This window comes from Coccinella septempunctata, chromosome 1 (assembly GCF_907165205.1).
Source record: "Coccinella septempunctata chromosome 1, icCocSept1.1, whole genome shotgun sequence".
Lineage (NCBI taxonomy): Eukaryota > Metazoa > Arthropoda > Insecta > Coleoptera > Coccinellidae > Coccinella > Coccinella septempunctata.
The window spans coordinates 37,324,422-37,468,600 of NC_058189.1; the positions used below are offsets into that span (position 1 = coordinate 37,324,422).

The following is a 144,179-nucleotide window of genomic DNA, read 5'->3' on the forward strand; positions in this document are numbered from 1 at the left end:
ATTTAGCTGAAAATTCGTTCGTAAGGGTTTCGGTCACTGATTTATTCAACTAAAATATTTACATAGATGAGTGACTTCCAGTTTTACCGAAAAAAGTATGTATGTATATAATCCATTCACTTCCATAAAAGCACTCGGTTGGCCATGCAAAGTTAATACATTCCATACTGTATATTACGAAAACTTGAGGTTATGACATTTTTGATTTTCAAATCAGCGTTATGTTGTCCGTTCTCGTAAAAATCTAAGTAATTACGTATATCTCACAATGTGAATTTACTTCAGGAAATAAATGAATTAGAAAATCTGTGATCAACATAATAAACGTTTATACCAACTAAGTGAAGGATTCCCATCTCCTATTCTCATGGGAAGGACAAGAGATCAGTTTCTAAATATATTTATTTTTGCTAAGGAAGAAAATTAAATTATTGACAAATAATATGCTGCTCTTTGATAAGGGTTGAATGTTGGTTATTTTCTTTGGCTAAAGGTTACAGCATTTTTTTAATGAAAAAAAAATCAACCCCAAAATGAAATGCATCTGATGCACTTTTAGGGAATGGATCTCTGTAAAGAATTATTGGATATTTTGTAACTTTTTTCAGTGGAGTGAGTTTTTATGCAAGATACATTTGATGTTTTTTTTCAATGGTATTTTATTGAGCAACATATCAATGTTAGGCAGATTGTACAATATTATGTCCTGATACACCGGATAAGTTTCATATTTAGATGTTGCAATAATAATAACTATTTGAACCATAATTATCTAGGCACACTATGCCCTTGACTGAGCCCAACTTATCAGGCCACTCATTAACTTTGACAGCGTCCCTTATATTAATAAATAAAGATCTTTATTTCAAAACAATTCAAGTTGAACAAGAAGAGAAATGAATTAGTGTCAAAAAAAGCGTTTTTCACCCAGAAAATTCTTCCATATCAAATGGTTCTACGTTCAAAAATAAATTTAAAAAAAATTCGCTGAAAAGTTTCAGTGTATCTATTTTCTGTATATTCTTCATCAGTTTGTTGAGAAATTTCAAACCTATGAACTCCCTTTGCCTTTGAGAAGCTTATAGGCTTGTAATGGGCAATGCACCATAGCATTGTCCACAAGACACAAATCTGATATTTTCACCCATAGATTGATATTGCAAAAATTTTCGCAAGAAGGTAATTTTGGCTGTAACGACATGCTTTCGTTCACATAATATTTGTATTTATAACCCATTGATTTTAAAAATTTTGAAAAGTGACTCCGTCCCCCGTTATATTCCAAATTATTTTTCGCATAACTAAGTTCTGTGTAAATACTGAATTGTTCATTTTTCAAATTATAATTGCAAATTTGCCGTTGCAGGTTTTTTCTCAAAGTAAAGTCCTAAAATCCCTATTTTTTGGGTCTCCCAATAGAAGTAAATTCTTGTCATCCATTTCACTGAATTACTTTCGTATTGTGGAAACATTCAGCTGAAATATGAACGAGTATTTTAGATTCAGATGAAACTTAATTTATATTCACTTACATTAAGTATGTTCGATACCGTCTGATATTCTGAAGATTTTAGAAAATCTGGATTACTTTGTTACTATTTGAATGAGCGGCCCTCAAATCTTAATAACATTTCCTGATACACTGTCTTCTCTCTTTTTCCAATCACTTTCGGCATTTTTGTGATATATTAATTAATATTAGTTATAGCAACCATAGATTCACTTCATTTAGTCTATGGTGGCAACGTCGTTTTGACATAAACAACATTTCATTGAGTGCCACCGTTCTAGTTACAAAAACTAAAGAAAATTATTTCATTGCCAACCGAACGCTTTTATGAAAGTGAATGCAGCATACTACCCTCTTACTGCAATACCTTCAGTATTATATGTAACCATATGGTCCATAAGAGAGTCTATATGAAGACAATTTCAACAATTTGCCATTCTCAAGGAATCCAGGCAACAGTTATCGAGTTTTCGTGAAAAAAATTGTGCTAGGGGTATTTTACATTTTTTCGAAAAACTATGTCGGGCATAGTTAGATCCTCGGGAAAAAATTATTCATGTAATTATTGTATTACTTTAATGTCTATGCTTTTTAGTAAATTAACTCGTGAATCCCAGAATTTTTATGATATTCCCTTGAACCACTTCTCGCTAATTAGGCTGTTGATGGCAGTTCATAAAACTTAAGGAATGTTCTATTTTTTACACTTGGTTCTAAGTATTTTTCTGGCGCAGTTGGTATAGAAATGAACCATTTCATAAAATTAAGTTACTAAATATTGAGAAAAATTTTAGTTTCCATTTTCATTCCCACGCAAAAATTGAACGGGTCAATATTCTAAACGAAGCTATATAGTTGAGTCAGTTATCACGAGATGAGTTTTTTCATTGCTTTACGATAATTCAGATAACAAATGATCTAGGGTCGTATGAGGATCTACCTATATATTGAAATATTTTTCCAACTTCGTCATTTTAAAAGTTTTGTGTAGGTGATTTTTGGTGAAATACTTCATTTTGGCCAGTTCTACCTTTGTACACCCTGTATAACACTTAACCAATAATCTAGAGGTCTTCGTACGGCCGGAAGGGGGCGCATCGCTTAGTTTCTGTCGCCATATTGGCATCTTTTAAGCAAAGTATACTGGTGATTTTACTTTCGTGAATGTGATATTAACTTTCGATTATACTCTTTTTAGGTTTTTTAAGTCGTTAAGAATTGTATGTTGGTAATGTGTAGTTCCGATGTTGTTGACATTCTTCTACAGTATTCTATGATAGGCGTCAAAATTGACACTGCTATTAGATTGACACTATTGACAGCAGGAAGTGCTACAATTTGCTTAATGGAACGAATAAATAATTATTCAAATTTAAGAAGTGCATTGTGTTATAATAAGATTGAAATTATGTTTTCCAAATAATCAATTTTGGAAATGTAACAGCAAAATGGCCGACCAATTGTTCAAAATCCCGAATGCCCTGAGCTATCAGGGAGATTCCAAAAATTGGAATAAGTTCAAACAGCAATTCGATATTTACATGAAAGCTTCAGGATTAGAGAAGAATGATAGCGAAAATAAAGTGAATATTTTTCTGAACATAGCAGGAGAAGAAGCCTTAGAAATCTTCGAGAATCTGAATTTAACGTCAGAAGAAAAAAAGGATTATGATTCAGTTATTCAAGCTTTCGAAAACCACTGCAGATCTAAACACGACGAAATTTATAAAAGTTTTAAATTTTTCACTAGGGTCCAGCAGCCTTCCGAGTTTTTTAGTGAATTTTATGACGATTTATTAGTGATGGCGAGTTTCTGCAACTTCGGCAATCAGAAGAATCGTCTTATCAGAGATAGAATCATAGCTGGAATAAGAAGTTCAGAACTGCAAGAACAATTCCTTAAATCTCCGGATTTAACACTTGAAGAAGTAGTCAATATTTGCCTTGACAACGAAGTGGAAAAGATGAACGGAGGACCTTTCAAATGTGAAAATGATATTGCCTTGGAAGGAGATACTGTTGATGAAGAGAGTAACAATAATTATGATGAATTATCAAATCTTGATACGAATGTTGTGGGTTTGAATACACTGGATCAAATTCATATTCCAAATGAGATTTTGTTTAATGATATGGAAACAGAAGAAGGTGAGTGTAATCTGGTGTTGAATGCATCTTATAAATTACTTACTTATAGTAACTAAAGAAGGCACCTATATCAGTTAATATTTGAATGTGATAGGTTTTGTTGGGGATATGGACCTGATTGAATTGCCATCAGAAATTGATGAATATGATGATGAAGATGTTAAGCCTATTGCTTCTTTGATGCTGAATGATAAGAAGAAATCCTTCTCTAAAAGAAAAAAAACGCCTGTTTCATGTGAGGACTCTTCCGATTCTAATGGCTCTTCATCGACTTCTACAAAAAAACAATTGGAAAATCCAGATAGCAGAAGTAAATAAACTGAATGATTCTTCTGCGTTTTATTATTCATCATTGTCTTTTTTAGCAAGACCTCATCGAAAGCGCAATAAGGAAAAAGATATCCAGATCAAAATTGCAGAAGTCAAGAGGAAACTCACTAACGCTATTGAAACAGAAACTAAAACTAAGCAAAATAGAGTGAAGAGAAAATACACTAGGTCCATAAAAATAGAATGTAAGAAGGAGTACAGTGAGGAATCAGAGGATAGTATTCTCGAAAGTTTCAACATTCCAATCGAGGATCAAGATGAGTACTCCCAAATAACAAGTGAGGATTCTCAGAAATTCCAACAGGTGGAAAATGAATTAGGGAATGAATGTACAGAAGATGACCAAGTGAATGAAAATTCTTTTCTAATTGATTTTGAACAAGGAATTGAGGATCAAGATGAGTACTCCCATAGAGAAGGTGGGGACTCAGAAATATTTTCACTGATTGATGAAAATGAATCAGTTGAGGAATACCCTCAAGATTCTATAGTGGCCGAGGAAGAATCTATTCTACTAGATGATGAACAAGAAATAGAAGATCAAGACGAGTATTCTCAAATATCAGAAAGATCTTCCTCAATGGAGTGTGATTTTAGTGAAACAAAAAACAGGGAAGAATGTTCAGAATATGAAAAAACTGACAATACATTTGGAATGATGAATGAAATGGCAGAAGCTGAATATATGCTGGAAAAGGACACAAACGCCTCACCACAACCAAAAAAAAGACGTAAGAGGAGGGGAAAGTTAAAAACATCAAACAAAATACAAAAGCCAGTAGAGGCTAAAATAATTAAAGTTAAGAGGGACAACTTGCCGCCTCTCATTTTAAAATCTATAAGAAAGAAAACATTGTTATTAGGTAAGTCAGTTCAATAAAGTCAATTTCTTCCTGTTTTCTGCACACATGTAAAGAGAGAAGTTATAGATTTGCCCAAATGACTGTAATTTCAGATACCAATCTATGAATATTTTGTTCCTTATATAATAATGATAAAATGAAATTTAGCATCACTTGTAAAATACAACCACACATTACATGCGTAAAACAATGCATCAAACAACTAATTGCATATTAAGAATAAAAATATGAAGATCAAAGAACACGTATGTATTCAAACAATGGAAACCTCATTTGAACATAAAAATTTATATCTTAACAGAGAGAACATGACTCACAAAGGTAAAAAAAATGCAGTATGATGCATGTCAGAATAATAAGTTTTATTTAAATTCAATTTAAAATATTGTAGAAATAGAATTCAGAATTTTCCTAAAGGTGAATGTAGATGAATACTGGTTTTGTCTAAACACTGGTCGTTCCTTCTAGTGAATGGGCAAATAATGACGAGAATATCAACAATGTTGTTTCTACAATATTTTAAAGAAATATTTAGAACTACTTAGCTTTGTATTATGCTTCGCATTCTCTTTGTTTTTTATATGCTGGAATGACATTTCCTTTGATTGAATACATTGAGTGTTTTTGATATTCATATTTTTGATTGTTAATATGGAATTAGTTGTTTGACATATTGTTATGGCATAAATCTGTATGTGTGGTTGTATGTTACAAGTGACTCCTAAATTTTGTTTTTATTGGTTCTCAGCTTGACAGAGACCACAAACTGGCCAAAACGTCGCTTTATGAATAAATGGATTAATTTCATGTTGTTCCCTGAGAGGGTTGATCTCTTTCATTGTAATTTCAGAATTTTTAGCCCAAAATGGTCTCAATGGTTTGAACTCGCCGGTAAAAAATACGAAGTAGATATTAATTAGTCCAAATAACTTCTGTAGAAAAATATCTAAAAACAAATATTCAGCACAGAACAACAAATGTAAGAAGTGCTACTTCTGTCTCTACAAGTGCCACTGAAGTGGGGACTTGGAATTTTCATAACAGGGGAGACAGCTTGTAACATTTCTATGGAGAAAATTCGTGACCTGTGCTAGGATATCCTAGAAATGAAATATTCCCTTTGATTTTCAAATATTTTGAATATCTAATTTGTTCAAGTCAAACAATGCTTATAACCATTTATTGAAATATAGCTGGAACTCTAACAATATTTTGAAAAAGTAAATCCTCGATTTAACAAATTTGTTCCTAATCCCTTTGAATTGTCCATAAGAGTCAATGTAAAATATACCTCTACATTACGAACAATTTTTACGAACAACCTCTTTATTACGATTCTTCAACTTTCAAAGAAAAGTGTAAATACCTCTAATTAACGAATTTAGTCAACTCAAAACCTCTGTATAACGTTCCCACCAATATGACCCTCAATCCCATAGTATGTGATTCAGTCGTGACAGGCTTCGACACAGTCAAAGTTGTTTGATGGCAAGTAAGGTAAACAGTATTGGCTCGTCTAGTTGAAATGGCTGCGAAACGTAAACGATGTTCTTTATCAGTCGTAGAAAAGCGAAACATCAAATTATGTTGACAATAATCCTAAGATGAAAAAATTACACATAGCTAATAAGTTCGGGATTCCCCCAAGCACATTGGTTACTACTTAAATAGAAAATATGTACATAGATTTGATAAAAATGTGTTCTTGTTTATAAGTAGAAGTTTAGACAAATCTCACCTCGATATAACAAACCTCAGTTTAAAAAATTGCTTGATATAACGAATTTTCACTTGTTCCCTTCCGATTTGTTGTATCGAGGTTCCACTGTATTTAGGCCTGTCGCAGACATGCATGCGCGATAGTTGCGCAATAGTTTGATTGCAGGCGGTTCGAGTGCGCAGTTCGGTCACATACGCAACCGAATAGTTTAGTCTCCAGGTGGACGCCGACATTCAACTATTCAGTTGCAATATGGACTTCGACGAGTTAGCAACGGTGTGCGCCTTTGAGTTCCATAGGCGGAAGAAAATACGACAAAAGAGGAAATATTGGGTACACCTAATCATTTCCTAGCGTTTCATAAAGTGTATTCGGATTTAAGAAAATACCCCAAAAAGTTTTTCAATTATTACCGATAGAGTATAGCCTTTATTGAATATAAGAGGTCTACTTTGGATGACCTGAATGAACTTTTCCGTCCAGCTCGAAGTTTTATGACACCCCTATATCAGATCAGGGGTGGTGGAGATGATCATAGGTGTTTATGGACCAAACGAAGGCGATGAGAAGGAGGAAAAGGATAATTTCTGGAATGAATTAAATTAGGTAGTGGAGGGGGCTAAAGGAACGATCTATATTGCTGATGGTAGGAAAAAGAAGTAACTAGCAAACAAGATGTATCGGGGAACATGGGGAAGATGTGTTGAATAGTAATGGAGAGCGATTGTTGTAATTTTGCGAGATACACGGATTCATCATAGGGAATACTTTCTTAGAACATAAGGACATACACAAGATAGGTTAAGTCAAGAGGGGGAAAGGTCAATAATAGATTATGTATATATGTACTGATAGAAGATAGAAGAAGATACAAGACGTGAGAGTATACATGGGGTTCGAAATATAGAGCGATCACAATTCGTTGGTTGCAAAAAGTAAAAGGAAGTTGAATGGAAAATTTTCGGGAAAGGGATTGAAGAAGAAAGTAAATTGGGCATGGGCGTAGCCAGGGTTGAGTTTCGGGGGGGGTTTTAAATGAAATTTTTCTGATTTTGACATATAAAGTGAGACTTTTTGAAAATGATATTATGTATACCTATATTATTTCGGGGGGGGTTTGAACCCCCAAACCCCCCCCCTGGCTACGCCCGTGAAATTAGGAGACAATCAAGTACTACAAACTGAGAGAGGAGGAAGTTGCTGATCAATTCAGATATGAAGTGGATAAGAACCTAATTGAAAAGCTAAGTGGAGAAGCATATGACGACAGAAGCTTGGAAGAATTATGGCAAGCATTCAAGGAAGCGCTCATACAGTCCGCTATGAAACTGTGTGTATAGGAAAATTGCAAGGTATAGGAGATAAAATCGGTGGTCTGAAAGTATCAGGATAGAAGTACAGAAAAGAAAAAGATCTGGAAAACCTGTCTGCAAGTGAGAAATGCTACAATAATGGAAGAATATAGAACACAGAGGAAGAAAGCGATAAAGGTAGACATATATAAATATCTAGGAGTTATTTTTGAGCAACACGGGGGACGGGTCAATGAAATCGACAATATAATAAAGAAGACAAACAGACTATACCAGGCATTATAAATAAGAGAGAAATATCAAAGTCGACAAAGTTCAAAGTGTATAAATCCATCTACAGACCAACTTTGACTTATGGATATGAAACATGGAACCTGAACTTGAGAAAGAAGTCAATATTGCAGTCTATGGAAATGAAATATTTATTTATCTTGACCACTGCAACAAAAAACTGAATCGAACAAAAATTGATTAACTATTGAAACAAACAACAAAAAATGAATCGGTAAGAAACAAGAAATGAAAAAACTGAAATGATGTACAGAAAAACTATCAATTTGAGGTATTGTATGTAAGATAATTTTTTTTTGTAGTTTTTCTGACCATTATTTCAGTTTCTTCATTTCGTGGTTCTGATCGATTAATTTTTTGTTGTTTGTTTCAATTGTTGGTCATTGTAGTTGCTCCATTTTTGTTTGATTCAGTTTTTGATCTCCTTTTTCATTGTCTCTTGTGTTTGAGTTTAGCCTGTGAAGATGCCAATAAATTTGACGAAACGTCGGCAGATAAATTGAGATGTTTTTGCTTTTTGTTCCATTAAGCCAAGAATATACACAGTTATCATTCTTGGAGCTAGTAATTGTGCCACCTTTCTGCATTGGTTTCGATATATTATATTATGAACTTACTTGAAAAATTTATGAGTTTAATAATTTCATCCCCATGAACAATAAAGGGTTGGAAAAAAACCCATCAATGACTAAATCATCCTCAGGAACAAATGAAAGGTCTATTTATTTCCGGCAAAAACAGTTGGGTTGCCATTTAAAAAACTTTACAATAAATGAAAAGTAGCGTTATTTCCGAATAAAAATTGACCTGCATTTTTCCTACAAGATAGTGAATACCTTAGATATTATTTTTGTGCGTTGCTCACAGTAACGTTCACCAATTGTTATTTCGACCGCATTTTAGTGCATATTAATTCGCAATAATAATTTTGTCGACCTATTTGTATTCGACTGTTGGGTACTGATGCGTATGCTCAAGGAATTTTTTTCGACACCGGCGCTATACAGCCCTTTCATTATACACGTTCTTCAGAAACTTGCCACTGAGCGGATTAGAAATGAGTTTTCCTTGTAAAATAAAATAGATATGGATTGATTCTTTTTCTGAAAACTTCAGGTTCTATCATCAATATCTTTGCTTTATCAAATCCATCATGCGATTACCGTTTATTGAAAATATCTGCTTTTTTGTATGTATTTCTCTATTCTTCATGGTGTTCTGTGTAGGTTTATTAACAAATCCAGGAGATATGATACAGGTTCTTTAGTATCTACTTGACCAGAAAATTGTTTTCGTGGGATAGATTTTCGAAAAATAAATTTCTCCAGAATCGAATGAGAAACCATAAGAAAATTTCATTTTTCGAAAATCTATCCCACGAAATCCATTTTTGAAGGAAAATCATAAGGGGTTGTTAATTTCAACCCCTACTAATAAAGATATGAGATCTAAAAAAATTGTGTGAGTAACATCTACTTAGTGCTTCATATTAAGTATAGTTTTATGACTCTGTTTCTTAGAACCCGTAAAAAAATGAAAAGCTGTCAACTCGTCATCGCCTTCCAAAAATCCAAAGGCTGTATCTTGGAAGGGAGGACGATTTCGAATAAAATTTATAGGGACTACCCCTGCTTATTTTTATCGAGCAATCATCTCCCTAAATACTTCGCATTTGTTTACAGACACCCTGTATATTATATTCTAACTATTAAACCCAATAGCTTCATAAATGTATATATTGTTTTGCAGGAAAAATGCCGTTTTCCTGTAAAAAATGCGACGCTACATTCTGGACATCATTCCAACTGGATAAGCACCAACTTGTACATGTTTTGAAGAAGGTACCCCCACCATCTAAACCACCTTCTAAGGTCTTCAAGTGCGAAGAATGTGGAAAAGAGTTCAAAAAAATTTGTGACCTGGAGCGTCATACAAGAGTTCATACCGGGGAGAAGCCGTCAGTCTGCAACATATGCAATAAAAGATTTCAGCAGGTAATTATTACTCAATAAATTGAAATTTTTCATTATGGTCACTCGGATACAACGGGGCGAATCCTTGATTTGGACTAACCTCAAGGTGACTCTTCGATTTGTACATAGATTTTGAGCATGGTTACCTCTAGTATCTTTTTTTCAGAATTCTGCACTTCTTTTAAGAATTTATCGTTAAGTTAGCACCCCCAAATACAAATTTTGAAACCATAATTACAGGGTCGCAGGTCTGTATTTGTCCACTTTTTTTCAAGTTTTTTCGGTGCACTTTCTGAACAACACACCTAAAATGCGAAAATGTATTTAAATGGTGCCTATAGATCTAACCTTAGTCCAGTTTTGTCCACCCAATTACTTCATTTGTCCACTCACAGAACCATAGAAAATAATCTTTGAAAATTTTGCAGTGTGAAATTGGAACCCCCGAATGAAAATTTTGAAACCAAAATTTCAGGGTCGTTAGTCCATTGTAAATAGATCCATATTTGTCCACTTTTTTTCATTTGCATCATATTGCACCATATTGCCATAGATTAGGAAAGAGAAGTTTATTTGGTGCGTTTTCTGAACAACACACACAAATTGCGGAAGCATATTTTCAACGATAAAGATTGTTTTTCCATGGTCGTAGGTCCATGTTTGTCCATCTATCCTTTTTTTTTTTTTTATTTGTCCATGCACTGCTTGGTAGATATGGAAGGAAATGTTTTGGGTGCATTTTCTAAACATCACACACAAATTGCAAAAGTATATTTTCAATGGTATAGATAGATCGTTTGTGTAACCCAATTATTCCACTCGTCGACCCACAGAACCATAGAAATCAATCTTTGGAAAATTTTGGAAGTTGGAAGTTGGCACCTCAAATGAAAATTTTTCAATCAAAATATCGTCGTTTGTCCATCGTAGGTACATGTTTGTCCATCTTTTTTTTTTTTTTTTCATTTATCCAGGCACTGTCTGGGAGATATGAAAAAAAAGGAGGTTTGTGGGTGCATTTTCTAAACAGCACACCTTAATTGCAGAAGTATCGTTTGTCCAACGTTAGTTCAGTTTTTTCCACTCAATTATTTCATTCGCTTGCCCACAGAACCATAGGAATCAATCTTGGAACATTTTGGAAAGTGTGAAGTTTGTACCTCCAAGTGCAAATGTTGAAACTAAAATTTCAGGGTCGTTTGTCTATCGAAAGGTTCGTGTTTGTACTTGAAAAATTCATTTGCATCTGTCCAGACTCCATTCGCAAGTGGGGATGAAAAATTGTTCAATCATAAAAATTCTTCGTTGGCCATTCTTAAATGGTGATGAATATTTTTTGCCATAGTAGATTCACGTTTGTCCAATCGAAATTTTCCTTAAGCTGTATGTAAACCGGGTATAAGATAATTCAGCATTTCAGCTGTTTTATAATTATATGAATATTTAACCTTTAGCTTTCCGGGCATCTAGGAGTGCGCCATTTCTAATTTTGAATGTTCCAGTACGCGATTTTCAATAATTCTCCGGTTCGTCATGCCTTGACTGCTCCTGACTGAAAGCTCCTCTAATCTTCATTGCTTCACTACTTTATCAGTGATCCCGCATTTGAATAAACTAATGAGAAGTCTGACGTGTATATTCAATATTGGTATTATCTAGAAAAGCAACTTTGTTTTTTACAGCCATACAATCTAAACAAGCATTTGTACACCCATACCCAGGAGAAAAACTTTGAGTGTGTTATTTGCCAGAAGAAGTTTGGCCGAAACGATGTTCTCAACAGACATGTGCTAACCCATTCTATCGTGAAACCCTTCCGATGTTCTGTTTGCTCAAGAACTTTCATCAGAAATAGTCAACTCAAGCTACATTTTAAGAAGCATCATGGTGAAGAGAAAGATGCAGAAAGTGAAACAAGCAACAATGAAGCTATTGCTAGTACATCTGCTGACTAAGTTGAGTGTGATTGTGTTTCTAACCTGAATTGAATGAAGGTGCTGTGTATATATTAGATGTAGTGAAGTATTATGTTTGAGAAGGTCTTCTACAAGAATTTTATCTTTAACATTTGCCTTCTTTTTATAATTCAAGGAGGAATCTTTTCATTTTAAATCCATTTATGTGAATCAATTATATATAAAGTTTTTTTTATGTAATTCATATATTATCTTGAATGAAAGTATTGAAATCATAATGGTTTATTGTTTTACAAATTAACTTCCTTTATCAAAGTCTAATTGGTAGTTCACAGATTTTTTTTTTTTTTTTCATATTATATTTTCCTGCATAACGGAGAACTGAAATTTTTAATGATGAGACTAATATACAATTTGATGCCAAAATATTGAAACTTAATTGACATGTAAGAATTTGGCACTATATTGAGATTTTATTTGTGAAGAAATTGTACATAACTGTTGATTTTTCTATGAATAAAAAATACAAAAAAACGTATAAATTTTTTGAGGGGATTTTTGCTTTCACTTAGTCAGGAAACTGTTTCACCCTAATTGCTACTCTTGTATTGAAAGCTCAATAATATTCAATTGGAAAAAATCTAATCATGAGTTTTTTTATTTAATGTAATTTTTTGTTCATAATTTTAGGGATTATCAACAAACGATATTCGTATACTTACATAGAAGTGGGTTCGGGAGCATTTAACGAGTGAATTTAGAATATTTATGTGAACACAATATATCCATTTATTGAGACTTCATAATTCTGGCTATATACAACAGGTTGAAACCTAGTTGAATATATGAATCTAAACGTGCCTTTTGATGAATTTGTGCCTTGAAGAAATTTTTTTTCAGCTTTAAACATTTTCTGTAATGTTGATTTTGGTGTAGTTATGTAATATAATCAGAATAGAATAAATCTTGCCTCAAATTGGGTTTTTCATTTTGTTAACATAAAAATGTGGAGCAGTATTCAGGAAGGGGTAGAAACAGATCTACTGCTCGAAAACTGAGGTGCATATTAGAGATAAATTACTTTTTGCCCCTGAATAAAATTGTCAGTATTATTGTTTTGGGATTACATGGCAGCTCTGTCATTTCAAGAGTAAGGGAAAAATGGATGGCACGTTTCTACCTCGATTTTGAAAAGATGGATAATGACCAAAATCGCATCTCATTTTATTTTCAAGTAGTAAGTGAAAATTCGTTTTTTGGCTCTTTGAAATGGTGATGTCGAAGAGTTTTTTCAATCCGCTACATCTTTTTTTTTCTGATTTAGTATATAATATCCGAATAACACAGAAAAAATAAAAGGGGTGATTCTGTGGTGAAAATTAAGATGGGTATTTGGCATAAAATTTTTTTTAAAACTACAAAACCAGGGGAAGCCCTGGAAAAGTTCCACCCTTCCAAAGATTAACACAAAAAATTGTTTTTCTTTATTTTCCCTATATATTAAAATATAAAGACACTGTTCCCTATTGTTTTTGTTGTAAAAATTAATAGCCTGGTAGAATTATAATTTGTTAAGCTGTTGTTCAATAAAATGCGAGCTTGCAATACATTTATGTTTTCTCGTAAATGCGTAAGTTGTCAAAAAAAATGAATTTGGCTTTTCAACCATGTTTTTTTAAAAGGAATAAAATTTTCATCCAAAAAAAGTGTAATGTGTAATTTTATTATTGACATATGATAATTACCAAGTTTCGTGTTTTAAGCCATTGAGTATGAAACTTTTTCAGATTTATTTATTTATAATACTCAATGCTTTAGATTAATGTACAGGAAAAATAAAATAGAAAAAACAATTTTTTTTGTTGAACTTCATATTGATCTACACTGAAAATTTCATCCAAAATTGATCACGCCATAATAAAAAGTAGTGAATAAAAGGAAAATCAGTCGAATCGGACAAATCACATTGTAGATTCTGAGGCCCCAAATCATAAACAAATATTGTTTCGAAAATGTCTTGACTACCGTAAACTTCACCTAATAATCTGACGGTCTCCTCCGGAATCACCCTGTATTGATAGTTTCCTTTGTCATCCTATAAAATGACTGAAATCTTTCTCCATCACTTTCAAGTTTTTTTGCTTAAATGAACATCATCCGCTCTTCATTAGTTCTTATATTAGGATGAATTCAAACGGTAGTCAAGACATTCTCGAAACAATAATGTTATGTTTATGGATTGGGGCCTTAATTAAGAGTCTACAGTGTGATTTTTCCGATTCGACCGATTTTTCTTTTATTCATAACTTTGGTATGGCGTGATCAATTTTGATGAAATTTTGAGTGTAGAACAATGTGATTGTGTACTTTCAATAATTCCAACACTTTTTCAAAAATACAGTTTGGAAATTGTGTTAATTGCAGATTAATTTTGCAGGTTGAAAAAACACCCCGTATATTCCGTTTTCAAGTTTTCAATCATTCGCTACTTGTTTCCGATTCTACTATAATGTGTCATTACTCAGGTGTTTTTATTCTTATTGGCACACCTTAGGTTTTCTTATAAAAATTTCTAAAAAAGAACATTATGGTAATTTCGCTCCAATTTAAATCAAATTCGTTAAGAGCCATCACAGTCCACAACAGTGAATATGAAATGAATAATCTGCGTATTTCAACATGCCACAATCATTTACTCCTGCTAAATATGCAGATAAGATTTCCCAACCGGTGCACACGGGCGATTTTTCTCAGCAAGCTCGCCGCGAGAATTTCTCCCCGCGATTTAGCGGACCAAGAATTCCAATGGTACGATTCACACGTGAACAACTCTGCTGCGTGTGAATCGTACCATTGCTAAATACAGTATGGATATTTCAGTTGATTTATCTGAACAACTAATTTCTCTGAAAATATGCTTAAAATCAGAAATTCAGAACAACATAAAAAACTGAAATCGTCATCAGCTATGGCTGATTTGATAAATAGATTTACTGAAATAAAGGCTAGAAAAGTGTATCTTTAATATTTTGTATTGTTTGTTTATTATTTGTTTGTTTATCATTTTATGTTGTTTGTTAGATTATTTTATATTATTTGTATATTATCTTATATTGTTTGTATATTATTCCGCTCCCAGCACCAAGTATGAGTTAGAACTTTTAATTATACATATAATCATTTCATAGATATCGAACATTTTTTGCTACTCTTATTTTAGTACACCCTTCCTTAGGGCTCCTCAACACATTTTGATACAGGGCCCCTCTAAGGCAAGCTACGCCACTGTGAGGAGATTTCTCATACCCCTGGCAAATGACAACATTCCCTTTCCCTGAGATAAATTTACTGAACAGAAATAATATAGAATTTTCTTTTAGAAACAAGAGCTCGTTGCAATACCATCTAGAACAAAGATACATTGAATTCATATGATTGTTCTGGGAAAAGATTATAGAGTTAGCTTAGGTAACCCAACCTAACTATAAATCTTTGGTTCTGGGTTAATGCCAGATTGCGGATCCGTTGAATAGCACTGGTACAGAACAGACCCTTGATTCTGCTTTATTCGATCTCATTTAACCATTTATAGTTCTCCTTCGGCTTCCTTTGTTTCATTTTGCTTTACATCATTGGTCATTTTTTTATTAGATGGTTTGATTTTCGTTTGTTCCGCATTTGAAACTCCCATTTTTCATTATCTTATTTAATTGGTTTTACATCATTTCCTCTATTCATTAACTGTTCTTATATATTGTGCCACTAAGGTATTTGTAATCTGTAGGCTTCTGATTGTTCCAAAAGGATATAAATTTGTGCGATGATATGCATGGCAAGGAGCAATTGGTCTGTGAATTTATTTTGAAGATCCAGTAAGCTTTTTGTCAGTTTGTTATACCTACAGTTGTTTTATGAATGATTTATTGTTTTATTTTGCACGTTTGACTTATTTGACTTTCGATTTCATATTTCATTTGTTATTATTTTATTTTTACTTTTATTTTGAGTTTTAATAAAATCATCTAATTAGTATCTTATCTGGAATAACTTATTCATTTACCTTTACCATGGACTGCCTAGATATCATGACATTTTATTATTCGCGATTCCAATTACCGCTGAGGGCGCTGCGAAATGAAAACAAACTTTGACATTTGTCAGTACTCTTTTCGAGATTTGTACGGCCTAACAGAGTTTTTCTAGTAAATCAAGATATTAATCGGAAATATCGGAGGTGAATTGATTGATTTAGTTTCGTAAAGAAAGATCAACATTCTTTGGAAATACCTACTTCATTTGAAAGGAATGAATTGTGGAATAAAATCGAGCGATGATATTGGTGATCCATTGTACCTAGACACAAAATCCTATTATTTCACAGATTCTTTCTTGAATTAAAACTAGCTAATAATGTTGAGGTAGCATATACTGAGTTTCTGAAGTTTTTATTTAAAGTATTTCAATTCCATGTTATGATATAGAGGTATTCCTCATACTGAAATCTCAAGAGACATAAATATGATTCGGCTCATGGAACAAGTTCTACAGATGAGAGAAAGCATTCATTTGGAAGTATGAAAATTATGAAATTGTATTTCTAAATCGTCAATTGAATTTAGCAGAAAACTCTCGCAAAGAAAAATCGTTTAACCTAACTCCTGCCAGTTGAAAGGTATAAATACCTTTTCCAATATTTTTTCGGAATCAATATTTCTATTCAGAAACCCAGACAATAATCCCAATATAACTTCCCCAAATAATAATTATAATACTTTGTTGGACAACGTGAGATAAGAAAAAACATGAGGAACAAAACTTGTTTTGACTTTGTAGTACTGACAAAGTAGTTTCGTAATTCAGTCGGCAGAGGGCGTCTAGATTTTTGGATTCGCCAATAATCTTGACACATTCTGCTTAAAGAAATAAAAGATATTATTAGAGGATTTAATCATCTACTCATGCAGAAAAAATCTTTGACTTTGGGATTTTATATATTTTATTCAAAATTGAAATTGACTACAACGTTTGAAAATACGAATAAACTTTTCATACGAGTTTATTGCAGACACATAAGAAATTCAAATTTGAATAAATCAATGATATAATATTCGCAAAAAAAAAACTATGAACTTCTTCATATTTTGTATAAAAAAATAACCTAACTGGCATTAAAATAACATATTAACATAAATTATTGATTTGAATACCTCTAATATATTCTAAAATCGTGAATTAAAATTCACCAATCAACAAAAAATTACTATATACAGTTGTAGCATTTCGATCACTTTTCAGTCTATTTTAACTGTGGAATAAATCTTCCTCACAAATATACTGGCACCGGTGTATCCAACAGTTCCGCACATTATTCCTAGAGCACCACTGAAAAGTGCCATGTATCCAAAGTAGAACGCTGTTTGGAACAATCCATACATCCTGAAATAAATAAATGAATAAAATTCATTGAAGACTTGAGTTAAAAAGTAAGTTAATGTTGTTATAATATGCAGAATGAGTAAAGTAACAAAATTCTTCTTGGTTATTCATTATTTTGTACAAAAATGCTCTTGGATAACACGTCAAAAAAACACTCCCAAAGCGGTTATCAAAATACATAAATGGGCCATTTCATAAGATCGTCAAAGTTATTAAAAATGGAGACAAATTCGGCAAACCTAAGCAGGGGCGTAGCTACCGCGGTATCAGTGATACGGGGCCCCCAGGCTTTAGGGGCCCCCGAATATCTGTAAGCAAAAAATTCCTAAAAATGTTATCCAAAACCTCTTACAGATTTTACAATAGCATTTTTGAGAATAACTGCTAAGACAACCATTCATTTCAAAATCCCGTTCATTACACCGAATCGATTATTCAGATAGATACAAATACTTAAAATCTGAAATTCAGAAAATTCGTGCCATCAAAGAACTTTTAGAATTAGTCCTGATAAAATTCAATAACCTTGCATCCAGTTTTCCGGACGATATTACTGCATGCCTTTTATTTTAGACCCTTCCGGTTACAACTGCAATCGCTGAAAGGAGTTTTTCAAAATTAAAACTCATAAAAAATTATCTGAGGACTTCTATGGGACAGGAACGGCTGTCAGACATGTCGTTATTGTCAATAGAGGGGGAACAATTTAAAAAACTGAAATCGTCATCAGCTATGGCTGATTTGATAAATAGATTTGCTGAAATGAATGCTAGAAAAGCGTATGTTTAATTTTTGGTATTTTTTGTTAATTATTTGTTTGTTTATCATTTTTTGTTGTTTGTACATTATTTGTTTGTATATTATTTTATATTGTTTGTATGTTATTTGTTTGTGTATTATTTCGCTCCCAGCACGAAGTATGAGTTAGAACTTTTAATTATAAGTACATATAATCATTTCGATACTAATCGAACATTTCTTGCTACTTTTATTTTTACTTCACCCATCCTTAGGGCCCCTCAACACATTTTGATACAGGGCCCCTCTTAGGCAAGCTACGTCACTGAACCTAAGTTTCCATTTTCATTTCCACGTAAAAATCTAATGGGCCAATATCCTAAAGGAAATCATATCGTTGAGTCAGTCATCACAAGATAAGTTTTTTCCCATTGCTTTGTGTTAATTTAGATAACTTATGATCTAGGGTCGTTTGAGGATCTATTTCAGTAATCATTTTAATTTTTTTTCCATCTTTGTCACTTTTTCTTAAAAAAAAAGAGCATCACCTTTAAATACCACCCCAACCAAAAGAGCTATCAAAATAAATTCTTATTGCGCCATTTTCAATTTCATAAAAAAATATAACTTGTATGATCATTACAGGGCTGTCGGTAGGGGGTAGGCGGCCGCCTAGGGCGCTAAGATTCAGGGGCGGCATTTTGAGCTTAGACAAGAAAAAAATCAACTTATGTACCGAATTAAAATAAATGCAGTTCAGTGAGTAACAAGAGGAATACCGAGAAATTTATCTAGGCGCGGACCCACTGGTGAACGCAATGTGCAGGGGCAATAAAAAACCATCAAAGGTGCCGCATTCGCATTCTTTTCATAAATATCCATGACAGCCTGTATGTTCTGCAGTGTAGTGACCACTTCCTTTTTTTAAGAGTTATTTATGTTATAACTTATGAAATTTTTCGGCTTCGCTTTGATAAATATGGCCGACTATAGTGTTGGGTTTTTGGGCGGCTTTTTTCACATTTCGGACATTATTTTCATTTTCAATTCTCCAATCAGAATTCAGAATGTTGATTCCGGGGTGGAGTGTGAAAGACTTCAGAAAGTATCTTATATTCATATTCAGTATTCCTACGAAAAGAAAGTTTCAGAGTTTATTCCTGAATAAATCAATTATATCATTTATGCTAATTGCTTTTACAAAATAAGTTACCAATTTGAAGAGCTCTATAACTCGATATTTTTGAGCATTATTTCGGCACCGGGTAACAGGATAGATATTCATAGAAAATCTTCAATAATGATGCTTATAACGTGCGTTCAAAAAAATTCGTCGTCAAGTAGGCTATGGAATTTCCAACGTCGATATTTCGTGTCTGAACGTAATTCTCAGCTTTTGCTGTACTATTTTCCAGGCGAACTGTCAAGTTAGAAGTTAGCATTTTGGATTGTTGTTGTTGTCAGGAAATTATAAAGATGGTTTTTACGGACGTGTAGAAAGCATTTATTATTGAATCTTACTTCAAAATTGGGCAGAAAACAGAAGGAGACTGGAAATATTCTTTAATGTTTCCGCACTTCCAGCGAAATTCCCAATGTTACTGAAAGAATCAATCTTTCGAAAGTACTGTTTTGCGATGCGTTGACGGAACAGGTATGTTCAAGAAAAAAAGATGTGGTCGACCAAAGAAGAAATCTCAGAGTTATTCAGCAATAATGAAAATATGATGACACAGAAGACAGAAGCTCCACGAACCTCTGTTCGGGTTTTAACTCATGTGGCTAGAGTATCTGTTCGCATATTTTATTCCACACGATTTTGAATGAAAGACATCAGTTTGTTCTCATGAAGATTGACATGTTATCAGAAAATTGAAAAGATTGATTATCTATTGTAGCATGCAAAATAAAATTGGAGTTCGGTATGCATCAGTCAATGGCAAAATGTGGGACCTATTTTCTTTTATGGAACTTTAACAGTAGAACGTTATGAATAAGGAGAAAGCATCATGCCTTATTATAGCTAAATTGAATTTTGATAAATTGTCCAATATTTATTTTCATGTAAATTCAGTTCTTTAGGTTAGTGATAGGTTTTCAGTAACGACCAAATCAATTCAATATTTATAGAGAATTAATAAACATATTGAGAATCTTACTGTGCTTTATGCATAATCCTGAAATAGTTAGAACCTTTTTACGAAAAAACACATGATACCACGATCTGTCCATGTCTCTTACGTATGAAAATAGTGGACATCGGTTGAAATTTTTACCAAGAATTTTTCTAGCCACCTCAGATTGTTTGGATTCTTGTGGTCTGACTCAATGGAAGAAATGCTTTTCGCACTTTGGGCGAAATTATCTTTTCCTTGAAAGTGCCTTTCCATTTTCCATACAAAATTACGATATATAGGTTAATGTCATCATTGTTTACATTTCGGGTAGATGAAGTAATTCAAGAAAAGACCTACGTTCAGACACCGAACATCAACGTTTAAAATTCCATAGCCTACTTGACGACGAATTTTTTTGAACGCACCTTATATTCAATATTTCTTATTCGTAATACCTTCACAACTCAGGGAATACTTTTGGACTCTATGATTTAAAGAATATATAGTTCGATGATTTTTCAGAATTTAATATGAATGTTTTCAATACATAACTGATTCTAATCCAATATAACTCCGCTGTCGTTTTTTTTTTTCATAATTTGCTCATAGCTGATAGCTGAATAGGTTCAGGAATTAGGATCCAAATAAATGGAAGGAATTACAACCTGGAAAGAATGGCATTTTGTGGGTTTAACCGATAAAAACATTCCCTATGAATATTTTTTCAATTTTGTTGTATGTTCTCTCAAAAGGGTAAGACTTGAAAACACTATTCCATTTTCATCTAGATCCTTTCAAAATTTCTCAATATGAAAATATGTGTTAAAAAGAAAACGATTCATTGCAAATGTTTTATGACTTTTGAATAATGCCCGTAAAAGCAATATTCCCATAACAAAAATAAAATACGACGTTTGAGCATAAACGGATAAAATTGAAAAATCTAGCATACTAGTGATCGCTCTGATATCAATTGTAGCCTTCTTATTGGTAGATCCCCACAAAACTCACCAACACTTAAGAAAAAAATGATGAGTATTTTTATTTATTTCTCATACAGCTTGAAACTTTTCGAATAAAGAGCTTTATTAGTTGAAAAACCCCCCTCAATGTAAAGGAATCACCTCTTACAAAATTTCGCAAATTATTTGTTAACAACCTGTATATATTATTCACCTTTTATCAATACTAAAAGAATTTTGGATTTTTCTACTATACATAATTCGAAAGCATGCTAATTTTTGTTGTTGATCATGTATCTCCATTGCTGATTGAATTTTCTAGAAAAGATGCAATTTTTTCATACTCAGTTTACGCAATTCGTCAAAATTTATTTCTCTGTTAGGGCGCCAATTTAGAGCTGTGCCTAGGGCGCCAGTTTGGCTAGCGACGGCCCTGGATCATTATTCTAGAAATCCAAAAGGATCTGCTGGGCCGATGTGAATTCCCATAGTTCCAATTATTAGTAACGTGCGTTCAAAAAAATTCGTCGTCAAGTAGGCTATGGAATTTTGAACGTCGATATTTCGTGTCTAAACGTAATTCTTAGCTCGTGCTTTACTATTTTCCAGGTGAACTGTCATTTTAGCATTTTGGGTTGTTGTTGAATTAAAATTATCAGCAAATTATAAAGATGGTTTTTACGTACGTGTGAAAGACTTTTACTATTGAATTCTACTTCAAAATTGGAAAGAAAATTGAAAGAAAATGGAAATATTCTGTTCCGGCGACTTCATTGAAGCCTATGTTGCTGTAGATTATTAAGAATGAATTTTTCCATTGTACTGTTTTGCGATGTGTTGACGAAACAGGTATGTTCAAAAAAAAGGAAGTGGTATACCAATAAAGAAAACTCTAGAGTTCAGTTATAATGAAAACATGGTGACAGAAGCTCGACAAACCTCTCTTCAGATTTTATCTCAAGTGGATGGAGTATCCGTTGGCATATGCCACCCGATTTTGAAAAAAAGATATCCATTTGTTTTCATAAAGATTGACATGTTATCAGAAAACTGAAATGGTTGTGATTACCTAACCTTGTAGCATCCGAGAAAAATTGGAGTTCAGTATCATACTGAAGTCAAAGGCAAAATGTGGACCTACTTTCTTTTATGGAACTTCAATAGCAGAACGTTATGAAGGAGAAAGCATCATGCCTTTTTATAGCTGAATTGAATTTTAATAAATTGTCCAATAGCTATTTTCATGTAATTCAGTTCTTTTAGTTTAGTCATGGATTTTCAGTAATGACTGAATCAATTCAATATTTATAGAGAATTAATAAACATATTATTGAGAATCTTACTGTGATCTATTCATATGACTGAAGTAACTAGAACCTTCTTACAAAAAAACATACTACCATGATCAATTCAAGATTCATGTCTCTTACGTATGAAAATAGTGGACGGTTAAAATTTTTACGAAGAACTTTTCTAACCGCCTCAGATTGTTTGGATTCTTGTCATCTTACTCAATGAAAGAAATGCTTTTCGAACGTTGGGTGAAATTTACAGGTAACCTTTTCTGAAAAGTGCCTTTCCGTACAAAATTACGACATATAGGTTAATGTCATCATTGTTTACATTTTGGGAAGATGAAGTAAATCAAGGAAAGACATACGTTCAGCCACCGAACATCAGCCTTCAAAATTTCATAGCCTACTTGACGACGAATTTTTTTGAACGCACGTTATAACTGTAATTCTTCTAATAGACGAATATACAGGGTGAGTTTTTGACTCGTACAAATACTTCAACAGTAGATTCTTGAGGTGAAAAGGAACATTTTTTTCCCATACCAGTTTTTCCGAATCGGTTTAAAAGATACGGGCTGTTGAAAAACCTTAAAAAAATGTTATTTTTAGTTTCTCATAAATTTCGAAATATAGTTTTTAATAAATCAGCGACGTCTTCCAGTTTTCTCATTGTGACCATTACTTACCATAAAAATACCAAAAATTCAAAGAACTCGACTCTTGAGAAACGAAGTTGGACGCTATCTCTAATGAATATTTGAACGTTTTGTGAAATAAAAGTATTCTTCATATTATCCCGTGTACTGCGCCGTTTTCGAGTAATATGATTTTCAAAATTAAAAAATATCTGTTATGTATATTCGTATATAATTGGGTACTTTGGCTGAATGTACATAACTCTCTTTAGAAAATCCACAGATATGTAGTGTCATAGTTTAAGAGATAATTCTTTTCATTAAAGTAAATTATCAAGAGGAAAATACCTGTTGGGTTATCACATAAAGTGGTTTCTTTTACTCACGTTCCCTAAAACAACAAATATTTTACTCTTGTCACAGACTTAGTTTGTTATTCTGAAGGGAATTTTGTTTCTCCAGGGATGGCATAGCTCATTCATCTTGATCTTTTTATAAGGGCCGAATCGGAAAAATGGTATGGAAAAAAAAAATTCTTTTGACCTCAAGAATCTACTGTTGAAATATTTATATGAGACTCACCCTGTAGATTCACCTAATAGACGAATATACGAGGATATAATAAACGAATTAATTCAGATGCATAACATCCGCAGATAATTAAATCAACGAATGTTACGATCTAAATCGAACTAACAAACTACCATCGCTCGAAGTATTACCAGAATTTTCATTTCGTCAACAAAGAGTAGATGCTGACCATGGTTTCGGTCTTATTTGACCTCGTCGAGGATATATTGAAAATTTTTTAGCCTACTATAGAACCAAACAAAATTTCAATGTCAAAATATTTATTACTCATCATATTCTCCTCTTAATTGGATGCATTTATTACAGCGAACCTGCAAAGTCTCTAGACTTTTCAAAAAAATGTTTTTCTTGCTCTGCAAACCATACCTCCACAGTTTTTATTACCTCCTCATTGGAAGAAAATCACGAATTTTTTGCATGGTAACGTGAGATTTGTGTGCAGGGGCGTTGTCATGCAAAAACAAAACACCTTTGGATAGCTATCCGCGTCTTTTCTCATTTTTTCCCGTAGAGTGGTTAGTAATGTCGAATAGTAATCTGCGGTTATTATTATATATCTTCTTACGAAGATCCTGACGGATATGATACAGCGACACACGAAAATCTCCGAAGAGCAGCAGGGATTTAGGAAAAACCGATCAACTCTGGACGCAATATATATAGTCCGACAGCTTATAGAAAAGTCCATCGAGTACAACAAGCCCATGTACATGTGTTTCATAGACCTGACAAAGGCTTTTGATCGAGTCCAACTGAGAGATGTCACTCGCATCATGAAGAAAAAACATGTCTCTGGTGATATCGTAAAAATTGTAAGGGAACTTAATCACGAAACATCCACTAGGATAATGACAAACAAGGTGTTAGAGTCTTTACCTGTAAATAATTGGTTTATATCCGGTCGAAGGTCGAAAATATGGTCAAAAATGAAAAATCTGTCATCAGTCGTCAAATATATTTTTTCAATATGTTTTTTTTTTTTGAAAACCTTGGAAACATCAAATGGCTACTTTACAATTGAAAATAAATAACACCTTATAAAATTCTATGAAAAATATAACAATTCTCCCACCCAGTAATTGACTTGGGAAATGACAATTACTTCTTAACATCTAAAACAATAAGTTTTGCAACATGTCTTCGATAAATGGTGTTGTTGGAGTTTCTAACATCCACTGTTCTTATTTTCCCATCCTTTGCTGGGTAGACGTTGATAACAACAGCCTTCTGCCATAAATTCCTAGGTCCATCTGGATCCACCATTATAACAACGTCACCCAGTTTTATGCTTCTTTCTCCATTGTCTCTATACCATTTACTGCTTCTGATTAACGTAGGTAAATATTCTCTTGACCATTTTGACCAAAACATATCAGCTAACCTTTGTGCAGCTCTCCAAGAAGACATCAAATTTAAGTCTTTTTCTACAGTTTCGGTGAATGATGGTGAAATATTAGATGGTCCAATCAAGAAATGATTGGGAGTCAAACTTTCTGCATCGTCCGAATCAACTGATACATGAGTCAATGGCCTGGAGTTGAGAATGCTTTCACATTCTAAAAGTACTGTCCGGAGTACATGTTCTGGCGGATATCTGCATTTCAAAATTTCTTTCATTATTTTCTTGATACTTTGTATTAATCTCTCCCAGCTCCCACCCGTATGTGGTGCTAGAGGGGGGTTGAAGAAAAACTTGATTTTTCTCATCACAGTGAAATCCAAAATTTCTTTTTTCTCAATTTTCTTGAATTCTTCGGTAATTTCCTTCTCAGCACTCTCAAAACAAGAACCATTGTCACAATAAATTTCATCTGGAAAGCCTCTCCGACAGTCGAATTGTCGAAGAACATTGATGAAGGAATTGGTTGTCAGGTCATGAGCTATTTCTAAATGTACAGCACGAGTCGTCATGCATGTGAAAATAGCTCCGTACCTTTTCTCCCGGCTTCTTTTTACTGTGACTTCCAGCGGCCCAAGATAGTCAATACCTGTTTTGATGAAGGCTCTGATAGTCGGTTGAATACGGCATTCTGGTAGTTGACCCATTACTGGAATTCTTGGGGTTGCACGTCGAATTTTGCAAAGCTGGCAACTATTCCAAATGCTTTTGACGGTTTGTCTCAACCTCAAAATCCAAAATTTTTGTCGCAAATTGTTAATCACTATTTCTTGTCCATGATGGTGAACATCTTCGTGATATTTTTGGACTATAAGCTTCGTAATTTTGTGTTGTGGATCAAAAATGATAGGTTTCCTTGTCTGTACATTCAATTCGGATTTTTCTAATCTCCCAGCAAGTCTCAAAAGTCCATCTTGTTCCGAAAAAAAAACAATTTAGTGTTCGGAGTCTGCTACTCGATGAGAAGGGTTTACCTTGCATCAATGCATTTATTTCTTCCATGAAAGATTCCTCCTGTACTTTTCTGAAAAGAAGGTTTTCAGCTTTGTTGATCTCTTCAACCGAAAGTTCTCCTTTTTCTGTACACCGTCTCTTCATAATGTCGATAAATCTCAAGACATAAGAAGTAGTTCGAAGCAATCTTTGCCATTTCGAAAATCTTAGAGCATCAGGTGTAGACAAAATTGTTTTGGTTGAAATAATGAGAACATTATCGAACTTTTCTTCCAAAGTGTCTGGGTCTATTCCGAAGTTTTCAGTTTCTACCTCTCTTGGCCAATCTTCAGGATTTCTCCGCAGAAAATCAGGACCGTTCATCCATCGCTGACTGTCCCAAGAAATCTTTCTTTTTGTGGCATCATCAGCTACATTCTCTTTCGAACATACGTATCTCCACTCGGCGATATTAGTGATGTCCTGAATTTCTCCCAACCTTTGAGCGACGAATACTTTGAATCGTCGTGCCTCTGATCTTATCCAATGTAAAACTGTTCTTGAATCGGTCCAATAGAAAACAGAAGAAATGTTCAAGTTCATTTCTTTTTTTAAATAATTTCCTAAACGTGCACCCATCAAAGCTCCTTGCAGTTCCAGTCTGGGAATTGATAGGGGTCGTAACGGAGCTACTCTAGTCTTAGCGGTGACAAAGTTGGTTTGGATTGCTTGTTCTTCTTGAACTCTTATATAGGCAACTGCTGCATAACAGTTCTCAGAGGCGTCACAAAATACATGTAATTGAATATTACTCTTATGACGATTCAACGAGAAGTATTGTCTTGGAATTTTGAATTTATAAATATTCTTCAAATCTGAGAACCACATTTGCCATTGATTTTCGAGAGTATGGGTAATTTCATCGTCCCACCCAATTTTGCTTCTCCAAATATTTTGCAAAAGAATTTCGCCTTGAACGATGAAATTTGCCAAGAATCCCAAAGGATCAAAAATTGACATAACAATTTTCAAAATGTCCCTCTTTGTTGGTCTCCTGCGGTTATCCAAAATATCTCGATCGATCTTATTGAATTTTGTCTGAAAACAGAATGTGTCTTCTACAGGATTCCAGTACACACCCAAAATTCTTTCCACCGTGTCCTCATTATTACTATCCAATTTCTTATGACCTTGTGCTACAAGATCCATGTCCACGTCCTCAAGAATTCTGTCATCATTGGCAATCCAGTTGCATATAACGAAGCCACCTTGTCCATGAACGTAGATTACGTCTCTTACCAATTTCTTGGCATCTTCCAACTCATCTGCGTTTCCCAAATAGTCATCCATATAATGATGACGTATAATAGCTTCTGAAGCCTCAGGAAAGGTTTCTGCAAAATCTCTGGCATTCCTATTTTTGGCCTCTTGAGCCAGACACGGTCCGCAGGATGAGCCAAAAAATACAACCATGATTTCATAGACATCAGGTTCTACTTTTCTATTCATGCCTCTCCAGAGTATTCTTTGTGCATAACAATCTTCTTTTCTTACTCTGACTTGAAGGAACATCTCTTTTATGTCCGCTGTGAAAGCATATTGCTTTATCCTGAAGTTCAGAAGTATTGTTTGTAGAGAATTGTAAAGGTCTGGTCCGGTCAACAAACAATCATTAAGACTTATACCATTACTCTTTGCCGATGCGTCGAAAACGATTCTCAATTTATTGGGCTTATTTGGATTGATTACACCGAAGTGGGGCAGATAGCAAATTTTATTTGAATCTTCTTCAATCTCGCTCTTTGATAGTCGTCTTATGTATTTTTTTTCTTCCATTTCTTCAAATTTTTTAGTGTACATTTCTGCATAATCTTTGTCTTTATCCATTTTCCGTTCGACACAGCGAAGTCGTCTGAAGGCATTCGTTTTACTTTCTGGTAATACTAAGTCTTCTTTTTTCCATAGTAGTCCTGTCTCATATCTTTGTCCCACTCTTCTCATTGTAGTATCCAAAGTCCTCTGTGCTCTTCGATCTAGAGGTGATGGAGCCAATTCCTGAGAATTTTCAATTTTCTCTAGTCTCCATTGTTCTTTGACAAGATCGTGAAGAACATCTAAGTCATCTTTTTCTCTGAAAATGTCGAAAGATTGAATATGACACACTGAATTTGGATTTTTCTCGCCGTATTTCAAATTTCCGTGAAGTACCCAACCTAAAAGCGTTTTGCTCACTGCTGGTCCATTCCAGGGTCCAGCAACTAATTTTCTATTGACAAGAAGCGGCCAATTGTCCTGCCCAATAATTATTTTGGGTTGGGCATTCGTCATTGCAATCACTTTGTCATTAATATAGGGATAATTTTTTCGCAAATTGTTCACATCTACAGTTTGGTGGGGTAAAGATAATTTTGTTGTACGAATACGACGTAACTGGAATTTTGATCCATTATTTTTCCCTTTGATTGTGAAGCTCACTATCCTAGAATCATTATCATGATGAGTAATATCTTCGTTTGTCCATTGCAAACACAGTGATTGCTTTGGACCATTTAAACCTAAAGAGTTTGCAAATTCTTCATCAATTAGAGTGATTGTAGAAGCATCATCCAATAAAACGTATGTTTCGACTTCTTTACCATTGTGACACAAAATAACTGGTAGAATTTTCATGAGTGCATTCATGCTATCAGAAACACGGCAATTGGTTTCAGCGGCATTACAATTTTGTGGAACTAAATTGTTTTCTCTCGACTGATTGTGCAAAAGTTTATGGTGTGGTCTTTTGCAGTCATTGATGCCGCATATTTGTTTCTTTCGACATTGTCGGATATTATGAAAAGGTGCCAGACAAGAAAAACATATTTTCTTTTCAGTCATAAGAGACCATCGAGCATCCACTGACAAATTTTTGAATTTTGCACATGAACTCAATGGATGAATTTCTCTGTTACAACAAAAACATCTTTTGTTCGAAATTTTATCTGAAGTTGTCAAAGTGACATCTCGATTCAACTTGTACTTTTGCTGTTTGTCAAACTTAGGAACATGAATTTGTGCTATTGCATTTGTTTTTTCGTCCAACCAATTCGATAATTCGATCAATTTAATATCAACTTTGATTTTAGCAATATGTTCAATCCATAAAAGTTTGTAAGAGATAGGCAGTTTATTCAAAATTTCTGTGATCAACATTGGATTGCGTAAATGATCGTTTTCTTCCAAACATTGTACCGTAGCTACAAAATTCTTGATCTCATCGGAAAACTCAACCATAAACTCCAATTTCTCTTCTTTGATTGGTGGAAATCTTCTGATTTTGTCTAGCAACATCGAAATAATATATTCTGCGCGTCCAAATCTAGTTTCAAGTAAGTCCAAAACTTTATTCACATTCTTAGGTAATATGAGTAAAGATTGTACCACGCTTCTAGCATTTCCCTTTAAACATTTCTGTAAACGAAACTGATTTTCTTCATCGGAGAATCCACAAACTCGTGAGGTATTTCTGTACTGGTAAATGAAGTTTGGCCAGTCAAGAGGATTTCCATCAAATATCGGTAATTCTTTCGGCAGAGATTGTCTTGTCATGATCTTAGTTATTTGTGGAAGAGTAATTGGGTTTTCATCTCGAGAGGTGGAAGAAGTAGATAGATTTCTGTCAAAACTGTAATCTCTTACCTTCTCTTCAGCTTTCATTTTATCCGTTTTACCTTTGACAGTCGTGTACTTATCTTGTTCTCTCCCAATCGAATATGGGTCCTGTCCGTGATTCCATGGAAGGCGTCCGTCCATCCATTCTTCCATGTTGGGCTCCAATGACTCATGTATCGATTCGGAATTATCATCTTGCTTAGAACTGGACTCGCTCGTCCCTTCACTTTCCTCAATTTCGGTCAGCTTCAGCGCTAATTGTAGGTCTAACATTTCTTGCTCTAATTTTTTCTTCTGTATAGCAGTTTCGATTTCGGCTCGTCTTTTCCTTGATGCTATACTGCTCTGACTTATTTTTGACTTGGATTTCGTGGCTTTCACATGATTCATCTCTTGGTCTTTCAAGTCTTTTGCTGAATATCCTCTTCTTTCTGCTTTGTCGCATTTTAATTCACCTTCACTTGCGGCAGCTCGTCTCACTGCTTCTTTAGCTTGAAGTCGTTTGCTTCGTCTCAAATTATCTGACTTCGTATCCATAATTTGTCTACCGTAGTGCTGGTTGTTTCAAAAAGTTCGAAGGACCAATGCTAGAGTCTTTACCTTTAAATAATTGGTTTATATCCGGCCCGAAGGACCAATGTTAGAGTCTTTACCTGTAAATAATTGGTTTATATCCGGTCGAAGGTCGAAAATATGGTCAAAAATGAAAAATCTGTCATCAGTCGTCAAATATATTTTTTCAATATGTTTTTTTTTTTTAAAAACCTTGGAAACATCAAATGGCTACTTTACAATTGAAAATAAATAACACCTTATAAAATTCTATGAAAAATATAACACAAGGGTCTCACAAAAGAAATACCAACACCGACAGGAATAAGGCAGGGAGATTCCTTAAGTCCCCAACTATTCAACCTTATAATGGACGACATAATAGAAGAACTGAAGGAAACAACAAGAGGGTATAAGCTGACAACTGGAGAAATAAAGATAATCTGCTACGCCAACGATGCAGTAATTGTGGCTGAGAGCGAAGACGATCTACAGAGGCTCCTGTTTAAGTTCTACACAAAGGCGAGAGAACTTAACAAGGAAATATCTACCACAAAAACGAAGTCACTCGTTGTCTCAAAGGAACCTATCAGATGCAAACTTGTAGTTGAGGACCGACCGATTGAGCAAGTCATGACGGTTGCATACTTGGGTGTACAGATCTCGTCTAATCAGGACAGAATAAGGGAAATCAGAGACCAAACAAATAAGGCGGCAAGGATATCGGGTGCTCTTAGAGACATTGTGTGGAATAACAAACACATGCGTAAGGAAGCCAAAACCAGAATATACAAAACTATCGTGAGACCAATAATGACATATGGGATTGAAACGAGAGCCGACACTAAATTAATGAAGAACGCACTACGAACTGCCGAGATGAAAGTGCTCAGAAACGTCCTAGGCCTCACATTACGAGGCAGAAGGAGAAACGAAGAAATTCGAAGGGAATGTGATGTTCCGGATATAGTCCGATGGGGTCGCAATAGGAGAAGGTCATGGAATGCCCACGTGGAAAGAATGGGCGAGGAAAGAATTGCGAAGATTGCGAGAGACGGAACACCGGGAAGACGCCGACCGTTGGGAAGACCACCAAAACGTTGGAGAGACTCATGGACATCCATCTCTCAGGAGTCATAATTGGAAAATACAAGCCGCAGGCTTAAAATATGGGGAAGAAGAAGAAGGTTATTATTCTACCCTTATCCAAAAAATCAATCATGATTACTCCATGGCAATCCCTGGATCCATCCATCCATAAAACTGAAGCAAGAACCTTTCCAGCAGATTTTTGGACACGAAACTTCTTAGGTCTTGGAAAACCTGAGTGTCGCCATTCCATCGATTGCTGCTTTGTTTCTGGATCATTAAATGTACCGTCTCATCCACAGTAACAATTCGGTTTAGGAAGTCTACATCGTTTTCAAATCGAGCTCAGATCGAACGCCTTGCACGCTTTTGGTCAACATTCAAACATTTGGGATCCATTTTGCAGCAATTTTTCTTATGTCCAAATTGACGTGAACTATACAGGGTCTTTCACGAGGAACCTCACCCATATTTATACGGGAAACTACTGAACGTATTTTCATGAAATTCAGCACTTATAAGTATTTCACGATGCTGATGAAATCTAAAATATTTTCAAGGCATGAGCACCTCCGGTTTTTCCGGAAATGACGTCAACTTCCGTTTTTCAAATTAGAACACCATTTTTTTATTGCAGAAATAGATTCCTTAGAAAATTTCAAGTTATTTTGATGTAACATTTTTCAGTTTTGGTTGGAAAATTCTCTCTGAGCGGGAAAATTCGAAAAAAAAAATCGAAAATAGAGCTCCGCTGAAACAAGAATGACTTCGAGGTTTTTGGATGGAAAATTTTCATTTTTGGGATTTTTCAAGATGTAAGATTGATGTATCCACTTTAAAATCGAAATCGCGATTCATGATACAGGGGGTGAAAAAATCGCTTTCAAAGTTAGGGATGACAAAATCGTGAAAAATAAATTTTTTCAAATTAGAACCCCATTTTTTTTATGGCAGATATTGAATCTACGTTAAAAAATAATGTGAGTGTATGCATCACACCCTTGCCCTAAAGTGGATATTTTCTGAGTTATTCACAAAAAACTGTTTTTCGTCTTGAATTTTCAGCTATTTCTTTTTCCTTCACGCCAAAAAGATGAAATTTTCAGGAACTGTTACTTAAACCATGTTTTAGATTTTACTACCCTAATATGCAAGAGAAAAAAGTTACAGGTTGTTCCTAAATAGATGGCGAATTATGATTCGAATTTGTATCGGAAACCTCTTTATTTCAACTAATCGGCCATCGGTTTTCTCTCCAGTGATAAATAAATAATTCCTTATGAACCATATGCAAAAACTTACCATGTTTTACATTCTTTTTTTTTAATGATAGATATCATTAATTACATCTGCCAAATTCCTCTTTATTCAGTAGCATTTTCTGTTTACTGTTAATTTGGTGATAATTCGTATTAAGTTATAAAATCGATCACTATGCCTAATTTTACCAATGAAGATTATTAAATCTCATTCTACTTCATGGAGAATGTAATAAAGTTGTAGATAGAACGATTCGACTGTTCATTGAGAGGTTTTCTGACCGACCCAGACCAACGAGAGATACCATTAACAGAACCATGACAAACTTGACAAATGTCGGATCTTTCGTTAAGAAAACTATACACAGAAAAAAAAGTGTAGTAGAAGATGAGAACAACGAAATTACAGTTCTTGCATATTTTCGCGTGAATCCTCAAAATTCTCTCAAAGATGCCGAGATTGATCTGGGATTATCTCAATCGAGTGTTTGGAGAATATTAAAAAAACATAAAATGCACCCATATAAATTCAATTGGGTACAGCATTTGAAGGAAACTGATTTCGTCAGGAGAACAGAGATTTGCGAAGCTATGATGATTCGATTTCAAGAGAATGAAAACTTTTTGGACTGTATAATTTGGACAGATGAATCTAAATTCACAAAGAATGGTTCTTTCAATAGGCATAACAGTCATTATTGGGATGAAGAGAACAACCACCACTTCAGACAATAGAACTTTCAAGAGACCTGGAGTTTCAATGTTTTTTGCGCCATCAAAAATAATGCAATTCTCGATGTTCACATTTATGATGGGACTTTAACTGGTAAGATAGAACACTACACATGTTTGCATTATTTAAAGAATGTTCTCCCTTAGGAGTTAGATATTCTGACATATCGACTCAAATAATTGAGCCGCTAGTACAGAACCATAATGACTTATGGTATCAACAAGATGGCGCGCCTACACACAATTCACTCAATGTGTCAAATATCCTCTACAGGCTATTTGAAGATCGATGGTTGGCGAACAATGGTCCACATCTTTGGCCACCACGTTCTCCCGATTTAACTCCTTTAGACTATTATGTTTGGGGTAGGATAAAAAATATTGTCTACTCAACTCCCCTGACTGATAAAGAGGACTGCATAGAACGAGTCAGAAATGCGTTCAGGTTTGTTTAGATTTTTAGATTCATAGTTTTGAAACTCAATTTGGTTTTTAAACACTTTTGCAGATCTCTTCCTCCCGATGAAATAAGAAGAGCAACGCACGAAGCATTCCTGAGACCTATAAATAAATGTCTAGAAATTAACGGTCAAAACTTCGTGCATCTCCTCTAGTTATAGCTGCGAGTTTGCCATGGTTCTCCTAATAGTAACTTGAAGTCGGTTTCAAGAAGGGGTGAAAAATCTACAGCATGGTTCAAATAACAGTTCCTGAAAATTTCATCTTTTTGGCGTGAAGGGAAAAGAAATAGCTGAAAATTCAAGAAGAAAAACAGTTTTTTGTGAATAACTCAGAAAATATCCATTTTAGGGCAAGGGTGTGATGCATACACTCACATTATTTTTTAACGTAGATTCAATATCTGCCATAAAAAAATGGGGTTCTAATTTGAAAAAATTGATTTTTCACGATTTTGTCATCCCTAACTTTGAAAGCGATTTTTTCACCCCCTGTATCATGAATCGCGATTTCGATTTTTAAAGTGGATACATCAATCTTACATCTTGAAAAATCCCAAAAATGAAAATTTTTCATCCAAAAACCTCGAAGTTATTCTTGTTTCAGCGGAGCTCTATTTTCGATTTTTTTTTCGAATTTTCCCGCTCAGAGAGAATTTTCCAACCAAAACTGAAAAATGTTACATCAAAATAACTTGAAATTTTCTAAGGAATCTATTTCTGCAATAAAAAAATGGTGTTCTAATTTGAAAAACGGAGGTTGACGTCATTTCCGGAAAAACCGGAGGTGCTCATGCCTTGAAAATATTTTAGATTTCATCAGCATCGTGAAATACTTATAGGTGCTGAATTTCATGAAAATACGTTCAGTAGTTTCCCGTATAAATATGGGTGAGGTTTCTCGTGAAAGACCCTGTATGATGAACGCGTTTGTATGAAATATTCAGTGCTTCAGATATCCGTTTTAGCCCAATTCGACGGTCTGATAAAATCATGTCATGAACTGTATCGATATTTTTGGGAACTGACACAGAAACTGGCCTTCCCGATCAGTCATCATCTTCAATGGAAAATTTACCTCTTTTGAAGCATGCAGTCCAATTTTTCAGGCCGTATACGAAGGACATTGATCACCAAGGGTATTGAGCATATCTTTGTAAATTTGCTCACCTCTTAACCCTTTTAAATGCATGTACTTGATGATGGCTCGATTCTCCAATTTTTCGATTTTCACAATTTCAGTGGACATCTTCTTTCTTTTAATTTATTGCGTAACTCTGGTTTACTTTTTTGACCTCAAACTTCACACTGACACTTCTCATGAGTTATTGTTCGTTGCTATGGTATCGCAATATTTTTTTTATGCACAGAACTGGTCTAGGCTAACTAGATATCAATACATCCTCGTATTGCTGTGTCATGATATGATTTCTGTGAAAATGTTGAAAATTTTGGCGGATAAAATATCTGAACCTTTTGCTCACCTCATTAATAAAGCAGTAACTGCAGGTAGATATCCGGCTCTACTCAAAATATCAAAGGTTACTCCAATATATAAAAAAGATTCCAGGGAGAATGTTGCCAACTATCGGCCAATATCGATAACCAGTTCACTATCGAAAGTCTTTGAGAAGGTTATACATAAGCGGATGATCAAATTTTTAGATAAATTTTCTTTGATTTCTAGTCAGCAACATGGCTTTCGTGTGGGCAAGTCGACAGAGTCCGCAACAGGTGACTTCGTTGAATACGTTTACGGGTGCCTAGATGCTGGAGTTCCGGTCGCTGGGCTATTGTTTGATGAGTCTCGAGCTTTCGACTGTCTCGACTTCAGTTTCATTCTCAGTAAACTGTATAATATTGGCTTTCGAGGTGTTTTCTTGGATTGGGTGTTGGACTATCTGAGGGATCGATTGCTGTTTGTTCAAGTGGGCCATCATAAATCGAGACGGTATCCAATAGAAATGGGTGTACCACAGGGATCTGTGCTGGGTCCGCTGCTGTTCATCCTGTTCGTTAATGATCTGCCGGAGTACTTAACAACTTACTCTAATCTTTTGTTGGCCATTCGGATCATTTTATTCGCGGACGATACGTCATTTCTTGTGTCAGCACAAAATATCTCGGAACTTAGGAGAATTTGCGAAATCCTTGTTGGTTCTTTCCTGGAGTGGTGCCACCAAAATTCAATAATATTGAATGTCAACAAGACCGATTTGATCTTTTTTCAAAATAGGAGCTCGGTGTGTGAATTTGAACTAACTCTTCCTACTGGTAACATCAAAGCATCAGATCACGTGAGGTTTTTGGGCATTTTAATCGATAAACAATTGAATTCGCAGAAACAAGCAAATTCTGTCTGTAAAAAACTAAGCAGCGCATTTTATGCAGTTAAAAAACTGAAAAATATTCTACCTAGACAATCACTGTTAGTTGTTTATTATTCACTGGCGTATTCCCATATGAGCTATAATTCAGTTTTATGGGGAAGTTCATCATTAGCGGAAGATGTTTTCATTGCGCAGAAGAAACTGATACGCCTTATATTCGATTTGGACCCCCGGGAGTCCAGTAGACCCAAGTTCATACAATACAAAATATTGAGTTTTCCCTGTATCTTTATGTTGAATACTCTATTATTTGTTAAGAAGAACTTTGACAATTTGAAAAAATGCTGTGAGTTCCATAAACATGACACAAGACACAAAACACTCTTGAATATCCAATTCACAAGACTTCAAAATTCCAAAAATCACCACTGTATAACGGCATTAAACTTTTTAATCACTTGCCTGACAGATTCAAGACCTTACCTTATAATGTTTTCAAAAAGGAAGTTAAGAAGTTTCTGTTGATCAACTGCTTTTATAGTCTTAGGGAATTTTTGGATTGTAAACGTAATCAATTTTCTAATTTCACATAAGTTCAATAGCTATTCTAATTATATATGAGTCTATATTGTTATTGTAAAACTGTATGACCTGTCCCATACAATGGTTGCTTGTCTGAGGGGATGTAATAAACTTATTCTTATTCTTATTGAAGAACTGATGAATTTTTCATCAGGTGACAAAAAACCATACAAAACCCAATCGATTTATACAGTATTTTTTTATCAATATTAATCTCGTCTGGCATCTTGAACGTTCATCTGATCTAAATATCAGTGTATAAACTCAATCCATAATAACTTTTTTGGATTTTGGATGATATTAATGAACTGGAGGATTTCATCACGAGGAGCATCGAACTTATATGAGAAAACCTAACAAACTATTACTCACTTTGTTTTGAAGAAGAAATAGTATATGGCATATAAATAAACATATCCAGAAGTGAAGCCTGCTGCCAAGAAGGATGTCCACTGCCAACGATAATCTTCTGCGTTCAGTAATATATAGGTACAAACTATGGTAACACAAACAGTTACAATCATCAAAATCAAGAACACCAACAGCATGAATCCATAGACGTAGTAGATCTTATATGCCCAGAAGGAAGTAAAGATGAAATACCTGTAAGGAAGTTTATGTTTTTAATGAAGATATTTAAATTATTTAAAAGGTTTTTTTCAAATTAAATCTTAGGCTTGTGTTATTGGGAACATAAAAAAATCGAAATATCAGGTATACAGGATGTTGCACAATAAACTGGGCAAACATAGTTATGTAAATGAAATCAGGAAATTTTTTTTTGTCTTACCATATATACAGGGTGTTTCATGAGCCGTTGGCCATAGCCTAATAGTGAATGCAGGTCAACCAGGCCTTTTAGAAAACTTGCTTGTTTCGTATCCTAAGGCTATTAGTTTCGGAGATATGGGGTGATTCATGAGCATTGGCCTAAATTTGCGATAGCCATAACTCTGGAATGCAAGGTCCGATTTCGATAACATTTTATAGGTTTGTTCACTTCAGAATGCTGTTTCAAACAGCTCACAGCTCATGAAATATCAATATTTTCAGGGCAGTACTAAGAATATCATGATTTTTCTTTTAAGCTTCAAAATCTATATTTTTTACATTCCTTACAGAAATTTAGTTATTGTCATGAAAAACTACATAATTTATTCTAAGAAATTCAATGTTTACTTTGCATGACACACTCGGCACAAGGAACCGGACGAATTCATATTTTATGACATTTTTTTGAAATGCGGTCCTGTTTTTATTCCGCCGGTGATAATATTCATTGTCCTTTGTCGAGATTCTGAATTTTTTTTTTTTTCAATTATTTTTCATTTTAAATCCTTAGCACCCATTGAGTGTTCGTAAAAAAGTGATTATTGATATTTATTCTTCCGAAAAACCTTAACCTTCTTATTTACAATGGAAATGTACTATCATAAGAGATGTTCGAAATGGAGTACTCCCATCTCGAGACATTTCCTGGCGCTTAAAATCAGATTAATTATTGTCCCTTCATATTGTATCGGGATTCTACGCAGGTTCTTCTATCCTCTTTCGCAAATGCTGCCGTGAAGTGTCTGTCACTTTTTCACGAACACTCAGTGGGACCTGAGGGTTTAAAATGAAAAAAGTTGAAGAGAATTAAAAAAAATCCAAAATCTCGACCGAAGACAATAAATAATATCGCCGCATTTCGAAAAAATGACGTGAACCATGACTTCGTCCGGTTCCTATTTCCTTGTGACAAGTGTGCTATGCAAAGTAAAAATTGAATTCCTTAGAATGAATTATTAGTTTTTCATGGCAATAACGAAATTTTTGTAAGGGATGTGGAAAATATAGATTTTGGTGCTTGAAAGAAAAATCATGATATTCTGAGTAGTGTCCTGAAAATATTGATATTTCATAAGCCGTTTGAAAGAGCTATCTGAAGTGAACAAACCCATGAAATTTGATCGAAACCGGACCTTGCGTTTCAGAGTTATGGCTATCGCTAATTCAGGCCAATGTTCATGAATCACCCCGTATCTCCGAAACTAATAGCCTTAGGATACAAAGCAAACAATTTTTCTGGAAGGACTGCATTCACCATTAGGCTATGGCCAACGACTCATGAAACACCCATCTCCAAAGCATAAGCAAGATAAGGTTAAGGTCTTTTTTCATTAATATTTGGAGTGTTGTGACATGTGTGTGAGTTTTGAAATAACAGTTTCTGGTCACATTTTAGTATTTTTTGGTGCTTAATTCAAATATGGTGTAAAATTCAGAAAAATATTCAACATTGCAGAAGATCAGTAAAAAAAAGAAAGTGTGACCATAGATTAACTTAAAAATATAAATAAATCACTCTACAGTGACTCTAACGAGACAGTGGCGACAATTGGAAATTTAGCAAGAATATAGCGGCTTAGAAGCACAGATTTTAATCTGATTGGCTCACGTCACCTGACCAAAACCGCCATATTCTTGCTAAAACGATGAAAAACGAGACCACAATTGTCGCCACTGTCTCGTTAGAGTCACTGTAAATCACTCTGGCATCCAATGCCATCTGTTGGGATGGTACACTAAATATTATTTTAAAATGTATGGTTAGGTGTCACTGCACTCGGGACAAGCCGATCATAATCACTCGTGAATGATCGTGATATATACCCAGTCTGAATGTTCGACACGACTAATGCCCGCTTGCCCTAATTTTTCAGTTGAGCAAACTTTAAACTTTGAGGTATCACCTAATTCTAATTAGTTTGTACCAACCTCAATTCCGATGTACTTAGCCAAGTATTGAATATTAGCGGCAAACCTGCAGAAAAGATTCAAAAGATCACGTCATGACAAAAAAGTTCCATGGGAACATAATCTAACTTCAAACTTCAATAAAATCGTTCGAAAAATATTCAGTTTTATGTAAAATAGTAGCACTGAAATGGATTCGATTCAATGTGATCGAGTGAAGAGACAGAGAAATGCTGAGATATCTTCCATATGCTACACGCTACACTACAAGAATGTGCAGTGCATTTATTTGAACATAGTCGAGAATACGAGGACTGAAAATCGTAGAAGATTCATATTAACTCTAATTTTTCATTGAAAACAATTTCACAATCAACAGCTTATCCGAATCTTTCTCCAATTTTCCTCTGGAAATTTCTCAAAGATATTTGTCCGGATCTCTGCCAGGAAATTTGAAATGTGCACTACAGAATCCTTCCTATTTATATTTCTTTCAAATTAATACCTGTATCGTAAAAACAGATGGTGCTAAAGCTTGTTTCTCGATACAGTGACTCTATCAAACACAGTGGTGACAATTGGAAATTTAGCACGAATATGGCGGCTTAGAAGCATAGATTTCAATGCTATGATCTCTAATTCGGAATGCGGATTGGCTCACGTCACGTGACCAAATCCGCCATATTCTTGCTAAAACGATGAAAAACGAGACCACGATTGTCGCCACTGTGTTTGATAGAGTCACTGTATTTCTCGAGTGGGCTATCTATTCACTGTTCAATTAGTCTATGAGTGTGATCAGAAACAATTATTTCAAAACTCACACAAAACACACTAAACCCAACAAAATATTACTAAAAAATAATGGGAAGGTAACGCCTCAATTGGCAAAGAATACAATAATAAGAATTAATTCAGATGCGTACCACCCGCTAATATGAATATCAAATCAAGTGTTACGACCCTAATCGAATGTAGAATGTGCTGCTCTGACGAAGTCCCTGATCAGCATCAGCCCCTGAAGATGACAAATTGGCTAGTTCGATGCAGATCGTAACACTTGTTGATATTCTTTTCCTCGGGTGGTATTCATCTGAATTAATCAATATTATTACCTTAAGCACGTTGTAAATCGCTTATACTTCGAAAACGGAGAAAAATGGTTTATCATATACACTACTGTACAGGGAGACTCACTGAGATGGCCTGTTTTGTTTGTTGAGAACTATGAAAGATGAATCCAACACAAAAACTACGCGAGATAACTAAAAATAGTGGAATAAACACTGATTACAATAAACTCTTACTCACATCTCAATGAAAATACTTGCGAATGGTAATATGCCGCCCAAAAGAATGATGACCCCAGGCTCCATAAACCATTTTTTTTCTGGTATAGGACGGGGCACTGCGTTTATCCTGCAAGGATAATCTGGCTGACCAGCTAAATTTCTTCCCAGAACTGTTCCTACTAGTGTGAGGGGTAGAATAACAAACAGGCAGATGCAAGTAACAGCAACCTGAAATTCGAAGATTGGACATATTAAAATAATAATTCATTTTGTTATATCTGTAGATAGTGATAACACAATTGTGAATATACAGGGTGGGCAAAATTCGTTGTCTACTGAAGGGATGTCGAGAACTATAGCAACTAGAACAAAACGGACGACACATTCTCGAGCTCTTTTTTCTTGACTAATCCAGAACTTGAAACAGATCCAGCCTAACCTTCATAGATTTTGAGTTATGAACGAAAATTGAGAAATTGTCATTTTCAATGAAGCTGAATAACTCTTTTATTTGAACTCGTATTCGAAATCCGTTGTTACATTCTACAGGCACTTTTTTATGAGGAATTCGAATATGATATTACATATCAAATTTTTTGATCCAGTCATTTTCGAGATACGACAGGGATTTCTGATTTTTCAAATATAAACTATAGTTGAAAGTCCTTTCATTCTGCTGCAATTTTTTTGCTGATTTCAAAAAAGTATCATATGTCGCTGTTCACGTGAATATAACATAAGAAAAAAAATTTAATACTTTTTCCTGCTTTTCGATTCACTGTTGAATTTTTAGTAGGCTAGCGTAACCATAGCGACCGTTGAAAATGAAAATGCATTATGGTTTGTGAACTCCACATAATCCTATGTGAACTCAACCTTGTCTGATAGGAATCACAGACTGTCGAATAATTATTTCTTTTATATATCGAGATCGATATCCTTTAAAAGAGAGTAAAAGACTTTCGTCTGATTATTAAAGAAGAAAATGTATTCAATTATCGTTTTTCAATTCATGAAAGAATTGTTATATAAATAAAATACGAAAGCTATCTATAATTATGATTTTTACAAAAGTAAGATGATGAAAAATAGGTACGTCTGTCCACGGTAGTATTCGAATTGAGAACCATCGTAAGATAAGCATGCCAAACATCGCGAGAACAAACGATGGCAAATTAATCATCGAAATATTTATTCAGCAATCCGTGATTTCAATCATAGAGGCTCAGGTTCACAAAATATAATGCATATTCAACGGTTGCTATGGTTACGCCAGCCTACTAAAAATTCAACAGTGAATCGAAAAGCAGGAAAAAGTATTGAATTTTTTTTCTTTTGTTATATTAATGTGAATAGCAACATATGATACATTTTTGAAATCAGCAAAAAAATTGCAGCAGAATGAGAGAACTTTCAACTATAGTTTACATTTGAAAAATCGGAAATCCCTGTCGTATCTCGAAAATGACTGGATGAAAAAATTTAATATTTAATGATATCATATTGGAATTCTTCATAAAAAAGTGCCTGTAGAATGTACCAACGGATTTCGAATACGAGTTCAAATAAACGAGTTATTCAGCTTCATTGAAAATGACAATTTCTCAATTTTCGTTCATAACTCAAAATCTATGAACGTTAGGCTGGATCTGTTTTCAGTTTTGGATTAGTCAAGAAAAAAGAGCTCGAGAATGTGTCGTCCGTTTTCTTATAGCTGCTATAGTTCTCGAGATCCCCTCAGTAGACAACGAATTTTGCCCACCCTGTACAAGGTGGGCAAACTCAGTAAACTACAACTTGTAAACTCGAAGAGTTAGAGGAAAATGAATGGCACATTGCGGTTATCTTTTTTTGTTTTCTGGTTATGAGCCAAAATTGCATTTATTGGCAATTCCAGGTCAGTCTGAAAAAATTATTTTAAAAATACAATTTATGTATTTCCTTTCTGTTCAGAGTTAATTCAGTTCTAGTATAAAATGATGAATCTGATATCTAAGGCAGGAGTAGCTTACTGAAGTATATTAACTTATTGATGTCAAATTGTATGTTATGTTATGTGAAAAAAAATGCTCAAAAACTTACAACTCAATATTATTAAAATCATCTATTTCGAAATTATCAAGTTTCAAGAATAATCAAAATATCTCACAAACACCAAAATTAGGCATAAGAAACCTTATACGAACGTAGGCTCATTTTTTCTATTCAGTACATAGTATATGTACTGGGTTAACCCAAAGAAAAAAAAATGTTTTTTTATATATGTATATGAAAATGTGTACATATGTACACATTTTAGGGACTACATGTATATTATTTGACAACAATTTAAGAATGTTGCTCTAATGGACGCTAATGATCTTATATTAAAATAAAAATTAGAAAATTTCACGGCTTCACAATAATAGACAGTCAAGTCAACGTAAGTCATGTATCTGTTAGTTGAGTCTCCCTTTAAATTTGAAATAATTTAATTTAATTGGGAGCGAGTACGGATTATGAGTAAAAGAGTCTCTTTGTCTTTCGTTTGTCAAGCTAGTTAATTAAACTAATAAAAAAAAAAAAACAAAGCTAACCATATAGCAGCAAAGCTAATTAATAATTATCATTGGTTCTTTCGGGAAAATGCACATTTTCGTCCATATTTCTGAAACTATTCACTTCACAGAAATAGTTTAATAAAATTTTTTGCTCATTTTAAACTCTACATGATGAACAAGAAAAAAATTAGGGTTGTTATTTGAAAAAAATAAGTTTTGATTGAACTTTTATTTGAAATTTTAACTTTAATTTTTGAAGACCCTGTATACCATATTGCTAAAAATAGAGATGTAACGTATGATCCAATATGTTGACACAAGCTGGCAAAATTTGGTTTTGAAACAGTAATTAGGAAACTAGTATGAGCTATTTTAGTGAGCACCTACAGCTGTCAAAATTTTAGAATCGGTGCCATATAAGACCATGGTTGTCAACCAAAGTTACCTTAGAATTTGACAAGGAATTCAAAAATGCAATAATAAATAGGGTGTTCCATTTAAAATAAGAAAGTTGATATCAACAGGGAAATAACAGAGCACCATGTATTAAGGTGGGTTATAAAAAATAAAAGTTCAAACGATTACAGACAAGTTTTGTATTTAACTTCTTCTTCTAGCTCCTTTAAGGCGGAAACACATTATTAACACGCGACGCGAGCTGACGCGTAAATTGTACGCGCGTGGCGTCGCGTCGTGTGTTCATAGTATGATTCTGGTCTATAGAAAACAATACATTTGATTCGACTCAACACGCATCACGTTTCATCAGGTCGCGTCGCGTGTTAATGTGTTTCCGTCTTTAGTTTCCACAATAATGTGTAGGGACACTTCAACTCAGACACTCCGTGTATAATATGAAGCACTAAGACCAGTGGCGGATCCAGCTCTCGAGAAAGGGGGGGGGTCACGGTCATGTGGATTACATACCCACCAATTGATTTTTTGGAGACAAATCAGCACCCCCAAAATAAAATTCTGATGAGGTCTTACACAAACAAGAAATTTATTTGATTTATTACAAAAACAAAAAGTTAATGAGATGATCGAAGTGGCAATGGACGTTTGAGGAATAGTTCTTCAAACACCTAAATTAGTCAATACTAATCAGTGAATTGGAACTTAGCTTGAAATGGACAAATTATTCTTCCAAAATTAAGATATTTTTCATTATTGGAACTAATTACCCTTCAATATTCACTTAATTATGATGAGCAACTAAAAAAAAAACAAAAAACAGAATAAATATTTACAAACACTCAAATTCAATTCAATTTTCTCAATTGAAACATTTTTTTATAAAACACAAGATTTGAGGGTTCGTCCAGTCCAGGGAGGGGGTCATGACCCCCATGACCCCCCCCCTGGATCCGCGCTTGACTAAGACTAAATAGATGTTACTCACACAATTTTTTTAGATTTCATAACATTATTATTAGGGGTTAAAAATAACAACCCCCTATTATTTTCTTTCAGAAATTGTTTTCGTGGGATAGATTTTCGAAACATAAAATTCTCTTATGGTTTCCCATTCAATTGTGGAGAAAAGAAGTCTCTTGCAAAATTTCGATATTTTTCTCAGAATGAATAAAAACTTACAATCAGTAGGTATACGAAGGTCTATGAGTCAGAGAGTTGATGCATATATTTTAGTGGGATGTAGTCATTCTATGGAACACTTATACGATGAAATGGAATGAACAGTGATCAGAACTGCTTGTAAGTTTTTATTTATTTCGAGAAAAATATCGACTGAATCGAAATTTTCCAAGACTATTTTCTCCAGAATTGAATGGGAAACCATAAGAGAATTTAATTTTTTCGAAAATCTATCCCACGAAAACAATTTTTCAAGGGGTTGTTATTAGAGAGAAATGGAACGATCTGTAACGTCATGTGGTAATAACGTCAAGCGTTATTAACGTTATGACGCATGCGTATTTCCATTTTCAGAATAACGGGCGATTTTTTCGGCTGAAATGTTTGCTATTAACCGGGCGGTTCAGATCATCCTGGACAAATCAATTCGAAAAGCGGTTATAATTTCGGACTGGTGCTCTTAATATAATGAAGAATGGGAAAATGGATGCTAATACCGATATATGCACGGTGAATGTTCTGACTCTGCTCGCTAGGGCGAGGACCTTGGGTTTGCAAGTCTCGCATTTGTGGGTCCCTATTCATTCACATATAGTTCACAACGACACGGCTGACATGCTGGCGAACAGGGGTAGAACTCTGCCTGGTAGATCGCAGATGAGGGGAGATCCTCGAGAACTGTGGCCTTCCCACAGAAACACACTTCGGAGGGACTGGGACAATGAGTTTCATAACACCGGACAAAGCAAGGGCAAAATATACTCTTCAATGATTAGTCCATCGAGGTATCGGAGTTAAACATGGTTCAGAGATCTTAACGTCCCAAGGGAAAATATAACCACCATAATTAGGATCAGGTCTGGACATTGCTCGAGTCCTGCTCATTTGGCGAGGATTGGGGTGAGGGGCTCCTCCCTCTGCAGCTGCGGCGAGTTGGGAGATTTAACTCACTTGTTTTTCTCATGTTCTAATAATTTCTACTACATAGATAGGTTGTTTCATGGGCTGATTGCTCGGGGGTTCCCGCTTCCTCTCTCTGTGAATGATGTATTTTTCTCCAATAAGCCAGAGGTAATGAGTATTATACTGGAGTTCTTAAGTAAATCTAGGATCCGCTTATGATTGTATCTTGAATGACTAACCCGTTGTGGTTCAGCGCATATAAATCCTCATTCCATTAATCCTTTCAGATCCAGAACACCTTATGTGTGATAACTGTCTACTCTAGGGGGATTATTGAAAGCAGTGGCGGCTGGTCTATGAGGGCTATAGGGCTACAGCCCCCCATACAAGAAATCAATCCTTTTATGTTATTTACCTTCCCATACGATTTTTAATGAATATATTACATTCCACGGTTATTTATATAATTTATTAATGTATAACTTTCTAGCAGTCCGTCCCTGCATGGACGATGAATCATATAGCCGCGATTTCTTGCATTCGGACAGTCATTCGGCTCCACCCGCAACTCTTCGTGTCGGTCAGATACGAAGATTTAACGAGTAAAAGGGCTACGATAAAAGTCGCTCCTATCCGCTTCAGTCTAGCCGCTAGCGCATAGACAACCTAGCGTATGTTAGTATTTGTTTACGTTTTGAAATCATGGCAGACAATAGTGTTCAAAATATTTTAAAAACTGATTCCGCAGATAAAACTCCAAAAACTTCTTACACAAGACGATTCTCAAGACAAATGTATGAGAAAAACAAGTGGATATGTGGCTGCGATACTGTGAATGCTTTCCTAGCTTAGGGTGACCGGCCACCGAATGCGAAGTTGAGCGTTTTCAATGCTAATATAAGTGACAAGCTACGATTCGAGTGACGTAGCTTGTCATTTAGCATTGAAAACGCTCAACTTCGCATTCGGTGGCCGGTCACCCTTATTATTCAACTCCGCTGGAAGTGATAACGTGTGGGTAAGTGCAGGATTTAGAGATTTGAAGCACCTTGATGAAAAATTAAGAAGCATGAGCTATCTGCCAAGTATGTAAATTGTTCGACAGAATTAGCTTTTCTGGGTACGAATGATATCGCTGCTCAATTAGATTCAGCTTACCGGCATAATATTATTAAGCACAACGAGCAAGTAGATAAGAACAGGTATGCTTTAAAAAGAATTATAAATTGCATCAAATTTTGCGGTAAACTGGTTTTAAAACTTCATATTTTTATTATAATTCTAAACGTAGCCCCCTAGTGAACTAGATCACGAGCCGCCACTGATTGAAAGTCAACATTTTGCCTCAATTACTCACTACCTAATCTTACATATTGATAGTTCTGCGCACAGAGAGCCGGGGGTTCAACCTGGCGTAAAGTTTAGAATCAAGGATATACTCGACGCAGTCTGATATAGACTGGATCTAGACTCCTACTCCCCTGGGAATCTGGGAATCAGACTGCTAGACAGCACTGTAAACTTGGAGATTGGAAGCATAGCCACAGGGCTGTTCCGGGATTCCTAGCCTCTCCCGATATGGGGGATAGCATATGAGAGAGCTGGAACTTTTGAGAAGAAGAAGAAGAATAACGGGCGGTATTAATGTTACCGCATCCCGTAATTAACGTTGTTTTCTTGCCTTGCGCACTTTTATTTTGCCAAAAGAAAGAAATGAGTTTCTCGGGAATAATCTAATATAACTAAGGGAAAAAATGTATATCTTAAATCAATTGGTCACATGAAAGGGAGTCAAATGAGAATATAAATTTCCATATAGTGTTTAATTCTGAGTACCTATTTCAATCTCATATTAATGATTATGAACTATGTAACTTGTTTTCAATAGGAAATAAAAGGGTTCAATTCAAGCTTTTTTTTATCAAGATTCATAGAAGTAGAAACATTTAGATTGGATATTGGTTTATGGCTGCTTGACAGCAGTAAGCCAGTACACAAATTATTCTATGTTATCTATACATGCATATCCTCCAGAAGATATGATAGAGCTCCAATATTAAACTCCGAAATCAATTCGAATATTTTCTTGGTAACTATAGTGGCCATTTATAGGTCCATGTCCATAAAATTTAAAATTATGAAAGCATAACTGTGAAGTGGTATTTCTCAATACAGTTTAATCCAACTCCACAAACAAAAATTCTTGTGAATATGCATCCATATAAACGCCCATAATCCACAAAAACATCATAAAATCAACCCAAAAAGCATTAGAAACCTACGTCGACAACAAACTTTGACATTTACCGATCATATGTTAGTTACGGTAATAACGTAAATTCGTATCTTCCATACGACTGAAATCTGAGCCAGATAGCGCAAGACGTTGTTCCATTACCCCATATCGTTATTAGCGTACGTCGGCGTTATACGCTTCACCCATATCTCTCTATTTCCAACCCCTAATAATAAAGTTATGAGATCTAAAAAAATTGTGTGAGTAATATCTACTTAGTTTTATGACTCAGTGTTTTTCAGAACCCTTAAAGCAATTAAAAACTTTCAACTCGTCATCGCCTTCCAAAGGCTGTATCTTGGAGGGAGGTCGTTTTGGAAAAACTACCACTACCAATGCTTATTTCCATCTACGAATCATCTCCCCAAGTCCATCGCATTTGTTTACAGACACCCTGTATTTTCATGAAAATTGTAATTGAACAAAAAAAAAAAAACAGATTACAACATAAAAAATTATGTGGTGCTTACCATAGTACCAAATGGAATTGCTCTAGAGGCATGATAGTAAATAGCTATGAAGTTTATGAAGAAAGCTGTTCCACAAACTAGTACAGGCAACAGAAATGCAGAAAGAAGCATTTGTTTGATCCATATTTTGCCGCCCATTCGTGCATAAAGGGATCCTCCAAAATAACCATTCACCGGAGAAGTGATGGCATAAACAAAGATTGAAGTTGAAAGAAGAGATCCTCGCCTGAAAAGTTATTATTTGAAAATATTTCTTTCACTACATGTATTAATCGGCCACACATAAGGCCAGTTCACTCACTCAGTGTATAATTCTCCTAAGATAGCAAAAATTATAACAGAAAATACAACAAGGGTCAATTGATGACCTGCTCCAATCAATGAAGAAAACAAAACAGCATTAGATACAGGTCTGAAAACATCTCCATGCACTTGCTTCCAACCATACTCATCACCTAAGTCCCTCTCCTTCAATATATTTTAAAATTACTATTAAATTCTATAATAAAATACAACTCATACCATATCATCTATATCCTCATCTTTACTATATCTAGCATAATCTTTTCCCAAAGTTCTCATTAAAATCATTGAAACCAATCCAACCAAAAATATGACCATCATAAAACTATTGAAAATACTGAACCAGTGTATCTGAAAGATAAAAAATAGTAATCCTATAATCCTAGAACAAATAATTGTATTTGACTTACCCGATGTTGGAAGAAATTATGATCAAGATATTTATCAAAACGATCATTGAACGCTGTAGAAACAGGCTTCCAAATCACTTCATAAGTAAACTTAAGTTTGGCATCAGGTGCCAGCAAAACCTTCTCTTCGGAAGTCAAATTAACATCAATGATTTGCTGTCCATTATAACCTATTTCAAATTTCTTATGCGTCCAAATGAAATAATTATTGTCCTTTACCTCTCCAACAACACCCCAAATTGGGAGGTCATCAATATACATTTGATACCAGTAATGGTTTTTAACAGCATAAACAAATGCCTTGTATTTTTCATAATCTAACTGTACTGCACAATATGTAGTATGTTTTGGAACAGGATCTACAATTTATGTTGTGAAAAGTGACTGCAGGAAATGCAAAAATTTAGAAGCACTCACTCTTAAATTCGATTTCAATACCACTAAATTCTAGTTCAACACCCTGCAATGCTTCACTGAGGGTTTCATGGTAATGACTTATTGAATCTTTGACTCCGACACAAAACGGTAAAGTGAAATAAGCATAAGTTTCTTGTCTGTTATGATATGGACCAACAGTATTCATCCATAGTACCACTTCTTCATTATCTTTGTACTGAAAATGTAATTGAAAATCTTGTTTGTTTTTTTATTCCAGAATAAAACTTACTATATGATTGTGTTCATCAGAATACACCCCAGTAGTAAACAGTACTAGGAACATGCAAAGCCTTGAATGATCCATGTTAACATTAACTCATTAATTAGTTGCAATATTATAATCGACTGATTTAAGCCATGAATTATTCAAATATCATCCAAATTTGCCATTTTATGGGAATACACACGTACACAAAAAGACGGCTGTCAAAGTGACAAACCGTTGATTGATGACACAGACAAAGAGTTAATCTTTGACACAGATCATCACTATGACCAAAGAGGAACTCTTTGCTGTGACCTATGACAGAAAATGTCTATTAGCACAGTATAGTTGGTGTATAGTTGGCAGAGATATATATATCTCTGATAGTTGGTGTCTATACTGTGCTATTAGTATTCTGTGCAGAAAACATTGTGGACCAGCGATTATTTTTTAGAGAGTTGAAGTGCGCACAGAACGTTAGCCTGAACGTAAACGTTAACGTGACAAATAACGTCAAATATAACGTTTACGTGTTGTAATGAAATTTGAGTTGAAGTGCTGCCATCATGAAACGTCAGACGTTAAACATAACCTATCAATTTGGATTTTGATTTCATTTTGCTGGAACTCTCTTTTATCTAATATCTAATATTGAGCCTCGACAGCTGGAATAATATTTGAAATATTGATGTTCTAATGATTATATGCATAATAAAGAGAATTTTCAACTTGAAAGTATTTTATTATCAATGAAATGTTTAAGTGTTAGAGAAAAGAGAATCGCAGTTGAGTTTCAGCCATTTCCTTACTGAATGTAATCTGATAACGAAGTTTTATAACTGAATCCTTTTGATAACTATAAAATCAATGCTGATTTCCTATAACTTTCATTCATTATGAGAAAATACATGGGAAATGTAAACAATGACCGTTTGTGATTATTGAGAATTGCATTCAACAGTCAAAATTCGGCCATTCGCAGGTCATCGGTACTACTCGTTTAACGTTCGGTTAACGTACGTCGATGTTTAAGGTATACGTGGGAGACCGCTAGTTTACGTAGGCCGTAAAGCTGACGTTAACGTTAACGTTAAAAACTGACGAATGAGCATGCGTAGATGTCAATTATAACGTTAACGTTTACGTTCATGGCTGCACTTCAACTCTCTATTCTCAAATAACGGCTGCCCGCTAACTAAATGAAATATTCCTACAAGTGTTTCGAAAGAATTACTTTCAACACGCATTGACGTTTGTGTAGTGGTACTTTTCCGCACGCGAAGTAGTCGCATCCAGAGATATAGATATTCTATATCTCTGGTCGCATCCAAAGATCCTCTGTAATATGTTATGTGTTTGTAATCTTTGGTCGCATAAAATTTTATAATGCTCTATGCGCGAAATTCAAACCAAAGAGTAACAACAGCGTATGGTCCGTATATACACATTTGGTAACCGAAAGTTACCAGAGCGGTTACTCTGGTGACAGATATTGAACTGAATTGTCAGTAATTCGTCATTTACGGACCGCCCACTTACTAACCAGAAGAAACCAAAGTGTATATACGGACCACAGCCCAACAGTAACAAGTTCACAAGATGTTACTCTTTGTTCAAACGTTTCTTTATGCGGCTGAACGCACAAAAATATAATTTCTTATAACGTGAGTTTCAAGACGATAAGTCTAGCAGTGTTTGAGCTAGTAGGAAAAATATTGTTCCTAACTCATGTGGAAAGTGCGAGTGCCTTTTCCGCACTCGACAGCTTGACCGCGTCGTTGGGTCAACTCATTGAACTCTATGGGAACCCCATAGAGTTCAATGGGTCAACTACAGCAAAGAGTATCAACAAGAGTATTCACTCTATCATTTTGGCCGGTTGCGTTTCAATGCCCTTGAATGTTCCTTGGTTTAGTGCAAAGATTATAGAGATATAATCTTTGGTTTAGTGGAGGGACGAAAACGAAAGCAGATGTTCGTTCTGTTCGCAAGTCCCAATCTGATTGGTCGCCCAGATTCTCGTTTGACTGTAGTGAATCTGAGCGCAGTATTGCTGGCGCGTAGCGTCTCCCCACTTCAAGGTTGAAATTCCATGCATTCGATCTTCCCTTGTAAATCGGCGAAGTGAAACCTCTTGTTATTACTCTTTGACTACAGTCTCTTGAAAGAAAGGGTCGAAAGGGTCTCTGGTCTCTTGCAGAAAAGTATCACCAAAGAGTAACTGCCAATTCACAATGATGTTATGGTAATGTTAACGGTGAGCTATGATGTAAACGCTTAAATAATAATAAATAATAAAGCTACTACGATACTGTTCACATCAATGCTAATGTCAAGCGAAATGTTAATGATAAATATTTCTTGAATTTATTATTATTTAAGCGTTAACATCGTAGCTCACTGTTCACATTGCCATCACCATTAACATCATTGTGAATTGGCAGTAACATTGAACTCTATGGGTTCCCATAGAGTTCAATGGCAGTAAGAGTTACTCTTTGGTATCACCACAGCCTCATTGAACTAAACTTTAGTTCAATGCACAGCCTTGCAAAGATTATATCTCTATAATCTTTGCAGCCTTGTTTATATAACCCTATTTGTCTATAAACAAGGACCACAGATAGAATCTCTATAATCTGTATCACTTCCCACACTCGTTAGGAAAACAACTATTTTACCAATTTGGTCACAGCTAAGCTTTTATCAGAGATTCCTCTCTACATTTATTGAAAATTGTCTGTACCCATAGAGACTACTCTTGTCTCTGTCTGTACCTACTTTATTCGAGTTTTTTTCTATAGGCTTGTTCGTAGAGTGGTTCACAAAGGTTGTGAACTGTACAGAGCAAGCGCAAATGGATTTTCTCTACCTTGAAATGGAATTTCGCTTGCTCTGTACAGTTCATAACCGTTGTGAACCACTCTACGAACAAACCTTATATTTGAAATCAAAAAATAAAACAAAATTTCAACAGTTGTCAAGATTTTTTTTATTTCTCCTAGTTATTCTATTCTTCAAAGTATCTTTCAATTGTTTGTAGGGATTCTCTAGTTCACTTGGTGTCGGTGGGATTTGACAGAATCTTTTCACTTTTGGTGATAATAACGTTAAGTTCTGAACTAAGCCAAACATACTGGAAGTTGTCCAATAGAGAACCAGACCCTGTAATGAAACAATGATCTCCTTCATGTTTTTCTAAGAATAAAATGAACTTACAGAAGGCACTGATGCACTGATAGGTATCATTAAAACAGTAAATCCTCTGAATATATTGGTCATAATTTTTTGGAGTTTGGAAGGTACGGTCACTTTTGACATAGTTGCAAGCTAAAATTTCTTACATTTCAAATCATTTTATTAGAAATCATTCTCCAATCATACCTCAATCAAAGATAAATTTATCAAACCAAAAGTAATAGGAAGTATGTAAGTACTATCTACTTCAGTCAGATTCTGTATCCAACAAAATCCTTGAGAGCTCAGTTGGTTTGAAATTATTTCAGCGGATATATTTTTAACAGGCTGCATATATATCAAATTTCTCAAACTCATTGACACAGATATCCATAAAGGTATCTGGACCCATAACAAAATACTTGTTTTGAATGGATGGCAGTTATCCCTTATTATTAATTTCTTCCAATTTGATTTCAACTAGAATAAAAACTACATTTTTATCTTAATATTTGTTATTTTAATGTATGTTACCGAATAATTATAAATATTTCTGGCAGTTCTTTCATCCCATTTATACATCTTAGTAGCTATAGTTGCTTCTTTTTTGAGTTCTTTCACTAGTTCATTCATCTCATACTTCAGAAGTTCTAACCTTGCGAGAATGATTTGTTGATATATTGCTAGGGGTAGTGTTATAGTCGCTCTAAGTAATACAGTTGAGCATATTATAGTTGCCCACCAAGGCAAACCACTGTAATTGTGTATATCAATAAGAGATTTTTGTATAAATAGAACTGGCGTGCTCTCAGAAAGGCCTCTGAAGATTTCACTATAATATTGGAAAAAATTCGAATCTGGAGAATTTGCAACTGCATTACTTATTTGCCTTTGTGAATGGTATTCAACTACATTTCTTTTTGAAACACATAATTGTTTATCATTACTGCAACAATAGGATAGGGAAGCTTTACATTTGTAAGAAAGTTGATTCAGAAGTGATTTTCTCAATAATGGTTTGATAGAGAACATTTTACCGTTCCTAATCTACTGTCATTTCTACTGTTCTTATTATTTTTATTTATTATTGTTTTTCGATGATTAGATTATCAGCAGAGACCAGAGACTTTGTTATCAGGTTATGACATAGATAAACTAACATAACCTAAGTTATATATATATATATATATATATATCGGGAACTCTAACGATTTGTCAAAATCAGCTGAGCGTTCGTTGTCGTGGGGCACACAAAGCTTTTTATTATCACTGTAAAGAGGGATTTCTGAGGAAGTTATAATTTAAACACTCTAATCAAACGCCAGGAAGAATAGTTTTTCTAATAACAGGCACAACATGCAATACTCGACCAAAACAGCATGAGAATCAATGGAGGGAAAACCTTGTGTGCCCCACGGCAACGATCGCTTAGCTGATTTTGACAAATCGTTAGAGTTCCCTATATATAGCGTATGGTCCGTATATACACAATTGGTAACCGAAAGTTACCAGAGCGGTTACTCTGGTGACTGATATTGAACCAAATTGTCAGGAATTCGACATATACGGACCGCCCACTTACTAACCAGAAGTAACCAAAGTGTATATACGGACCACAGCCATAGTGTTCTGTGCTGTATGCTAAGTTTCTGTCACAGAACACAGTAGTGTCAAAGAGTATCAACTCTTTGGCAAAGATTATAGAGATTAGATCTTAGATCTTAGATTATAATCTTTGCTCTTTGGTAGTGTAAAGTCAAAGATTATAGAGTTAGGTTAGGTTAGGTTAACTAACTCTATAATCTTTGGTGCAAAGATTATAGAGTAGTCTCTATAATCTTTGCTTTGGTGTAAAGTGAGTGTTAAAGATTAACCTTCCTCTTTGGTATTAGTGTTCATCAAAGTTTTAAGTGTTTTGGGCAGAAACAAAGTTGGTTGTCTCTGGTTTTGGGCAAAGAGCAGAGACAACCTGTTGTCTCTGTTATTGAGTCATAATCTTTGGTTTTGGGTAAGTTACAGTACCTATTAGAGTTCGAAGTGCTGTAAATTGTTACCATCTATCATGGATTGTCAAACATGTGAGTACACATTGTTCGACTTTTTTTCGATTTGCCGCGAGGAAGATAGACTTAATGACTTTCTGAGGCAGCATGGTGTCCTCGATTTTTCTAGTGAATTTAGGTGCCCAAAATGCAACGAACCTTGCACATTTCGCAAAGACAGATGTAGATATGTCTGTACTTCATTTCGTGTCGTTGTTCAATCAAGAAGAAGAGTTCGGGTGAAATGCAATTTCACACAGTCGGCTAAAAAAAATACATTTTTCAGCAACAGCAAAAAATCTGTCTCCGAAATATGCAGATTCGTTGCATATTGGTTATATGAGTTCAAGCAGGAGGATCTTGAATCTGAAATGGCTTGGGACAGTCATACGGTAGTCGATTGGGTAAGTTTTTGTCGGGAAGTTTGTTTTGTTGTAGTTAGTGAAAATTCAGAACGTTTAGGCGGAGTGGGCAAAATTGTAGAAATGGACGAGGCAAAATTCGTGCGTCGTAGATACAATAGGGGTAGGGTAATCGACGGACAGTGGATTTTTGTAGGTATAGAAAGAGAAAGTAAAAAAGTTTTCCTGGTACCTGTCGCTAACAGGAGCCACGATACCTTATTAGAGATTATTAGGCAATGGATCCTCCCAGGAACTACGATTATGTCAGATTGTTGGAGGGCTTACGATTGTTTAAATCAGGAAAGCTTTCAACATCTGACCGTAAATCAAAGCATAAATTTCGTAGAGTCGGTCGTGGGTGCGGACACTCAAAATGTAGAGAGAATGTGGAGGGATGTGAGGAACGATATTCCGAAATTTGGTCGCCGAGAAGAAAATTTCATTCATTATTTGTCGGTTTATTATTTTCATAAAAAGTTCCCCAAAAAACAAGACAGGTTTCACGAATTCTTCAAATATATTGGTGAAGTGTATCCCCCCACAGTCTCTCCAAATGATGAGGAAGCAAATAGTTAAATAGTATATGTAGATATAGGACAGGAGGCTCAAGTGGAGATCGGAAATACTTTGCACTCGGGTTTTGCGTCCAATGACGTCACACTAGCACGCATTGGCGTAGATAGTTTTAGAAATTTCTGTTTAAGTGAAAACAGACGAAATGGGAGGTTAGATGTAGATTTTAAAGCAGAATGAATAATGGCGGCTCAACTTGAGTAGTATCTTGAATCAAAAACTATTATTCCTGATGTTCAGTCGGGTTTCAGGCCGGGCTATAGCACTACCTGTACTCTTTTGGGTGTTACCGATGATATTCTTGGGTCAATTGATGAATCGAGATGTGCTGCTCTACTGTTACTTGATTTCAGTAAGGCTTTTGACACGGTTAGACATGATATTCTTCTTGCTATATTGCAGTCTTGTGGAGTGTGTGGGGAAGCACTTAGTCTGTTTGTGTCTTATCTGAGTGGTCGTACGCAAGTTATTAAATTGGTTACTAAAATTTCAAAAGCCAAGAGCGTATTAAATGGAGTCCCTCAAGGTTCAGTTCTTGGGCCACTGCTTTTCATATTGTATACCAGCCAATTTGTGAAGTTCATTATTCACTGCAGGGTTCATATGTATGCGGATGACTTTCAGCTCTTCATAGATTTCTCAGTTGACGAGTTGAATAACGCAGCCATCGGACTCAATGAGGACTTGCATCGGTTATGGGATATTGCTGGAAGACATGGCCTGTTTTTGAATCGCAAAAAATCATTTGCCCTGGCTTTCGGATCCAAAAAAAAACAAACAGCTCGTTAAGGATAACCTCAGACCAACTGTAGCGAACAATGTTATCGGGTTTGTCGATAGTGCACGAAATTTAGGGTTGATTCTGGACGATTCGCTGAGGTTTCGCGAGCATGTGGAGAGCACTGTTCGGAGAGCTTATGGAGCTTTAAGAGCGTTATATCCACACAGATCTTATTTACCTATCTACACCAAAAAACTTCTGTGTGAGTGTCTGGTCTTATCTAATTTCAATTACTGCTCTCCTGTGTACAGTTTCTGTTTGGATCAGGACTCTCTCGGTCGAATTCAACGTGTCCAGAACAGCTGTATAAGGTTTATTTTCGGAATTAGAAAATTTGATCATGTATCCCATAAGTTGGTTGAGTTGAGCTGGCTTCCTATGAGACTTCGTTTTAACTTTCATGCGCTTTGTACATTTCATAAAATAATTGTGAATAAAAAACCACCCTATCTCTTCAATAGGTTGCAGTACAGAACTGATGTCCACAATGTTAACATTAGACATAGAGGCTTACTTACATGCCCTCACCATCGAACCTCAACCTTTCAGAGAAGTTTCAGATACAACATCTATAAATTGTATAATGAGATTCCTTACGACTTTAAACAACTTAAAGATAGTAGATTCAAGAATAAAATCAGAGAATACTTGCTCAGTGGTTCGGTATAACACTTTTCAGTCTCCGAGGAGGCAAGAAAATGAATAATATATTTTTGTTTTGTTTTATTTTTTGCTCTATTATTGTTCTTGTGTTTATTATTATTATTTGGGATGGATTGCACACATAATTTTTTATTAATGTAAAAACAAGGGTTAAGTGGTAGAACACCTTTGGGTGAACTTCCCCTTGAGATTTCTGTAAAAGAAATAAAGGCCTTATTTATTTATTTATTTAATGATGTGACCCGCAGAGAAAACGTTGATTTTTAACCAGATCAGAAACTTCTACATCCAGAGTTATGAAATCGAATTTATCACAATAATATCTGGTACAGTATACGAGAACAGTTAGTGCAGACATTTAAAATTTGAAGTACACCAACAGCAATATAATTCTGTTAGTTCCGCACTGAAAGCATATGACATCCAGCATTAGTACCTAAAAATATTACACTCCAATAAGAATTTTCACAAGGATATGGATTGAGTTCTTCATTTTTCAAACACTTTTATAATTCAATTTCGGAATGAGCATAAACTAACAACTATCAATTATTAATAAATACCTACATTACTCACCTAGCTCATTCATTCACATATTACTTTATCGGTTTCATTATTAGTCATAAATGAAAAAAAATTAGATTTATCAGAAAGGAATTTTCGAAGATAAAATGGTTATTTGTGCAACCAGTTGGGAAAAGCATTATTTTTCATAATGAGCGTATTTCTGCACAACGAGCGAAGCGAGTTGTGCAAAAGAACGCGAAATTATGACGAAGGAGTCTGATGTAGACTCCGCAACGTAACTATATATAATTATAATTTCAAAGTTCTTTTTTTCAGTTCATTGTCAGGCGACAATTTTTTCTACTTGATTCGCTCCTGACAAAATAGTGCAAGAATTTACGTAGGAGCAAATCGTTTATTTCAATTTTTTTATTGATTTTGTTCCAGAGATTATGAGTGAAAACCCTAAAAAGTTTCATGAAATAATTGTCCATTAGAATATGAAAACATATCACATTCGGCAGAAAATTTTGACCCTATTTCCATATCACTTGAATTTAAAAAGCATTCCTTAGAGGATAATGATATGAACAAACGAAATATTACATCAGATAGCTTTAATATTCCAAAACCTATATCTACCAATTATCTGCAGAAACTCCTAATAGATCCCACGTACCACAAGCTCACGACAAGCTCAAGACTCGACTATAATCAATTCCGTTTTTCCACTTTTTTCCTGCCTTATCTTTAAAGCGAATTGTTGAAATTTATACCAAAGATGATCAGTATTCTCTGTATGAACATATTGTTAACACGAAAACTGTCGAGTGTAATTAGATTGCCGACAACGCCTTATCGAATTCGATATCGATAAGTTGACGATAGATTGTCGATCGATCATGGTACCACTGCAGACTTGTTACCTATAAATTCCCAGAATGTTGATACTTTACCAAAAGCTGTTGAGAGATTGCACCATTTTTGAAGGAACATTTCAAATTGACCATACTTTATGGCTGATTTTAATGAAAAATAATAAGCTGGATAAATTTGTTTATCCCTATTATTTAACCCTCTAATACCCAACTCCGCCTTGAGACTGGTTGCATATAAGTGGATACAAAATTATTCCCTGTGAGCAGTTTAGTTCAACTGCCCATGTCCGCTTCAGTATAGGTTCATTTTGTGAGAACAGGTGTTAATGTAAATCAGTTAACTATTTGCGAAAAAAAGATGTAGATTATACATGAGCTAACTTCAAACTATACGGAAATAATTTTAAATAAGAAAAAAAACTTGGGCATTAGAGGGTTAAAAAACCTTATAAATCAATATGTCAATAATGTATCCAGCATAGTTGTCAGATATACCTATATATAAAAAATGGCTGCATTAAAATATTGCAAAAAAGACAATTTTATTTAAAATACCTGCTGAACATAAGAAGAGAACTTTTTTGAAATTAAGAAAAACTCTAATACAATTAACGAACTTACAATCTATTAAATCGGATGCAACTGTGAGGAAAATTAAATCCGAAGCGATAGCATACATAGACAGGGATGAAGACGATAAAAATGCAAATAGATCACGAAGAATATATTCAAGAAGTTTGTTTGCCATTCAACGTAAAACTTTATAGCAAAGAACAGTTTGACGTTATCGAAAGCGTGTCAAAAAATGAACTCCCAATTTTATACAGTGTGTCTGTAAACAAATGCGAAGGACTTAGGGAGATGATTCCTCGATGATAATAAGCAGGGGTAGTTCCGGTAAAGTTTCAAGATACAGCCTTTGGAATGCGATGACGAGTTTTTAATTTTCTTACGGGTTCTAAACAACACTGAGTCATAAAACTATACATAATATGAAGCACTAAGTAGATTTAGATAATTTTTTTAAATCTTATAACTTTATTATTAGGGGTTGAAAATAACAACCCCTTACGATTTTCCTTCAAAAATTGTTTTCGTAGGATAGATTTTCGAAAAATTAAATTCTCTCATTGTTTCCCATTCAATTCTGGATAAAAAAAGTCTCTTGCAAAATTTCTTGTCTCGCCACTTACAAGCTGTTCTGATCACTGTTCATTCCATTTCATCGTATAAGTGTTCCATAGAATGACTACCTCCCGCTAAAATACATGCAACAACTTTCTGCCTCATAGACCTTAGTTGTTCAGGATTCGTTTGTTTATCAGGAAAGCATTGAAAGAAAACAATTTCCAATGACCAATTGGATGTCAAGGTTTTCATCTCGGTTTTCATCATCAGATGTATCAGCGTATGAAATACAAATTTTCAATTTCAGAGTCACTCTCACTTATTTCCGAGACTTTTTTTACTTTTTTGAACCTTTGTATATTATAAGAAATGGATCACGCCTTCAACAGTAAGGCAGGTAAATAATAAACAAATTAATTCAGATGCATACCATCCGCAGATAATTATATCATATATATGTTAGTTCGATTTAGATCGTAACATTCGTTGATATAATTATCTGAATTATTTCGCTTAATTCGCTTTGTATATTATTTTATAATCATATCTGTAATTCAATTTTCTTTTTCTAAAGCTAACTACCGTATATAAGCTCAGTGCGGGAAACTGGGACCACTGATTATGTCTCCCGACCATAGCATGGGTCAAGTCTCCTGCACTCCCTTTTATTCTATTCAACAGATATTTTCTTGAAACTTTTACAACTATTATTAAAAAGGCTCATCGTTTGTAAAACAATATTAATCAGTGAAAGCCATAAAACTAAATAATACCACGCACTTATTGAACTTTTCATTCAGATAGTGTAACAAACAAAAATTATTCAATGTCTTACTTCCTAACAACAAAATCACGTTCAACCCCTCTCACTCCCGAACAGTTCTGGGGATCTGATGGCGGCCAAAATGGAGCCATCACTGGTTGTGCCTTATTACGAGCATTGAACTCTAAAAGAAAAGTTCAATGATTACGAGTATGTCGCAAGCTATTTACGATACCGGTAGTGCGAAATTCATCACCCTATTCTGTGAGGAACATAATAGGTGGCCTGTATTTGGGGTGGTTGTGACCGACTTCAGTTATGCTAATTTACATGCAATAAGCAAATCTTGCAATAGATACACCCTCCTAAAATATCTCCAAAAGTGTTTTGTCATGTGCACAGAGGAGACAGATTTCCCTAATTCATTCATAACTATTAATTTGTGCTCTTCTCATTTGATGAAAGTTATTAGTAAACATACTGATGAATGTTTTACTGATATAGGCAACTTATTTAAAGATCTAATAGCAAAAGCTATGCATTTGTGAACAATTGGCGAAGTTGAACAATGGTTTCATCATTTTTCTGTTCTTTTATTGAACCCGTTCGTGAATGAAGAATGACATCGCACCAGTATGTTTCAACTTTATGCAGAAGTAAAAACCAGAAGTTTTTTATGAAAAGCACTATGTATTAGAAAATATGGACGAAATTGAGAGGAAATTCAAGATCCTTCACACGAAAAATCCATTTTATAATCATTTCTCGAAATAACTTCCGAAAGTTACAAGTTCAGATATTACTATCCCGAAGAACAAATATATATATATATAGAAACAATATACATATTTCATTTTGTCCCCTTTGGACTGCTATTTCATTGAAATACATAACTGATATACCTCATGTAAACAACACATAATGTACAGAATTAATTTGAAAAAGAATATTATGAAATGTAATGTAATGTAAGTAATCTCACCAGAGAATTGAAAATATCTACCTAAAGATCCCACGAGCGATAGCGATAGTGTGGCGTGTGGCACAGGAAACATGGAGTAAAAAACCCAAGATTATTAAATGCCATTTTCTAGTATTATCTGAAATCTATTTAATTGCTGCTATGAAATTAGAAAATCCATTTGATATTATGCCCAAGAATGAAAATGTACCCAATAATGATGATACTTTGCCCGATAATGATAATAATAACATGCGCAATGACAATGAGGAATAATATGCTGAGTGAGAAAAATATGCCAAATAATTTTAACGACTGTATGCATTGTTGTAAGGCAAATTTAGATACTACTGTTGAAAATATTGATTGGGTAGCTTGCGACGGTTGTGATGGCTGGATTCACACAAAGAGTGACAGTTCCAATTTGAATAAAACATATTCTGGAATATTTTACTCCAAATTATGTTGTCCTGGTAAAAAAAAACTGAATTGGAGTTTAAATATAAATGTAAATAATTTCTTATACATTTGAAAAAAGAAAAATCCCGAAGGGCCAATATAGAAATGGAAACGGTACTACAATGGCAGTCTCCGGTATGGTTCGAACAAGGAAGGGTAAGACTGACTGCATCAAATTCCGGATTGATTTGCAAATCGAGGACCACCAAAAGCAAATTAAATATTGTTAAAAATTTACTATCGGAAGGAACTTTTATGAATTCAGCGATAGAGCGCGGAATACAATTTGAAATTAAAGCCATAGAGAAATATAACGGAGTGAGGTCATACAGGTATGAAAAATCGGGACTTGTTTTCATTTTTGGCTGGATCTCGACTGTATGGCGGGGGATTAATTGACAATCCCATAATGGCTTCTTTCAAGTGCAAGGGTTGCTAGAGATAAATAACTGGGTAGGATAACTAAAGGCATAAAAATATGTCGCATCCATAGAAATCATACATTTTTCCTTTCAATTCTCCCAAAACTCAAGGAATTTTATTATTATTTTTATCTGGCTTCTCTAGTAGGTTTTGATCATCTAGCAGATAATTTGATGAAATGGAGACCCTTAAAAAATATAGAATTCAAAATAGCCCATCTTCTTGTCCGTGTCGTGTCCACTTTTTCGAAAATGAAGAAATTTTTGTTTGCATTCGTTAGTAACAATTTGTAATACCAAAAATTTCGTTTTCGTTTTCGTAACACTAGTAGAAAAACACCGCATTCCGCTGGGTGCTAACTTCACGGGCATCCTGTTTGATTTTTCGCGAAAAATAAAGTACAGTTGGAAAGTTCATCGTTAGTAACTATTTGTAATACAAAAATTTCCTTTTGTAACTTAACCTATGATGGGAAAATGACACCCCAAAAATGCGAAGTTGGCACCCACTTTTTGGAAAATGAAGATAATTTTTTTTGCATTCGTTCGTAACTCGTTAATAACCATTTGTAACACAAAAATTTCCGTTTGTTTTGTACCTCAAAGATAGTGCTAGAAAAACACCCCATTCCGCTGGGTGCTAACTTCACGGGCATCCACTGAAAAAACAGTACAGTTGAAAAGTCCAAGGTTAGTAACTATTTGTATCTAACATAATTTTTTTTTTAACCTAACCTATAATGAGAAAATGATACCCACACAAGGCGTAGTCAGTAGTCAGCACCCAATTTTAGAAAATTCAAATTTTTTTTTGCGATGAGAAGTTGGCTCCGGCTTTTTCGAAAATGAAGATAATTTTTTTGCATTCAGTTACTCGTTAGTAACTATTTGTAAAACTAAAATGTTCGTTTGTATCTCAAAAGTAATGAAAGTAAATTATACAGTATATACTGTAGTAGTGGGTGCCCGTGAAGTTAGCACACAGTGGAATGCGGTGTTTTTCTACCCGTATCTTTGAGGTACAAACGAAAATTTTGGTGTTACAAAGAGTTACTAACGAATGCCAAAGAAATTTTCTTCATTTTTGAAAAAGTGGATGCTAACTTCACGGATATCTTCTCCCAAATAAACTGTAGTGTGAAAGAAATAAAAGTATCAGATTTTTAACTTTGGATGGTGAGAGCTGGATTTAAAATTTTGTTATAGACACTGTATTGAATTTAATGAAAACGGATACATTTCAGGTTTTTCCCCAACAAATATCTGTATTTTCTTAAACTTTTTAGGGTTTTCATTCCCAATCTTTGGAACAAAATCAATTAAAAAAATTGAAATAACCGATTCTTGCAACAATTTACGCAGGAGCAAATCGGTTATTTCAATTTTTTAATTGATTTTCTTCCAGAGATTAGGAGTGAAACCTTAAAAAGTTTCAGAAAATGCAGAATACTCCCAGATTGAATTTCTATCGATATCTGAAATATCATCTGTGATTTTCAATGATGGGAACAATTACAGAATCCTTCCTGAAAAAAAAATTCGAAAAAACATCTTGCGATGCCTATGCTCATTGGGGCAAATCATTATTGCTTGTCGATCATCAATTTTGAAAAAAATCCTTTTTTTTTTCCAGGGTCCTTTCGAAAGCAGTTAAAGAAAAAAACAAAAATGTATTCGAATAAGTTCAAATATTCACTGATAGAGAGATGTATAATAAATTTTACAGACTATCAATCCTTATATACAATCATTTTACCCAACAAGATAGTTTCAATTGTGGTCCGATTATATTAAACTTTTTCGAAAATATTGTTAAGGGAACATCTCTTAATTCAAATCCTCCAAATTTAAAAAAATATAGGGAAACGATAAAATATCTTATATTAACAAAATCTGAAGAAATTCGAGATAGATGCCTTGTATCCTCTAGTATCACAGCAATAGAAAATTCACAACAATGTTAATTTTGTTTGAGATCGGTTGATAATGATTGTTCTGCTTCGGAGTGAGCCTTTTATCTACAATGGAATTTGCCTTTTATGCAAAAAGTACTGAAAGTTCATGTGATATTGTGTTGGAGAACCAACAGATATTACCTATATTTTTGTGGCAAATATGCTACAATTGCTGATATATTATATCTGTTATCACACAAAGAGAAAATCAATGGATGTAATATAATGATAACAGCATCAGCACATTGGATATTTTCGATAATGCGTTAACACTGATGTTTGAGTAAATCATCATTTTAGAAAGAGTGTTATCGTGATTAACGAAAAAAAAATATATATGCCATAGTGAAAAGGTATAAAAAACAAGAATTATATTGACATGTCGACTCCAGTTTTCTTTGAAGATATAGCAAATGAGGTGCAAGTCTGTTAAAAACCAATTGGATGAGCGATTACGTAGAAGGATTGCCGTCTTCTATCCGACAAACAGTCCGTTAGCAGTGGCGTATCAATGGATTAAGTCAGTCAATGAATCAATGATCAATGAATTAAGTCAGAGAGATAATTTCAAATACCTTCAACCTTTGTTCGCAAACACATTGTTTATGTAAAGAACACAACTGGTTCTCCGAACTCGTACAAGCTCACAGAGCTTCTGAGGAGTACTTCGGAGAATCAGAGGATAAAACAATAATAATAAAACTAATAATAACTCACAAGAAGTGCTCCACCTTTGCTGTATTTTCTTGGTTTTCATTATGTATGAAATCTTAAGAATATTTTGCAAAAATAATACATCAGTCTATTGTTGAATAATTGGGGTTGGTAAATAAGGTTATGATACCTTGAGGCTTGTGGAAGCTTCTTATTAACAATAGAAAAATTTGCATTATATGCCATTTTCCCTTCCCTCGAGTTGAAGTTTTCATAAAAATACCACCTACATCTAACCCTAAGATTCAATCTAGGAAAATTCAATATGGAAGATATAAAAAATCATGTAAACAGATACTATCACATTAAGGAAATAATAATGGAATTGGAGGAATTATGATCTTCAGTGGACAGTCTCATAATCAGAAACAGTTGCGTACTTGCATCTACCTGGCAAGGAGCGATTGAATATGATGTCCTATCCTGTTGGCAACGTCAAGGAGAGGGTATAAGTATTCGACTTAGGTGTCAAAAAGGTCGGAATCATGGTATCATGGCACCTACACAAGTACACAATAATTCAAGCCTTATGGAGGAAAATTACATCACAGAGTAAAAGGTTGGTCAAACGGCAGTAATTCGAATGGAAATATAAATTATATTATAAGCAAATTTTGAGATAAAACTTTGAATTTGTTCAATCTGACATTACGATTTTCAGCATCATCTCATTCAACTTAAAAAAGAAAACAATTGCACGTATCCTATATCCTATACAACTGAATATGGATACTATTGAAGGATGTCGTACCTAGTTGACTCGGAGAGGAAATAATTGAAATCATAGAGCAACTCTCACAAACTGAAATGGGTGATGTGCTTCATAGCAGTCGATGGCAGATAACGCAAATAAACTGAAGAGAAGATATTTTGAGAAATGTTGTGTTTTTCTTGTATATGTTCAAGCTCTTGATGAGAAGATGCTGCAAAGTCAAAGGTTAGCACAAATAATTACTCATTTATTCTATTTCATATTTAAATGCAAAATGTAACAAAATATGTAGTGACAACACCAAACTTTTATTTTTTATTTCAGCAATGTATCGTTGAAACTATTGATTATTACACAAATAATAGTTTGGTAATTAATTGTGTCTAACAATATTTCACAAAAAAAAACAAACGGTGGTTTTGAAGCTATTCATGTAGCGTCTGGATAATCTCCCATATGGTGTTGAGAGGATATTTTCTGTGTGATCTTCTATTTTCGTTCCTATTCTAGTGCAAAATTATTCTCTTAAGATATTTGTATGTTCCCTTTCCGCTGTGAAAATTTTGTCGACATATCGTTCAGGCGTTGTTCAATTGATTAGATCAGGGTGTTTTCGTACAGGAGTCTGTTGGAGGGGTTGTAGAGTTCATTTTTTGGTTGCCTCATTTTAGTGGCTCTTTTTTTTGACAATCTTTATTGTCATTTATGATTTTTCCTGGCGGACACACTACCTCTATACATCTCCTATTTATTAATTTTTTCAGTCCTCTTAACTTTTCTAATATTATAGGGGCGGCATCTGTGGCAAGAGCATGGAGTGACTATGTGGATTTACTTTTCGACGGCGTCATCAGCAACACAACAATTATCCAAGAAGCTTACCTTATTTTCAAATTCGATAGTATCTGTCATTTGTCATATTGTCAAACTTGGGGAATCTTATATTTCGTTCATATATTTTAATTTCCAAATCTATAAAAAAATTTACTGACAATGTTCGATAATTTTTTTGCACTAGTGTAATTTTCATCTTATATTCAATTGTGAAATATGGTTGAAAACAAACTAATACTCAATTTAGGTTCAGCGTTGAATTATGAAATGTTCAACGGAATGTATAAGAATTATGCTTTCTGATTAGTCCCTATATTTTCTATGTTTTTATATTTTATATTATTCTCTATGTTTTTATAGAGGAATTTTTTACCTGTATTATAAGTTTCTATCATTTTATAGAACATTTAATAATTTAGAATTTAAGTATAATTTTGATGACGATGAATTAACTATTTTGAGAATTGTCTAAAGTCTTATTTTATTTCGTGATCTTCTTTTGACCTATTAATTAATAGATTGGTATACAGGGTGTCTACTTTTAAAGTGGCCAAACTTCAAGGGGATCAGACGAGTGATTTGCAACAAAAAAATGTCATATATAACACATGGTGGAAATGTTGACGGTTATTCTTCAATTTAACATATCTTGATTTCACGAAATATTTCAAGTTATTCATAAACCCAATCATTATTCAGTTTTCATTGTAGCCTCGTCAAATTTGACCACATTTTCGGAAAGGGCAATCAATTTGCTACGAGGTAAGAGAGTCTGTGTGCAGAAAAAAGTCTTGTTGCGGACGTGGCAAAACGAGATGAATATCACGAGGTTGAAGTGAACAAAATTAGTTTGTGCTAGCTGCTTATCCGCTTCGAAGAGTTAGATTCAGTAAGAAAACAATGTGTCAAATGTATTGAACAAGGAGGTGGACATTTTGACATAAGTAGTAGAGTTCTGTCTTCTATAGACCATATCAGTGAGGTTAGGCGGGAATTTTGAATCGCGATCCATCCGTGGATCTGGTCCCTGAATTCCCTATGCATTTCTTATGGGACTAAAAATGCCGCATACTTCTCGCCTGTTTTTGGATATTTTACCGAATTTCTTAAGATTTATTTCTGTTGGAATGTGTTCTATGATCCTTCCTTAACAAGTTGAAAACAAAATTTCGAAATAAAATGGTATATTTTTTCAATAATGGATCAATATAAAATTGGTCGGCAAGATCCATGGAAGTTTATCGTAGCTTCATTTCGTTTCTAACCTCTGAAGGTGACATCATTCTAACGCTCAAGCGTAGCATGTCATTTTCCTTGTTACGGTTCATGATTGACGTACAGCAAAAATCATCTATGACATACGGATATATTCCGTATAATAATGTGTTCAATTTTGATTTTAGGACATATAAAAGTATTTTGTGATGTAAAATGTACATGGAAACAACCTCTAATAATGGGGGCACCCAATTTTGCATGTCTCTATATTAACATTTACTTCTAGCTAGCGACATTCCATCTTAAAGTTGATTCCTATGTAAAAAAATTTGAATATGGATCTCCCGCCAATTGAGTGATTCTAACCTCACTAATATGGTCTATTAAAATTAGGTAAATCTTTTTTGTTATTATTTTGATTCAAGATAAATTGATAATTTGCATGTGAATTATATTATGATTCAATAATGAAGAGCTTCAAAATAGAGCAAATTCAGGTTTGGAATTTTTCGACTTTTTCGTTGTTATCTTTTGTTAGCCATGATATTATGGCAGAGGCCTCTCTGGATCAAAATAATAACAAAAAAGATTAACCTAATTTTAATAATATAGATATAAAATTTTTTTAAGAAAACAGAACTCTACTACTTGTTCAAAATGTCCACCTCCTTGTTCAATACATTTGACACATTGTTTTCTTACTAAATCTAACTCTTCGAAGTTCCTAGCGTTTCTGACGCATTTCTGCACAACACATTTTTACTCCAGACATAAAAATCCAAAGGCGTAAGGTCGAGGCTCCTTGGTAGCCATCTTACCGGACCGTACCGTACCTTCAAATCCATTGCATCCAAAAATATTTATTCAATAGATCTCGTACATTACGACCATTATGTGCTGGACAGCCATCCATTTGAAAACAGATATTTCGTCTGTTAGACAGGGGCATTTCATCCAATATGTCTTTTAAGTTGCTTAGGATTGATCTAATAAATTCTTCAGCATTAAGGCGATCGGGAAGTATCTGGTCCGAAAAGTTCTCCTCTCGTGACTGCCAACCACACGTTGACCCTCAACTCATGTTGGAAATGAGAAACAATAGTCGCATGAGGGTTTTCTCTTTCCCACACAGGGCTATTTCGCAAATTAATCAATCCTGATTTCGTGAATGTAGCCTCATCAGTCCATAACATCCTATCGCCCTCCCCACTCTCCTAACTTATTCAGGTATATGTACCACCTACAAAATGTAAGTCTGGTTTCAGCATCTACAGGTAACAGATCCTGCACCTTTTTTTTGAGTACTTTTTGTACAGTAGAATGATAAATCCTCAATGTAGAACCAATTCGACGAGTACTTGTTGTGGGGTCCTCCCGGACAGCTTGAAGTATAGTATTTTATTCTGGCTATTTCGACCACCTTCTCTGATTCGCAAGCCACCGAATGAGCCTGTTTCAGCCTAATCGCCGGAACACTTCTGCAAATGTCTGTCTATTTGGTTGCCGTCTGTTGGAAAAACGTAACCGAATGAGCCTGTTTCAGCCTAATCGCCGGAACACTTCTTCAAATGTCTGTCTATTTGGTTGCCGTCTGTTGGAAAAACGTAAACCGTACTCTCGAACCGCTGCGCGAGCATTTCCATTCGCATATCCATAAATGAACAACATATTGCGATATTCGATATTTGAAAAAGCTGGCATAAATTTCTAGATTTTTTCTAGAATATTTACTTATAATAAACTTACTTACTTACTTATTATAAACTGAGTTACCTCATCTAGATTCAAAAACACGCACTCAAACTTATTAAGCGACAGTAACTGTCAGATTTCAAATTCAGTGATTACTTTGATATTCATCACAAGGAGCTCCAAGATGGAGCTACATTTGGAATTTTTCGACTTTCTCGTTATTATCTTGTTAGCCATGAATGCCATGATATTATGGCAGAGGATAAGCAGCTATAGCACAAAAGTTGATATGCCATTCGAAAGTACCCCAAATGAAGTATTTTTACTGAAAAGAAAACATGTGCATAATTATAAATTTTTTTCTGCACACAGACTCTCTTATCTCTAAGCAAATTTGTTGCCCTTCCTGAATATGTGATCAAAATTGACGAGGCTACAAGGAAAACTGTATAATGATTGAGTTTATGAAAAAACTTGAAATATTTCGTGAAAACAAGAAATGTTAAATTGAAGAAGAACCGTCAACATTTCGACCATGTGTTATTATATGACATTTTTTATTGCAAATCACTCGTCTGATCCCCCCCTTGAAGTTCAGCCACTTTAAAAGTAGACACCCTGTATATAGATAAATATTTATCAGACTTTAACGATGTATTTTGATTCTTATTTTAATTTATTAGAGGAGACTTATATCATGTACTCTTTATTTCAATTGGCAAACTTTTTTTTTATGAAGTTATTATACTATAACAGACCCTTAAAACATTGGAATATAATATATATGTATATACTTTGTATAATGAAGTCGATCAATAATCTTTGTCATTGAACTGTAATGTTTCTCTCCATTGTTATTATACTTATTAAAAATTGTCTGTATAGGAGTTTGTTCATTTCTTCTATTCCCGTTGGACTACAAAACCAAAATAGAATAAATAATTGTAATTTATTTCCAGATAAAATATTGAAAAAAAAATTAAAGGATTGGTGTATGATGTCCTATTCAAGAAATTATCTTCGGACCTACCTGTCATTTTAACAGTATCTTGAAACCTTCACCCTTGAACTTTACTTTCGGTGCAGTTTTGATACTAGGTAGAATTCCACCGACTATATTTGCTAATGCTCAGCTCACTAATCGAAAAATCTTATTTTTGATCACTTTCAAGTTGTTCCCGGAATGAAATCTGCCAGGACTACTGAAGTACTACTGTATAAAATAAATTCGACTTCGCTAGAAAAAATGAAGATGGCATGCCTTTGAAGAGCTGCTTTTGAATAAAGCAGAGAAGAATTTTCGGTATGATATGAAAAGCACCAGATGAAATTTACTGAAATTATTATTCGCTACCTTTCAAAAAGATCCGATTTTTGGAAGTAGGTATGGAAAAATAAATTTTCCCTAACATCAGTTTGTAAAAATGAATTTTTACAAAAATTGGGGCAAGGAGATAGGTATTTTTAATGAAGAAAATCGTATGCCGGGATGTTTTTCATATTTTCTATTTATTTTTTTCGGAGGGGGAGTATTTCCCCTCATCCATGCTTTGTTGCTAACCTTCTGCGCCTGCCGGTCAGTCCTCTGCAGAAGGAGGTCATAGTGTACTTTCTGCAGGAAGAGATACCGCACTACAAAAAAATTATATATTTTGTTCAATTTTTTTTTTGAATTAATTTGCGACAGATTTCATATACCTACACTCCATTCACTTTTATTTTAGCACTCGGTTGGCCATGAAATTATTTTTTCAAGTTTTTGTAACTAGAACGGAGTAAGGTTGGCACTCATGAAATGTCGTTAATGTCATAACGGCGCTGCCACAACTATTAATATCAATATTACAAAAATGCCGAAATTTATTGAAAAAGAGAGAAGACAGTGTTTCTGGGAATGCTATTTAGAATTTAGGTCCGCTCATTCAAATAAACTGCACCACATGAGTTAGGGATATTGACTTAAATTGCAAAAAATTATAGTTAAAATAAGATTTTTGTGATGAAAATTCATATTAATATGATTTCTAGTTGAAAATTAATTTTAGCCTGTAGGTTTGCAGCGTATACAGGGTGGTTAAGAAAAATCGAGTAAAATAACGAAATTTTATTCCCAGAGAATTCAAGCATTTTAAGACTATCAATACAATGTATGGCTTCCACGGGCATCAATAACAGCTTGACGTCTTCTTTTCATACTAAACACGAGGTTGTTGAACATTTCTGGAGGAATTTGGTTCCATATACGGGGCAGGGAGCTCTCTCAGATCATTTATTAAGTATTCTGGAGTAGGTTGATGATTATCTAATCTTCTTTGGAGCATATCCCATGCATGTTCTATGCAATTCAAATCTGGTTAGTGCGGAGGTATTGATAAATGTGGAATACCAAGCCCCTCTCGCGCATTCTCAACTATGGCTGCACGGTGCGGTCTAGCGTTATCGTCTAGAAATTGAAAAGTTTCACCAATAGCAGCGTGAAAATTTGGCATAACATTGTCAATGACATGCTCCCTATAGTGTGAGGCGGTCATATTCCCAGGACAAATGTGTAGATCTGTGCGCCCGTTGAAACATATCCCGGTCCATACCATAACACTACCTCCTCGGAATGGATGGACTTCTTGGACATAGCGATGATTACCGGGTATGGGTATGCGTGGGATTGTCCATACCCTTATTCTTCGAGAATCTGAAAATGGTCCATATCTGGATTCATCAGTGAAAAGGACAATACGCCATTGATCGTTCCAATTGATATGTTGCCTTGCCCATTCCAGTCTTTAACGCTTATGGTCACGTGTGAATGGAATTCCTCTTAATGGACTAGAACCTAGACGTCGTCTGATGGTTTCGATGGAAACTTGGACCTCATCAGCATTTTGAAGAGTATTCCGTAGCATTCTACACGGGGTGTGTTCATAAACTTACTCCTAGAGTAGAGTATGAGTATGGTCATGCTCAGAGAGCATACTCTGAGGAACTAAAAGTACGTTTGTGAACGCTTCGGGTAATCAGAGCTTACTCAGAGCTTGCTCTGAGTAAGTTTGTGAACGCAACCACGTAGATGTAGGGTTTCTTCTCGCCGTAACGGTGATGAAACGATCCTGAGCAGGTGTTGTTTTTCGTCACCACCAAGCCTTGGTCTTTCCAACACGGAAACTGTCTCCCTGAACCTATTCCAAAGTGGAGATATCACACTTTGGCTGACTTGGAGCCTTTCCGCTACAACAACCTGAGTTAGGCCACCCTGTAGTATTCCGATAGCCCTATTAGCCTCAGCGTTTGTTAATTTACGTCTTGGCATTTTCAGAAAACTCGTTTCAAATCGAAACCGTTGATAAACTGACTTCATTTCAAAATAAGAACATTCATGAAGCATATGCAAAGAACCAAACTACTGATTTTTATTGGATCGATTCAAGTTGTTATTGAGTTTTAAATGATTTTACAGCGATTTTCTTGAAGATTACATTTTTTTTAAAACAGCCATAAGCAGGAGCCAGTTGTCCTGGTAATTAATTGTTAATTCATGTGAAATTTTTGTTTGAAGGTAAAGTTCCTCTTGCTTTGAAACTTCCCCTGATTAGGTACTTTGACTTCCATTGATGCAAGATGATTTTTGTTGATGAATTTAACATTATAACGTTTATAACTTCGAGTGATACCCATTCCCTATCACTGCATCAGATCTCTATTTCATCTTTGGCCAAAGAAGATAACCAACATTAACTCTCCTCAAGCTACTGCACATTATGTGTCAATAATTCAATTTTCTTCCATAGCAAAAATAAATATATTTGAAAACTGATCTCTTGAATTTTCCATACAAATAACTAGATTTGGCATGCCTTCAATCAGTTCGTATTATCGTCAATCATGTTCGTCACATATTTTCGACTTCATATTTTCCGAAGTGATTCGTCATTATGGTAAAATACGTAATTACTGAGACTTTTACGTAGAACGGGCAACATAGCACTGATTTAAAACCAAAAAATGTTTGGACAAGCGTCATAGCCTCACATTTTCGTACTATACAGAGTGAAATGTGTCAAATTTCCATGGCCACCCGAGTGCTAAAAGAAAAGTGAATAGAGTGTATAGGTAGGCACAATCAAAGATATTATTATGTGTAATATCTTTGGGCACAATAGTTGTGATAGCAAAGTCAAGTCATTTGACTCCTGAAGGCAGGGGCGTAGCAACTTTGGTCCCGTATCACCGGGCCTTTCCCATCAATAATTTTTGAGTTCTCAATGATGGGTATTAGTGAGTGAATTTAAATTTAGAGATTCAGTCTGGACAAAGTTCAAGAACTAAAGGACAAGGAAGCTTATAATAATAATGTGAAAAATTAAAAATCATAACATCACTGACTTAAGCATTAATTTATAAATGTAATGATAAAGGAAAAACTTAAACACATACCAGAACAGGTCAACTGAAAAAATAAACTCTTGTTGCTTTCTGATTAGCAAATAAAGAAGTTATATTTCCTTCGAATCTAATTTTCTTGTAGTTGCTTTTTCAATGAACAAAATTGCCAAACTTGACAATCTCGTCTCGTTTGAGACATCATTTTATCGCAACTTACAAGTTTTGCCAATGGTTCGTTGCAGAATCGCATCTTTTCAATCTGTTACGTCTATAATGTTCCTTTTATTAGGATCAGAGAAAAGTAATCTGAAAATCTGTTCGCTCACTTTCCTCCGAGATGCAATTGTGGAACTCTGCTAAGGTATAGTCAATTTTATTTTTGAATATGTGCCTAAATGAAACAATTTCTTGATGAAGATAGTCAAGGTCAGAAAAATAAAATTTGGCAAGATTTTCTGCTAGAACAACTAGATCATCAGTATCACAGCAACTTTTCAGAGTCGAAGGAAAGATGACTTGAAATTTTTGTACGGATGTCTCAAATCCTTTGAACCGATTAAGATGTCGTAGGCGCTTATTAATAAATGTGACTCAAGTACTCGAATGATCTCAAGATAGGTTTTGGGAACGTCAAATTTTGAGTATGGTCGAACCCTGACTCAAGATGATCTCGAAATGAATGTTGGGTTAGTTTGCTTTGTGAACTGACAGTAATTTAATTGTCTTTTGTGCTTCCAAAAATCGGAATTATTAAAGTCAATATGGAATCCATGGAAGATGTGGTCAACTACTACGACGAAATCGATTTCATGAAGTTTATCGCAACAGAAAATCAGACTTTTCAATTAATGTCCAAGCCATTGTTGGGCCTAATACAGAATTTTTGGGTATTGTAACAAGATGGGCAGGAAGCATGCACGACTCCAGGATCTTTCAAATGTCCAGAGGAGTTCACATGAGGTACACACAACGTGTACTGGATGGGCGATCGAAAATCCTGCTTCGTCACATTTTATTGTGAGTCACAGTATTGAAAAATATCAAGCAAAAATAAAAATACTAATTTCTCTTTTCGTTTTGTAGTCTCAAGTATATCTCAAGACCATTACTCAAGACATTCATAAGTTGAGTTTCAAGTCTCTTTTCTTGAGATAGTATCAAACTGACAATGACTTGATATGCGTTTATTAATAAGCCGTCATCTTGAGATGCTGTCACTATCTTGAGAAAGTATCAACTGAGATAGGTCTTGAGACCCGTTTTGAGAACTGACTATTAATACGGGCCTAAAACACTGGTGTGTGCACTTGTCACTTTTTGCAAGCATCAACATTTCAGAAAATCAGGGATATGAGATCAGTTTCGTGGCGGCGCCACCATGTCATTTGCTTCGTTCTATCCTTGTTCTACCAAAGGAAAATAGAAAATATCCGTCTTATTTTTCCAGTACAACTATCGATGTAATTAAACTGAAGAATAAATTTCACAGAAAATGGAAGAAGTTCGGTTATGAATACTATTATGAAAAGTTTAGACACTTGAGATTTAAAAGTAAAGACCTAATACATAATGATTATAAGCTATATATTGATGCTGTGCAGGAACAAATAAGGACTTGCCCGAAAAAATTTTGGAACTATGTATCTAATTGTAAAAAGGATTCTTCTGTACCCTGCACAATGAAATATAATGATACTATAGCTGAGGGAGCTGAGGACGTATGTAATCTTTTTGCTTCTTATTTCCGTAGTGTGTACGAACCTGTTGGACAGGCTTCTGACACTGTTCCGCATTCTGGTCACAACAATCTAATAGATGCCGTGTTATTCACATCAGATTTAGTAGAAAGTAGGCTGAAGTCATTAGATGATAATATTGGAGCCGGAGTTGATGGTTACCCCTCGTATTTCATTAAGCATTGTGCCACTGGATTGTGCCTTCCCCTCAGTATCTTATTCAATAAATCAATGCAATCTGGAATATTTCCTGCTGTTTGAAAGCGGGCACTTCTAGTCCCGATTTATAAGAATTCAGGCAATAGAAGCGAGGTAAATAATTATCGCGGAATCAGTAAACTGTCAATAGTAAGTAAGGTATTTGAGAGCATAGTTTGTGATTCTTTGTTTCGTAGTGTGCGATCATCAATAATTGAATGTCAACATGGTTTTTTCTCGGGGCGTTCCATTGAGTCAAATTTAGTTATTTATTCAGAATACATTTGTAGGGCTTTAGATGATGGAACTCAGGTGGACTCAGTATACTCTGACTTCAGTAAAGCATTTGACAAAGTTGACCATAATATTCTGATGATGAAGTTAGCGGCGATTGGTGTTCATGGAGATCTTTTGAGATGGCTGTCATCTTATATTCATTGTCGCAGTCAGCTTGTCAGTCTGAACGGCTATCTGTCTTCCGCGTTCGTGGTCACTTCGGGTGTTCCCCAGGGTTCACATCTTGGCCCCTTATTGTTTTTGATTTTTATCAACGACATCAAAGAATGCTTCAAGCATTGTATCATCCTCTTATACGCCGATGACCTGAAAATTTTCAGAAGAATAACATCTCTCCAGGATTGCTACAATATACAGGAAGATCTCCAAAGATTTTTGGTCTACTGTTACAAAAATAAACTTAAGCTCAACTATGATAAGTGTGCATGTATTACTTTTACAAGGAAGAATAATTGGATCAACTTTCGATACCATCTGGAACAGAATAGCGTTGTCAGGGTGGACCAAGTTAGAGACCTTGGCATACTATTTGACTCAAAACTGACTTTTCATGCTCATTTCGATCTTGTCATGTCTACTTCTAATAAGGCATTAGGTTTTTTATGTAGAATATGCAAGGACTTTCAGGACGAAGCGGCGGTGAAATCTCTGTATTATTCCTTTGTATTCAGTAAACTTAGTTATGGTAGTGTAGTGTGGTCTCCATATTATAATGTGCACAAGCTACGGTTTGAAAGACTGCAAAATAAATTGGTGAGATTTCTTCACTTCAAAATAACAGGGGAATACGTAACATTGGGAATCGGTGATATTCGAAACAGATATGGTATCCAACTTTTAGAACAAAGGAGGATAATTTCTGACTGAATTTTCCTTTTCAAGATCGTGATGAATTGCTACGACTCGCCGGAGTTATTATCACTCGTGCATTTTCATGTACCGCAGAGGCAAACGAGAAATAGACAGCTTTTTCATAACAGAAGTTTCAGGACAAACGTGGGTAGGAATTCCCCTGTGACCAGGATGTGTGACCACTTTAATAAATATGTCATTGATTTAAATATTTTCATTATGTCCTTGCTCTCCTTCAAGAAGAAATGTAAGGAAATTTTCTGTTTATAAGACAGTGCATACTAGTTATTTAGGTTTTTCTTTTTTGTGGAATGTACATTGTTGGTTTCCCGGATAACCGTGGGTACTTTTGTAGACACTTATAAGTTTTTTGTATTCTATCTATTTGTGGATGCTATTTTGGGTGTAACCTGTTTGTATCCCTTTTTCTCAATAAATAAATAAAATAAATAAATAAATAAAGGAAGTCCAATGATACTCTCTCGTTTTATTTTGTTTTGCGTTGATATCGAATGTCGATGGCGATCAACGTCCAACGAGTTGAAAATATGAACTTGAACTGGTGCATTTTGTCAGCTGTTAAGGAATATTTGTGCTTTACAGTTCAATTTTCGTTGTAAAAACAAATCTGTCAATATTTCAACACTATCGAATAAGGGTTCGAATGAGGATTTACTGTTCTTCAAGATAATTTCCGCTTGACAACTTGAATTCGTGAGGGGGTAATTCAATATGATTTTAATAAAACACAGTTAATTGGTCAAATATCCAATATATTCAGTTGACGGAAAGGAAATTTTCACTATATCTACTCAGGAAGAATATTTGAAGTAACAGACTCGAATAGATTTATGTATTTCTTATTCTCAATACATGCTCACAATTCACATTACGTATTTCCAATACAGTTTCTTTGAAATATTGCTGAAGTTTCCATAAAACTTAGCTATATCGGTCCCGAATGTTCATTCATCTGATTTGGTTCTGCTTCAAATTCCAACAACACCGAATTCTTAGCTGTAGCTCTTGATTGTCCATATGGAAAACTGAACTTACTGAACGACATATCGAATAAATGAATGTTCTAAACCCTTTCTCGAAACTAATACATTTTCACACATCAATAATCGCTTATAAATACAACATATTCGTCACAGATAACAGATATTCGTACGTCGTGGGAAATTATTTTAAATATCAAATGACAATGCTCTGTCAAATTCTAAACCGCGCTACCTACAGTGGAAAATACGAAACTGATCCCATATCCCCACGAAATTAAAAACAAAATCGAATCAGTGAATACACCAGAGTTTTAGACATCTTAGAACCGATGTTCTGCCTTAGAACTGATGTCCTCACAACTAAATTGTAGGTCAAATGAATTAAACAAGGCACAGACTTCTGAAACTCTTAAGGGTTTCAGAAGATGCAGAGTCCTCCCAGATTGAATTTCAATCGATAACAGCACAGACTATTTCTCGATAAATCAGAGTTCTTTGAAATTGCGTGGAGAAAAGATACAAGAAAAATCACAAATGGCAAAACCCAGGCCGTCGAAGCGGATAGATTGATATAGGAATATAATAAATAAAGACTATAGAGTTCTCTATAATCTTTGATAAAAATAAATAAAATCGGACTGACAGCAGTCATTCATTCCTTGGGACGTAGAAGTCCTTGTTGTTCAATAATAAAAGTGAATCATTTTTAAAACGATTACAAACTCATAAAACCTAAAAGTCGAATGGTATTATAGTATTCTCAATCTACGGAAACTTATAGTAGCTATGATTTTTTGGAATGTTCGTTAAATGCACTAAAATTATGACATTTGAATGTTTGTTCACTGTAATTCTCAGAAAAAAAATGAAAAAAAAAAAAAATACAAAAGTGGTTCCGCTAGCTTAACGGGGGAAAACAGGCCAGAAAATATCCTCGTGTAAATAGGCCTTGAATTGAGGCAATACATTTTCTGACTTTTTTTACGGAAACTGAATCTTGAATAGTCAACAATTATATGTGTGAAAATCTCATTTTGACAGTCGTTAAAACTTAGAAGCTATAAGGAAAAAACTTCTCGCCTTATAGCGGCAAATCGGACTTATATACGGAAAAGGGTTAGTCTGTAGGGAGTGCAAGAAAAATTTTTCATAGCATATGAATCCTGAATAGTCAACGATCATTTGTGTGAAAATCTCATTTTGGCAGTCGTCAAAACTTAGAAGTTATAAGGAAAAAACTTCGCGCCCAGGTGATGTAGTTCATTTTATCGAGAAATTATATCGAACAATTTTATTTTTCAAACGAATTGTTTGAATTGTCAAATTTATATGTACCGACCATCAAATATTTATATTCTTTCAACTTGCAATCCTATTCCGAATTGCAGAAGTGATTTTTGGACGAAAATAAGATTAGGTGGACGCCACTGGCGGCCATCGCCACTTCGGGATTCTGTCAGCAGTCAGCAGATCTCTAATCTCTAATCTTTGAGCTAAGATATTGTAAGCATTGAATCGTTCTTTATTCAAAGATTTTAAGTAAGCAAACTTCACACCGCTCTTTAGAAGGCTGTGATTCTGCCCCATAGACTTAAAAATATTATAACATATTAAGTCTATGTTCTGCCCCACGAATACACCCACTATGAGGCGCTTTCTTTTTGGTGCTTCATGCACCGGTACAGCTCCGGGCTTCTCGCCCCTGAGCTGTTCCAAATAAAACGGTTATTAGTGCGCCAACTGCGCGCAGCGAGTTGGATGATCAGCTGTTGAGCAAAATGACAAGAGACAAGTCCGGATTCGCGGTTCTTTGGATTATTTGTTTTCAGTTTGACGTTAAAGTCGTTGATTATTAATAAGTTTCGGAATCTATTGCCATATATTTGGTTGAAAAACTTGATTTACCGGGTAAACATTACCCTTTCTTTGCTATGGAGAGAAAAAATATACGAAATACTGGATATGTCTGTAGATATAGAACTTGAAAAAACTATTTAACAATGATTCCATCTCTTAAAGCTTCGTTAATAATCCTCTTTGGTAAAAGTAGGTAAAGAGTGTTCTGATTTTACGAAAATTGCATTCAAGTACGTGAAATATCAACTTATTTGAAAAGAAATGCTACATTTTCACTGATGGGCGCTACTAAACTGAAGCTTGTCGTTTATTCATTTGATCGATCTCTAAAAATTATGCATTCATGAAAAAAATGATTAGTTCACTCTTCAAACCTGAAAGAACGAATCCTATCTTCATTCAAAATCATTCAGTTCTAATTCCATCTAACATTGATTCTTTATTCATTTACTCAATAAAAAAACTAACTGACAGCTTCAATTGACGAAAAAATCAATCTTAGGTGGTCCATAAGGTGTATTACAGCCTTTTTATAGTATTAATCCACAAATTTCAACAATAGACGACTTCTAATATTTGTTGACATATGTAAACATAACCAAAAAGTTTGTTTACGGGCTTCAAGCCCTCGACGTGCACCATAGACCTAATAATACATTTTATTAGGTCTATGACGTGCACCAGCATTTCGGTTGGTGCAAGAGGGGGCAGGGGAAGGGAACGCGAGCTGCTCCGGTGCTTCACGCCCCAATCAAAAAGAACGCGTCGGTGCTCGAGTGAGATGCACCGGAGCTGCCCAGGAGCTGCTCAAACGGTCAAAAAGAAAGCGTAAATGGAGAGTAGAGAGAAGGAGAACGATCGACGTACTAAAAATGTGTCCCCGAAAACGGGAAACGTAGGATAGGTGTCGCTGCGATTACAGCGGGTATCGATAAGGGGTGGGGATTCAAGCGTCAATTTGAAATGAACAGCCTTCATTTTATTTAAGGTTATGTGACATCGTGGTTTTTCTGATGATTTTTCAAATACCTTTCTTCAAATCTATTTTGAATATGAGTTCTCTGAATTATATCCAATAAAATGCAAGTCGAAATCAATGAAATTCAAAAGAAATCACTGATCAAAAAAATTGTACCTACTTTTGTTTATCATTGTTTATTGAAAGCAGCTATGTTAGTTGGTTTACTAATCTTCAAAATTATAAAAATCCGTAGTGAGGAGTAGTACACATCAAGACAACAAAAGGTAGCAGTCCCAGATTTATCACTTAGGTATTAGAGTAGATTCTTTTGCCAATACTCAGCTGAGAACCGATATAAACCATATATTATGTTATGCCAACAAAATTCTTCAAGAATATTTACTTCTGAACCATGTAGTTTTATTGGTTAAATATTCTTATTCAGAAGAGTCAACTTCTCACGAGGGATGACAATTTCGATTTCGTTTATAATGAATCCATCATCTTTTTGATATCTTCATCGCAAAAGTGCTCTTGACACACAAATTGATTTGGAGTTGATTCTTGAGATAAGGTTTTTTCCAATTTTCTCTTAAAAATGCTCTCGGAAATTTGATCTCTTCTCCTTTTCTTTCCGATGCCAAAACACTCTTATATTAGCGCACGCTTCAACATTTCACCATGGTCATATGTTGTTCTCTTATCAAAAATCGACAATAATAATATTCCTATCATCTGTCACCAGGGAAACAGTTCACTCAGCCAACGAGCCAACTACAATTTGATTTGTGTGAACAAAATTTCGCACTCTCGTGATGGCCAGCGCGCCTGTTGGCAAAAGCATGAACTACCCTATTGGTACATATTTTAGGGGACAAAAAAATCTGTGGTCTCAAAGCAGCGATCGTTCTCCTCACAGAACACTAATAACAATATATAATAATATAAAATAAACAGATCTCCTTCTCTCTACTCTCCATAACACCCACGGACCCACGGATGTTTGAGTATCCGTGATCCGTGCCCATTTCCCGGTTGTCAATTTTGACTTTTGACATTTGTTGTCATTATCAATCGCAACTAATCGTCTTCTAGTTGTTCTGTGGTTTCTGTTTCCGGATCGTTTGATTTTTCTGATTCTTGGCGTTTCAATAATAAAATACGTACAAAATTAACTGTATCAATGATTTTTTGAATGTTTCGTCTCAGTTCAGAAAAGAAATCTGATATGCAGGTCCCCGTTCGATATACGAAAAATCTTTTTTTGCGTTTCCTCTGTATAGTATATCTCTTTGCATTCGTTTCATTTTATATACAAGCTCCAGGTATATTTAAATTAAATTGAGGATGTTTTGAACAAATATGCTTGATAATATTTGTTTTATAGGGTTATATGGAGACAATGGTGTTTTACCTGCTAGGTCCCTCTTAGAGAATAGTAAACATAAAACATTGTCAGCCAAAATTCATTATCAACCAACGTTACTCTGGTTAGCCCCATACTTGGGACTAGATATTCATTATGCACTGGATGTTCTATCTCTACTAGGAAGTTTCTTAGCATTTTCTGGGCAAGTTTTTTCTTATGTTCAATAGACATCGGATAAATGCTTTTGGTCACACCTTGCTTGGTTCTTAATATTGTTTTTCCATTCCAGATTGATTTCTCAGAAACTTTGTACATTACCTCTTTTTGCTGGTTTATGGTCTCTATATTTCTCACTATATCAAATTGGACAAGTGTTTGTGGCATCTAATTAGTAAGTAGTTTTGTAATAAATTAATTCAATTAATTTTTACATCAAAGCTCAAAATTTGCTGCAAGGCAGAATGTTTCGAATTGGTGGATAATCGGTTCATTATACATGTGCATTCTCAGTATGTACTGCACTTTAGGATAGATAATGCTGAATCCAAGGGGGTGACCACTTCTGAAGTCGATGTACTTTTGAAGACCGAAATTATCATCTGAAATCCCAAAATCATCATCCGAAATCACAAAATCATCAGCGAAATCATCTTGATTTCCTAAATCAATGTACATTTTTCACAGATTGTTTACCCCCTTGGCTGAAACCTTATTGATGAGTTTATTTTACAGAATAATAAGAAACTTTCCATTACAATTCCATGATTTTTCTTAGATCTTAATTGAACCTTTGAAGTGGTTTCTATAAATCTTCAAGTTAAGAGTTTTCTTGGTGGGAGGCTCCTGATTAAAAGGTGGCTCCACACATTCAAGTATTGTTCATAAATATCTAAATAATTGGCATACAGAGAAATATGTGTAAGGAGTTTTTAAGGGTAAATTTTTGCTTAAGAGAGTGTAAAATCTAATATTCAACTGCAACGCGATGCATCGGGCCCTGTTTTGATACTAAACCTGAATCATTTGGAACTCCATCTGAAATCACCAAATTTGAAAAATTTTGAAACGATAGGTTCAACAACTCGACCTCAATGCCACCTATGGGACTTGATTACAATTGTCAAGTATCCGGAGCCTTGCTCCAAACTCTTAAGGCCCAGTTGCTCAGTTCGGGATTAAAGTTGATATATACACTGCGCAAAAAAATTAACGCACAATCTGAAAATCTCAATTTTAATGAAAGTTAACTCTACATTGACTTTATAACTTATTTTTTATGTTCTCTCGGGAAGGTTTTGAACGAAACAAGACACATTAAATGGAAGAAAAATTCAGGATTTCACCGAATCTGAAAGATGAAATGAACAATTTTCAAAATACTGAAATGCTGATAAGTGATTTAATACTTGGTAGTTCCACCCTTTGCGTTAATTACAGGTCGGCAACGACGGTTCATACTCAAAATGAGTGATCTTAAAATGTTCTGATCTAATCCTTCCCAGATTTCTCCGAGTTGGATTCCTAAGTCATTAAGAGTAGCTGGATGATTTTCTGAACTTCTCAGCCTTCTATTGAGGTTGTCCCAAACCTGCTCAATCGGATTGAGATCTGGACTTCTTGCTGGCCATTCCATTCGAGAGACTTCAACCTCTTAAAGGTACTCCTGAACGATGCGCGCTCGATGAGGTCTGGCATTATCGTCAATAAAAATGAAATTTTCACCAATGTATGGGGCAAATGGCACTACATGCGCTTCAAGAATATTCCTTATATACTTATCAGCATTCATAGCTCCATTATCAACGACCACTAGGTCTGTGCGAGCAGTCAAAGATATTCCACCCCATACCATAATCGATCCTCCCCCGAAAACAGTATTCAGGAAATTGCACTGAGCATATCTTTCATGTGGACGTCTGTATACAAGGGAACGTCGATCACAATGGTAGAGGTAGAATCTAGACTCATATGTGAAGAGAACTCTTTCCCAATCGGCCTCTTCCCAATGGATATGCTCTCTCGCAAAATCCAAACGCGCCCTTCGATGGGCTGGGGTAAGAGCTGCGCCTCTTGCCGCGACACGAGGCCTTAAATCATATTCTCTGAGGCGATTTCTTATTGTCTGAGTGCTAATTTGCACCTCATGAGTTTGTTCAAGCTAAATTTGAAGGAGGCGAGCGATTGCAAACCGTTGTCTCAACGAAGAAACTCTCAAGTAACGTTCTTGAAGGGCAGTTTTTACCCGTGGTCTACCCTGTCCTGTTCTTCGGACATTCATACCTGTCTCCCTGAATCGCTGCAACATTCTGGACACACTTGTATGGGAAACTCCAAACCTTTCTGCAATTCTTGTGTATGTCCACCCTTCTTCTCGCAAAACTACCGCTTGGGCACATTCCTCTTGGGTCAAATTGCGTGTTTCGCGTTGCATAGCGATCGAGTGTAGAAAATCAAACGAAAGAAAAACTATTGATCACTAGAATTGATCGAGAACAACTGATTTTAGAATGGAGCCAATACATTCAAAATCTACTTGTTCAATTGATACTGTTTAGTTTATTAGCACCTCAAAACTTGCTTCACTATTCACGACCAGATACTGCGTCTTCTTCAAACTCACACTAAGTCCCACTTTTGGTACTCCGTATAAAGCCTCTTTATCGTGAACTCCAGATCAAAAGAATCCTGTGCGAGAATTACTTGATCATCTGCGAAACTTAAGGTATACAATTTATGATCCCCGATAGGTATACCCATCTCTTCACAACTTCTCTTCCATGCAGTCAACCTCCACATATAGATTGAACAGGAGAGGTGAGAGGCTACATCCCTGTCGTAATCCTTTGGATGTTTTTATTGGCTTTGACGACATCTGTTTTCCCATTTTTACATAAGCATGATAATATTAAAAAAAAATGAATAAATAAATAAAAAATTAATAAAAAAAAAATTTCTGGGGTGGAATGTGTGGAGTGTGCGTTCACTTTGTTCACTCATCATCAGGGGTGAATTTTCAAGATATGACAACACGTACAAGCGATGGCTTCCAGCTGGAGCTTCTGTGATGTCGTTTCATCTTTTTATTTGTTCACATATTACTTTATATATTGTTTGTACTGTAGAAACTTTTTTTTTTCATAGTGAATAAATTATTATGACTTTAGCCTTGCGGCTTTCACACTCCTCTCCAGAGGAAAATTCACTTATCCCAGATATCTCAGATATCAAAAGGATTAAGCTCTGTTGGAGCCCTTTCCAGGTTTTCGGGCTCGTGGTGGTGGTCGGGTCCGGGTCGCTCCTCGCCTTCCTGCTGTAGGTTGGATTCCTGCTCCACCCGCACTTCCTGTCGGAGCAGACGGTGTTCCTCTGCATTCCCCATGTACTTGCGTACAGTTCTCGCCGTTCCGAGCAGTACCGCCTTCTGCATGACTTTATGAATATTTTCGTCCAACTGAAGTTTTCTCAAGTTCTCTAGTAGTTTCTTCAGTATCAGGCCTGTAGATGAAATGACAATAGGGATGGTCTTTATATCTTTCAGCTTCCACTGTCTTCTGGTTTGTTCCTCGAGATCTCTGTATTTTGAAATTTTTTCAGTGTGTCTATCTAGAAGATTGTTATTATTTGGAATTGCCACGTCGATGAATAGTGCTGTGTCCTCATCCTTATTGAGCAATATGAGGTCTGGTCTATTGTGGGTTATTTTCCGGTCTGTGAGAACAGTGCGATCCCAGTAGAGCTTGTGATGTTCGTTTTCCAGCACAGCATCTGGATGGTAATTGTAATAAGGAACCCTTTTCGAAGTTAGAAGTTGGTGTTTTAGTGCCAATTCTTGGTGAAGAATCTTGGCAACAGCATCATGTCTATTTTTGTACTCTGTGCCCGCGAACTTCTGACATCCCCCGGTGATGTGCTGGATAGTTTCATGTGTCGCACAGCCATAACGACAGCTATCGTCCGCCACTGAGGCATCCTTGGCGATGTATCTCATGTAATTTCTTGTTGGAATCACCTGATCCTGGATGGCGAGCATGAAGCCCTCTGTCTCAGGAAACAACCTTCCGGAAGTCAACCAGTAGTTCGACGCAGATATGTCGACGTAATCATGGTTGACCTCATTCTGGTGCCTCCCATGCAAAGATTTGCCAATCAGTTTCTGCATTTTACTTTCTGCAGAGTGTTCGACGGTTTCCAAGTGATCCTGGTGTAGCTTTAACGGTGTAGAAGTATCAGCAACACAAACTACTCGATGGAGTTCTGACGAAGCTGCCTTGCTCAAGAAATAGTTTCGAAGTCTTTCAATTTCCTGGGACATACGGTTGGACAAATCAACAATTCCTCTACCCCCAAGATGTCGTGGCAGCTCTGTCCGTTCTATTGAGCTTTTGGGATGATGTTTATTGTGTTTAGTCAGCATCGTCCTTATTTTTCTCTGTAAAGCTGCTAAATCGGTGGTCGTCCAAGAGATTATTTATTATTATTATTATTATTATTATTTTTTTTTTTTTCCTTCGTGTGAGGGGAAAACCCTTTATGGGCACCCAGAGGGTCCGCACTCTAGGTAGTGTGAGACTCCGAGATCTTGTTTGGCTACTCACTAAAAACCCCTCACACATTCCACGGAGAAGTTCTTCGTCCAGCCCTTGCAGCGTCCCTTAACAAAAGAGATGAGCTGCAAGTGGCATCTAGAGTTCATGGGATCTGATGATATGCAGTGACCCAAGCAACACCGCCTTCTGCATTCTGTGCGCTAGTATCTCGGCCCAAGATCTGCAGGCCGGAATAATCTTCAATTCTTCCACGTAGTTGGCTCTCATTCCTCCGAGACATCCTATGATCAGTACAACCATCTTGACTTTATGACCCGGGTACATAGTTCCAAGCTCGAAAACAAGATCTTTGTATTTTTGTCTTTTCTGCTCTTCCTTCATCACCATGTTGTTTTCTGCAGGGGATGAGAATTCCACGACGAACAATTCCTTCAGCTCTTTGTCCAAAAGAAGTATGTCTGGCTTTATTGCATTGATCTGCCGTGTTGTTGGGACAGGATAGTTCCAGTATATTCGAGCTTTCTCGTTCTGGACCACCGCTTCAATCTCCAGAGGCACATATGGTAGCACCGGTTCTTTGTCTATCTCATATGCCGCCCTCAGATGGAAGTAGAGAACTCGGAGTGCCGCGTTGTGTCTCTCTATATACCCCGATGGAGCATGGACTCTGCAGGCGGAAAGAATGTGCATAATCGTTTCTTGTTGACTATGGCACGCTCTGCACGTTGTTGGGGTGTCCATTTTCATGATGTTCTTTTTATACCATCTGGTATTTATTACTCCATCCTGACACGCCATCACAAATCCCTCCGTCTCTGACTTAAGGCTAGCCGACTTTAGAAAGGCGAAAGACAATTCTTCCGACAGATCTTGGTCTTTTAAACTCCTGAAAAATATGGAGTGCAGGCTCTTACTCATATGATGTTCGAGTAATGTATTCGACTGAGACTTCCGGATCAGTCTTGCTAGCCTTCTTTGGTCCGCTTGAGTGATCGGTGCTCCAGCACGCTCAGGATCGATCGACACGCCGGTTATACTGAGCTTCTCCAAGGCTCTCTGTCCAGCTCGGAATAGGAAGGCTCCGTGGTTCGCGAGTTCATGCTGAGCTACAAACTTCAGAAGCGGATCTTCACTTCTTAGGACCCTTACTGCTGTTTCCAATGTTTGTTGATAGTGTTGATATTCCAAACATTGCAATCCTCTACCCCCCTGGCTTCGGGGAAGGTATATCCTCTGAATCGAGCTATTTGGGTGAAGGCTACGATTCATGTTCATCGTTTTTCTTGTTGACCTATCAAGATCGAGGAGTTCGTTGACCGTCCAGTTTACCACCCCGAAAGAGTAGGTAAGTATCGGGATGGCTAGCATATTTGTAGCTGATACTTTGTTCTTTCCTGACAGCTGTGATTTCCAGATGTCTCTCAGCTTCTTCTTGTAGCTGGCTGATAAGGCGTCCTTTATCTGGGTTGTCTCCAGTACTCCCCTCTGTTTCATCCCGAGAAACTTGTAAGTTTCTCCCTCTTCCAGACGTCGAAAAGTCATTCCATCTTCCAGTTGGATATCTTCTCCTGGATCATCAACCCTTCCCCTGCGGAGATGAAAAACAGCACACTTGTCCAAACCAAATGACATTCCCATTGCAGAGGTGTATTCGGAAACGATATTCAATAGTTGCTGTAGTGCGGCCCTGGAGGGGGCGTAGAGTTTCAAGTCGTCCACGTACATAAGGTGGGAGATCAGGTGGTTCCTTCTGCCTGGTGGACCAGCCTTGTATCCTATTTTGCTTGCCCTCAGCTCAATTGATAGTGGCATGAGTGTTATGCAGAATAATAACGGGCTTAGCGAATCTCCCTGGAACACTCCTCTTCTGTACCTCACCCATCCCGTATAAACGGTTCGTCCCTCTGCTCGGATGGCAAACTTCGTTTTCCACAACGCAATGATGCTTTCTATCGCATGGATGATGTTAGGGTGGACTTTCAGCATTTTTAATAGTCGTATGATCAGGTCGTGCGGCGAGGTGTCAAATGCTTTCGCGTAGTCTAACCATGATGTATGTAGGTCGCGCTTGTAATGTCTGGCGTCTAGGCATACGCTCTTGTCGATCAGCAAGTTGTCCTTGCATCCTTGCACTTCTTTCTTTGCTCCCCTCTGTTCGTAGATACTGTGCCACACTGGTCCAATAACCCTCAGAATTCGATCTTGAATAACACTTGTGAATATCTTGTACAGTGTATTGAGGCAAGTGATTGGGCGATAGTTCTTGGGTTGCCCTAAGTCCCCTGATTTTGGTATCAGCACTGTCCTACCCTCCACCAACCATGAAGGAATGGGCTCACGGCGAATCAGCATTCCGCTGAATAATCTTGCCAGGTGTTTATGTGTAGCCGGAAAGCTCTTCCACCAGTAGTTCTGAATACCGTCTGGTCCGGGTGCTGTGAAATCATTCTTGTTCTTAAGGGCTTGTCTAATATCTTCGGGTGATATTTCAGAAAGTTCGTCGTTCTGTTGTAGGGTTTGATCACACATCTGCTGGAATCTGGGAAGTGCTGGAGTATCCCTGGTTTTTGCTGGTTGTTCGTACAGGCTTTTCCAAAACTCTTCGACGTCCTGAGGTGATGGTGGGTTTTGCACCTCTTGCTGTTGATGTTGAAATAATTTCGATGGTTCCGCGGTGAAGGTGTTGTTATCTTCGATCCATCTTTTTCTCCTTATCAATTTCTTTCGTGCTGCTGCAAGTGATCTTATTTTATCTACAGCTTTCTGCTTCAGTAGATGGACTGTGGGCAAGTTAACGGTACCATGTATAGCACGAAGCTCCTCAATCATCTCCCTCATTCTCTTGCTCGGTTTAGTTTTTCCTTTCAGAACATCTATGACACATTGGTACCAAGATGCCTGCTGCCTCATTGATTTTATTTTGATGTCAAGTCGATTTAGCCTTTTCCTATGCTTATTATTATCATTCGCAGCTGTACTTTTCGGTGGACATAGTAGGTAAGCGGCTGCTCTCACTGCAGCCTCCACCTCTTCCAGTGAACAGGTCTCGTTAAGATGATCTTGAATGATGCTATTCAAAACGGCTAGATCTTCAGCCTTATGTCTTGATTTTATCCGGGTGGGTTTGATCAGTGGGTCTCCAACGGCAGCCTCAAAAGCCTCTTTTGTATTGTCGATTAACTCTGATGAATCTCTCCTTGGCCTTTGTTGCTGTCGGTCTGGAGCATCTGTCACCTGCTCTTCAGCTAGTTCTATCTCTGGAACTTCTCTCACTTGTTCCGTTCTTGGCCTTGCTTCTAGGGCTACAGCTTCACTTCTGTGAGTCATCGCTTGGTGTTGTTGGTCTGGAGCATCTCTCACATGTTCCGTTATTGGCCTGTTGGAGCGTGTACCAGTCCTGGTTCGGCCCGCGATATCACTCAAAAGGGCTACAGCTTGTTCTTGAGTTATGTCAACCGTCAATTGCTGATGTTGGCTCAAAGCATCTGTCACCTGCTCCTCAGCTTGTTGTTCCAACCTTCCTTGCTCTCGAGGCCGCTGCAAGATTCCTCTTCTTTTGAGATGACTGATCTGATCTCTCAGGTTTTGCTGCGTCATGTAGTTGAGGTCTGGACAATTTTCGCACCACAGACCATGCAGCCTATTCATGTATCCCCTTCTGTCGGGTCCTGATCTTCTGTATAGCGCAGACAGCAGGCTATGCTGCTCGGGCGTCCACTTGTGGCGTCCCCTTTGTGCTGTCCTGTTTCGGCTGCCGGTTCCGACTACGGGGTGCTCTTGCGAGCTTTGAATCCCTATGCGACCGACAACCTGAACTCTCTCCTCGTCGATGTCCTCCTCGTCTAGAGGCGTAGCTTTTTGCATGGCAGGCGCCCGCCTTCTTAGCGTTCTGCCGTTGGTGTCCCGCATGCTGTCACGTCCAGCACCAACTCCAGACGTGCCCTGACGATCCCCAGGCAGCGACTGTTTTCCGAGGCTTATTATTATTATTATTATATCTATATAGTTCTTGGATAACTAACAGCATTTGCTTATCAACTTCCAACCTCTTCAGTGCTTCTCAAAGTTTTTGCTGGGGTATTGTATCGTATGCTGTCTCCAAATCTATGAAGGCCATGTATATTTCTTCTCCAGTTGATATTTTTTTCTCCGCTAGTTGCTGCAGAATGAAGAGATTGTCCACACATGATCGTCCCGCCACAAATCCAGACTGCTCTTCGCCTATTCGATCCTTCATGGCGTTGCTCAATTTAGAATTTAAAATTTTCCCAAAAAGTCGCCTCATACTGCTGGTAATACTGAGACCTCTGTAGCAATTAGGATCTTTCCTATTGCCTTTTTTGAAGACTGACACTAGGTGATATTGTTTCCATTCCTGGGGCACCTTAGCTACGTCACAACATCTCTTCATCAGGGCTGCTATTCTCGACCATTCGCAACATATGCGAACGTGCGCATCGAAAAACGTTGGGATGTTTTTAACAGCAAATAGCAGAGTTTTCCAGAGTTTCACCAAAGCATTGTGTTTAGCCCATATGAAAGCACACAATGCTTTGGTGAAACTCTGGAAAACATTGTGTGCTTTCATATGGGCTAAACACAATGCTTTGGTGAAACTCTGGAAAACTCTGCTATTTAAAAACATCTCAACGTTTTTCTATGCGTACGATCGCATATATTGCGAATGCTGCATATGAAAGCACACAATGTTTTCCAGAGTTTCACAAAAGCATTGTGTGCTTTCATATGGGCTAAACACAATGCTTTGGTGAAACTCTGGAAAACTCTGCTATTTGCTGTTAAAAACATCACAACGTTTTTCGATGCAAAGTGGAAGATCACCAGGTCCTGGGCATATTCCAATTGATTGAGGACCCTGGGCTGCTATTCTCGAGCATTCGCAATATATGCGATCGTACGCATAGAAAAACGTTGAGATGTTTTTAACAGCAAATAGCAGAGTTTTCCAGAGTTTCACAACGTTTTTCGATGCGTACGATCGCATATATTGCGAATGCTCGAGAATAGCAGCCCAGGGTCCTCAATCAATTGGAATATGCCCAGGACCTGGTGGTCTTCCACTTTTCATCCTCTTCAGTTGTTGTTCAATTTCCTCCGTTGTAATTATTATGTGGTTCATATGGTCACCATTCTCTTGCTCTTCCACATTCCCCCCAACGCAGTCTTCCCTTTCTGTTAAGAATGCCGTATAGTGTTCCTTCCATTCTTACATACTTATCAAGTTTAATGATCTATTCGTCTCATTGGTCTTTAATGATTTAATTGTCCTCCAAACCTCAGTTGAACGTGCACCTCCAATATAGTTGTCAATTTGCTTGCACTTTTCTTCCCAGTATCGATTAAAGTTGATCCTAGATTAATTTTGACATTTCCGTTCAATTCTGTCAGGTTAATCTAGGACCAACTTAAATCCCGGCTTTAACCTGAACTGAACAACCGGGCCTAAGGGTTACTTTATGCTGGCCGGTAACTTATTCCCTATCCCCTGAAATGGTTGTTCGCCTGTCGAAAAATATAAAAATTTTAGATTTTGCTAGAGAATTCTGCTGGCCCCTAACCTCAGCTGTTATACACGGTTGTATTTATTGCAGTTCAAATGCAGTCCAATGCTGTCCAAAATCCTCCAAATTTCAAGTTTATTTTTGTAGAGTTATGGATTAGGGAATAAGTTACCTGCCACTATATACCAGCCCTAACACAAATAATCGCAGAATATTCTACAATTCGACCTGAACGACGAAAATATTCTATAACTCGACTTCAACGTCACCATCCGGGCTCTGTTTTGAATCTAAACCATCCATGGTCTCACGCAAATCCACGATCAAAATTTCATAAATATTTATGAAATTTTGATCGTGGATTTGCGTGAGACCATGGATGGTTTAGATTAAAGATTTAGATTAAGACCCATATGGGTCTTATCGCCCATTCTGAAATAACTCCTTTAGGGGGAGAGCCTGGATCAGAAAATGTTAGTCTTCAGGAGGATAACGAATGCACACATTTAATCTGACTTCGAGTTCGATTTTAAGGTCTTTTCAGGGTCAAATAGATTTTTTTAAGAAATATACATTGTTCTTTGCACAATATTATATACAGGGTGTATTTTGGGGTGAGGCTCTTTTTTAACAGAAGATAGAATCTAATTGGATCTAAATGGTAGATGACGTTCCCGTGATCGTCATCTACCAATTAGATTGGTTTCTTTCTTTGGTCTTAGTTCTTAGGAACTCTGCGTAAACTCACCAAGGAAGGCCACTCACCAACGGAAGGTATTTTCGAATTTATATATGTATATATTCTTTTGAATGTAAGCAATACATTTTTGGTTATCAAACAATATATGTAGCATATGTATGAGTTTCACAAAGGTTAGTGTAACGGGGTACCATACAATTTGGAGTATGATACAAGAGCTTAGGGAAAAACCTCAGTAAAAAAAACCCTGTCTCCCGGTGATTAGTGTAGTGATGACAAATTTGTTTACAGAATAAGCTTTTAGTACTGAAGGGCTTCTTTTCCATTGATATAAAAATTTCTTCATCCTCTTTCCATTTCGAAATAATATCTGAAACAAAGAAACAGAGCAGAAAACGAGAAAAAAAAAGGGAATAATAAAGCTTTCATCAAAACTTATTCGAAGACTTGATGATGAATGAAGAAAAAAATAATAATCATAGGTACATAACTTGTCCTTCAATTGCACTGGGAGGAATATCATCTCTGCGTAAAAATCTTCTGCTGATCTTGGTGGAGGATCACCCTCTTCATTAGAAATACCTTCAGTAATCAAACTAATAATAGCCAAATCTTGCTTTTGCCTGAGAGGGTCTATCGACCAGGTCCAGTCTTCCAAGTGATGATTCTTCAGTTGTTCGAGGAACGCTACAAGACCCATATGTTGGGGAAATAAATAACACTTTTCGTCACTTTCTCGAAATTCCATCAACCGTACTCCTTCAGCCTGTGTTAAGAACATTTTAGTAGTGAATATTATACAGGGTGTTTATTAATTGAATGTCAATATTTATGGGGGTGATTTTTGGGCCCATTTTAAGAAGAAAAATTTATATGAACATATGTCCTAAACGTCTTACCTTTTGAGATACAGGATGGTATTATTTAGACAGTCAGTGGCACGCCACTGACATGAGCAAATCTGATCTCTTGAATTATTTTAGTTCGACTCAAGGGTTTCACCTAAAAAAATAAAATTTACGTATGTCTCTGCATGGTGATATTGTCATATGTATGTATTAAGGATATTGTTATAATATGATCATGCAGAGAAACGGTTTTTATTTTTTTAAGCGGAAACCGTGAATCGGATTATAAAAAGTCAAGTGATCAATTTTGGTAAGAAATGATTAGGAATTTCAAAAATAATTTTTATTTTATTAAAAATCTGTGGCGTACTATCAATGTCTGCCAAAATAGATTGGTCAAATTACGTACGAACCCCACTGGTGGAAATTAAGAAAAAAGTGATAGATTAAAAAATACCTCTCGATTCATAGTATACATGTATGACAAATTTCATTGAAATATTTAAAGTGGTATTGTAGAAATTGATAATAAATGATTCATTTCAGAAAACTTTACCACTCTGTATCTCAAAAGGTAAGACGTTTAGGACATATGTTCATATGAAGTTTTTTTCTTAAAATGGGTCCGAAAATCACCCCCATAAATATGACTTTCAATTAGAAAACACCGTGTATACCTACGTCATGAGAATTGAAAATCTCAAATTACTGAATTTCTTCCCTTTTTGTGTGCGTTGGTACCTTTCTCCTCGGCCTCCTATCGTTGTACTTTTCCACAGAAATTTGTTCCAAAATTTTTTGGCATGTTCACTCATCCTGTTTATGGGTGTTATTTATAGAGGTGGTGAAAATCCATTACTTTACCTCCAGGTTACATGATTGTCACTAGGATGGCCGGATGGGTGGTATTTTGTCTTAATCTATTTTAGATCTTTCTGAGCTTAGGAAAGTTCCAAATAAAAAAAAAAACTACTTTCAAAAATCTTGGTGCCGTTTTGCTCGAAAATCCAAAGAGTTTTTGAATGAATCTACCAGGAACTAACGAAGACCGTAAGAATATTTTAAACGGCAAGGAATTCAATTTACTAACAGCATATTTTTGCTGAAAGTGTGTTCAATCTTTGTTGTACTATTTTTAATTCATTTTTATTATCAATCACTAAAGCGGTCTACACACGTTACGATTTATCGTACTGCGTGTTGAACTGCAAATAGTGAAAGATATCGTATAAAGACGTAGTATGTTGATTTTTCCTACACAGAGTCCAATTTCTGGAACGATTGCAGTTCCATGGTTCAATCTCTCTCAGAGGCATGTGGAGTATAAACGGTATAAAAATCTGACACGGTCGAGTAAGTCCATTTGTTTTTTTTTAAATATTTTTGACCCTCTGTAGACGCGCATCCCATCGATGGAAGGGTATACGTCATTTATCCTTTCATTTCTTCTTACCATACATTCCACATTTAGCATCGTGGGCTCCCCTATTATAAAGAACAAAGATCCCGCTCGGGTGTATTTTCCAAACACCCGAATAGGCGGAGAGTAGCCTTTGATACGCAATTTTATCAATTTATCTCTAGTAATTTACTGAGAATGTCGACTCGATATTCTGTTGAAATTATTGTGTATATTCCCATTCGAAGTGTGGGATAAATATAGAAATCATTATGGAATTGATTATTGAAATATTATATTTAACTTCAACACGTGACTGCTTCTATGATTAATTCAATATTGATATCAAGTCATGTAATGTGGAAAATATACCTACTTCATAATGGATCAGACGATAAAATAATATTGATTACAACTCTTTTTGTAATCGATACCTACTTGATAAGCTACTTATTTTGCAGAAGTCATTTTATGATTTAGATTCATTTATGAACCTCTTGAATGGTTTTAAAATTAAGGAATGCATAGTCTATCTGAAATTTCGCAATTTAGATTTTCTATTAAGTTTTGATCGAGAAATGAAAATCTCCACATGAGAAAACGAAAAACTAAGTTAAAAAACAACAAACTACGTTCGTCGACCTGACAGAAATGCCCTTCGAGTCTCAAGTTATGCAAACATGCTTTCAGAGCAATGTTTTCTCTTCGCTCTAACCACTGGAACCTAGGGGTACAATGATTATTGAATATCACTCAACACTCTACAATACAATATCACAATTTTGGTATTTTTCTAAAATAAATTTTTTTTCTCTTTTCTATTATTTTTCTTCTCTTCTTTTTTCCCTTTCCCTTTGTTTCATTAAAAATCTATCCTATTTTATAAGTACCTATCACTTTAAAAACAAACAGTTTACTTCATGTTACCCTCTTGGATCTGCGTAACTATCAGATTTTCACTAAATATGCTGAAAAACTACATAAATATGTATTAATATTTCATGAAGAAACTACGTTCTTACCTATCTGGTCTAGAAGTACCAGAAACAGCAAAATCAAGCAATTTGGTATACCCTATACATACAGTAACATAACGTAAATGTTGCTTTTTATAATTTCTCTAATTGACTTTGATACTGTCAAATAGAAAAAGGAAGACATTTTGATCCTCTAATTAAATACGATTAGTGTTATTCGTTGCTGTTAATCATTTTGGTAAAAGGTTTCTGTGAATTATAATATTTCTCTAGAATAAATACGGTTAGAATTATGCTGTCTTCACGGTTGTATTTGTAATTTGAAAGGTTATGAAAAACTGAAACAATATACAGAGTATACCATTTATAAAAATATGTTTATAAGTTATTTTGGAGTAACGAAGCACCCTGTATACTTCTAATCAACTTATGCAGATGGCCTAAATTATTCAAAATACTTTCATTCAACTTTTTATTGTAAACCCAACAGAAATCGAAATATTAGCAAGTAACATTACTTTATCTACTACCTACTATATGATCGTCCACAATTTTTTAAAGAATGAGTATAATACAAAATATCTTCGTGATTTGATGATGGAATTTTTTCGAATTGAGATAAAAATAACTTTTATAATTTTCGAGCTACTTCGGAATTTTTCCGATCATCAAAAAGATACAAACCGTTGTGAAATGTGACAAGACTTTGAAAACATTTTAGTAGTTGAAATGGGCCTAAAGAAATTATTCCTAAAATGCTCTATGGGGTAGTCATTTTTACATGAGTAGACAAAAGGATTTTTTTTATCTTCACAGATATCGATCCAATAAGATTATTTGAAAAGCCGAGGTGCAGTTTACAGATATTTACTTAGCTCAAACCTAGCAATTATTAGAGTGGAATAACTTTTTAAAATATTGATCATTTAGTTCTATTGAATGTATACATATATTCAATTCTTTATTCACAGTGATGATTTATTATTGGAGGTTGGATTTATTGCTTTATTAGTGGCACCTGTGCTGCCAGGAAAGAAGAGGGGACAAAAAGGATCCATAAATGATAGCATACGGTTCTGGTTGCTTCGATGGATGCTCTTCAGATATTTGGTAACATCAGGCATTATCAAATTCATAAGTGGATGTCCCAAATGGTGGAGTTTGACAGGTGAAAAAAATTGATGTTATATTCAAAATTCTACCTCTGCGGTCCTAAACTCTTTTTTATTTTATTGTTACGTGATGATATTTAACAAAATTATAAAATAAGGCCAAAATCATGGTCAACATCTTCTCTTGTTACGTACTTTCCTTTTATATTTTGAATAATGTTGTGTAGCTGTGTAGATCGTAGTACATCGTGATAATAATATTCTCGTCTATCTTCACTAATTGCATACTTTCGAATCATAATAAAACATGATTTGAAAATTATATAAATTACGTATGATGCTTTCTTACATACTCAGAAAAATGTTGTATAGGAATCAAGTTGTAACTGTTGGAATTTCGAATGCTGAGCATTTCTCATGTTATGCTCATTATTTATTAAGTTTTCCAATTTTTGCAGCACTGAATTATCATTTCCAATCGATGCCCCTGCCATCACCTTTATCATGGTATGCGCACCAACTACCAGATTGGTTTTTGAGGTTAACAAGTGTCTACACTAATGTTACGGAAATTGTGCTGCCTTTCTTATTTTTCATTCCTATGAGAAATGTCCGAATGACCGGATTTGTTTTCCAAGTGAGTATGTTGTTTCAATTTTCCACAAAATCAACATGGTATATCGAATAAAAGATATCGGATTATGAATCGTTATGTGTAAACGACAGGTAGCATTTACTTCTCAGTAAATTTAAAAAGGATTAGTCTATTATTAGAACTGATATTTAAAAGAAGCCACCCAACCCCCTCCCCCTTTAGCTTTACATGCACTCATCATCCTGAACCTTATAAATTTTTCTTCATCATTTTTAATTATTTTTAAAAGATTGTTCAATTTTAAAATATCACAGTCTCACAATCTAGAAGATGTCCACCACGAAAGTTGCGGTTAATTTCATACAAAGATTCCTAGATAACCAAAACTGGTAAAACAAAATTTACCCGAGCGAGTGTCGGTGATTCTAAGCTGTAAACTTTGATGTTCGCGTTGTAAAATAAGGCCGACCGGCCACCGAATGCAAAGTTGCGCGAAGCTGAGCATTTTCAGTACTAATATAATTGACAAGCTACGAATCGAGTGACGTAGCTCGTGATTTAGCATTGAAAAAGCACAGCTTCGCTCAACTTCGCATTCGGTGGCCGGTCCGCCTAAGATTGCAGCGCTAAGGCGAACAGTTACAAAACTGTCCTATGGTTGTTGTTGTGATTATTTTCATACGCTTGAAGCTAATCGTTTCATAATGAAAGTAAACCGAGGTTGGTAGAGAGTTAAAATTCTGGATTTTCACCAACAATTTCAGTGGGTGCATAAATTGTTAATAATATTTCTCATATAATTCGAATGTATTTTCTCATTGGTTTACCAATTTTCAGTTTGAGTTGCCAAGCTTTTTGACGATCCATCAACTCCCTAGTGCCTGATTTCTATGGTTTCAGCCATATTCGGGTTATTCTGGCTGACACCAGAGGGCTCCCCCTCTCCCCCCTTCTCCTTTTTATGTCAGTTTTACTTGCTGTATTGCATTTTTTTTTATCAAGAAGTCTGTTTGCATTCCTCTGAAACTTTTTAAGGTTTTCACTCTACAAAAAAATCAATTAAAAATTGAAATAACCGATTTGCTCTTGCACTAATTTGTTAGGAGCACATCAAGTAGAAAAAATTGTTGCCTGAAATTATAATTATGTAACCTTCGTCTGATGAAGGAGTCTAAATTTTTTCTATTTGATTTGCTCCTGACAAATCAGTGCAAGAATTTACGCGAAGCAAATCGGGTATTTCAATTTTTTTATCGATTTTGTTCCAGATATTGGGAGTGAAAACCCTAAAAAGTTTCAGAAGATGCTGAATCCTCCCAGATTAAATTTCAATCGATATCTGTTTGCATTCCTGCTCAGAAGATTATTGTTTTGTTCGGAATTTCTATCTAATTTTGTTGAAACCTTTTATTGCGACCAGTTCTATCTCTTGTTGTAAACTCCTTTTAGAAAATCCCGTATATTATACTTTAATCACTTTATCCTACAACTGATTCTACGATGCAGCGGCAAAAGCTTGCCGATTTCAAATTTTATTCAAGAATTCCTTCAAGATTATGGAAGTAAGGGATCTTTGTGTGGCGTTGAAACGAAATCGTTGATGAAGCAAATTAACGTGCATACTGAGGATAACGATTCAGTGAAGATGAGCAATAAATATTTTCTAATAGGAAATATCTTACCTCATATCTTGCCGTTTAAAATTCCTTATAGTATAACTTACTTTCTGTTTCAGACATTCCTACAGTCCTGCATTTTTCTAACTGGCAATTTCAGTTTCGCCAACATGTTAGTGACATCACTTCTTCTCTCTTTGTTGGACGATAAATGTTTCTACAGGACCAAAAAGAGCGAAGAAACATCTTACGTTTCGAATATTGTTAACATCCTGATATATGGTGCTCTGTTTTATGGTACAGTGACAGTTTTCTCTTTGAAAATTGAAGGATCTGTGGTTGAGTCCAAAATTGGTAAGTTTTAGTTTTAATAAATATTTTAACTGATATATGTTCATATTGTACATGTTGTATTATTTTTTAGCATTTACTAAGGATAATTTTGAGATGGCTGTGAGATTGGGAATAAGTTTTGCATTGTATTATGGTCTTTCAACTCTGGCCCTTACCATTTTGGGCTCTCTAGCAGATGTTCTTTTCGAGAACCATTCATGGATGAAGAAGTTATGGTCTTTCGTGAAAACTATTCTATTTTCCCTTCTTGTACTAATGGTTTTCTTCTCTTCAACAGTGAGTAGAATTTCACTAAGGGATCATTGACTAACGTCTATGAATTTATATTGTTTATTATGAAATGAAACACATTCCTGGTTGATTTTTTGTTTCTGTTTTTTCTAGGTACCCTTGACTTCTCTACATTCGTCGACCAATTCAACTGTTCATCCAACTATCAGAAACACCTACAACCGTTTGCATAAGATACGTTTGATTAATGATTACTTGTTATTCACCAAAATGACTGGTGTCGATGGACGGCGTGAAATCGTTTTGGAAGGGTCAGATAGTCCTGACGGACCCTGGGTAGAATATAACTTTTTGTACAAACCTGGTAACGTCAATCATTCAATGCCGTTTGTGGGTGAGTTGCAATTTTTTCTGCTATGTTTTTGTTTGGTTTAACGATTCAAGTCATATGTGTGTTACTTGATTCGTCGTCCTGGCTTTTTTAGTGTCGAAAGGCGAATTGCGGGGGCCGTAGGCCCGAGCTCGGTCGGAAAGCGTGTCAGCCCGTCAAGGTGATTCTTCCTAAATTGAACCAACCTAAATTGAATAATGCTGTAGCTAGCTGTACGTCATTAAAAAAAAACGAATTATGAATTGAGCACGTATGTTGAATGTTACGCTGTTACGAATCTCTGAAAATGTACGCCTTTACCGCCGAGTACACATCAAAAAACGGGATGCCGCATATAAATCGATTTCAAGGGAATAACCTTGTCATCATTGGTAATTACCAACAATAACCAACTGCATTCAAGCGCTTTTGGCCATTATTGGTTATAATATCGTAACGTCATGAACTAGCCCTTGACGTCATCATTTTGGACCGCAGATAACCAGAGATAACCATACTCGAGAGCTGGTTTAAACTTCTGGTTAATGATGCCCACGAGACTTACGTCGTCTCGTTCGAGAGTTTCGTAAAAGTCTCGTGATCTCGTCGTGGATAACATTTTTTGAAAGCGGAATATTTAAATCTAATGATTTTAATGCATATTCTAGTTTATCTACCGAGTAATCATTTAGTTATAATTCTTTCAAATCGGTGAATGAATCGAGTACTTTCCGGAGAAGATTTTCAGATTTTCGGCCTCATTCGACTTATTCTGAAGTTGATGTTGTGATATCGAAGAAAAATTTTAGAAAATCAAAATCGAATTATCTGTTATATCTTTTCACACATTGAATTTTTATGAGTTCAGTTGTATTCGATTAATTCTGGTTTGAAACTCTTTGTTATTTACATAAACCGTATCACTCATATCGGTCAGGTTATAAACTGTTTGAATGAATTTGGGAAATTTGAGGCAACTATTTGAATACATCAATGCGTGAAAGAAACAGTTAAAAATTCCGTATACAAGGTGATTCGTAACTACAAAGATATATGATATATGGGTACCTAATAGCTTTTCAAGGCACATTTGGTCCTATCAATAGTTATGAATCCCCCTGTATATAATCATTGAATGCTTACTGAGAATGGTTGGTCCAAAATAATGAGAATAACAAACTGTACCTAGGAAATTGTCAACAAGTAGAGAATTGTCCCACCCATTCATGCCATAACCCATACCGTAATATCATACCAATTTATTGAGGGCCGACAAAGGGTTTTGCTGCAAAACAGGTACCAGCTGCATCACTTTACGATCTATTCAGTTTTTCAGAGTGAAAGCAGAAATGAATGGAATATTTATAAAATATATCAAAGACTACCGGCTCGTGTTTTACATACCCTGGAAGTTTTAACCAATAAGAGTGCGTTCGTCTTGGGAAGTTTATTGCAATTAAATGAAGAATTTCTGTTCTCCTCATTTTGATAAAATGTTCCAAACAAACAATTTTTGTCGTGCTTACGAAGTCTTGTATGAGAAAAGATAGGAAAAATTGACGGTATGAATAAGAAACTCGGCGAATTATTTTGCATAACCTGTTGTAGGATATCCGGTCTCCCTTTACACAAATATAAAAGCTCTTTGAATTTCACAAAAAATGTCGAATAAATATCTCACTATTTCAAATCAAAACTGAAAGGGGAAAATTTTCGACCCGAACGAGCCTCGAACTCGAACGATTCTTAACAATACGGATTATTTCATTTTAAATATAAAATAAATATAATTTATTTCGAGCTGATTTTCCATTATCAGGAATGATGAGATAAAAAAAGGCCAAGGGTGTGAGAATACCAATCTATCATTTATATAAATAACAAATACAATTATGTTCCCATCATTTGAAATTTGAACGTAATATTCGTATTGTCAGATGTGAAATGACTACAGTCGATTGATGGTTTTGAATTTCAACCAACCATTCCCGATTTCGATTTGCTTGTTAATGAAGCTTCTTCACCCGAAATGATTCTCAAGTTTTCAAATTCGAAAGCAATACTCCTCTGAGTCTTCTATCGTCCGAATTATACACGAGACTACGAGACCACTGCGAGACTCGAGACGAGACCGAGAAAAGTCTCGCCTAGTCTAGTACATGGAATATCATGTTCTCGTTTTCGAAACGACACGAGACGAGACTCTCGAAAACGAGACTCTCGTGGGCCTCACTACTTAAAGGTTGTGTTCGGAATCAACGTCGAACGTTGCCCAACGCGCTCTTAATGGGACTTAACGATCCGACAACCAATAGAACAACCGTTTCAGACGTCGGACGCACACCGGGCGATGATTCGACGTTGATTCCGAACACAACCCTAGTTATTGAAGTGAGGTTAGAAGTTGTGAAGGGACATAACCAAGGGCAAAACCAGCAATAACCGCGGATATTACGGGTTATTCGCTAGAAATCGATTTTAGTGAACCATATGTCAACTTATGGTTTAACCTTACTTTGTCTTTCAGTTTACTTCACACTTTATCTCAATTCATAACTTTTTTAAGCTCCATATACACCGCGATTGGACTGGCAGATGTATTGGGCTGCTCAAAGTACATATGAAAAACAACCTTGGCTTTTATCTCTGACTCATCGTCTTTTACTCGGAACACCCGAAGTCTTGAGTCTTTTGGATATAAACCACTCTCCCTTCGTGAAGAGGCCTCCTAAATATATAAGAGGGGTACTTTACAAGTATAAATACACTTCGTGGGATCAAAGGTAAGGCCAGCAATTTTGATTTTCTATGTATTCAATTGAATTTTGAGAAAAATCATTATGTTCTCTGTTTTTGATCAAAATTTCAAACAGAATGCGTTATTGGTGTCGGTTTGGTGGAGCCATCGATGAATTTTTTAACTTACATTTTCCATTCATTACCTCATTCACCTTTTACTTTGTGACACTAAATACTAGTGAAAAATTGAAAAAAACCCAATATATAAACTCTAGTCATCATTTTCCAAGTTGCACCATTTAACACTCAAAATCGGCTGGACTGCTTGTTATGAAATTTACTTTGATGGATTTGTGTATGGCCTGGTTATTATAAAAATCATCAAAACTCTGCAAAATTGGGGGAGAAAATTATGGTAAAAGAAATATCTCTATTTGAGTAAGGCTGTTATGCGTCGCTATGGTTAGTGCTACCGAGAAACTGTACGTATATGTACGAGATTTCCTGCTATTATTTTTGTACCATCTGAGTACCGATAAAATTTAAACCGTCAAAGCATACGACAAATTTCATGGAAAAGTAAAGGTTTTGAAGAAAACTCGTCATAATTATTCCATTAGGCCTTAGATGGCGCTGTATTCATCAAGCTCATTAATGCATAATACTAATTACTGTGTTGAGTTGCTAACCCCCAACTATTGACTATTGATCTTCCCTTTGTTGATTATTCTCCAGATATAAAGGAAACATTCACCCTCTCACAAGTTTCACCCGAAGAAATTGTTCAAATAATTAAAAATTTCAAAAATAAACATTGCAGTGGATATGATGAGATACCTCTATCACTAATCAAATCATGTAGCGATGAACTGAGTACTGTGATTTCATATATTGTCAATAATTCTTTCAAATTTGGAATATTCCCTAATCAGCTGAAATATTCATTAATAAAACCTATTTACAAAAGAGGAAATAAAAACGCACTTGAAAACTATAGGCCTATAAGCCTTCTCCCTAGTTTTTCACGGATATTTGAAAAAGCGATGTCTTCAAGGCTTGTAGAATTTTGCATGAGAAATAAAATATTTAGTGACTCACAACATGGTTACCTTGGGGGTAGGTCTCCGATCACAGCCATTTTTCAATTCACTCATGAAATAATAAAAATACTGGAAAGAGATGAACTCGGTTTAGGCTTATTTATTGATCAAACAAGAGCATACGATTGCCTCAATCATGGTTATCTACTCAAAAAACTTGAAAAAATGGGCGTTCGTAATGAGGTAAAAGGCTGGTTTGATTCCTACCTCGGAGGTCGCCATCAGAAAGTTGCTGTAAGAGTCGAAGATGTGTTGTCTGAATCAGAGTTCAAAAAGATTGAAACAGGAGTACCTCAGGGTAGTGTACTTGGCCCGATATTATTCATTCTGTATGTAAATGATCTGTGTATATTAATCAAATGCCTCTTAATTATTATTACTTGTTTTGTAGATGATACAAACATTTTATTAGAAGGTCAGAATTTTTCAATTCTCGGTGATAAAGCTGATGAAACTTTCACAATAATCAAAAATTGGCTCTACTCCAATAAACTTATAATAAATGAGGACAAAACTGCAGCATTAATTTTCAGTACTGATAAATCGCGCCGAGATCTGAATGACATCTTGCAGCTCGGAAATAGAAGTGTACCAGTGAAAGATTCTGTAAAGTTTCTGGGTCTATATGTTGATAGATTTTTGAAATGGTACGATCACATTGAATACTTATCTATTAAACTAAGTAAAATCAGTTTTGGCATAAGAACATTGTCGAAGTATATAAGTGAGAAAGAATTGAGGATAGTCTATTTCGCGAACGCTGAGTCAATTATGAGGTATGGTATAATTTTCTGGGGAAGTAGTTCAGCGGTAGATGTAATTTTCAAAATTCAAAAAAAAATTGTAAGAATTATGTGTCATTTATCCTTTAGAGAGTCTTGTAGAGGAGTTTTCAAGAATAATAGAATTTTAACTCTGTATGCCTTATATATATTTGATTGTTTGATATTTTTTTTCAAGCACAGAGAAAAGTTTGAGGTATATACTACTCAGCATGATTATAACACAAGATCAGAAAACCTACACTATCCCATTCACAGATTATCCATTACGGAAAAACATCCTTCGTATATGTGCATAAAATTATTCAATGCACTTCCAAATAATATAAGAACTTTAAATAACATAAATGCTTTCAAAAAAAGACTGAAAAACTGTCTTATTGATATTGAGCCATATTCACTGAGCGAATACTTTGTAGCTGCAAAGCGTTTGTAAATGTATTTTTGTGACGTCGATTTCATTTGATCTTTGTACGAAGATTCCTTGAAATAAAGTTATTATTTATTTATTTATTTATTTATTTATTGCGTCTGGGGTGGGCCAGCCGGTATATATCAATATCGTATGAATATAATGACATTAATTTTTTCATATTTGTACTTTGATTTAATCTAAGTCATATACTGCTCGAAAAATAAAACAAAAAATTTAAGTTGATATACATGCCATATTATCTTCAAGGCAAAACGAAGTTCATCGGGAGAGTATCAGATCTGATGGCCTACAGAACCCTTAATTTTACCCTGGGTAGTCATCCGGTCTGCCTTCAAAAAACCGCTACTTTTAATACGTGGCATATTTGAATTGTTACAACTTACGATTTAGCTTCGAAGATACCTTCAGTATATAGCTATTGAATAGCCTGATTAAATTTGATGTTCGACCTACAAGTCCTAAAACTTGAGCATTCTCTCACATTCTACAGGTCTCAACAAAGCTGGTGGACTAGAGTTCGACAAAATGAATATTTCCCAGCGTTTTCGAAAGATTCTCCGACCCTGACCGACTATTTGAAAGCGAGAAATTTAATACCTACAACACCAAAATATGCTCCCAATCCGATATGGAAGCAGATTCTAGACAAAATTCGATATGTAGCTAGTCATATGGAGGCCACATTGTTGTTGTGGTCTGTTTTTACAGCAGGATGTGCTATCATAAGTACATCTGCAAAGAACAAATAAGGTTGAGCTGACTCTAAATAAAATTACAACCAACCAAACCACTTACGTTTGTTGTTGGATATTCATTCACTTACTCTTTTTATAATAACTAATTGTGCCAAATATTATTTGACTGTCTTTTGTTAAATCAAAATTCATTTGACGTAAAAATAGAAGTTTAGGAAACATACTCCTCTTTCTTTTCATAGGACATCTAGCTTGAGTCAAGATAAGATACAATAGTTGTCGCTTTCATTCAATTTGCTACTCACATCGTAGAAAGTTGGTAATTTTTCTTTCCATTCAAAAAACTCAACTCAGATTTCCTTCGCTTCATGTACTGGTTAGTCGAATTTTTACAAATTTCTACCTCATACTTGTGATACGCTATCAGTTTAGATTATTTCTTGACACTTTAACTACTCTCACTTATTTTAGCAAAATCAATCAGCAATAAAAAATTCAGGAAACAGTATATTTTTATAAACTTTTCACTTCATGAAAGAGTAGTGGTGAATGAATATCTTCAACATTTGTTTTTGAAGCATGTGTTAAAAAAAATTTGAAATCTTTTTTCACCTTGTGGAAACCTTGTCCTTAGTTACACCAAATGTGCTATACTGTTTGCGGATTTCTTCATTTGTAAAGCACAATCTTAACGATTTGAATGTTATTTTACAATCATTATATTTTTTTCAATGTTCAAATCATGAAAATATTGAAAAAGATTTCTCAACCTCCATTTCTGTTACGAAGTTAGGGTTATTATCATGACAAGATTTGGAAGAGCATTAAGGATCTTATTCTATTTAAAGAACTACTCTATAGACTTCATTAATTTTTCTACATGTATAGTGGATTTTATCGTACTGATCGTTTTTAAGTGTAATTGCATTCACATTTAAACTATATTTGGAATTTGAGTTCTCGTTAAATTGTATTTGGAAATAATTCTCACTAAGGTTCAATTTTGTGTTCAGTTTGTAATTATTGTAAGAGAGACTTTCTCAAAGTCGTACATGTAATCTGTAACTTTTCAACCTTACCAATCATAATTTTTTCAATTCATGGAAATATGTTTCACAAATTTTTTGTTTCATATTCGAATCACTGTATATTTCGTCTCTTTTGTCGATGCAATTGTAAAGAATCATGTATTTAGAATTTATTTTTCTTTCATGCACAACTATTTATTGGTTTTAGGGTGTATTCACAGTTTTGTTATTATATTACTATTTATTTGTAAAGAAAATTTTGAGAAGTGCATTTTATACATAAATCCGTCTATAAATTATGTTGAAATTGTATTTTATTTTCAACCCTTAACTCTCAAGCGCTTGTGATTCGAAAATATATAATAAGAAGTCTTACGTCCAGAAAAAAGGAAAATATTAAAATTTTGATGCCAAACCTATCGAATTTTCAGCTAACAGGAAATTATTTCTATAATAGAAAATACTCCTGTAATTTCTGACTAAAATGATGTATTTTTTATGAAATATCTTTGAAACGTCACATTTTGAAATAACCATTTCAACCGTTTCCCAAAAAAATTATTTTAAGCACTTAAAAATGAAAAATAAAAATGGGTATTTAAAATTTAAAGCTTTTCATTTCGATCGCACAAGTTGGCAACATCGAATGAAATATGCCTTGATAATAAAGGACAACAAATACATTATCTTGATGAGATAAACAAAGATGCCTGTCTGCGACGAACGAGGAAGGTCGTAAAATTTTATGGGATTTTTTTGGCCGGTTGCAGTTGTGGCTCGCCAGTAAGTACGTGCCTGTAAATCAACAGCTGTTATTTTATAAACAAGCCGATCGGACATTGTTCTTTTCGTCTAGTAGGCGCTGTTGCCAAATCGTAAACTCGAAACCAAGCGTTTTAAATTTTAAAACCCCATATTTGAAGAATGATTTTGAATAGTTTCCGCTTGCATTTGAAAAAATCGTGAATGAAACTCATAATTATTCAGTTTAAACTCGCATATGCAGTGATAACCCAAATTGAGGAGAATTCCCCATTCTACAACCGAAAACAAAACAATGACAGGTCTAGAGTGACCTCGATGATCTTCTATGGTTATCTTAAGCAGTTATTGCACACTTAACACACGTTGAGCGCCGCATACTCGCCGGTTGTCATTTTGTGATTTGTCTCGAAGACCGCGTGCCCACTGGTGGGCAATTCGAGGGTTTATTGCAAACTACGAGTGCCATCGGTGGGCACGCAGACCTAGGATGTGAATATACTTGGTGAGACCGCGTGCCCGGCGGTGGACAAGGTACAAAATTCTGCAAATATTCATGTAATGGACAAGGTCTGGTCCCAAGGGAAAATTTGAAATTTTCAATGCGGCGCTCAACGTGTTAACATCCCCTCCCACCTCTTGATATTCCCGAAATAATCTCCATATTTCTTTCTCAGCACTAGGTAACAAAAAAATAAAAAGGGTATAGCCGGGTTTATATGGAAAATCTGCCCCCGCGCCTTTTTCGATTTAAACACAGGGGATCGATTTGACATTGAACAAAAATAATTCACCCCGATTTTCAGCTGTTTATACATTTTTATCACCAATTTTTTGATGTCCTCCAATTTTCGAATGATGGATTCATGATTATTGTATCAATAAAATAAATGAATTTGGTATTATATTAAATTTTTATTATTAAATGAATTATGTATTCTCAGCTGAAGAATAGTTTTCTACATATTTTGTTCGCATCATAAGTGTTTCTATGCATGAAACATAGTATTTTGAAAAAAAAAATAGTTTTTATTTTTTTCTATAATGTTCCACCACTTCAAAAAAAATGAAAAATTTCTTGAGGTTAGATAACTACGAAAGACATTTTCTGACAAAGTTTCGTGGTTGACACTTTTAAGTAACATAAAAAAAAAATATATTATTATTTTATATCTGCTCTCAAAAATAAGATTTTCAACTGAGAGTCATAATGAAATGTCTTCCTTATTATTCTTACTACTGAAAACGATAAAAAAAATCACCATCAACCAATTTTGAATTTTAGTCGAAAAAAAAAATTTTATTGAAAAAACAGTTTTTTTCGAAAAATTCGGAAATTGTTGGAGATAAACAGCTGAAAATCGGGGTGAATTATTTTTGTTCAATGTCAAATCGATTCCCTGTGTTTAAATCGAAAAAGGCGCGGGGGCAGATTTTCCATATAAACCCGGCTATACCCTTTGTATCTTCTGAAATTCTTCAGGGTTTTCACTACCAGTCTCTGAAACAAAATCAATTAAAAAATGGAAATAATTGATTTGCTCCCGCGTAAATTTTTGCACTAATTTGTCACGAGCGAATCAAATGTCTTTAATAATGAATAAGTAAGAGTGTCTGTATAATTTTAGAATATCTGACTTGTATTCATTTTTGGGGTAACTCCAAATTGTTATCCAAATGTAATCAATTCTTCAAATATAATAGAGTATGATAGAGTGGAGTGGAGTTTAAGAGAGTAAAGAAGGCCATGAAGAAGTGAAGTGAAATAAAGTGGAGTAAAATGAAATAACCAAAGTTATTATAGTATAAAATATAAAATTTAGTATAAAATGAATTCTATCACATCACAGGAATTGATTTATACTTGTATCATCTGGATCTAACTGCTTACCACAATCACTTACTACTACTCTTTCTGGTCGCCGTATATACGGTATCATTCTTTGACCTACCTTCTACTTCACCCATCTGAAGATGCTAATGTGATAGCGAAACAGATATTGTGGTTATACAGGATACAGTGTCTCGGAGGAAGTTGGGAAATATTTAAATGTAAGATAGAGAACACCTAGGGGATCACGAAAAACCCCCATATGTAGTATCTAGGAGTTCTAGAATCTGATTTACAGTGTTTTTCAAATTCGAATGGGAATTAAAACCACTCTATCTCCTAAACGGAATCACCGGTTCATCTCTGTAATCTGTGCCGGTTCATCCGAAATTTGGAATGAGGTTCCAGAAAACTGCAATCAAATATCATTTGATTTGCAGGATACAGGACCGTATCCCATAAATTTGGACAGTTCTCAAAAGTTTTCGAAATCACCCTATACAATGAAGTTAATAATTTCCTCGATATCTGCGTAAACTGTAAGATTCATTCGTTCAATTCGCCAAATAATATTGCATGGCACCATCCAGATTCCAGGTTTCAGAAGACTGATTACTTTTTCTTGTTAGTGACAATAATTTTTTCTCTCCTGTCGATATTTAACATCTTATCCATCTCATAACGAAGTTAGTTTCATTAGATAGCGTCCAATACTACTTAGTTTCAAGAGTTGGGTTCTTTGAATCTTGTGGATTCGTGTGGGGCTTTCACCCACTAAAACCCCCTGCTCAACAACAAAGTCGGATCCTCAAGGACACTGATTCGTACAACTAAGTTATCTCCCAAGGGCACCAAGCCCCTGGAAAGACGAGAAGGAACGGAGAAGGAGAACTAACCCGTCCTGACCGACACCTGAAGTAGTCTGTCTGGCGGTGCGCAAGCCCCTGGACGAAAAGGAACGGGTGATATCTTACGTTCGAAAAAAATTCAACGAATAAATGAAAAACTATATTCCGAAATTCATTTCATTCGATAAAACTGAGATAGAATTATAAAACTTTTTTGGTTTTTCAACACTCTGTATCTTTTAAACCGAGCCGATTCAGAAAAAATGGTTTGGGGAAAAGTGTTTCTTTTGATCTCAATAATCTACTGTTAAAATATTTGTACGAGTCAAACACTCACTTGTACAGAGATCGGGCAAAAGAATCAAGAATAAATATGAATAAAACTAAGTGAAAATGAATAAAGGAATGTTAAATCCAAATAATAACTGAATGAATACCGAATTAAGAATCAGAAAGGAATCACGAATGAATAAGGCATACATAATCAAGAATTAATGGGGAATGAATGCGTTGAGGTTAAGATGGGCTTTTATAATCTTTTGAAGGGAAAGGAAACGGATGTTCAATCACGTGACAAAATTCATTCAAAAAACAGCCTTTCTAGATTATTGTAACTTTCTCTGGCTTAATCAAATTATCTTCTTTCTCAATGTCGAATCTATTTACACAACTATACTACACTAATTTGTATACAAGGACTAACTCTCAGTTATTTATACAGTTACTAGTTTACTTTCACTACTTTGCGCACTTTGAAACTCTTCGAGATTCACTGTTCACTCGACACTGTCCACCGCGCATATCTTTTATATCGATACGTCCAGACAAGCTGGGAGCCTTGCGAAGTTTCAAACGTTGGCAGGGAAGTATTGTTGGGAATGTTGCGATATTCAACGTACTGAATTTGAAGCCTGTGACCAATTAACTGATTTTTCTATTTTCTACCATTCGAAACGAACCAATAAACTTGAAAGTTTTCTTCGAAACTTTGAACGAATAAACAAGTCGATACGAATATTTTTACTCATTCTCAAGGAGAAATAAAAACATAAGTGACTCTGTGTGGAAAAATCTTTCCTGGGGAGTATGGATGAATTACCTCTAGTAACTCCCTCAGATGCGCTAGGTGGATAACTGTGGTGGATTCAATTTCACTCAACTTATTTGAGCTATATTTTATATTCAAATCTTGGGGATAACTACTATTCACGACAACAGATCGGAAACAAGTGTTTTATTAAAAATTCATATGTACATGCAGTAGGTAACAATTTATCGATTCTTCGCAAAACTTAAAATTGATTACATCACATACTCCCTCCTTAAATTTGTGAAACAACAAAAAATATATTCAAGTATTATTTGAATAAGTAAATAAATAAAATAATAAATAATAAATGTTTATTCGTCCTTAAAGATATCAAAAAAGATACATAGGATATGTCAACACACAAAAGGTAAATAATATTACATATAATAAGCTCTTAAAGAAGCTTATCTGAAAAATATTGAACTGTGTTATAGAAACTTTTAGCGTATAACAGTGCTTTCATATTATTCTTGAATTCTCGTAATTTCATATTCTTGAATCTATCTGGTAAGTGGCTATATAATGAAATACCTGCGAATATGGGAGAAGACCTAAATTTGGTGGTGGAGTGCCTGGGTACACTGATTGTATTAATATGTCTAGTGTTATAATCATGGAAATCTGAACACTTCTTGAGATCATGCAAATGCGGTCTCACATATAGGAGGCAGTTTAGAATATACACGCATGGTAGTGTGAGAATTTTATAATTTTTGAAAATTTCTCTGCAGGAGTTTCTTGGTGGTACATTAAATATCATTCGTATAATTCTTTTCTGTAAAATAAATACTCTACTTATTTCGGGCGAAGCACCACAAAGAATATAATGTTATAGTTGAGATGGCTGTAAACTAAAGAGTAATAAACATTCAAAAGTGCATCTCTTGGGAGTGATAGTACGAGTGCATAGTACGACCTGCTCAATGTTTGGCAAAGACGTTCAATATGCGAGCCCCATCTCAAGAACCTATCAACATTTAGTCCCAGAAACCTAACATATTCAACTGATTTGATTTGTTGATCAGCAACGGGCAAAACCAGTGGAGGAGATTGAATTGTCTTCCGATATTGGAACCGAATAATTTTATTTAAATTGATCATGAGAGAATGACGTCTACACCATGTAATGAACTGTTGAACAAACTCCTCACAGGTTTTTCTCAGTTCTTCTAGATTACTTGATCGTGCAGCTATAGAAGTATCATCAGCAAATAAAATAATGATAACTGCCTGTAGGTGGTCTGGTAAGTCGTTAATAAATAATAAAAACAGTATCGGACCTAGAACTGAGCCCTGAGGGACATCAAGCTTGGTGCGATATTCTCTTGAATTAATGCTGTTATGATCGACAAACATATTACGATCCGATAGGTAACTCAATAGCCATTCAAGAAATATCCCGCGGAATCCAACCTGATAAAGCTTATCTATATAGTCCGGGAGGCAGGGGCTTTTTTTTCAAGGAATTTCATCCCGGCTGAATTTAATACTGTAGGTTGTAGTCACATTGCAAGTGATGAAACCGACCGTCAGCTTCAATACCATCGGTGGGTGCGGGCGTGGGAGGCGGCGGAACTTGGGAAAAAATGCAAAATTTCAAGTGATTTCATCCCGGCTGAAATTTTTTATATGTGATATTAATGTTAAATAGAAACAAAATAGTGAAGTCAGCCGATAGGCGGACGGTGGAAAATACGTCAGTCGAGCGCATGAAGTGGGGAAAAAAATTTGAAAATTAAGTGATTTCATCCCGAATGAAAACACCTCCATATGATTTCTTACATATATGGAAATATAAAAATGACCGTCAGCTGCGTGTCTAGCGGGGGAAAGACCGTCAGTCAGATCATTGAAAATTCCGCGCGCCGTATATTTTTGCTCTGACTGACGGTCTTTCCCCCGCTAGACACGCAGCTGACGGTCATTTTTATATTTCCATATATGTAAGAAATCATATGGAGGTGTTTTCATTCGGGATGAAATCACTTGACTTTCAAAATTTTTTCCCAAGTTCACGTGCTCGACTGACGTATTTTACGCCCTCCGTCGATCGGCTGACTTCACTATTATGTTTCTGATTAACATCAATATTACATATAGAAAATTTCAGCCCTGATAAAATCACTTGAAATTTTGCATTTTTTCCCAAGTTCCGCCGTCTCCCACGCCCGCACCCACCACACTTATTTTCAAAGAAGCGCTCGTTGAATTTTTAATAGACGTTTGGTTAAATGATCACATGGCATCGTGGATTGGGAATAAAACAGTTTTCGTAAACTATATGGAATGCCACAAATATGCAGTTGAACAAGGTAAAATTCAACGATCATCGGATCCATTGTTAACGTGTCCAGGTCACGAAGAAGCAGAGATGGTTTTCCATGTCAGTCACTTGAAATCTGATGTTCATGTAACAATGCGATGTTATGATACAGATATATTGATCATTATGTTGGGAAATATGAATTTCATCGAGAAGAACGTCCAAATCTCGATGCATGTTGGACCGGCAATATTCAGACATTCATTGATGTCACCAAATTGTTTGCATCATTGGGTCCAAATTTGTGCTCTGTATTGCCAGGATTTCATGCCTTCAGTGGATGCAATTTGAAGTCAGCATTTTACCGTGAAGGAAAAAAAAACGTTTGAAATTCTCCGGAAGCCTCCGACGTACATCCAAGCAGTGAGTGACATTTAACAAATTCCCAATTGTAACCTCGATCAATTGTTCACATACTTAGAATGCTATGTTTGTGGAATATATGGATTTACAGAATTTGATGATATTAACACTGCTCATGTGTTAACATTCAATAGAGCAAACGGCAGTTGAGATGATTGTAATCCACTTAACTTGGAAAAAAAAATTGAAGGATTGTTATTTCCGCCCTCTAAGGCTGAACTGAACCAACATTTCTTTCGAACGGCATACATCGTCCACCTTTGGAGCCAAGCACATTTACCTGTACCTAGCGATTTATTTGAATGTTGATTAGGTTGATAACGAATTGATAAAAATATGAATGACCTATATGTGCAATAAGATCTGTACTATCATTTGGACATAGAGAATCGTCTCGGGGTCACTTTAGAAAAAACAACATTCTGACAGTTTATGGTCTCTACATTTATATGTAGAGACCATAACTAGAAGTAGTCTATATAGACTACTTCTATGTCTCCACAAGCACCAGTATTACTTTGAGGACTGTAAGAATGGTAATAACACAAGAAGAACTGAACACTACTTTTATCTCATACACTCCTCAACTTCAAGGGAGAAAAATGTCCATTATGCAGCGATGAAATTATTTAATGGCTTACCAAGGAATTTGTAAGGCATCGATCAGTTTGACTGTTTTCGGAGAAGGATTCACAGCTACAGCTACATACTTCAGTGTGAACCTTATAACTTGGAAGAATTTAGAGAATTTTCTAAAAAGAAAAATTGCTCCTGAGATATATTTTTTTGTTGTTGCTTTGACATGTTTCTATTTTATTTTGACATATCTGTGATATGTAAATTAATTGTAGAAATGAAATAAATATACTATACTATACTATAATTAAGTATGTTATATGATGTTGCTGCTTTATCTACATGTATAATATCATGGGTGAATCGTAACAAACCCGTTTGATATTGATCGAAATCATAGTTTCAATAAATATAAATGATAAAATATCCGTAGGCTGATTAACTAATGAGAAAAAAGGCATTAGTCAGACCACTGAAAATTCCGCGCGCCGTATAAATGAATGAACGCGCTCATACATTTTTGCTCTGACTAACGGTCTTTCCCCCGCTAGACATGCAGCTGACGCTCATTTTTATATTTCCATATATGTAAGAAATCATATGGAGTTACATGAACATCAGATTTCAAGTGACAGACATGGAAAACCATATATGTGTCTGCTTCTTCGTGACCTGGACACGTTTACAATGGATCCGATGATCGTTGAATTTTACGTTGTTCAACTTCATATTTGTGGCATTCCATATAGTTTACGAAAACTGTTTTATTCCCAATCCACGATGCCATGTGATCATTTAACCAATCGTCTATTAAAAATTCAACGAGCGCTTCTTGTAAAATAAGTGTGGTGGGTGAAGGCGTGGGAGACGGCGGAACTTGGGAAAAAATGCAAAATTTCAAGTGATTTTATCAGGGCTGAAATTTTCTATATGTAATATTGATATTGATCAGAAACATAATAGTGAAGTCAGCCGATCGGCGGAGGGTGTGAAATACATCAGTCGAGCACGTGAACTTGGGAAAAAAATTTGAAAATCAAGTGATTTCATCCCGAATGAAAACACCTCCATATGATTTCTTACATATATGGAAATATAAAAATGACCGTCTGCTGCGTGTCTAGCGGGGGAAAGACCGTCAGTCAGAGCAAAAATATACGGCGCGCGGAATTTTCAATGATCTGACTGACGGTCTTTCCCCCGCTAGACACGCAGCTGACGGTCATTTTTATATTTCCATATATGTAAGAAATCATATGGAGGTGTTTTCATTCGGGATGAAATCACTTAATTTTCAAATTTTTTTCCCCACTTCATGCGCTCGACTGACGTATTTTCCACCGTCCGCCTATCGGCTGACTTCACTATTTTGTTTCTATTTAACATTAATATCACATATAAAAAATTTCAGTCGGGATGAAATCACTTGAAATTTTGCATTTTTTCCCAAGTTCCGCCGCCTCCCACGCGCGCACCCACCGCTACTTGACCAGCTGACGGTCTGTTTCGTCATTTGCAATGTGACTACAACATACAGTATTAATTTCAGCCGGGATGAAATTCCTTGAAAAAAAAGGCCCTGCCTCCCGGACTAATAATGAATTGATGTTGCAAACAGTCAAAAGCCCTCGATAGATCGAATAAAATGCCGACGACGTGGTAGGATTCATCCAGAGAGCAATGGACAAACTCAACAAATTCAGAGCAAGCCGTTTGAGTCGACCTTCCTGCCCGAAAGCCATGCTGATGATCCGATAATATTGAAAATTTTATGAGGAAATCGCACATTCGTCGATATACAATCTTCTCGAACACCTTGGACAACTGGCTTAAAATTGAGATTGGAAGATAGTTCGCGATATCACTCGTAGAACCCTTCTTGTGCACTGGTACAACCCTTGAAAGCTTCAAAAATGAAGGGAACCATCCCGTAGTGACAGAATCATTGATGAGAAAAGCAAAGTGCTCAGCTATGAAAGGACCCATCGTCTTGAGCATCCTCGCAGATATCGCATCCGGACCCGTGCCACCACTGTTTTTCAAACACTCAATAACAGTTATTACCTCATCCGGTATTACCGGAAAAAAGAAGAAGTTTGTATCTAATAGTTTTTGTTTAGTACAAGAAGTAGAGATGTTTGCTCCATAATAATCCAGCAAAGACTTCGCACCAACCTCAGCGAAATATCTCCCGAATATCTCGGTGACCACCTTAGAACAGGAAATCATCTCTCCATTAAACTCGAGAGAAATTTCCGCTGAACCCGCACCCCGATTATCACGATTGGCGCCGACAATTTTCCAGACCGTTCGATTCATATTTGCGGATCTCATAATGTTTTTATGATATTGTAACTTATAGCGTTTTCTATTGGTAAAACTAGTGCAGTGCGAGTGTATATTTTGATGTCACTACAATCATTCCAATGCATCTGAAGCTAGTTTTACCACCGCAATTCGCTATAATAGCAAGTTTCATTGGTAAAACTGGTGCGTATTGAGAGCATATTATAAAAACAGTGCAATAACTTCAAGATATCCTAATTCACATTTGATGTTCTGTGATCCAATGCAGCACTAGTTTTACCAATAGAAAACGCTATTAGTATTGTTCAGCAACTGATGGTATTGATGTTTCGCGTTTTTATATTTGTCTAGCGTTTTTAATGACTCTGAATTCTTAACGAGCCAATGTAGGTTTCTCAAGTTATCCCTCGCAGTAATGATCTGCTTGTTAATCCACCTTGGCTGGTTATCATAGGAAGGTCTTCGAATTCTCAATGGGCAAGAAGCCTCGACTAAAGATTTCAGGATGTCGGCAAAATATTTAAAATTCTCCTCAGTGGACAGACCACGATAGATGATTCCAAAGTCACCAGGTATGAAAGAATATTCAAGTTTTCACCCGTAATAGTCCTAGATATCAAGGTTTTCTTGGATGCTGTATTAATTCACGGAAGTGTTAAAAAAGTAATCAAGAATAAACAGGGATACTGCAGTTCACAAATCCAATCTGTTAAATTACCACTCTCACGTAATTCGTTGAGAGCCTCAATAGTGATGTTTAGACACTTGATAAGAAAGAAACTTTCGCATTTATTACATTCAATAGTATCATCGTATCGTTACTCGAACAGAAAGAGCAAGCCAGTCATTTAAATTACAGATAAAAATGACTGCAACTCCAACAAATCGCAATTATTTAATTCTACTTCTGCGAATCGTTACTTTTTATGTCTATAAATTTCTGCCTTTCATTGTTATCACCGTCTATTGAATACTAGTACGTGTTCAGAATATAATAAGCAGACTTATTAATTCTTGTTATCTTGTTTGCGTTTACCGACAAAACATCGATAAAAGGAAAAATTTATTTTCTATTTCACTACTCTGCTTCTATGATACTTATATACAGGATGGTCCAACGACAACTAACACCACGATTTTCCGACTAACCCTAAAATTTCGCCGAGTAAGGCAACTAGTTGAAGTGAGTACCAATTTAAAGAAATACTTCTGTTTTTGTAGATGTTCAACAAATATTAAAATGGCTCATTTTTATAAAAATTGAAAGTGAGGTATATTCAAGATGGTACTCTTGTTAAATTGCATTCGTGCTTAGGCCTGATCCTATCGAATTATTGAATAAATGCTCAAAAATTTTTCATTTCTACAAGGGTGGCGCATAAAAAACATTTTGAGTCAGTTATAATATACTTCCCCATCGTGTAATCTCTGGAAAACACTGACTCCCTCACAAAAGGTCGGTTCGCTTGTTCTGAAGGGAGTTTTCACAGTCCAACGAGCAATTCTTTCAGCAAAATCGCTAAACACATACATTAATCACTTATGCATCGGTTGATGTTGAACAGTTGATGGATGAGGGGTTTGGAAAGGATTAACAAATGAGACTTTGGCTATACGAATTCCTAACGAACGATTATCGATTGGTGGTGGAAGAAAATATGAGGAGCCTTCAACATTAATTTGAAAAAAATCCGACATACTTTTACCAGATGTTAGTCCAACATATATGATGATAAATCACTATATTTTTGGACCTATCAATTTTCTTCTACTATATAGTAGCAAAAAGCTTATGGAAACATTTGAAGGAGACAAATATGCGATTTATCATTGTGAGAGCTAAGCGTAAAATTTTAAATAGTACAAGTTTTTCGTTCACGCTATAGTTTTCGATTTGTCAATTCGAAGAACATAGCTCTTCAGTTTGGTATATGCATATTTCAATTATTATTTAATCTCAATTGCCGGAGAATGAAGAGGAAAAATATAAAAAACTGCTCAGTATTTTTACCTAAGATGAATAATTACCCTCCAAAATTTCCAAGGGGTGGAAACACTTACCTGAAAAAAAAACAACATAATGAGTACAGAGAAATTGTAAAAATCGTAGAACATAAAGATAATATGACAAAATGTATAGTCCGAAAGCGATCAATCAACTTGAAGAACGAAAATAATGTGTCAAAATGAGCACTCTGAAAACACTTTGATGGATGATAGACATTAAAAGTGTGTTATTTTCAAAGCCACAGCATTCTTGTTTTTCATTCTATAATTCGTGGTACATTGCACAGGACATTACTTTCAGATTCGACAAGGAATTATTATCTTTCTGTTGAACAATTTCATCTGAAACAGAATGAAATGGATAATGTGTGGAAAGTATAATTTTTAACATATTATCTATCTCTGTTGTCAAAAACTGAAAAATGCTCTTTTTCAATACGTCGGTAAAAACCATCTTAATAATTTGCTAAAAATCTAGATAAACTTGACAGTTTATCAAAAAATGGTAAAGCTGATGCTTAGAATTACGTCTAAATGCAGATGATGAGCCTTTAAACAATGACAATTACCGTTCCAAACGGTATTCCTTCAGCAAGTTTAAAAAGAGGAAACTGTAGCTTCAAGTGTGGATCTGAATTTTTGAATTTTTCGAAAAATCTTGGGAATAACGCCTGCAGAAAACCTTTCTGAATTTTTTTGGTTTCTTTTTGTTCTACTTCATACAGGGTGAGTCCTTGACTCGTACAAATACAATGAAAATTAACTCAAGTTGGATTTGCAATATATATATTTCGACAGTTTAAAAGATATAATGTACGGGGGACATATTTTGCTGGGGTTGTACAATATTTTTTAATTATTTCATTAATTTTTACATTAATAACTATTATAGTTTTAGGAAAAACTATGAAAAGGAGGAAAAAAGTTATCTTCATTTAAGCTACTCTTTTTCCGTAAACAATATCGATTCTGATTCTCCTAGTGTATTTCTTGTGAATAAAAGTGACAGAAGCTGCAAGAACACCGATCAACCAGAGCACCATAGACGATGCAAAATGTGTCAGATTCAATTTCTTTCTACCCACTTTTTTAATTCCTTTTCCTCCTGCAACGTATTCCGAGCAAATTTTATCGACTATTCCGTGTTCGACCAAACGTATCAACATCATATTTATGGGACGAAACAGAGGATGCCCAAGGGGAAAAACGAGAGAGATTCGAACACTGTAGAATGGAGGTTCTATTTTTCTCAGCTCAAACTTAGCCTGGTCCATCTTTGCAAATCGTTCAGGTAAAAGTGACACCACATCAGCCACTTCAATTCAATGGTACGATTGGTGCAGGCTTCAAAACTCGAGAACCTAACCCATTTCTCCCTTGGTAGGTTATAAACAACACGATGGGGTAAATCTTCGGAATAGCAGAAGAAGTGGTTTCTCAGAATATCTTCGTTTGTTAGCTGATGTACATCGTATTCGACACCGACTAGAACGTTATACAAATCACCCTTATAAATCGAATTCATCATAAACGTGAAAAAAATTGTTAGAAGCATCACGGTAACTCCAGAGCAACGCTTCATCGAAGTATTCTTTGATTGTTCGATCATGAGAAAGACCATGGTTGAACAGTGATTTCCCACTAGTTTTGGACTGAATTTCGAAACTCCAGAAACCACCATTGTCCTTACTAGGGACATCAAGAAAAGGGAGGCTAGAAGGAAAACCCACATCCACAAGGTGAAAACTTTTAACGGATATATCCTGAGTGGGATTATCTTAGGCGGTTTAACATAAAAGGATATCGAATCGTAAATGAACGGATTGGTGAATTCAGCAAAAAACACATGTGCGATCTGTTGCTGCCCATATAATAAATCATACTGATGTCTTGTGGTAAATTCCCTGTAGTGAATGAACTTCCCGCTTAGTTTATTACTGTGAATTGCTCTAATTTCTAAGTATCGAAACACAATTTCTATTAATTTGTAATCCAAACTTCTTGTTGCTTTCGCATTTAGTGCGTGGACAGTCCAACCTTTAGCTTCAACTTTCATGAGGAGAGATTTGTTCTTCAATGTTCCCTCCTTATCCAATTTCTTACAAGTTCCAACGTTAACCTTCCTATGGTCCAACTTTCTTATATTCTTATGTTTGTAAGGAAAGTAAGTCGATATTAATCCAGTAGATCTCTCAACGAAAAACGTTTCGTTAATGTTGAATCTCTGCAGGACTTTCGTCAAGTTTGCAGGTAATTCATTAGAGACAAGGATATATCTCACTCTATGTTTGAATACCCTCTTCCTGAACATATTGAATAGATAATCGTAGAGAGAGATCCTCTCATCTAAATCGATCAAGACAACGTTTGGAACTAGATCGAACTTCCACGGCATACTATCGGATGTCTTGAAAAGATCCATTAATAAAACTCGAATTCCCAATCCAAAATCTCTATTTTGCTGAACCAGGGGCAGAAAATCTTCACCAGTATCTAGATATATGAGATTCACTATACACCACAATATTTCGAAGGATTTGGTAGAATTCAATGGCGTCAACATTTCGATCGAACCAATGAAAGTAAAATAAAATATTTTCTATGAAAAAGCATGTTTTTATGACTTAATTAGGGTGAAATTGCTCCAAATTGATGTATACCTGCATTTTCTGAGTGGTTTTATTGGCTAAATCAAGATACAGAATATTCAATTAAATGTGAGTTATCAGATAAGTACCTACATATTGATTGATTGTGACGACTCCTTTCAACGCACGAAAAGGATTTCCTTCATCGTGAAGGTATTGGAAAAATACCCTTAAATTTTTCAACCGAAGTTTCGTAATTATAATCTTCTGTTCATTGAAAAGGAGGTTAACAGTGCTTTTCTTCTATAAATCATATCGATTCTGATTCTCCTAGTGTATTTTTCGTGAATGAATGTGAGACAAGCTGCAAGAACACCAATCAACCAGAGCACTAGAGGCGATGCAAAATGTGCCAGATTCAGTTTTTTTCTATCGACTTTTTTGACCTCTTCTTGTCCTTCATCGTACTTCGAGCAAACTTTATCGACAATTCCATGTTCGAACAAACGCATCAACATCTTATTTATGGGATGAAACAAGGGATGCCGTAGGGGAAAAATAAGGGAGATTCGAACACTGTAAAAGGGAGGTTCTATTTTTCGCAGATTAAACTTTGCTTGGTGCATCTCTGAAAGTCGTTCAGGTAAGAGTGTGGCCACATCAGCCACTTGAATCGTACGGTTGGTGCATTTTTCAGAAGTCCTTAACCTTACCCATTTCTCTCTTGGTAGGTTATAAACAACGCGATGTGGTAAATCTTCGTAAAAGCAGAAGAAGTGGTCTCTCAGAATGTCCTCGTTTGTTAGCTGGACTACATCGTATTCGACACCGACAAGAACGTTATACAAATTACCTTTATAAATCGAATTCATCATGAAGGTAAAAAAAATTGTTAAAAGCATCATCGTAATTCCAGAGCAACGCTTCATCATATCATGATTCGACTGTTCGAGCATGAGAAAGATCATAGACAAACAGTGATTTTTCACTAGTTTCGGACTGAATTTCGAAACTCCTGAAACCACCATTGTCCTTACTAGAGACAGCAAGAACAGAGAGACAAGAAAGTAAATCCAAATCTCCAAGGTGAAAATTTTCAATGGAAATATCTTGTGTGGGATTATCTCGGGTGGTTTAACATGAAAGGATATTGAATCGTAAATGAACGGATTGGTGTATTCGGCAAAAAACACATGTGCGATCTGTTGCTGCCCATATAATAAATCGTATTTATTATTTGTAGTGAACTCGCCGAAGAGAATTTTCGCTTTGTATGGTTTCCCACTATGAATTGATGTAATCTCGAGATGTCTGAACACAATTTCCATTAATTTATAATCAAAACTTTTTGTTTCTTTTGTATTTAGGGCGTGGACAGTCCATCCTTTAGCTTCAACCTACCTGAAGATAGATTTGTTCTTCAATGTTCCCTCCTTTTCCAATTTCTTACAAGTTCCAACGTTAACCTTCGTATGGTCCAACTTTCTTATATTCTTATGTTTGTAAGGAAAGTAAGTCGATATTATTCCAGTAGATCTCTCAACGAAAAACGTTTCGTTTATATTGAATCTCTGCAAAACTCTCGTCAAGTTTGCAGGTAGTTCATTAGAAACAAGGATATATCTCACCCTATGTTTGAATACCCTCTTCCTGAACATATTGAATAGATAATCGTAGAGAGAGATCCTCTCATCTAAATCGATCAAGACAACATTTGGAACTAAATCGAACTTCCACGGCTTACTATCGGATACCTTGAAACGATCCATTAATAAAACTCGAATACCCAATCCAAAATCTCTATTTTGCTGAACCAAGGGCAGAAAATTTTCACTAGTATCTACATATATGAGATTCACTATACACCACAATATTTCGAAGGATTTGGTAGAATTCAATGGCGTCAACATTTCGATCGAACCAATGAAAGTAAAATGACATATTTTTTATAAAAAAAAGCATATGTACTTTCGTATAAACGAAAGTTTTTATGACTTAATTCGGGTGAAATTGCTCCAAATTGATGTATACCTGAATTTTCTGAGTGGTTTTATTGGCTAAATCAAGATACAGAATATTCAATAAAATGTGAGTTATCAGATAAGTACCTACATATTGATTGATTGTGACGACTCCTTTCAACGAACAAAAAGGATTTCTTTCATCGTGAAGGTATTGGAAAAATACCCTTAAGTTTTTTAACCCAAGTTACATAATTATAATCTTCTGTTCATTGAAAAGGAGGGGAACAGTGATTTTCTTCTATAAATCATATCGATCCTGATTCTCCTAGTGTATTTTTCGTGAATGAATGTGAGACAAGCTGCAAGAACACCAATCAACCAGAGCACTAGAGGCGATGCGAAATGTGCCAGATTCAGTTTTTTTCTATCGACTTTTTTAACCTCTTCTTGTCCTCCATCGTACTTCGAGCAAACTTTATCGACAATTCCATGTTCGAACAAACGCATCAACATCTTATTTATGGGATGAAACAAGGGATGCCCTAGGGGAAAAATAAGGGAGATTCGAACACTGTAAAAGGGAGGTTCTATTTTTCGCAGATTAAACTTTGCTAGGTGCATCTCTGAAAGTCGTTCAGGTAAGAGTGTGGCTACATCAGCCACTTGAATCGTACGTTTGGTGCATTTTTCAGAAGTCCTTAACCTTACCCATTTCTCTCTTGGTAGGTTATAAACAACGCGATGTGGTAAATCTTCGTAAAAGCAGAAGAAGTGGTCTCTCAGAATGTCCTGGTTTATTAGCTGGACTACATCGTATTCGACACCGACAAGAACGTTATACAAATTACCTTTATAAATCGAGTTCATAATGAAGGTAAAAAAAATTGTTAGAAGCATCAAGGTAGTTCCAGAGCAACGCTTCATCAGATCATGATTCGACTGTTCGAGCATGAGAAAGATCATAGTTAAACAGTGATTTTTCACTAGTTTCGGACTGAATTTCGAAACTCCTGAAACCACCATTGTCGTTACTAGAGACAGCAAGAACAGAGAGACAAGAAAGTGAACCCAAATCTCCAAGGTGAAAATTTTCAATGGAAATATCTTGTGTGGGATTATTTCAGGTGGTTTAACATGAAAGGATATCGAATCGTAAATGAACGGATTGGTGAATTCAGCAAAGAAAACATGTACGATCTGTTGCTGCCCATATGTATACTACATCATATTCATTATTATTTGTAGTGAACTCGCTTAGGATAATTTTCACTTTATATGGTTTCCTACTATGAATTGATGTAATCTCGAGATGTCTGAACACAATTTCCATTAATTTATAATCCAAACTTTTTGTTGTTTTCGTATTTAGGGCGTGGACAGCCAATCCTTTAGCTTCAACCTCCCTGAAGAGAGATTTGTAACTGCCAATTCATAATGATGTTAATGGTTATGGTAATGTTAACGGTGAGCTACAATGTAAACGCTTAAATAATAATAAATAATAGAGCTACTACGATACTGTTCACATCAATGTTAATGATAATGATAAATATTTCTCGAATTTATTATTATTCAAGCGTTAACATAGTAGCTCTCTTTTAACATTAGCATTACCATTAACATCATTGTGAATTGTCAGTTAGTCAATGTTCCCCCCAGATTCAATTTCTTGCAAGTTCCAACGTTTACTATTTTTATTTATTTATTGTTTGCCGCTTCGACATCTAGGTCATTAGCGGTTTCAGTTCGATTTGGTTACAGTATGTTCAGTATTATACATAATATATAATTATGAATTTTGGGATGAAGACTTGGTTTTTAAAAAACACTTTATTTACAATAGAGAATATTTGAATATTCTGTGTAAACTATGACTATCGACTAAGGCTCTAGATCTATTTCTTCAATGAAGGCAAGGAAGAAGATGCTTTTATACAAATATCTTATCTAAAGGATGTGACTCAGCACTGCAGGTGTTCACTGCTGACTTTGCAGGCTGCAACATAGTCATATACAATACTTATGGTTAATCTGGATAAGTAGCATTGAATTAATATGGGGTGCGATTACATAATTCCTCCCCCCTTTGGATAAAGGTATCACCTCTTTGAGGTGTAGCTTTAAAATTATGAAAAACTTTACAAATTACCCAAATAACTGTTAAAATTATTATAAGAATCAAAATAATCATAAATGTTGATATCGATGAATTCCATTTCCAGTCTTCAATTTCTTCTAGCTGGATATCTGGAATCTCTTCATCCTTGAAGTTGAAGTCTTCTTTCTCTTCTTCCTTGGAGTGATTGGTAAAAAATGTGGGTTTTGGTAGAACGATGTATTTTTCCTCGTTTTTAACTTGAATGGGGTAAATTTCCTTTTGATTGTTACTAATAATACACTTGGACTGGATTATAGCCATTGGCGGGATAAAATGATACTTTGTCTGCTGTGGGCATTTTTCTTGAATTTCCAAATTATTAATCGATAAAATATTTCCATCTTCCAATGTTTTTAAATTTGGTGCTGAGGGTGATTCTCTTCTGGGACAGCTTTCTAAATGAGTTTTCAAAACATTTTTCATGCATTCTGGAGGCCTGTCGAGGGAATCTTGATCACAGAGGTAGTCTTCCTCTACTTGATGACATTGTTTCGTGGACCATCTTAGTTCTTCGTCTCGAGTGAGCATATAGGGGTTTGTGAAAGGAAGGGACAAATTCCGTTGAGGGATATAGTAAAACTTGTATAGATTATATTTTTCCTCATAAACCGTTGGAATTGAAATTAGAAATAACAATGTTTTTTCTTTAAAAATGACTTTGGTATGACATATCTGAAAATAATCTTTTGAATGATGCATTGGAATGATAGTAACGTTTTTGACAATTTCCGCAAATTTTGTGTAAGGGAGAATAGATTCATGCAGGATGTGCAATCTTGCAAAGCTCACTGCTGTCTGAATCTCATCCAAAATATTTTTGATGTCTTTAATTTCAAAAGTCATGAGATGCATTTGTTCAACACGTTCTAATTGAGGTACAGTACGAAGCAATTTGAAATTTTCAGTTAGTTTCTGAAATTTATTGATGTACTTATTTTTCAAGTCATTTACAATAGTAGCAATTTGTTTTTGATTCCTCATAAGTGTCTCTTCGTTTTTCTTTATACTTTCAAAATAACTTTGGTAAAGCTCTTCGTCATCAGAATCTAATGTTCCAAATAGTATCTTTGATATTTTGCCTCTAACATTAATCAATCCTCTTTTTTCTCTAATTCTCTGAGTTAAAAGTTCTTCTAATGTTTTTACATTTATTAAATTTGAATGCTGTAAATACTGATAATGTGCTGTCTGAGAAAACCCTAGTTGTTTATTTTTGAAATGATCAATCTCTTTTTGATATTTGAGTATTAAATCTTCAATTTGACTCAAATCAATATGATAAATCAATTGTATATGCCTTTTTGTAATATAGGCTTTTCCTAATAGAATTGGAAGAATATTATTTTCTAAGGGAATAATAGTGAGGTTCGTTATTTTTGATCTTTTGATTTAGTGTTTCTTAATTAGCAATATAATAAAAGGATTAATGAAAGCTTTTTACTTAAACTCCAGAAGCTTTATTCCACAACAACGATACATGTCTAATATGCACATGTCTAACTGTCCATGCCGGAAAACGGAAAACACAGTTCTTTCATTGACAGTCAGTGTCACCAATATACATTTAGTGAAAATGAAAACAACCATAACATCATCATTTGATTGAACTACAACACCCACCCTCAATCAATGATTCAAAAAAACATCTTACATCTTTCTAAACAAAAAACAAAATATTTTAATGCACTAAATTTTTGTCAACATAAGTTCTCTTATCCTCTCAAAAACAACTCTGCTTAAGGGTTTAGTAAATATATCTGCAATCTGTTCACTGCTACAAATATATTTTATTTCAACCAAACCTTCCTTAATCTTGTCCTTGATGAAATGAAACTTTATATCCAAATGTTTCATTCTTTTCAATTGTTCATGAGAACTACATGAACGGATTGCAGACTGATTATCTTCATATACAATTGCCCTCATATCTGATTCAATTAGTTTCATATTTGATAGCAAATTTCTTAACCAGCAAGCATCAACAATACAAGAACTTAGGGCTATAATTTCTGCTTCAGCAGTTGAGATGGCAACCGTATTTTGCTTCTTTGAGCTCCATGACACAATATTACCATACACAAATGAACAAAAACCACTTGTTGACTTCCTATCTATTGTGTCACCACCCCAATCTGCATCTGCATAACATGTTATCAAGTTGATATTTCTTCTTTTATAAACTAAGTTCAACTCCAAACTTCCTTTAATGTATCTTAGAACTCTTTTGAGTGCTATTAATAAATTTTTACTTGCACAGTTTTGATAACGTGATAGTAAACTAATACTAGAACACAAATCTGGTCTTGTACCAAGCATAGCATACATTATACATCCTATCATCCTCCTACACTGATTTTCAATTTCAAAACTTTCAGAACAATCTCTCTTTAATGCGATATGATCAAATTTCGGTTCCATAGGTGTAAACACAGGTTTGCACTCAAACATGTTAAATTTCCTGAGTACATTTTCTAAATAATGTTTCTGATTTAGAATAATTGTATCTGAATTTTCCTGTTTTATAGATATACCCAAAAAATATTTCAGCAAACCTAAATCTTTCATTTTGAAATATTTACTTAAATTAGATTTTAAATTTTTTATATCTTCGTGATTAGAACCACTTATTAAGATGTCATCAACAAAAATTGCAACATATAGTTCTTCATTGTCAATTTTCATGTACAAACATTTATCATATAAATTCTTTGAAAAACCTTGTTCTAACATGAACTTATCAAACTTTTCGTACCAACAAATTGGAGCATTCTTTAAACCATAAATTGCCTTATTTAGTTTGCAAACTTTGTTGCTTTCTGTTTTAAGACCTTTTGGCAAATACATATAAAGTTCTTCTTTCAATTCCCCATGTAAAAAAGCATTGCAAACATCCATTTGATAAACGGTCCAACCCCTGTGAACACACACAGCCAGAATTACTCTAATAGTGTTCAATCTAACCACTGGACTATAAATGTCCTGATCAATATTTTGTTTGAAACCTCTAGCAACAAGTCTGCATTTAAATTTTACATTCTTACCTTCATCATCCTTTTTTATCTTAAAGATCCATTTGCTGTCTATAATTTCACCTTCGTTTGGTTCCTCTACAATATCCCAAGTGTTATTTTCTAATAAAGCTTTCACCTCATCCTCCATTGCCTCCTTCCATTTTGAAGCATACTTACTCTCCATTGCTTCTTCGTAGGACATTGGTTCATCCCCATCTAGGCTGAAGTAGCCTAATTCATAATCATCCCTCAAATGTTGAGGAAGTTTGAGTGTCCTATGTGGCCTCAGTCGTTCACCTCTGTTTTGTGCTGTGTCCAAAATCGATGTTGAACCTTCACTTGACAAGTCTGAAGTTTCTGAGGTGGGTTCTAATTCTGTCTGTGTTACACTACCAGAATCTTCTACCTCATCATCATTTTCTGCTTTGTTCAGTATCAAGTATTCCATATCTTTTTCTCCATTTTGTGGTGTGAATATTACCTCTCTTTCTATTTCGACCTTGTTGTTCCTTTCATAAAAGACTCTGTATCCTTTTACATTGTCTGAATAACCCATAAATATTCCCTGTCGACTTTTCACATCCAATTTTCTCCTTTTTTCTTTAGGTATATAAGACCAAACTTTCGTACCAAAAATACCTTTTATCATTTTCACATCGAAGGCTCTATTATATACTAATTCGTAAGGTGTCTTACCCTTGACCGGACTTGCACCTGTTCTGTTTATCAAGAAAACTGCTGTGTTGGCGGCTTCCGCCCAAAAAATCTTTGGTAAGTTACTATCTGCAAGCATTGCTCTAACTGCCTCAATAATCGTTCGAAACTCTCTTTCAGCTCTACCATTTTGTTGTGGGGTGTAACTTACTGTGTATTCATGTTTAATCCCGTTGTTCTTCAATAATGTGCTCACAGCACGATTTGTAAATTCTGTACCATTATCGCTTCTTATGACTTTAACCGAGTTACCTGTTTGATTTTTGAAAAATATTATAAACTCTCTCAATATTTCATATACATCAGATTTATTCTTCAGAAAATATTGGAATCTATAATTACTAAAATCATCTTTCAGCAGCAAAATATACCTAGCATTATTCCATGATGGTTGCTCCATCGGACCACATAAGTCTACATGTAATAAATCACCTAAATGTTTTGACCTACTTTTGTTAATTTTGAATGGTTCTCTACAGTGCTTACCTTGAATGCAATGACTACAGAATTGATCAGCGTTCTTGAAAATCATATTTTGATTTTGTAATGTATTTGTAATATACTTAAAATTTTGATGAGCTAAAGCTCTGTGCCACCACATAATATCTTGAGTTTGGTGCACTAAAAAACATTTATCAACTTCTAAATTTTCATTATAACTATAATGCTCTGCGTGTTCACAACCATTGGACCCCTCATCAAAATTAAATACCATTTTATACAATTTATCTGAACGATTTGCTACAGCTACAATAATATTTTCATTATTAACAAATTTTGCACTTTTAGCATCCGAAACCAGAGTCAAACCTTTGTCTAATGCTTTACCTTGAGAAAAGAGATTAATTTTCAAGTCTGGCACATATAGAACATCATAAAGAGTAACATTATGAAAACATTTACCATTATAAGCTGAGACACAAATGTTACCTATTCCTTGTGCATTGAGATTTGTACCATCACCAATCTTGACCCATTTTGCCTCTTTTAGTTTCATAAAATTGCAGAACAGTTCCCTCTGCTTACACATATGTTGTGAAGCTCCACTATCGAGATACCATTCCAGATTTTCTTGGGAGGAACCAGTGATTAGGGCATAGTTCCCATTGTTTTGATTTGTCGATTGATGTCCATTATTCTTATCCCTCTCTTCTTTCTTCTTCTTCAGGAAACAATTCTTCAGCAGATGACCTTTCTTCTTGCAGTAGTTACATTCAACATTCTTGCATTGAAATTTGAGATGACCAGCTTTGCCGCATATGAAACATTTCTTTATTGGTGAACTTTGTTGGGCAGTATTTCCTTTTCGAACTGACATTAAGGCTGTAGAAGACTCTTCTTTACCAAATCTTTCTTCTTCTATAAGGAGTCTTGCTGTCAAATTATTCAGTGTTTGATTTTCAGCAGAAACACTATCCCATGCAGATTGGAAATGTTTATATTTTTCAGGTAAGGCCATAATAATTTTTGTCATCACCATCTTCTCAGGAATTTCTTCACCCTGCTGCTTTAGTTTGGCCACTAGGTTGGTGACTTTGGTTAAAAAACAGCTAATATTTTCACCCTCGAACTTGAGATTATAGAATTGTTCGTTTAATAAATGAGTGCTGACCTCTGATCTTCTTTCGAAGATGTTCTCCAGTTTAAGCCACATTTCCTTGGCGGTTTCACACTGCATGACGTGAGAAATAACTTCCTCCTCCATCCTCATGACCAGGGCTTCTTGGGCTTTAGCATCCTTTAACCTCCATTTGGGGATTTCTGTTGCTTCAATGGGAAAATTTTCATTTCCACAGGTGATATCATACAATCCCTTTGATAATAGAGATACCCTTGCTTGGAACTTCCATATATTCCAATTTGTGTTATTCAACTTAATGGGAGAAAGGGCCTCCATATTGACCTCGTGGTATCGGAGTAGAAAGAACGCAGATCCTTCACAGATTACTATATTTTTGAAACACTAATAAGCCGTGACTGGGCCCATAACCTTTTGATCTTTTGATTTAGTGTTTCTTAATTAGCAATATAATAAAAGGATTAATGAAAGCTTTTTACTTAAACTCCAGAAGCTTTATTCCACAACAACGATACATGTCTAATATGCACATGTCTAACTGTCCATGCCGGAAAACGGAAAACACAGTTCTTTCATTGACAGTCAGTGTCACCAATATACATTTAGTGAAAATGAAAACAACCATAACATCATCATTTGATTGAACTACAACAGTTATTAATTCTACTGCCTCGATTATTATGAAAATGAATGTGACGCATTTCATCTTGATCTGAAACAAAATATTCAACTACTTTTTTCTTTGTTTTAAAATTTTCTTATGATGAATGTGTTTATTTTTATTATCTTGAACTCTATGTGTATCGATTTCGCGAATATCTACTTTTTTGTACACGGTATCGAGTTTACGCGTTATTGGATTTTTGATAAAAGTGGGGTTTTCATTTAATTCATAAGTACTTTTTGCTGAACGTTTTTCATTTAATTTATCTAACTTTTCGGTTGCCCTTTTTTGATTTTTCTCCAAGTGTTTCGTTATATCATTTAAATTCTCAATATAATTCTCAACGTAATTTTGAATTTTCTCGTTGTGAGTTTGTTCGATTGGTAAAGAATAATTTAGATCTGCTTTTATTATTTGCATAGGCGTTAATTCTAGGCTGAAATGATTTGAATTATTATAACTTAACAAGGCTTGTGCCAATTTACTTTGGAATGTGGAGTTTTTGGATTCAATAGTTCTCATTTGTTCGATCAGGGTTGAATGGAATCTTTCTACTAAAGCATTTGAATTAGGATTGTAATTAGTAATGTAATGAATTTCTATTTGATGGACTCTGCAAAAATCTTGTACTACGCTATTTTTAAATTCTAGTCCATTGTCACAGGTTATTTTTATAGGAATGCCATAATGACTGAAAAATATTATTAATTTGTCTACAATTTCTGTTCCCGTTTTCTGAAGTAAAGGGTAACACTGACCCAACCTTGAAAATGAGTCTAACATGCTCAAGCAATAATTTTGTCCAAATCTTATAGTATCACAATAAATATGTGTGAAGGGTTTTGATCCTATCGGGTTTGGTTTAAACTGTAATTCAATTGGTGTTCTTTCGTACTTATTCTTTTGACAAATTTCACATGCATTAATATAATTTTGAACATCTTTATTCATATTCGGCCAATAATACTTATTAAACTTTCTCTTAAGACACGATGAATAGTCTTGGTTTCGTGATATTGTTGAATTCTCAAAAGTTGTTCTTCTATATCTTCTAGCAAAATATTTGATATTTTGAAATTGAGGGTTTTATAATCGAATTTATTCTGTAAAATGTTTATAAAAGGTTTTTCTAATTCCTGAGACGCAAAATATATTGTGTATGACTTTTTAGGTTGTACGAATTCTTTAATAAACTGAAAAATATCTTTATCAATTGAATTAATGGACACTCTAAATCTGAGTTTATCTCCAAATAATTTAATTTTCGTAACATTAAAATTCGATGCTGTTTTGAAAATAATTTGTAACGGATAGGCATTTACGCTTCCTTCAGTGTAGGGAATTTCTAAAATGGGATTTTCAATACCACTGTGAACTGTGATATCGCTATGTATAATAACGTTTCCTGTTTTTAATTCACTTAAATCTTCATTTTCTAAAACTGGTAATTCCTCATTAGGGTTAGTTAAAAGACCAACGCATTCATCTAATTCATCATCAGATATATGATTAATCAAAGAAATTTCGTCATCTTCGATTCCATTAAACTCTTCAATATACTCATTTTTTAATCTTGATAAATAATAAATAACTACATTAATTTTTGATTCGTTGAAAATATATTTGATCATATTGAAAATGCATGACCATTCTAGTCTATCTAAACCACTTGCTAATCGCGGTAATGCTAAATATTTGTCATTATTATATTCGCATAATTCTTTAAGCTTGATTAAACATTGAAAAACATTTTCATAATAAGGTTTATTAAAATAAAATTCTTTCGTTATTAAATAATAAATATTCTTATTCTCTTTCCTAATAAACGCGACTTCACCAATACCCTTATTTTGTAACTTTAATTCATCTACATTTCCGTATTTATTTTTGAAAATTGAGGCGATTCCTTTACTCATTTCTAGATCTCTAGATACACAGTGTGCAAATGAATACTTTTTTGGAGCTTTAAATAAATTACCTTCTTTTTCTTCAACATTATTTGATTCAGGAATATTATTATTTTCATTTAATTTTAAGAAGTTTTCATACGTTTTTTCATTGTCAGATTTCCATATAATTCTACTCAATGCATCGGCATTATTCATCGATCCTTTTCTATACTTGATTTCATAATCGTATTCTTCTAACTTGATTCTCCAGCGCATTAATCTTGAATTCGGTTCTTTTAACGAAAATAGCCAAATTCATGGTTTATGATCTGTATAGATCGTGAATTTCCTTCCGTAGAGGTATGGTCGAAAATGTTTACATGACCGAACAATTGATAATAATTCTTTTTCTATTGTGCTATATCGAGTTTCAGCGGAATTTAGAGTACGACTTGCGTAGGCGATCGGAAGATCATCAGGTGGTTCTCCTTGAGATAAAACTGAACCTATCGCAAAACCTGACGCATCAGTTGTCAAAACAAAGGAAGCATTAAAATCGGGATATCGAAATATTGGGTGATTCAATAAATTATTTTTGCATAATTCAAAGGATTCAATGTAATCAGAATTATCAATATTAATTTTTGCATTCTTTTTCAAACACATTGTCAATGGTTTAGTAATTTTTGCAAAATTGGGAATGAATTTTCTGTAGTATCCTATAAGACCAAGGAAAGATTTAATTTCCTTCTGTGTTTTAGGAATAGGATAATTTTGAATAGCTTCTAATTTATTTGGATTTGGTTTGATTCCTTCAGGAGTTATTACATGACCAAGAAATTCAATTTCTGTTTTAAAGAAATGACATTTATCTAACTGAATTTTCAGATTTTCTGATGCAAGTGTTTCTAAAATATTATGGATATCAGCTAAATGCTGTTCAATAGTTTCTGAAAATATTATTATATCATCCATATAAATATAGCATATCTTTCCAATAAAATTTTTCAAAACTTCGTTCATTAATCTCTGAAAAGTTGCTGGCGCATTCAAGTCCGAAAGGCATTCTTAAAAACTCGTAATGTCCGTTTTCGACAGTAAAAGCAGTTTTTTCAATCGAATTTTCATCCAACTCTATTTGATGAAATCCGGATGCTAAATCTAACGTTGTGAAATATTTTTTATTACCGAGTTTGTCTAGGATAGAGTCAATTTGAGATAATGGATACTTATCGTCAATAGTTTTTTCATTTAACTTTCTATAATCTATGGCCATACGCCATTTAGTTTTTCCGGATAAGTCCTGTTTTTTAGGAACAATTACTACGGGAAATGACCAAGGAGATATACTCGGTCTGATTATTTTCTTTTCTAGTAAATCTTCAATTTGGTTTTTCACCTCTTCACGATGAATCTCTGGATAACGATAAATTTTACAATGAACTGGATTTTCATCGGTCGTTCTAATTCTGTGTTTTATTTTACTTGAAAAATTCAATGGTTGACCCGGCAATTGAAGGACTTTATCATTGGTTTGAAAGATTTTAATAAGTTGACTTTTTATTTTGGGTTCTAAGTGACTCAAATCTATAGGAATTCTTGTTGGATTTTGACAAACTTGTTGATATTTGAAAGGGATTTGACAAAAATCATTTTCTAAAACCATATTTTTGAAATCAATTCTCAAATCGTATTTATTGAGAAAATCTGCTCCTATTAGACCATCATAATTTTTATGAAATTTATAAAGAACAAAGGGATGACAATCATTCATTTTCAATTCGGAAAATAAAGGCAATAAAACTTTTTCATTTGACGTTTGAGATCTGAAACATGCAGTAAGGGTGGTATCTTCTCTAAAAATATTTTCTTTAAAATTATTATAAGCGAATTTTGGATCAATTAGACAAACTGAACATCCACTATCAATCAATAATTTACACTTCGGATATTCAAATTCTACATAGGGTAATTGATTATGATATTCCAACGTTTGGTTTAAGTCAATGCGAGTTTTTCGGCTGATTGACGAAAATTTTGATTGGGTTGCATCTTTGACGTAGAAGGTTTTGATTGACTATAAAAATTCTCTTTTCGCTTTTCTTCTTCAGCGTGAGTTAATTCTTCGAATGTAAAATTAGGAATATTTTCATTACGATGATTATTCACATTTGAATGATTTTCATTGCGATTATTATAAAAGTTTCTTTGTGGATTAACATTATATTGCGTGGAATAATTTGCTCGTTTTTGCGGGTAGTTTCTAGTCTGTATAGACATTCTTTCAGGCGGACTATTATTTCTATAATTAGGGTTAGGGTTGAAAACATTAATATTTTGATTTCGTTGTGGATTTGATCTTTCGAAAGTTTCGCGATATGAAGGATAATGAGTTTTCACTGGCCGCTGTTGAATCTGAATCGGCTGAGACGGAAAATTATGCTGATTATTATAAAATCTATTTACATTATTTCTCGGCTGATGATTGAACGAATAATTATTTCGGTACGTTGACTGATAATGCTTTATTCGACGATTGCACATGCTTGGTGCGACGGCTCCTATCTAATAATTCATATTGTGCCATATTGCACAGATAATCCTTCACGGCATTGACCGTTTCGTCGAAAGAAAGTGCATTATTGGTAATTAAATAGGTTCTCAATTCTACAGGGGCATTCGAAATCAGCACGGTTTTACAAATTTTATGAATATTAGATTTATAAATTTGTTTTTCTGGATCAGGCATTAAGTCGGCATCAATTCTATAATTTATTCTAATTTTCATTGCAATAATTTTATCAATGAAAGCTAATAAATCTTCATGAGGTTTTTTGGTCAAAAATTGTAAATTATGAATCAAAACGTCTAAATTAATATTATCACCGAATTTGCTATATAATAAGTTCTTTAGTAATCCCCAATTATCAGGAACATCAGATGTAGAAACCTCAGCTAGGGCTCTATCAGTCAGTTTTGATTTAACGACAGCATAACAATAATTCTTTACTATTTGATTTTCATCCGCAAACATCAATAGATATTGTTCGGAACTCTTAATAAAAGAATGAAGTTCATTTTCAATACCAGAAAATTTAGGCAAAAGCATACCAAATTTTTCAGCTAGTGATAAATCTATTCTCTCTTGTGCCATCTTATTTATTTTCCTTTTTACGACCCGAAAAATGTTTTATCGACGTAATCGTGAAATATAAAAATATTAAATATTATAAGTAATTACGGTATCAAGATAAATTATCAATATTAAAATAGTAATCGGTTTTTTCTTAATAAAGAAACCTAGGAAAAACTCTTTAGTGATAGGTTTTTTCAAAGAAACCTAGGAAAAACTTTTGAAAATCGGTTTTTTAAAGAAACCTAGGAAAAACTATACAAGTTCACTAATTTTTTACCAGATTAGGGAAACTGGGGAGAAATAGGAAATGCTCACCGATAGTCTTGAAGTCGTTGAGGTCGCTACTCCGTCAATCGGACTCTCTGGTCTTCTTCCACTGGTTCTTCAGGGTGTGCTTGATGGTTGAAACCAACAGGTATCTGATCTGGAGCTGGTACACTTGACTGGCACTATTCACTCTTCATCAAACCTGGCACAATTCCATCACCTCGTCGCCAATTATGAATTTTGGGATGAAGACTTGGTTTTTAAAAAACACTTTATTTACAATAGAGAATATTTGAATATTCTGTGTAAACTATGACTATCGACTAAGGCTCTAGATCTATTTCTTCAATGAAGGCAAGGAAGAAGATGCTTTTATACAAATATCTTATCTAAAGGATGTGACTCAGCACTGCAGGTGTTCACTGCTGACTTTGCAGGCTGCAACATAGTCATATACAATACTTATGGTTAATCTGGATAAGTAGCATTGAATTAATATGGGATGCGATTACATAATTATATACATGTTGTATTGTATCATTAATATACACATTCATATTTTGAAATTAATGTTTTTAATGAATGAAATTGTATTGGTGCAGGACGGTGAACTGATATTGAGGGCTTCTTCCATTCTATTGCTGACGTGTAGTTTCCTTTGGGCTTCAAATAGTTTGCATTCTATGATGATGTGAGGTGTGGTAAGTTGTGAGCTACACATTTGGCACCATGGAGGAGATTCTTTCTTTAGTAGATATTGATGTGTTTCTCTTGTATGGCCAATTCTGAGTCTTCTGAGGACAACAAGGTTTTGACGTGTTAGTGTGATTGGAGGATTTGTATTGACTGTGGGATCTATCAGAGCAAGCTTAGATCTTCTTTGTTGCCAGATTAATTTCCACTTGTTTTTAATTTTATTTTTGCAGAGGTTACCGAGGTCGTAGTTTGTCAATACATCTATATAAAGATCATCAATAACAGCTTCCTTGGCTGCTGCATCCACCTTCTCGTTACCCTCAATACCACAGTGGGAGGGAATCCACATCAATGTCAGGCATTTATTGTTGTTTTGGATGGAGCAGATGAGATCTCTAATGTTTTTGACAATAGTATTATCACTGTAAGTCCTCTGGATGGCTTGAATTGAGCTTAGAGAGTCGGTACATATAATGGGCTGGGATGTCTCTTGTTCGGCTATAAACTCTACAGCTTTTTGGATTGCAACTAATTCAGCTGTGAATATGCTACAATCCAAAGGGAGTTTGAACTTTCTAACTGCGTTTACTGAAAGGAACGCACATCCTGTTCCTTCGGAAGACTTTGAGGCATCCGTGAAAACAATATCTTCATTATGGTAGTGGGATACGCGTTCCTTGAAGTGGTTCTTTATAATGTCAGGATGAGTTTCATTTTTATTAAAAGCTTTCAAGGAAGTGTCAATAATTGGACTCTTCATTGTCCATGGTGGGGATCCTGGGTTCCTGTAGGGAAGGCTCTTGGGGAAATTGGTTTCCAGTAGATCATGGTTGACTAGGTGGTAAAGTGGTTGCCTTAGGTTTGGTTGGTTTGTATAAGTTTCACTGTACCTTGAACAGTAGAGTTGATGTTGGGTCGGATTATTGGTGTCGGCGGATATTCGAGCGGCGTATGTTGACTGAAGCATTAGTCTTCTAAATTTAAGGGGTAATTCACCAGCTTCTCTGCACAGGCTCAGAGCCGGAACTAGGATTCTGGCGCCTGTGGCGAATTCTCATAATGCGCCCCTAAGAAATTCTCTTTCTTATGTTGATTTGTATTTATCTTTCACAATCGAATACCTAGCATTTTTTGCTCGGAAAAATCTTTCCTATTTTAAAGAAATTAATACAAATAAAATCAAAATAAAAGGGATACAAAATGACAATAACATGCATTCAAAATGAACTATAATAATTTGACTTTTCTTGCTTTGGTTTCTGCAAGAATATCAATGATGTCATGATTCTTTTCTATTGACGGGACTGCTATGCTGAATAACTAACTCAGCCTTTCCTGTCAAGTTGAAGACCTTAAATAGGTTTTCACGAATTTCAATTTGTTGAAAGAACGTTAATATGTAGCTGCGACAGCTGTAGTTACTGATAAAGTCAAGAATATTTTGAGTGGCCACAGATTTGTATGAATCTGAATCGGAACTATACTTCAATGCTTTCTTGTTTAGTTCGCCAAGTACAAAGTCTTGCAGACATATTTCCTAGAGAAAGCTGTGTTCAGCAACTTCTGGCAAAATACTGAATCTTTCTTCAAGTTGCACTGAGTTCAATACTTGAATGAGGTCCTTTTTCAGCTTATTCTTCTAGTCAAAATTAAATGTTTCATCATCAGCTTCTCCTCCAGGCTTTTTTATTTTTCTTCTCTTTTCCTCTTCTGTAATCTCTATCTGTGATAATTTACCAGCTCTCCAGTTAGAATGATTTCCAGGCTCATATTATAACTTTACTCAATAACTAAGTATATATTATAATAAGAAGTTAAACCCTTAGAAACACAAATGCACGAGAGTTGTTTGCGATAAAAGGAGCTATTTTTGTCTATGTTCTGAAGGAAATACCCCCAATCGGCTAAGGTTTTGCACCTCAATCGGTCTCCGATAGTTTTTTTGTGAGTAGATCTCGACATGGCTTTTGTTATCGCGTTGGTTGTTATGCGACGCCACAGCCGTCTATAGAGACGTTATTTATAATTGAAGGCTGTGGCGACGCATTCTGTTTTCAGACTGATAGTGTGGACTAAATACTTAATAATAATTATTATTAAGTATTTGGTTATTATTCTCCAGTCTATGGTGTGGACTACGGGCGTTGTTTACAATCCCACATGTATAGTGTTCGTTTACGTTCATTCACATATGTATAATGTGTTATGGCATATTTTTATAACATTATGTTTTGTGTTAAATATTAAATGAAAAATATTCAATTGGAGATAAAACTGTTTTTTTTATTTTGCGCCCCCAGATCGCTAGCGCCCGTGGCGACCGCCTCTCTCGCCACGCCCTCGTTCCGGCTCTGCACAGGCTCTCCGAAGGGCTTGTTATATATGCACCTGTTGCTAATCTAATAGCAGTGTTTTGTATGACATCCAGTTTTGCCAGTAAGGTCTTGCTAGCTGTTGAGTATATTACGGAGCCGTAGTCTAGTTTTGATCGTATGAGTGTTCGGTATATTGTTAACAGTGTCTTTCCATCTGTGCCCCAGTGGATATTAGCTAATACCTTCATTATATTCAGTCGTCTCGTACAATCCGACTTCAACTGTTTTATATGTTCATGCCACGTGAGCCTGGTGTCAAAGGTAACTCCAAGGAAGGTATGATGTTTCACAGTTTGGAGTGGTTTATTCCTCAGTTTTAAATTGCATATTTTGAAACGTCTTCTTGTGAATTTCATCACTTCAGTTTTTGTCTGTGAGAAGATAAATCCTGTAGTTTTCGACCAATTATCCAATTTGTCTATGCAACTCTGTAGTAGCTTTGTTGTAGTGTCAGAGTTATGTCCACGACACATGACCAATAAGTCATCAGCAAAGATTGATGGTTTGATGGGAGCTCTGATGGAGTCAACAACGTCCTCGATGGCTATGAGGAATAGCGTGGGACTTATTACTGAGCCCTGCGGTAGACCGTTCTGTTGTGAGCAAAGACCGGAGCATACATTTCCTAGTCTCACTCTGAAAGTCCTTTCTTCTAAGAAGTTCTTGATAAAGTGCAGTATATTGCCGTCAATTTTCCACTGCTTCAGCTTCCCCAACACTCTATGGCGTCAAGTTGTATCAAAAGCTTTACTAATATCGAAAAAGACCGCTATAAGTTCTTGTTCGTTAGCAAAAGCATCTAGTACTTCGGTGTGTAATTGAACTAAGTTGTCTATAGTCGAGCGGTGTTTCCTAAAGCCACTTTGGAATCTGTTGATTAATTGGTTATTGTCAAGAGTAAACCATAATCTCCTGTTTATGATTCTTTCGATAACCTTGCACATTGTACATGTGAGAGAGATTGGGCGGTAACTTTTCGGTTCTATTTTAGAATGATTGGTTTTAGGGATAGGTATAATTGTTGCTTCTCTCCATTTGTTCACGAATTTTCTTTCTAAAAAGATTTTATTGAAAATTATAAGCAATGTATTGAGTCCAGACTGAGGTAGGTGCTTGAGGAAAACTGCTGGAATTCGGTCAGGTCCAGGAGAGCTATTTTTGCAGGAGTCGAGGGCATGCTTGAGTTCCTCCATTGTAATAGGTAAATTAATGGGGTCAGTATCTACGTCGTTGATTTTTAGTGGCTCAGTAGTTTCTTTCTCCCTTTTGTATGCTAAGAAATCGGGGTCGTAATTAGTGTCGGATGATTGTGCCTGAAAATTTTCAGCTAGTACTTCGACTATACCCTTTTCGTTAGTCGTTATACCTTGGTGTGGGTCTTTTAGTGCTGTTATGTTCTGTTTTCTCTTCTTTCCATTGATAGCATTTATTTTGTCCCATACCTGCTTTATACTGGAATTTGTAGAAAGTTGTGACACGTAGTCTTGCCAAGCTCTTTTCTTGCTCTGTTTTATTGTACGTCGTGTTACAGCTCTCTGTTTTTTGTATTCGACTAGGTTTTCAGTGGTATTATTTCTTTTTAATTTGTAGAACGCATGTTTACTTTGTTTGATCGCTTCATCACATTTTGAGTTCCACCATGGGACGGAGTACGTTCCCTTAGATTCTTTACGTCTCCCAACGAACTTCTCTGCGGCGTTGATAATAAGAGTTGAAAAGTCCTCGGTGGCAATATCAATATCCTCGTTAAGTTGGAAGTCTTTTAGTTCTTCGTCTAGGTAACATGTGAAGGCGGCCCAGTCTGCCTGATTTAATTTCCAGCTCTCTTTCATCTCATCTCTGGTTTTGCCTGTCTGATATGTGATTTTTATTGGGAAATGGTTACTTCCGTACAAGCTGTCTGATAGAGTGAGGTCGATGCTAGAGAAGGTTCCGTTAGATTCAATGAAATGTGTAGGGACTCCAGTGTTATGGATGATGAGGTCAGAATTAGTTAGGATGTTTTCGACTATTTTGCCTTTTTTGTTTATATGTTGGGATCCCCATATTGGATTGTGGCTGTTGAAATCCCCGAGCAGAATGAATGGTTTCGGTAGTTGACTGATGAGTTGGTTGATTTCTGATTCCTGTAGATCGTAGTTGGGTGGGATATATAAGTTACATATTGTAACCTTGGTTGGTATATAGGCTGAGATTGCAATTACTTCTTCTGTGAAAAAATTTTTTCAGAAATCGAACACAACTTTTTTTTTACATGTCTACAGCGAAAAAAAAATTTCACTCGAAATTGATGAAATTTTTCACGATTGTACTTACTTTCATACCTAACACGAATATCGAAACAGAATCGAAAAATATCGAACGGTTTCGTTTTTACAGCCATTCAAATGTCCCGTTCGAATATCTGAAAAATTAAAAAACATGACACAGCTTGTGTTCTTAGGCCCATAATTTTTGAATTTGTATGTCGAAACATTTCAGATTGCAAAATGAATTTAAAAAAAATCAGTGAAACTTCATTGAGAGTCAAACTCCCTGCTCTGAGTTAAGTACCTATTAAAATAAATGTGGAATCTGAATTGAGACTGTTCAAAGGTTTTTAATTTTCGTTGCCAAGCAATGGCAGCTCATAGAATTTGACAGAGTATTTGAATTTAACTGAATATAATATTGCAACTATCTTGAAACCAATTTATGCAGTTTGAGTAGAAATTGGCGGTTAATACTTCCCAGATATTAATGGCATGGCATTATTGCGGAAATTTCTACGAATAATTCCACAATTTCACAAACGCAACAAAAAAAAACCTATTAGTATAAAATTTATTCATAATTCGTTCTCAAAAATATTGCCATTTTTCAGGATACACTTTCTCGCCCTTTTCGCCACACTATCCACCGCTGAACGAACCATTTCCGGGTTTCGGCGAATCTCTTCGGCGGCTGATTCGATTCTTTGAATCAGTTCTTCTCTCGAAGTCACTGGAGCTCGCTTGTCATAAACAAGACTCTTCATATGACCCCAGAAATAAAAATCCATAGGTGTAAGATCTGGAGAACGAAGAGGCCATGCGCGACAGGTCCCAATCGGCCGATCCATCGGCGAGGGTATTGAGAGTCTAAAAATTCTCGTACACTCCTCACTGTGTGAGCAGGGCAACCATCATGCTGGTACCATATTCCTTGAAAGTGACTCAAAGGAATATCTTCCAATAGATCGGGCAGAGTTTCCCTCAAAAATTGATTATAGCCATTTCCAGTCAATGTTTCAGGAAGACTGTACGGTCCTATAATGAATCCATCCTTCATTCCCGCCCAAACATTGACAGAAAATCTCTTCTGGCTATTTTTTGCTACTGTTGCATGTGGATTTTCCCTTTGCCATATTATATAATATTATTTTTTTTGTTGAAGAAACCATCTCTGTGGAA

At 35.2% G+C, this 144,179-nt stretch overlaps 5 protein-coding genes and 1 long non-coding RNA gene across 6 annotated transcripts; 4 read left to right on the plus strand and 2 right to left on the minus strand.

Moving 5' to 3' along the window:
• The first annotated feature begins 2,830 nt into the window (after window positions 1-2,830).
• On the plus strand, window positions 2,831-13,040 carry LOC123308819 (zinc finger protein 69 homolog). Its single transcript, XM_044891678.1, has 5 exons — window positions 2,831-3,658; window positions 3,753-3,968; window positions 4,024-4,851; window positions 9,925-10,169; window positions 11,831-13,040. The coding sequence occupies exons 1-5, from the start codon at window positions 2,959-2,961 to the stop codon at window positions 12,101-12,103; spliced, it is 2,262 nt and encodes a 753-aa protein (XP_044747613.1). The 5' UTR covers window positions 2,831-2,958; the 3' UTR covers window positions 12,104-13,040.
• Window positions 13,041-17,042: 4,002 nt separating this feature from the next.
• LOC123316372 (transmembrane 9 superfamily member 3) lies at window positions 17,043-50,249 on the minus strand. The gene is made up of 9 exons (XM_044902419.1): window positions 50,040-50,249; window positions 49,790-49,985; window positions 49,373-49,731; window positions 49,182-49,313; window positions 48,961-49,127; window positions 48,660-48,885; window positions 40,874-41,082; window positions 37,196-37,426; window positions 17,043-17,500 (listed from the first exon to the last, which is right to left on the minus strand). The coding sequence occupies exons 1-9, from the start codon at window positions 50,112-50,114 to the stop codon at window positions 17,356-17,358; spliced, it is 1,740 nt and encodes a 579-aa protein (XP_044758354.1). The 5' UTR covers window positions 50,115-50,249; the 3' UTR covers window positions 17,043-17,355.
• Window positions 50,250-52,983: 2,734 nt separating this feature from the next.
• LOC123313025 (cytochrome c oxidase assembly protein COX18, mitochondrial) lies at window positions 52,984-54,272 on the minus strand. Its single transcript, XM_044897690.1, has 4 exons — window positions 53,727-54,272; window positions 53,400-53,672; window positions 53,235-53,345; window positions 52,984-53,180 (listed from the first exon to the last, which is right to left on the minus strand). Exons 1-4 carry the CDS (start codon window positions 54,222-54,224, stop codon window positions 52,986-52,988), a joined length of 1,077 nt encoding a protein of 358 aa, XP_044753625.1. The 5' UTR covers window positions 54,225-54,272; the 3' UTR covers window positions 52,984-52,985.
• An 11,301-nt stretch (window positions 54,273-65,573) lies between these two features.
• LOC123322710 lies at window positions 65,574-67,152 on the plus strand. The gene is made up of 3 exons (XR_006539206.1): window positions 65,574-66,001; window positions 66,104-66,379; window positions 66,945-67,152. It is a non-coding gene; the product is annotated as an uncharacterized LOC123322710 (long non-coding RNA).
• A 9,552-nt stretch (window positions 67,153-76,704) lies between these two features.
• On the plus strand, window positions 76,705-77,788 carry LOC123319527. Its single transcript, XM_044906559.1, has 2 exons — window positions 76,705-77,259; window positions 77,389-77,788. Exons 1-2 carry the CDS (start codon window positions 77,077-77,079, stop codon window positions 77,626-77,628), a joined length of 423 nt encoding a protein of 140 aa, XP_044762494.1. The 5' UTR covers window positions 76,705-77,076; the 3' UTR covers window positions 77,629-77,788.
• Window positions 77,789-82,244: 4,456 nt separating this feature from the next.
• Window positions 82,245-107,907, plus strand: LOC123314159 (lipase maturation factor 2-like). The gene is made up of 10 exons (XM_044899283.1): window positions 82,245-82,505; window positions 82,568-82,751; window positions 82,839-82,940; window positions 97,514-97,710; window positions 98,113-98,291; window positions 99,985-100,219; window positions 100,290-100,495; window positions 100,604-100,844; window positions 103,387-103,603; window positions 106,368-107,907. Exons 1-10 carry the CDS (start codon window positions 82,376-82,378, stop codon window positions 106,624-106,626), a joined length of 1,950 nt encoding a protein of 649 aa, XP_044755218.1. The 5' UTR covers window positions 82,245-82,375; the 3' UTR covers window positions 106,627-107,907.
• Window positions 107,908-144,179: the final 36,272 nt, after the last annotated feature.

Bases quoted from the DNA above. Each gene is read 5' to 3' on its own strand.
- LOC123313025 (XM_044897690.1), bottom strand. From the start codon at position 54,224: ATGTTCTCTATCAAACCATTATTGAGAAAATCACTTCTGAATCAACTT. The intron at 53,673-53,726 runs GTAACATACATT...TTTTTATTCTAG, and splicing joins GAAATATTTATAATTATTCG to TTGAAATCAAATTGGAAGAA. The intron at 53,181-53,234 runs GTAAGTTCATTT...GTTTCATTACAG, and splicing joins TCAGTGCATCAGTGCCTTCT to GGTCTGGTTCTCTATTGGAC.
- LOC123314159 (XM_044899283.1), top strand. From the start codon at position 82,376: ATGTTTCGTCTCAGTTCAGAAAAGAAATCTGATATGCAGGTCCCCGTT. The intron at 82,941-97,513 runs GTAAGTAGTTTT...CTTTATTCACAG, and splicing joins GTGTTTGTGGCATCTAATTA to TGATGATTTATTATTGGAGG. The intron at 100,220-100,289 runs GTAAGTTTTAGT...ATTATTTTTTAG, and splicing joins TGTGGTTGAGTCCAAAATTG to CATTTACTAAGGATAATTTT.
- LOC123316372 (XM_044902419.1), bottom strand. From the start codon at position 50,114: ATGGATCATTCAAGGCTTTGCATGTTCCTAGTACTGTTTACTACTGGG. The intron at 48,886-48,960 runs GTGAGTGAACTG...ATAACTTTTCAG, and splicing joins TTAGGAGAATTATACACTGA to GCGAGGATCTCTTCTTTCAA. The intron at 41,083-48,659 runs GTAAGCACCACA...TTCGAATTTCAG, and splicing joins CAATTCCATTTGGTACTATG to GTTGCTGTTACTTGCATCTG.
- LOC123319527 (XM_044906559.1), top strand. From the start codon at position 77,077: ATGTCTACTTCTAATAAGGCATTAGGTTTTTTATGTAGAATATGCAAG. The intron at 77,260-77,388 runs GTGAGATTTCTT...TTCCTTTTCAAG, and splicing joins AAAGACTGCAAAATAAATTG to ATCGTGATGAATTGCTACGA.
- LOC123308819 (XM_044891678.1), top strand. From the start codon at position 2,959: ATGGCCGACCAATTGTTCAAAATCCCGAATGCCCTGAGCTATCAGGGA. The intron at 4,852-9,924 runs GTAAGTCAGTTC...ATTGTTTTGCAG, and splicing joins AAAGAAAACATTGTTATTAG to GAAAAATGCCGTTTTCCTGT. The intron at 10,170-11,830 runs GTAATTATTACT...TGTTTTTTACAG, and splicing joins GCAATAAAAGATTTCAGCAG to CCATACAATCTAAACAAGCA.